Source organism: Trematomus bernacchii, unplaced genomic scaffold (assembly GCF_902827165.1).
Source record: "Trematomus bernacchii unplaced genomic scaffold, fTreBer1.1, whole genome shotgun sequence".
Taxonomy (NCBI): Eukaryota; Metazoa; Chordata; class Actinopteri; order Perciformes; family Nototheniidae; genus Trematomus; species Trematomus bernacchii.
This window is the reverse complement of record NW_022987567.1, coordinates 1,526,933-1,665,568: the sequence shown is the minus strand read 5'-3', so window position 1 is coordinate 1,665,568 and position 138,636 is coordinate 1,526,933. Positions and strand designations below refer to the sequence as shown.

General features: G+C 39.9%; 1 protein-coding gene across 1 annotated transcript; it reads left to right on the top strand.

Moving 5' to 3' along the window:
• The first annotated feature begins 22,502 nt into the window (after positions 1-22,502).
• LOC117478735 (leucine-rich repeat transmembrane neuronal protein 4) lies at positions 22,503-125,590 on the top strand. The gene is made up of 4 exons (XM_034125638.1): positions 22,503-22,975; positions 30,151-31,277; positions 31,342-31,713; positions 121,798-125,590. The coding sequence occupies exons 1-4, from the start codon at positions 22,972-22,974 to the stop codon at positions 122,119-122,121; spliced, it is 1,827 nt and encodes a 608-aa protein (XP_033981529.1). The 5' UTR covers positions 22,503-22,971; the 3' UTR covers positions 122,122-125,590.
• The last annotated feature ends 13,046 nt before the right edge of the window (positions 125,591-138,636 follow it).

Below are 138,636 nucleotides of genomic sequence, written 5' to 3'. Positions count from 1 at the left end.
GTGCACAGTAACCCAGCACTATGTCTGTTTCATCTGTTGCATGATCTACTAGCCTGCCCCCCCAGTATGACTGACACTGGAATGCTAGCTTTGACTGACACTTCACTACATGGTGCTACGCCCACAAGCTTTTCCCTTATTGCCAAAGAAACACATAACATATTTATGGTTAAGTGCCAGTTATTCAGTTGCTGGACCAAGTTCAACAAAAAAAAGTGTCTCTCTGGATGCCAGCGATTTCATTAATATACTGATGTCCTGTCAAGCTCAATCTCACATGGAAATCATTGTGTTTGTTGAAAAACAATGCCAGCATTTTGTCTTTCTGTCTGTTCTTTTAAGAGTTTCCCTTTATTTATTTATACTTCATGTCACACAAACATGCAGCTCTAAGTGCCTCATGTAGGACCCCTTTAAAAAAAAAAGCTTATAATAGTCAACCCCAGAAACCACATATTTTTGTTCTATATGTATATTCTAAAATAGACTCAATTTTCAATGTTGCAGTAGCACTCCCTAAAGCTTCACCTTAAGGCAACCGGCTGAGTCGTGCGTGGCAAATAATGTCATTGCTATTTACTAAATGTACCTGGATTAGCTTTGCAAATCTTCAGTAAGGCTGTTTTTATTTTATTTTTGGATGAAGCTCAGTTTATATAAGCCTTCAGAGCTTGTTCAATATAGTTACATAACCCACAGTAATAAAGGTAAGTGCTTAGTTTCTCCTGGCAACCAAATCTGTTGCACTTCAACTGAAAGAGTGAGAGAAAAACAAACTTGTTGAAAATAAGAAAGATGTGCAGTGAACAATCCCAGAGCTGGTATGAGTGGTGGATAGCGGTTAGCCAAAAGACTGTGATGTCATGCTTCGATAAAGCGGCTGTGGTCAGAGCAGCCACCAGTGGACAAGAAGACAAAAGATGCACAAGTGGTATCATTTGTTGAATCAGTCATGTCTGCAAGATGGCCTGCAATGCTTACCTTTAGTATGTATTGTACTGAGGCATGTCTGAAATGTCAACGCTGCTTTGTAAAGGCAATGCAGTTCATTTTTACACAACATTGAATTACTGTTCACAAGGCCAATAGGTGGACGTCATGTCTACACCATGTGTGTCTCCCCTCCCCTACTCAATTGTCAGCCGGACCACATTATGCTTTGATTCCACCGGGGATGTATGCACCACATTCAAACATTCTGAGTTTGCATTTGAAGTTATTGATTTTGAATCCACCAGAAGCCACGTAGCGTTTTTTTTTTTTCCGAATCGTCTCAAAATATGCCTATGTATTTTCTCCGAGAAGTTGTAAGGAGCAGATCAAGCCAGGCAGGAAGTGGGATGGCTAGAACATCCTGCCAATCATCAAATTAAATACCATTTCCAGACGCAAGATCGTATCACATCATTTGAGTCACAAATGTACGATCCATGTTGTCACAAATGGACTGTTGATGATATTTACTTTGTTTTCATGCTTACTTACTTAATCATAGAAACACGTTTAAAGGAATAATGGCCGGAATCAACTCAATGTGCACGAGTGGTGACACTGTGGAAGACGGACCAAAAGATCAGCATCAGTTTGTTGATTTGGTTGCGTTCCAGCCATTCTAGATCTTGTGAATACAGCTTTACACATTGGTGAGATAAAACAAATAAACTAACATGGTCAAATTAACTGGAAAAAAACAGAAACATATTCACAGAGGGTATATTATAGTTCCTACCTGAACCATAACATGCAACATGTTTACCATCATGAGTCCTCCAAAAGTAAAAATAGACATTGACTTTCATATTTTTCATCATTCAGTGGCTGTAGAAGATATCAAGGCTCATACTTCTCTGAAGTCAGAGGTATATTTACGCCCAGGTGTTTTAATATATCTGAAATAATCGTGCTCTTTGTAGGAGCTCGCTGCTTCTGTTCTATTGAATTCATTCTGTTCATTTGGGAACCTGCAAGGCACTGCAAATACACAACCCAGTGGTGAAAGTGCTTCAGAATAAATGAGATTTAGCCTTGGTACCTTTCTTCTTCTCTCTTATTGTATGTTTCACTAATGCACAGCAGAGTGTAATAGGCTTTTTGCCCACGCTCTGGCGTAATCGTTATCGCTGCAGCTACAGTGTGACACGGCGTGGAAAATATCAGCTCTCACGGAAGAAGAAAGGTGAAATCACTCGCTTCTGACTTTATTTCTGGTGATGCTTTACATGTTTCATCCATTCAACATTAATATTGGTTCCCAAGACATCTAATGGGTTCCTAAAAGGAAATATGTATGAGAAGACAACACTTGTTTCTCTCATTAGTTGCATAACAATGTTGGTATTTATGATATTCATTGTTCTTGGCCACCTCTTTTTTTTCTTCGCTACCAACTTCGACCTTTTCTGCTAATTATTATTTATTAATTATATTTATGATTATACACCGCCAATGACTAGTATGTTTGAGTGTCAATAATGGCAAAAATAAATCTGATTACCCAAGTTACTTAAGAATTGCATAGGATGTTGGAATATATTTTCTACATATTTACTTATATGCAGTATAACTTGTATTGCTGTCGCTCTCTATTCATGCTAAAGTCACACTCACATTTGCAGCCCAACACATGGTCTATCACAGCTGCATTTAACTGATAAGGCACTTAAGGAACAAACCTGATGGCGGCAGTGACCAAAGACCAGTAAAATAGATTGACTGTATAAATCCCATGTGGAGCTTTCCATATCTTAATAGACCAGCGAGAGGGCAATGATTTACAGCACAACAAGCTAGGGTGGTAAGTTTGTGCTATGTGTGTGTGCTTGTGTGTTTGGCAAGCACAGGATTTTTCTGTGTGGGACGTCACATTACTTTTCCTGAGTTAAGAAATACAGCTTCTGCCAGGCACATCTGCTCAGAGCAGCAGAAGGACCCGGTGAGAAACCGAATGAAGCTGTCTGTCCGGACGCCACTCTGCAGTCAATCACACATTCCCAACTTTCAACTTTCGGAAAAACTGTTAAATTATTGTGGCTTCAAATCCTCACCGGAAACTAGCATCAAATCACGAAGAAACTAACATTACAGTTGGGGGATTGATTGAATTTGATGCAGAAAGGCTCCAAACAAGCAGAAAATTGAATTTAACGGTGCCCTATGCTTTTTGTAAAACCGACGTCTTACAATACTGAAGGTTTGATTGAAGCTTGGTCAAGGAGGCTTGATGATGAAAAAACAAACTGGAGACAGAGTTGGGTCGATGAATCCGCCACCACCAATTCTGAAACCTAGCCGTTCCCTTTTTTCTGTTCTCTATGTGTCCTGCAAAAGGCCTGCAATGATCTTGTTCTTCTAAAGATGAGTCATTTTATTTACTCCTCAAATCTTAGTGAAAAATATTTAAAAAAAAGCAAAACATTGTATCATCAATGTCTCCAGAAAGCACCATTCAAAAAATGTCATTCTCTTACCAGTATTGGGGTGACAGTTAAAAAAGAAAAAAGAGAGTGATGTGTGAACTAAGGCCTATTTAAATTATTCCTAACATGAAAATGAAAGTCAAGTTTGAATATATGTTCATTTACGTATACTAATAGATAGGTATTAGCTCAGAAATGACTTATCACCTTGGTCCGCCATAACAGATGCCAGATCAGGCAGCTTACTATCCCCTGCATTTTGGCAATATCAATTTCCAAGCCTTCCAGGAGATAACCTGTGGGAGCCAGATCAAACAACACAGCCTCATATCACTCATGTGGCTGTAACTCAACAGAATCTGTCCATTTCTTGAGACCTTTGATCTGGGATTAGACCGGGGAGAGAACTAAGTGTTCGGCCTGGGAGAGATCGTGGTACAGCCTGAAGTTGTGCAGGCCTCTGAAGTCAATGCTGCTGATTTACAGAGAACATTGGAAAAGGTTGAACTTCAATAGACAGAGAATCCAGAAATCTGAAAACTGCTTGATACTGCTTTGGAACTGTTTAAGTCAACAGGAACAAATTATTAAAGGATTGAGCCGTCTTTCCACGAAATGGTATGGTTCTACGCAAATTGAATGTACATGACTCAAGGTTATCGAGTATTTTTCAGAATTTCGTTTTTTCCAATGTGTAGTACAGTGTAGGCGAGGTAAGAGGCTCCTGAAACTCCAGAGTAAACTGTTTGGTTGCCCATGAAAAGCTATTTTCTTCTATTGACAACCAAACCGAATCTCTTTTATTTTTAAGGCATTATGCACAGCATAGTTTTGCCAGCTGCCATCTAAACTCTTAGTTAAATGTGATAGCTTTTTTGACAGTAGCTAACAATTAAAAAACACTGTTTCTTACCAGAATGTCTCCTAAAGTGCTAGTGAAGATTCTCTATGTCCGTGGTCTGCAGTGTTTTCACATTTGATTACCAGCTGATCCTGCTCAGAATCACGAAGCATTTGGAAAACCAAAAGGCAAATCAAGGCAGGAAGAACCATAAAAGCAACACTAGATTAAGTGAATAATTTATGTATTTATCAACAAAAAAACATGTTGCACTATGAATGGGGGTCTTACCACAGCAAACGATTGTGCATATTTCCCAGGCTTTCATTCTGTATTTCCATTTTGAAACAGTATCCAAACATAAAATATAAAAGCCATCCTCACCCAAATAAATGGTCTTGTTTTTCAGTTCCATTAAAAGGAATGTGGAGGGGGTAAATCATTGAAACAGATGTAGCACCCATTCTCAGACAGCCTCGGGCATGACAGCTCGCTGTTACTTTAGGAAGATGTCACCTCCCCTTAAACCAAAGGCATTATACAAGAAAGAATTGCACAATATGTGTGTCACAGAGCTTGACTCGTGAAAGGTGAGATACCTGCTGGGATCGCCTTACATCACTGCACTCGTCAAACTCATTGAACTGAATCTTAATAGGAGGAAAATGTCTTTCTTTGTAATGCAAATAAAGACAAAGATGTTTTCTATATATTTCCCTATTTTCGTTCAATCCGCCTGAAATGAATTTACAGTTGATTTCCTCTTTACCTAAATGTTTCTTTCCTCTTCCTTTCCTCTCTTTCCCCATCGAAAAGCTTTGAATCAATTTCATGCCCTACAAATGCTGTTTACCCTCTTGGCTGTGAAACATCTGCTGTTAGCTCCCACTGGCTTCTTGAGCTTTTCCTTGCTCTCTCCTTCTCTCCGGCGGAGACTTTATGGAGAAGCGTGACGCAGTTCAGGCCCGCTGCGAAAATGGTCCATTGCTCATAATGTGCTTTCCAGAGTGGGCGTTTGCTGTGTATCCATTTCCCGAATCCATTGACGAGGGACACTGCTATTTGATCGTTATTCAACCTACAGTGTGTTTCTTTTATTATAAGCCTGAGTGTTGTTTCTGAAAACTTATCTCTGAAGTCCAAAGAGCCTTAACAGCCTATAAAGATTCACACAATCTGGACCAGTCTTTTATAAAACACTTTTAATCTATACGTTTAATTTATGAACACCCTGTAAAATCCGTAAGAAGTTCCTTCTGCGACTTACCATTTCCTTCTCTTGTTAAATTTGCCGTTGTTGGATTTGGAGTGATTTAAAAAGCCTATGGTTACAGAGACACCCCAGGGTTCCAATGCAGTGCACAACTTACAATAACTTGTACCATTCTGCAGCCTTGGGAGATATACAGATCTAAAGTTAATGCCTTTAACGTCCAGTAATCTCTCAATTTATAGGACGACTTGTACCATTTTCGTTGAAGCCAAAGGACTTATCGCTACATTTTGTATGGAACAAAGAAATGTAATCCACATCTCCCTGCCATGGATTCATTCAGGAACATATTATTATTTTTAAAGCCTCAGCTATAGCCTCAATTGGCATTACATGAAATACAATTTTACCTTAAAACAAAAACAAATGGATGTTTTCTACCTTTGTGACTATGCTGCTTTCTTCAGGGTTGCAGATTGCTTTTTTAAAGTCATTATATTTTCTTTGAGGTAATCTTTATCTTATGTTTCAGTTGAAGGGAAACTTTTGAAGTGCTGAAAGGTGGGCATTTTAAATTCACTTTTGCTGTTTTTCCAAAGAGTGTGACTGGGAAATGCCACTCTACTTTCTCACTGAGACCTGACCTTTTCTTCTCCCGGCCAGTCCCTCTGGGTCTTCTATTACCTCATCTGGAGAAGTCTTTAAACCCACAAGAGAAATATTTCCACAGTTATCCCTTCGCTCCACACAGAGAGGTAGCAGTGTACTCCTTTGGGCTTTTCACAGGCACCTCGATCCCCAATATCAGCATACTGATGCTCCATGGATTTGTACCAATGCTGTTATGGGCAGTTTACATCCCTTACTGCACAGCTCTTCTGTCCTGTCCATTGTCACCATCCTTAATGTACATTATCAGACTGCACAGCATTGCATAAACTTTACTTTAGCCTACTAGAAGTAGAAATCACACCAGGTGCACTATAGGAAGTCAGGGAATGTTATTAGGGAGTTAACACAGACTAGGGAGGTCATGGTGGATAGATAGGTCAACAAAACGAGGACACAGGAGACTGCTGAGGGTTTTCTCATTTCAGAAATACCAATATCGTTTTCTTACCTCAACCAAGTGTTAATCATAGCCGTGACCACAAAGGCCCAGCTAACCCTAACCACAATATTTCCCTAGGTAGTTACTTTAACTTAAACACATTTCCCTAGGTAGTTAGCTAGGCATCTTATCCTAAACCCAATTAGGTTGGTGCGTCTTAATCTGACCAAACTTAACCAAAGTCTTGTCACATAAAGCAGAACAAAGCTTTTTTATGTTTTTTGTTCATTGTCATTGTTACCATGACCACAAAGATCCGCCTAACCATAATCCTGATATTTACCTATGTAGCCACTTGAATTCTAACCATCTTTCCTTAAACATAACTACGTTTTTGTACCTAAATATGACCGAACGTTAACCATAACCTTGTTAGAATAATGCAGACAAATCATTGATCAATGCTCCTGGTACTAGGATGGGTTAAAAGCAGAGAACACATTTCACTGTGTGTGCTGTGTGCTCTGCTTGTGTGACCATTAAAGAGGGTTTCATCGCTCCGATTCTATTTTATTCTGATGTAGTGTTTGCTCATCATTAGAACCATGACTACAAAGGTTTTCCTAATTATGATCTTTCCCTAGTTACTTTAATTATATCCGTCTTTCCTCAAACATAACCGTATTTTTGTGTGTTATCCTGACCAAACATTAACCATAGCCTTGTCATAAAAACGCATACAAACATTGTTGTGGCTGTTGTTGTATTCAAGGGGATTTAGCCAACTTTAAGGAGAAAATAAACCATCGCCCCTTCTTACTGAACACACGTTTTTAATCTGGAAAGATGTATTTGATAAAAAAAGGTCACATAATGCTCGCAGTAATCCCAGTGATCACTGCTGCAGTGTGAAATACAGGCGATAATGCTCTTATCCAGTAGATCAAGGTCAGATTAACGGCGTTAACACGGGCCAACATGCTAAAGTGGATATTCCAACGGTGACACATTTATCCAATGAAAGTTATGCTACTAGAAAGCACAACTCTAAACATAGTAACTGCTGATAAGTGGCACACGAGTCTGTGATTCTTTCGCTTGTCTGATAAGGAAACTTAACATATATCAAGGGATCCAAAAATAAATAGGCATAATGTTTTTCACTTTTATAGAGTATACACGCTGGATGCTTGCTGTGTTATGTGCTGCATGTTGTGTTGGTACATCTAAGGTGGGCTGTTTCTGTTAACCCATACCTACGCTGTAAGCGGGTCACCACTCTGGGGAGGTGATTATTCTCTAGCCTGGTTAATGGTCCTTACTGACAGCACTTAATGAAAATTAATGACCGGCTTTAGCACGGTGTGCACACAAATATAGGGCAGCGACTGTATCTCGCTTAAAGATCCCATAATCAGAAAGCAGCCACATTATACATTTCGGTAGATACAGATAGATGGGGTGCAAGAAGAGTTTGCAAAATGCTATCAACGTGTTAGTCCGTGCCAATGTGTCCCTATGCAGAACAAGCGATCGAGAATAAATCAGACTGCCTTGCGGTAATACCCCAAATTTACTTGATGAAATGAACTCCAGGATGTATTTCTGTCTAATAATAACTAATTTCCCATTCTGGCCAAGCCTCTGATGAACTACCTTGGCAGAACTGCTTCATCATCCACTCATTGGTTGGCCAAGCTGGCTGAGGAGAGAAAGCAATACCTGCTAGAAGAGATCAGCCTCAGCTTTAAGCCTGCGTGAATCCCATTAATGAGTATTAATGGATGTCTTGGAATGTCGTGATCCCCACAACATGGACTGGATCTGCAGCCTCTTAACCTGACTCAGTCTCAAAGATTAAGACTTACTGGATTTACAGGTGGATACATTTAACTTACTCTCTTTGAGACTTCATTGGCTTAGACTTGCATAAGCACACAGATGTTCTGGAGTAAGTCACGTTGGTCACGAAAGCCAGTAGATAGGTGTCATACACTGTCATAATGGATGATAATGTTTAGCACTGGACTAACATATAATACCTTACACAAATAGAAACAACTGGAACATTTCAAAGCAATCCGTAAGATAAGTTCATTCCTAATGCACAATTATGCCTCGACAGCTGCTGTGTTGCACTTTTAATTAAGATTGATTTTCTTTTTGCGATAGGCATTTAAAACACTGCATAAGCGGTTCAATGAATCCACCAAACATTCTTGTTATTAAACGCTCCCCACGGTGTTCCTATTTTGCAGAGTCAGAGGAGCCTTGGTGAAGTTGCAGAATTGGTGAATATTTAGTAAAAGCACAAGGGGGGAAAAATATGTCACATTCAGCAAGAGGCTGGCTTTCATTCATGTAGGTGGAAGCATCAGGGCGGCATACTAGTATATTTGCAGGAACACTATATTTACATAGAGAGCAGATTAGTACATGTAGGAAGTCAATGTGAACATGCATCAACATGTATATATGTATATTGTGTTCACACGTGTCTGCCTGTTGTTGTACAGTGTCTTTGAGATAACAGATATTTCTGTGTGTCTAGTTTGTTGTGCTATTCCACAGAGGCCCTGCCAATATATTAGCAGTCAATACTTGCATGAGGCATCTGAAACCATTGCAATTTATAGGCCTTGTTTTTGCTGATACAGCCTGGCTGTCAAAATCATCAGTGTGTGCACACAAACACCGGTCCTTCTGGAGGCAGGGAAACGCATACAGAACAGACACACACCACACACACCGAGAAAAGACAAGAAGGGAGGGAAGAATTGAATTTATCTTTCTCTGCTTCTCTTTTTCGCTGGCTGTTTATCTTCTCTAGTCTCTCCTACCCCTCAATACCTCACGCCATTCAGAGATTATCTTGTTTTTCTCCACTTCCACAGTGGCAACCCACGTCGGGATTTGTGTGGAAAGCTGTCATTCAAAACCTTTCAGCCGCATTTTTGCAAATAATCTATAGCATTAAAAGAAAATAGCCAAGATGATTATGCGGCTTGGCAGAAGTGAAGCGTATAGTGAAAAATAAATTCTATTTTAAGAAGAACAATGATGAGAATATTGTTGTATTACTCAAACAATGGCAGCATGTGGGTTGAGAGTTGCATGTTTCTTGCATCTGGAACAGTATTATTGCGTGGTTATGACTGGCATGTTTTTTTTTTATTGGACACATTTTGTTATTTAGGCAAGACAACCCAGGCAAAATCATGGTCTTTTTGTGATCTGATCAAGAGATTTTGTGCTTTTTTGGTTCTGTAACATGTTTTTTTGTTTTATTAGAGGATGGAAAGCATCCAAATGAACGTAACAAAAGCAAATCCAATTGTTTTTTGCAAAGGGATCCTTTGCGTTGCTAACTACCGTGCGGCCTACGAAAAATACGTCATGACTGCACAACTCTATTAGCATATATTTCATAAGTTAATGCTTCATTGGCATATTCGCAAATAACATATAAAAAAAACATGTAAGACTATGTAAGACTATTGAAAAAGTGTCCTAATTTGTCCTAATTTGTCCTAATTTTTTCTGGGATGTGTCCCCCTAAACATTTCTAAATGATTTTCTCTTGTGCCATTATAATCTGCACTTAGTGGTTTTTGGCCACCATTCTGTTATCCCAAACGAACCCTATCCCTGGGGATTAGTGTGCTCATCGAATCAGCTCCTCCACATTTACAAATCATATATTTCAATTGGCCGCACTGGAGATGCCAAAGCCCTACAGAGATCGATGGAAGAGCGCTGTAGAGATTTTTTAAGCTATCAAGGACTGATAAGTCAAACTGATAAACCCTACAGTGGTTCCTCCAATGGCCTGATCCAACATACCTGTTCGTATCAAGCCACAATGTCAATAGCGCACAGTGATTTGATCTCTGCCTCTGGGTCCTGTGATAATTACCCAGCGGGAGCATCAATGAGGATGTATTGGTCTTCGCTCCACAGTGCACAAAAGAGCCTGCCTTTTAATCTTTGTGGGGTGAGAGCCTTCGACTTGTTAGCAACGTGTGAAAAGCCCCATCGTTTCTTTCTCCTTGGCCAATCATTAGTGGACATTAGCGCGGACGGGGAGGGAGCGAGTGAGGGTTCTTTTGCAAAGAAAATTGTGAGAAGTGAGCGCTGGTAAAAAAGAAGATGGTCACTCTCCATAACTAATGAGACATGTGTGACCATGAGAGGCCAAGGACAAGGCCACCCATTCAATATGGACGTAAACAGTTCACTAATGCGGAATAGAGAAACTCATTAGTGGAAGTTCGGGAAATTATTTTCATTACGCGTGCCTAGTGGGAATTATCTCTGTGTGTGTGTGTGTGTGTGTGTGTGTGTGTGTGTGTGTGTGTGTGTGTGTGTGTGTGTGTGTGTGTGTGTGTGTGTGTGTGTGTGTGTGTGTGTGTGTGTGTGTGTGTGTGTGTGTGTGTGTGGACAAAGTATTGACAAGTAAGAACAGCTTTTCAAAGATAACAACTATTTCCATGGTTAGGGTTAGACACTGACAATCTATCAAGGATGCAGGCCAATACAAATGGTCTGAGTTAGTTGTAAGAGAAAAATGTACTTTTCAGCCAATTGGAAATCTCGTTCTCAAGTTTAAAATGTTCCCATAAGTCCTACTCAGTGACATTTCGTCGCTGTGACGAAACTGGAATTATTCTCCAGATGGATAGGCACAGAATTCCAAAATAATAATAATGTGTTGGCATGTCTGCAAAATATGCAAAAAGACAACTGATTCCTGTAATTTGCTGTTCAAATGTGAAGGGGATGAAATGTGAATGTTGTGTTTGGAGCTGGTTTCGGATGGCCCCAGGAGTAAAAAATAACAACTGCTATAACAGGTTTCATATTAATGATGTGATTCAGCATGGATACAGATGCATGTAGCCTATACTTTATTTAAAGCAAGTAAATTAATGCTAAACTGTTTTGTCTGTGTTTGTGCAAATGTGTATTCCCACGGCATCCAGATCTAGGTCAGAAGCCAGCGCGATGTGCCCTTGGCCTGAGCGTGTGAACTCTGAGGTCTGAGGAAGGTGACTCCCACAGTGTGTAATTAAACAGCAAACTGCCTCACTAAACATGGACGCTGCCCTACTGAGCGCCTCCTCACTCTGGCATCTGTGCCCGACACCAGACCTGCTTCACTCGCCCATTTTTCATGGCACTCCTCATGCTGTCAAATAAGTCAACTAGCGAGAAACCAGGGGAAAAGAGCCTGAACTAAACTCTGGAAAAGCAAAGAAAAGTTTGTTTCAGCCGAACTAACACATCTCACAGTGCCTAATTATACATCGGTAACAACACAGAGGTGCCGGCTATTAGAGAGTGGCAAAGATCACACTTTGAGGATGGGCTTTATGTATTCTTCAAGAACAAATGCCATCAAATGTCAAAGACAGCAACACTGAACGAGGAAGCGGTATTTACTCACCTCCTTTGCCTTAGAATAGTCAAGCTAAATGCCAACTTGGAAATGAGATACCTCAAAAGAAAACAAACATTTCTTATGTAAGCAGGCCCCTAATTTAAGTTTTAGTCATATTGTTTGCTACAGTAGAGTTTACTTTGCTTGTTTTTAGTCTACTGGAGCTGACCTTATTAGTATCTGCTTGCATATAAGCATTTTCTTAAGATTGAAGACAAGACAATATCAAAGCCATTCCGGAAAAAAAATTGCTATATTCTGCCTTCATCAACAGTTAATTAACCTCTGCAGGCGTCTCCTGTGAAGCCGAGCCAGAAATCGGAGGTGATGCAAAAGTCACATGCACCGAGTACATTTAAATAAACCAAAATAAAAAATCCCACATCTTGTGGGTTCCAAACCAAATAGTATCTCGCTGAGCTACAAGTAATGAAACCGTATATTTGTGTGGGTTTCAAAATGATTCTGTGCATTGGTGTTTAACCACGGTCACCCGTATGAAATAGCCTGAGACCATCTGCGATTTATGATTCGCTCCCAGCCTCTGGCAAGCCAGGCTGAATAATTTACATTGTGCTGAGGCATACGTGCCCAGAATGTCTGATGCCAGAAATAGAGGAATGAGGGGCTCCGAGCGGGATGTAGGGGGACGGAGTCTGACGAGGCTACCACTGCCACAAAGTGGGTGTGTGTTGAGGGAAGGGGAGCGCGTAGTGTGCTGAGTAATTGGCCAAACATGCTGAGTCACATGGAAGTGCTCTTCAGCGCCTTGTTAATCCGTGCACCTCCAATCGCATCAGCGTGACACCATAAACACCAGGCATCTCCTTCCACTCCCTATTCTTCAATACACAAGTAAACAATAAGGTAAGTGAAAGAAATGAAAAGTAAACACAACTGTCTAATCTGTCAATGAAAAACATCAAACAGACAAATTAACTTAAATCTACATAAGCCTTAGAAAAGCAAATGGAGATGAAAGAACGGTGTGGTTTTTTACACTTTTGAGGAAAATCCGTGGAGGTGTGTTTGTCTGTGTTTGCAAAATAGTCTGTTTACCCACTTCCCCCCCCCAATGTGCCTCCTGGCTATAACCTTGGATGGCTCTGACTCTCTCACAGGTGAATGCACTTTAACAAAGGTGCAGCCCCACAGCTCAAAGCCCTCCCAAAGGCCTCCAAAAACTGCAAGATGGGGAGAAAATAAACCCTAACTATGACCCTGATTTTCATGGTTATAGCATTTAGCAAAGGGCACAAGCAAAACAGTCATTAACATTGCCGGAATTATAGAAAATAATGAGATAGAATATGATAATAGCTTCATGATATTGCCTCCATAGACACACATTGCTGTTTTTCAGTAACAACATGTCCTTGAGGATGCTTTTCTTGTGTCTTTGAACACATAAGTAAGCAGCCAAAACAGCGATTGCGTTTGGTGATAATCTTCAACTTGTGCCAATCAGCCGGCCTAATCACATTGGGGATTTAATGAAAGTGGAGGACCACAGGCAGCACAAAGTTAAAGTGAAGCAGATAAGAAACTCCACTGGCCTGTAATTGGACCTCATTGATCTGCTGGGTTTATAGATCCTTATCATCCTACATTATGTAAATTATTCCGTCTCGCAAGAGCATTAGCAGACATCCCTCTGCCTTTACATTTGCCCCCGTATGGTTGTAGAAGGTTCTATGTATAGAAGAAATATTGGCAATAAAACACATAATGTAAGCGTTTATCCCTGGTTGTCTGTCTAGTGGAAGTTCAGCGTACTTATTCCTTTAAAGAAAACAAAACTTAAAGTGGACCTATCATGCTATATTATAATAATATAGTGTAGGACCATACCTATATAAGGCATATTTATACTTTTTTTTTTTTCAAAATACCAAACAGATCATGCATTTTAGCCATGCCTAATTTCGCTCAATTTGCCCTGTTTTTGCAAGGGCTGATTCTGTGAGAACAGTACCACCTACAGGCCTGGCATATGTACTACAGCGTCTCCAGCGCTTTCGAACGGCAATGGCCGTGGCTGTCTCCTCCTGATTGGTGGAGTTGGCCCAATAGCCGTAGCGCCACTGTCCTGACGTCAGGACAGTGTTTAAATCTGGATCAGTTTTTATCAGATCCGTTGCAGCCCCTTTTTTAAAGATTTGGGTATGGAGGAAAATAGAGAGGGTTGTGTTTTCTGACACTTGGTGAGTTCCCTGGAACACCGGGGACACATATTCATGTATACAAGACGTACAAAAGTGCATTTTGCATGATAGGTCCCCTTTAACTTTGGTGCCTTAAGAACCTAATCACTTTGTTTTGGCTTCTTGGAATCGCTTCTTTTTTTTTTTTTAAAGAAAATATTTAACAACGACTATAGCAGACATCCTTTGGTCTTTACTTTTGATCCCTCAAAGTTGGAAAATATTCTCTGTATAGAAGACGTTTTGGCAATACAACGCATCATGTACGCGTTTATGTACTTTCTATTTGAAATTCACCATTCCTATTTCTTCAAGAAAACAAAACCTGAGTTTGTTTTTTTGAGGACATTGGGTTTATTTTGGCTTCTTGGAAATGTAATGACTAGCAGATATCCTTCGGGCTTTACTTTTGATTCCCACTTGTGTAAGATTCTCTGTGTAGAATACATATTGGCGATACAAAACATAATTTAAGCGAATAAACCTGGACGTCTTTCTATTGGAAGTTCACCATTCATATTTATTCAAGAAAACAAAAGCTAACTTGGCTGCTTTTAGTACTTAATCTTCCTTGGAATTGCCTTTTTTTTTTTTTAAAGGCTTAAGAATTTGCATTGAATATCCCTTGAGCTATACTGGAAACTATCTGCCTACCCATGTTCCACCCATGTGAGCTTATGTCCACAGAGACCCCATGGGCAGTGGACAGATGGCAAGGCAATGCCATACACAGATGCCCACCTCTTATTTCTCACATCTCTGCCAAGACAAAACACATGAAGCAGGGAATCAAGCAGTTGAGAGAACACAATGTGGGGAAGAAAGGATTATTCTAAAAGTACAAATATAGGGGCTGTCCAAAACAATCTAATCTACAATTTTATAATTTCTTGTTTCAAGGGCAAGAATTAGTTTCTGTGTTTAGGAATGTGTTATCCGATGTTAACATTCTACTATAAGTTTATTTGAAAAGGACTCAAAATAAAGATATATAGAAGAGCCGTTGACTTTTGAAATATCTCATGAATTATATCAACATATTATTTAAAATGACAGTAGGAAATGTCTATAAAATATTAAAAGGAAAGATAAATAAAAAAGATAAAATGGGAAGAAGAGTTGGGAACACAAATAAAAGATGGCGAATGGAAGCAGAAGTCTCATAAAATTCAAAAATTCCTTTATTTAAAAAAAGATTAAGCCCTCAGTGCTTGGGGTGCTGTGGCAAAGGCAATGCAAATGAGTCAAATATCCTTTACTAATGCAAATTGTATTTCTTTTTTAGACCTCTATATTTTAAAGCAGAGAATCTGGGAAAACTTCCAACAAATCTTAATCAAGATTAAAATGATATATTCAGAATCCTGAGAACCCAACACTGAATCTACTGACCGAACCGTGGAAATAAACAAACCTCTAATTTAACTAAAAAAAGCAAAAGTAACATTGAAGAAACACTTTGGACGGGAAATTTAACTAAACCATGACAACGTACCAGAAAATATCTTCTTGTCAAACAGATGGACGACTGTTACTGAATATCTTACCACTCCCTGTAATTAGCATGTGCACTCAGGCATGTATACACATACATATACAGTAGTGTATGTCGATAAGTTGGTGAATGAGTCAGATAAGTAAACACCCAACAACATTATGCACACACTGTAATAAGCAAGACCTATGAACTTGCTGAATACATAATGAGAATCAAAGAGAACTATTACCGGCACTTAAGGAAGAAAAAAACATACCATTGGGAAATCTTAAACTACTTAAAGGGCCCATGTCATGGCCATTTCCACTGATCATAATTCCATTGTTGAGGTATACTAAAATAGATTTATATTGTGCAATTTTCCAAACTCACATTGGTTTCTCATACAGCATCTCTGTAAACTACGTGTATTCACTGAATTTCACTCTCTGCCTTTAACGGCTCGTTGTAGCTCCAATAGCTCCAGCCCCCACCCTCCCTGTGAGCACAGTGTGCTCTGATTGGTCGGGACGTTGTGAATCGCGCTGAGCTCCGTGGAGGTGTTGTTTCCTTGTTAGCGATACACAGCCAAACACAGCCAAACTCATCCTGAGCACACACAAACTCACATCCGAAGTAAAAACAATAAGTGTGGCTTGATATTGAGTAAGAAAAAGGTTGATAAACGCTGTGAGAATGGGTCTGCAGAGAGAATTTCGCCGCGATCCCAACTGTCTGTTATCAGCCTGCAGCCAGGGAGGAGAAATCAGCAGAGCTCCCTGCTCCGTGCACACAGATGTGTGAGTGAGGAAGTCCGTGGATTGGTCAATTTGGACCAATCAGCGGGGGCTTAACGTAACGGCTCTGCAGACGTAACGTAACGGCTCCACGGATTGGTCCATTTCGTTCCGGGTACGGCTTGACATCATGCCGTACCCGGAACGAAATGGAAGAATCAAATGGACAATGACGTATCTCCAACGAGGCGTTTTGGGGAGGTATTTTCTGTGTTAGAGTTTTACTCGCTACAGGGTGTACTTTGAGGGTTTGTGACTCTGCACACTGTTTACATGCATAAAAACCTTCATAACACACAAGGGGACGGGTAATAACCGGAAAAGCATGACATGGGCCCTTTAAAATCCTCCTCCAGATACATTTTTAAAGCATGTACAAATACTGTGCCTCGATTTATGATATGAGAAGTGGGTGTCATGTTCTTCTTTCATGTATTTTCTGTTTTACTTTGAAAGAACCACCTTGTTTTTGATGTGGACATGTGGTCCTGTGTTTTCCCGCCTTTTTTGGTTGCCACACCCTGATTAGAGCCACCTGTGTGTAATCAACCGTTGTGCTTAGCCGACCCTCTCAAGGTGTGTCCTTTTGAGGTGATTATTTCTGTGTCTTTCCCTGTGTTCTTATTCAGTTTGTTGTCGTTGTTCCCTGAGGATTTGCTGCACTCCGGCCTTGTTTAGTGTTAGCTTGCCTGCTCCCTCAGTTTCGTCTTAAGCTGTTTGTTACCCAAACCTGCCTCCATTTTGTTCTGGGTCCCACTGCCTTCAACAAATCCACCCTTTCTCACTTATGGGAATATCCTGAATCTGGAGACAGTTTCAGCCGTACAGAATCAGCAACCAGCAGACGTATCAGAATGCTAAGTACAGTAAGCATTGTTTATTTGACTGCTTTTGTGCTACATGTTTTGTAGTATATAAAAACAACAGTGGGTCATGTTAACACAGTTAAATAACTTTTATTAAAAGGTGTGTTTTAAAGAAGTTTGTTTAGCATAAAACTGTCATTGCATGATAAAATAACAGCAAGATTATAATAAAAACCCTCTCAAACTGTGAAACTATCCACTGAACTAAAAGAGGTCAAAATTATATAAACTTTCCATTAAAACTAAAAAATGTTATGGACCGAAAATATCTGCTAAATGTTCAAATGTCTTTCTTTATACATTTTGTATTGGTTATTCATTTGTATTTCTTTATGTGCTTAAGGATTTACATGACTAAAAAATGGCAAAACAACGACAGCAACATGGCTAGCTAGCTATGGCTAACATTCCCTCTGATATTAGTAACACAGATTTATTGCCCACTTTTTTTTATGGTATTTTCTTTTATTGATGTGTTATACAAACAATTCTCAAACACGGCACCAATATTGTCATATATAAATGTTTGCCACACTGTAAGGGAATATGTAAGTAAGTAAGTAAGTAAGTAAGTAAAACTGTATTTATATAGCACCCTTCTCAACACGGATGTACAAAGTGCTTTACAGTACAGTACACAGGACACAATTCAAAGTACAACTATAAGATGTAGAATAAAAGGCATAAAACAGCAGCAGGTAATACATAGGATAAAACATACGATAAAACACCAATAAAAGACAGCTACTAACTCACCTCCTCCGACGACCCAAAGGCCTGTCGATCACTGGGCTAAAGGTTATAAAGATACTAATGCAGCTTAGGGTTCTAGATCTTCCCACTTCGATCAATACTAACAGAAGCCTGTTTGTTTAACATCCGTACGTGTGTTTAGTTTCATGTATCTAAACCCAAACACCTCAGCCCCAACAGGAGCTGCATAGTGTGGAACACAGCTCTCCAGATTGGAACCCAGCTTGAGGTAAAGGTTAATGGAAGCGACCTGCAAAATAGAGATTTACAACTACGCCGTCTGCTGTAGCTACCTCGGCAACACAAGATTATTTCTACTAAAAACACCTTTTAAAAAAAGAAAAAAGCCAAGGGGAACACTTTTTATTTCCGTATGGTACGGCGTCGGCTGTATAAGCTGTCCCTGGATATTTGCTCGATGATTCACATTAATATGTGAACTCGAGAAACTCAGGTGTCAGGTTGAAAATTGCCTTGAGGCAGGTTAAGATGATTCTGCCAGGCTTAAGATTAGAGGAAATGGGAAAAGAAAAGAACACCAGAGAGAACAAGTCCCAGTCTAATGTGAACAAGGGAAGGACAGAGCGGAGCTGTCTCTCACCACTGGAGAAACCCTGAAAATATCTTCTGTTGTCAGCAGCACTTAGACAGAACACATGCACCTGTGAAGGCCATACATTTACCCATACATGTTAGTCACTGAAGCATCCACAGCCTGTTCATCCATTTGTGGCTCAGGTTGTCTCGTATTGACCTTGTATCTCTATTAAAGCAAGAAACGAAGGGCCCATACAACTATTTTCTATTTGGTTCCCAGGAGCATTGCTAAAAAGCTTATGATGGGATTTGAAACAACAAAGATTACCTTTATTTATGCATTCAGACATCTGTTTGATTTACTTTGGATCGAGCGGAATGTATTTCTTCTGCTGATACTCATGACGGATAATAACCTTATTAATTGCTTCTCAGATAAAAAAGACAATTGATATTTTTACCTTTTTGTATTTTAGATAAGTTCATAACCTATAGTTTGTGCACGTTTGAGGATACAATATGGCTACTACCTACTGTATTGGAGTGTTATTGCTCTGCTTTTTACGTAATGAAAGCAATGTGGCTTTGCATTATTGGCTTATAATTTATTCGCTTCAATTTAACAATGGAAAATACATAATTATCTAAATGTTCCAATCTTGCATGATAGTGTATCCGTACTGCGCATAATGAATATATTCAAAATACAGTATATACACACAAACTATATTTGTATTAAGTCCTCCATTTCAGAATCTTCTTCTTCTTTCAAGGTTTAAGAAACAAATATATTTCAAAGCATGTTTGGATGTTTGTTCCATTCGATCAGGAGGTTCTGAGAGAGCTCAAAATGCAGTGCTAATAAAATCACGGCCTTAACATTTGAGACCTTAATGATTGTTCGGCATGTAAACGTTGCTGGGCAACAAACACAGAGCAATTCTTCTATCCAAGGCCACTAAATTCACGCCCCCCTCCTTACCTAATGTTGAATAACTGACAGACACTTAAACCAACAAGCAGAGGCAATTCAGTGGAGGAGTAGAAAAAGGTGAGGGTACATCGCACGGTTATATTTCTTGACTGCTGTAGGCTCGGCTGTGGGCTGGCGCTGTCTGTATCTCCATAACTTCACAGGGTATTAATTGTTTCAGCGCCGTCAGCAGAATGGCCTCTGCTTGTTGAACCACATCCAGGAGGAAAGTCATCAGCCAAATTGCATGGGAGCAAATTCTGAGGCTCAGCCACAGTGCAAGATGCTGAATTGAATTGAAAATGAAAAGATGGTTGTTGGACCATGGTGGGCTCCATTTTGAGAGGTGCATTGAAAACGGTTAACCACCACTGAGATTGAATAGGATTGTGGAAAAGTATCATGAGAAACTGCTAATTTATGTACAGGATTACCGTAAAAATACGTGATATAGTTCAAAGTCATCATTGACATTCATGTGATATGCCTCACCAATGCTGATTAGTATGCTTGAATATAATATACCATTAGATCAAGTGAAGAGGGCCGTTTGGTGGCAATCACATAGCAAGTGATTAGCTGAGGGAAAGAGCAAGAGGTGCTGCGGGGAATAAAACCCCATGCTCGCTTACAACACTGCTCGGGGAGATTTGCATTGAAATAGTACGACCTTCCACAGTATGAGGCATACATCAACCCACCCACAATGACTTTGTGTTCTATTAATCAAGGGATCCATGGATACTTTGAACAAAGGAATAGTGGTGGAAGTCATATTTACCTAAGTAAACGAACTATGCTGAAAAACTATTCTATTTTGAGTAGAATAAATGGCTTAAAAGCACATAAATGCAAACTATACCTCAACAATAAAGCACTTAAAGGAAGTAATTGTGGCTTGGTGCAATGAGGATATTAAATATCATTCAGGAAAGTATACTTTTTGACTTCCCGGCTGTTGGCTTTTCCGTCATACTATGTGTTTGACTGGTGAGGTTAAATATTTTTTAATGGACAACATTTTTCTACAAAACAGTGGAGGGAAACTCTTCATATTATGTTAATTTCAAGGTTCATATTTGTATGTTTCGCCCCTACTGTCACATGTGTACATGCTTGTATGTGTGCCAGCTCTGATTGGTTAGTTGGCTAGCTCTGTTGTGATTGGTTAACGCCTTACAGATTTGTCGGAATAGTATAGTATAGTGGTAAGTCTATTAAAAGAAATTCAGCAAAGTTGGCTTATTGCAATAAAGCTTTTTTTATATTTATTTTTATATTTTATGTTTTATTTGTGTTGGTTGTTCTTACCCTTGTTATTTTCTTAGAGTTTTGTGACTCTGTTATGACTCGCTGATATGTTCACCTCTAGTTAGGAGTCATACTGTTTTTTGAATCATTTCCTTTTTACTGAATATCACTGTCCAATGTTATGTTGGGTATAAGAAAACCCAAAGATCCAGCATCTGTGTCAGCAAGGCATTTTATGATGTATTAACAAATCATGTATTTTACTTTAGAGTTATTAATAGATCATATGGATGTCAGTAGAAGGCCAGCTAAATGTAAATGTAAAGGAGAGGGCAACAGTGGAGTAACCCAGTGAAGATGCAATTCACATAAAAAATTCAGTGGCCTATGCCTCCCTTAAATACATCCAAGCTTTAAAAAGACATGAGGGGTTAGGCAGCGGGGGCCGGTGTCGATTTACTATCGGTGCATTTCAAGCGACATAGTGTGGAATTTTAAGTATAATCTGTTTATAACTTCTGGTTTCAATCTACCGTATAATCTCCTGATTACACTGAACTTCGGAATCAGGATCATGCTGTAATATACCATTTCAGCACCATGGACAGCATCCTTCAGCACTCGATGTTTCACTGACAATGTGTGTAACTGCCTTTTTAAATGGATCTCATTTTACACACATAAGGGGTTGTGCATATGGGTATAGACTACTTGTAAGGACCCTCGGATCATACTGTATTTCCTTGAATGTAACCACAATTACTATAAGCCAAACCACACCATCATATAAGTCTAAAACATAGCCTACAACTGAGTTTTAACACCTACAAAAAACCTTAGGATTGTGCACAAATCTTAAAATGTAACACTCAAACTGGCCCTGTCACAAATAGATGAACACCCACACACAACTAAACACTTGACCACAATAATCATATAACCTTTTTCTTTTAAATCTAGGTCTAACATCTAGCCTATAACTGAGTCTTAAAAAAAATATCAAATTGTCTTAAAATCTGAAGATCTCACACTCAAAATGGCCCTCACAAATATAAAAGAACACACACACACACACACACACACACACACACACACACACACACACACACACACACACACACACACACTACAGGAAATAAAAGGTTATTGAGTAAATGATAATTTAATCATTATCATTACCAAATCCAAATGTTCATTAACAAAAACGGTGATTAAAATGTCTTCACAAAACATTTTGCATGTGTCCAAGCAATTGGTTACAAACTCCAATCGTGCTTATAGTAATTGTTTTCATTTCCACTGATGAAAGGATCAATTTCCGTGTCAACCCAATTTATTATTATATCTTTTTTATAAAACATGCCACCCAAACATTCAACTCACGAAGCACCCTTGGACAAGTTCACGGGTCGCACTCTCACCAGAAGAGGGCATTCCGATTCTGCCTGACAAAGTTGCCTTGACATGCAGACGTGATTTACAACAGCGTCATGCTGCATCTGAAACCGGGCAGCAGCGAAAACGAAAGCAGGATTTGGAAAGAAAGCTTGATATTTGGATGATTCTTAATAATTTCGCGAGGCTTGTTGACAGCGTTCCGCAGAGACTTGGATAACCGAACGCCACTTTCCTCTGTGCACCATGCGCGGATCACACTGAGCATCCTTATGAGAAAAAAGACACCGGGAGAGGAATCTAAGGGCTGCATTTGGAGAATTACGTCCCTTTTGTGTGCATCGTGCCACCGTACTTGTCAAGTTTTGTGATCGGATTCTTCTAAGACTGGCATGAATTCCCTGGATTTGGCTTGGTTATTGTCTGCGCCTACTGCGGTACTCTTTTTGGCTGTAACTTGAAAAAAAGCTTCTCTCGCTTCGAAGACATGGATAAGGAGTTCTGAAACGGGATTTGTTAACCCTTTTAATCTGGAGTTGGAGGTAAATAACATTGGACCCGTTTCGACTAAACCGGATAGCACATCCAGGTCCGGGAGAGTAAAGGGCAGGTGCGCTTTGGAGTCGGCGGCTGCGCGGAGAGACCGGGCTAGTGGATTAGGACGGTACCTGTCTGTGGAGAGCGCGTCATGCGGACTCGGGTGTCGCGCAGTAGAAGCCATTAAAACCTGTAGGCTGGAGCTGACAGATAAGCGGATATGGGTAAGTTATATTTGCCTTTTTTATCAAGTAGCGTGATTCCAAATTATTCTCTAGTTGTCCTCCTTTCTAACAAAAAACCCCAAGATGCATCGTGTCTCTGGAGCAGAATGGGTTGTTCTCATCAGAATTTGTCGTCTTTTCAAAATGCATTTTTGTAATAACGTAAGGTGTCATTGAAGTGCTTCGGGGGGCTTGGAATATGTGGGTGAAGCTTGTGCTTGTATAGCGTGTCAGTCGCAGAGCTGCAATCTGTTTTTCCTCCATTTCCTGGCCATAGAGCCTAAGGATACTTATATTTTGATTTTTTGCACCTCTGTGCGCTTACATATCTGCTTCTAAAATCACCAGTAAAAGCAAAAAAAACCTGTTTTCCAAATGAGGTCCATCCCTTGTTGTCTTGACTAGTTAGAGTGTCTTGCTCATTGGCATGGACTGAAATGCTAATCACGGTAAATTTTGGAAGCCAGTCAACTTTATAAAGCGTGGCCCTGCATAATCATTGATTTGTGCTTCATCTGTGCATGTTTCCATTGTCCAGTATCAGCCTCAGATCTAACGCCTCTTCCAAACAACTCTTGTGGGCTGATTTAAGGCACCGAGTCGTGCATGGTTCTGGTTCTCATTCAAGAAAGCCTTCGTATTCTGCACCTGCTTTTAAAAAAAGGGACCCTCCTAATTGAAAACTGTGTGTCAATATATCAGAACACTGTGTGTGTGTGTGTGTGTGTGTGTGTGTGTGTGTGTGTGTGTGTGTGTGTGTGTGTGTGTGTGTGTGTGTGTGTGTGTGTGTGTGTGTGTGTGTGTGTGTGTGTGTGTGTGTGTGTAGACAATGCCCCACTCCTTCAGTAATGCATCGTGGTTTTTCTCTCATGCACGGGTTTTCCCCATCTTATTCTCAGTTATATATAAGGATAATTAACCATTTAGCCTCGGTCTGTTTCCCTTATGCACGTTTTCACACGCATAACCACCCTCCTCAACCCTTCTCTAACTCTGTCCCTTCCTTGGTAATGACTGGCTCTCCGTTTCCCCCCCAATTTGCCAATTATTTGGGCTCCATCTTCTGCATGCTCCTGGTCTAATTTTATTGTCAGGGGTAGCCTAATCTCCCCAGTCATTCTTAACCGGTATACAGATGGCCAAGTTCACTGGTGGTGCTGTGCCATTAATTGCGAGGCTGCATGATGCATCGACCCACGGTGGGTTACTGCACCGCATCAATATAAGCTACAACAGCACAGAAAGCCATACAGTACAGGCCCGTAGGAGCCCAGACGTAATTTATGTGCACTGCAAAGCAACCATATATGGTTAATCATAGGAGTGTAGTTTATGGGCCTGTTTCCTAATTGAATATCAGAGTGTGTGAGGAAAAGCCCTGCATACTGGAGTTGCAGCGAGTTTGACTCACACACACACACAACACATTTGCCTGAAAAACTGCAGCTTTTGTCAACCACATAGCATCATGCTGCTGCCCACAATTATTCGATGATTATTTGGCCCTGTAATCTCAGTTATCCAGCTGACTGTGATGCTCTTCATTAACAGCATGCGACGCACTTATGTTTCATGGGCCATATCATTTGAGATCTGCTTTGCAGGAAGAGAACAGTAGGGCAGGGAGTGTAATAAGGCAGCCAGAGCTTCAAGATACATTCAAAGAGCTAAGTTACATTTTACACTCTGCCTCAGTAATATTAAATAAAATAGATGCAATGTTACTGGCTTCTCTGAGAGTTCACAGCAGGCAACAGATGACCTTTTGCTGGCCCCAATGCATCCAGCAAGGAGATCAGAAAGCCCCACTGAGGGCAATATCAAGGCATTTGTTATTTACATTTGATTATTTTTACAGAAAAAATCAATAGCTTGAAGCACTTGGGATCCAGCATTCAATATCTACAATATACTTGCTAATGCTGCTCAAGTTGGTTTAAACTGGAATTATTGAGCTACAAATTGAGTACACCATAGCATGATTCAACAGTAACACTTGATCTTTTTTCTAATATAATAAAATATTGAGCAAAATAAGCCAATGGCCCTATTCAAAGAAAGGTATACATGTATCTAATCTTATCTCTCCAGAAGGCTACATCTAGAATGTAGTAAATAATGTATGAACTCACATACATCCAAAGGTGTGGTTTCTTGTCATTCAATGTATCAGGTTAAGAGGATGTGTTTGTTTAATTGCAATAAAAACGTTTTTTTAATTACTTATTGACAATAAGTTGACTAAGACCAAAACAACCACTACGTAGAATGATAGACAAAGGGGACGTTCTACATCACATGTACACAACTTCAACAAAGATCAAGTGTATTTCTTTTTTGCTGCTCTATAAATAATCAACCCTAACCCTAGCACTGTCCTAAACTGGCCCTAAAACAGCTATTTGAAGAATTGTGCAGTTCCCTTACCAGAACAGCTCCTCACAATCTAAATTAAGAGCACTCTGCCAGCACACACATGACAGTGTTTTTCTACTTTCAGAGCTATAGGGGATTTTAGTGTTACTATGCCCGTTGTCAGGGCTGTGTTGCCCAGTAACACTCTGGATGCATGGGGTCAACTTGACCATGATGCTGTACTTTCGCTGTAGCTATTATTAAATGACATGGAATGAGAAACAACGCACAACCTTTACAGTGACATGTGAGGTTTATACCCAGTTTGTATTGAGCCCTGGAACATCATTTCCATTCGCGACTTTTCTCTTAGGTTCCCTCTTGTTCATCATTATTTCTATCTCCTGGTTACTGTTATCTACCTACACATTCAACCTTTGTTCTCCTTTGTATCCATGAAAATTGAAAGGAGATGAAGTAATATGTTGGGTTATCACAGTTAAAACAATTAAGATTCCAAAATAATAAGTTTGTTATCTTTTTGGTTCTACGATGGAATACAATGGAAGCATTTCATTGTGTTCAATTCCGCCACCACTCATATCTTAATCCAGAATTGTTTCCACAAATACATTTTGAAATGATCAAATTATTAATTAATTAACTTTACAAAACGTATTTATTAGTGGGCCAATCTCTAGCCCTTTAAATCTAAAAACTTCATGTACTTTCTCACAGCAAATGAAACAACTATTTATAGGTCTATAAATAGTCGTTTGTTGTAAATCTGAGTACAAATAGGATTGAATGGTCTCAATTGACATAAGACCTTTCTTTGATGCTTAATACTCGTTGGTTCATATCCTCAAGGTATCAATGAACCATTTCTAGCGGATGTGAGATGGATGTGAGATGTGAGACTCCATTGCTATATAAGGAAGGGTTAAGGCTGATTGGTCATGCGTGTGTGCAGAGTATTCATGACAATTCTCCCTGCTGTTTCTATTCTGTAGTCTTCCTAATCAGTTCTACAAATACAACACGAGCACACCCGGACACAATCTTTTCCAACCACGGTTGAAAGAGGTCTAACTTGGCAGGCCTCGCTATCATCTCAAAGATAATTGGAGACTAATAGGATAGCTCAGGCTGGTCTGGGGACGTCCTTCCCTATGTTTTCGGCTGCTGTCCAGCCTCTATGTGCAGTCAAGGCTGAGGCTGGGAGCAGTTTTGTCAATGACAGGCAGCAGATAGCAATGAGCCACTTGTGTGCACCCCAAAGTGCACCAGTTAGCGAGTCCATTTGCCAAGTTATTAAGCTACATTTGGTTTTATTTTAGGTCAGCAGTAAAGTGCACTCACTCCCTCTATGTGTTAAGGTTGAGAGGCAGAAACAGCTATCTTCCCTTGCTGAGGACAGCAGGTCTGTCTGCTACATAACAAAGCATTACCCGCATGCCTTTAGACAAACTTCAGCTTAGACTTATCCATTCATTTTGGATTCAGACAGGTAACTGTGTTGGGTGACAAGAAAAAATGAGTACGTGCGGGGCTATATATTATCATATGGAACACTAAAAAGAAAGCAAGAAAAATGCTATACTAAAAGCTGTAGAGCAAGAAAGGCGGTTGGAGGGCGAAAATGGAAATCAACGAGGAAAGTGAGGAGGTGGTTTTGAACACATGCATAAAGAATAGACTACTATATATAACAATGTCAATGGTGGCAGGGTCCAAGGACATGTATAACTAGCATATTTCATACAGGACATGGAAATTGAAGGATAAATTGTACATGTAAGTAGATTCAGCATGAGAAGGGTAATGGTGAAAGATGCATCAGGTAAGAGGTAATGTGAACCCAAACCGCATGAGTGACAACTCACAGGGTGACTTGTGCTCCTTTGTGAATAAGATTAGAGGAATAGTAAGGGAAGGAGATGGCTTACAGAGGCATTAGCGCACGGAGCGCTCATTAAAACCCATACAGTGTCAGGAAGGGGGAGAGAGGTGCCTTGTGAGGCAGGCTCAATCTGAAAGAGATGGCGGCGTCACTTCTAATAAAGCAAGCCTATTATGCACATGGGAAATAAATGCAATAGGGGCTGTTTCTACAGCCTCCCGGGATGCGAGTCAAACGCAAAATGTAGAAAGCATGCATTTGTGTTTAACAGCCCACACGTTCTGTTCCCAGTCTGTTAAAATTTGCTTTGAATGTACACGGAACATTACATATGGGCGTTGTTCTATATCGGTATTCTCTTCCCACTTCTATTTGTTTTCTTATCGTAACACTTTGATGAACAGTGTTGTTGGCAATTTAGTAACTTTCGGAAACTTGTGAGAAAAATGACGAATTGGCTGCTCTAAAAAATACAGCACCTTGTGATCTTTCTATTTGAAACATTTAGCAAAAGTGGAGACACGTGATTGATCTGCGGGCAAAATAAATAGCCAGCACAAATGATCTGTACTGTTCCACGGTTCCCCTCCATCTGTAAGTATTGATGAAAGATTAATCGGAAAACAAACATTACGCGTGTCTCTCGCGCTCTCTACAGTCACACACACACACACACACACACACACACACACACACACACACACACACACACACACACACACACACACACACACACACACACACACACACACACACACACACACACACACACACACACACACACACACACACACACACACACAATACCCATATGGGATCAGCAGATGCTTGGCAAAAAGTGAAATGGCTATGTTGGTTAGCATATGCTCTATTATGCCTCTCAGCCACTCTATGTCAGGAAATTATTTCTGACAAATCCTGCAAAGATTACAGAAAAAGCTACCAAATTAAAATAATGCTCATTGCCTCAACTATCATTGAAGCACAAATATCCCATGTTTTGCTCTTCCTGAATGTACCACATGTACATATAACGCGTTCATTTTAGGTGAATTAATCACCGGCAATATACATTTTGCGAGCTAATTAAAATATCTACTACTTCCACCCTGTCATCATAATCTTATCTCACTGTCATAATGGTCCATACTTGATGATACTGCCTTTGGAAACATACATAAGTAGTGACCCCCTCCCCCCCCCCCCCCCCAAAGGGGAAATCAATGTATCTTAATGACACATCATTAGAGGCTCTGTAAAGGGGAACGATTTTAATGGAAACAACTCTGTCTCACCTCAGAACAAGGAGTGATATCACAGGAAGCTGCTGACCACTGTTCTTCACTTCTCAAGCAGTATTTGGAACAGATCATCCACTATCAACTAGAAAATATACATAGACGTGTATTCATACTCCGGACAAATGTTGGCAGTCAGGTTGCTATTTCTTTGGCAGAGATGAGTTATGTAATTCCATAGGGTCCATGCTGATTGTATTATTTGAACCCGTGGAAAGAAGGATCGATGATTCATGCTGAACTCGTACAGCTTCGGTTTAGTTATACATGAAATGGCTGGAGTCTGCATTAAAATGCCTCCTAACCCTGTATACACAACCAGCGGCTCTTGAATGTTAATTTTCTCTGTACAGGCTGCCTTTCATAACTTATCTGCATACGCCATTGGTGCAATGATAGCTTACGGGATGACTGAATACAGAGATAAAGATATGCTTGAGCAAAATTATAAATTGCTTTGATTCAACGCTGGTTGTCAGTTTGTATTAATTGTAACCATACAGCTAAATGACATTAATCGCTAAAACCATTTAATTTGTGGTATTTTTCCATACAATGTAGACTATGCTTTACACTTGAGTAAAACATATTTTCATTAAAATGGAAATTTGAATTATCTCATTAAATGACCAAATAAAGTTGACAATATATCGAAATAATTTTTAACAGCTGGTAATTTCTCACTTTGAATACTCTCGAATCTTATTTGTAAACTTATTTTTAATTCCCAAAATTGCAGTGATTTGTTCACGTTATGTTGCATTATTTATAATATTTTCATCTTATTTGATTTTAGATGTTAAATTGACCAAGCTGTCCTCTGGATTCTAGTTTTCAAAAGCATGACATACATGCTGCCTGTTCTAGAAATATTGATATATATCATAATCCTGCTTCCTTTTACCTCTTGATCTATATACAAAGTAGTTCCCATGGGTTTTGGGCCTTGGGGGGTTGTGAGTCATCATTCACAGATACAAGATGTTTTCACAAGTTCTGACATCTTTACATCAATCAGGATATGGAAAAGTTTCCTGAAGTGTGAGGGATTGAGCTGATGACTCAATTTACCCAAAAAATCTGCATGCAATTTCTTTCATTAAAGAGGTCAATTTAAGAGAAGTAAACTCATCTCGCACTCTTAGTTTGTTTATGGTGCTTTTGTTTTGTTTGATAGCTTACCCATTTATACTGATTAAGTCCTATGAAATAAACTAGAATGTCCAAACTAGAAATCACGATCCCCCCAATAATGTGGCCCCACTTGGTACATCCTGAATGGCCACTTCCTGTATTTAAGAGCTCCTAGAGGGCACATGTTTTGCCAAAGCCTGCCAATATGCCCCTTCTGCAGCAGCAACAAAAAGCAGCACCATCTGCACTGGTAACTCAAATAAATAGGAATTAGAAGAACATGAGGTTAACTTATATTAGGAGGACAAACTAATATTTGACTATAGAGAAGTAAATACATATTTGTGCAATGATCTAGCATATAGCAGCACATATTTCTGATTGACTTGACTTCCAAAGTTTGATGTTTGGTGAAATCTTTTTTGTTGTTAAAATCACATGTGCTGAACTTTTTTCTCCTCTCCCCCTTTCTCTCATTTCTACAGGCTCTGCTCTGCGGCGTCGCTGGCTAGTGGTCCAACTCCTGATGCAGGTGTGGCTGGCGGCAAATCCATCTTTGAGCGAGCGCCAATGCCCCAAGAGCTGTCGCTGTGATGGGAAAATTGTCTACTGTGAGTCCAGCGCCTTTCGAGATGTCCCCAAGAACCTCTCTGGAGGCTGTGAAGGCCTGTCTTTACGGTACAACAGCCTCGTCAGTCTTCGAGCAGGCCAGTTTGTAGGCCTCAACCACCTCATCTGGCTCTACTTGGACCACAATTACATTGCCACTGTGGATGTAATGGCCTTTCAGGGGGTCCGCAGGCTCAAGGAGCTGATCCTGAGTTCCAACAAGATCACGTCCCTCCACAACACCACATTCCACCCTGTCCCTAATTTGCGAAATCTGGACCTGTCGTATAACAAACTGCAAGCCTTGCAGCCTGGGCAGTTCCAGGGCCTACGGAAGCTTCTCAGCCTACACATACGGTCAAATTCCCTGAAAACCGTCCCAATGCGTCTTTTCCAAGATTGCAGAAATCTTGAGTTTCTGGATCTGGGATACAACCGCCTGCGCAGTATCACCCGGAATGCATTTTCAGGCCTAGTGAAGCTCACTGAGCTGCATCTGGAGCATAATCAGTTCTCAAAGATCAATTTCTCACACTTCCCTCGCCTCTACAATCTGCGGGCGCTTTACCTGCAGTGGAATCGCATTCGCTCAATGAGCCAGGGCCTGACCTGGACTTGGGCCTCCATCCAGAAACTGGATCTGTCTGGAAATGATTTGATGGAAGTTGATGCTGTGGTTTACCAATGCCTACCCAACCTGCAGACCCTCAATCTGGACTCCAACAAGCTGACCAACATCTCCCAGGAGGTGGCTGATGCCTGGATCTCTCTGACAACGATTAGCCTAGCTGGGAATGTATGGGACTGTAGCCCTGCGATCTGTCCTCTGGTGTCATGGCTGAGGAATTTCAAAGGTGCAAAGGAGACCACGATGATCTGCGCTTCCCCCAAGAAAGCCCAGGGTGAGAAAGTGATGGACGCTGTCGAAGCTTTTGGTGTTTGTCAATCGAACCAACCGGCAACGCTCACTGTGAGTATTCCTCCATCCCCGTCCAGCATCCCTGTGCAGACTGAACGCCGCCCAGCTATTCTGGCTTTTCCCACTAGTCCTGGAAAGAGAGGAGAAGGGTCTATCAGAGGCCCCACATTGTCAGCTGTTACCCCCCCCTGTGGCACCTCCGCCAGAACAAGACATGGAACCTGTGTCCTTCCATAAGATTGTGGCTGGAAGCGTCGCCCTTTTTCTATCGGTTGCCATGATCCTGTTGGTTATCTACGTGTCTTGGAAGCGCTATCCTAGTAGCGTCAAGCAGCTGCAGGAGCATTCGGCAGCAGCCCGAAAACGTCGCAAGAAAGCCAGAGAGACGGAGCGCACCCTGAGCTCTCCACTGCAGGAGTACTATGTGGACTACAAGCCCACCAATTCTGAGGCCATGGACGTGCTCGTGAACGGGACCGGACCCTGCACCTACACCATCTCAGGCTCCCGAGAATGCGAGGTATGACCCACACCACCGCCACTCCTCCTAAAGCAAACTATGTCCACAGCTCGGCGACCAGAGGTAATTATTTACTCTCTGCTTTGATAGATGATAAATCCGCCACTTGATTACTTAGCCTCACGCAGCAGGTTTGGTGAACACTGTGTACCCACGGATTATTTAGGCGAGTGATTTTAGCATTACTTTGTGTATAGCGGAACGTGTCTCGCTTTCAGACGGGTGTTTGTATATTCGCTTAAACCTTAATCTCTGTTGAGATGCAAATGTTTGTTTTGCTGCAAAATTGTACAGACATACAGATAAATGAGATAGATTACTGTTTCTATTTTGCATAATCTTGAGCCTAAACTATGCTGCTTGTGATAAGACCTTTGAGCTTGTTTAGGTACTTGCTTGCCTTTTTTGCTTGGGTATAACAGGCTCTGTGTGTTTGCTCTACTGCTGTGCAGTGTTTGAGTAGTACTGTGTAGGGACAAAAGCTGAAGATCTTTTTTTGGACACTTGTTGTGAATGCAAAAAGAGACTTGTCACTGAATAGAGTTTCCCCTGAGCTGATGACTTCGCACATTTCTTGACAGCAATGACTCAAAATAGTCGGGGAAACACTCATACCCCCCCAACTGCGCATCCTTTCTGATGTTTTCTTTTCCTTTTCACACTGACTTGCTCACCAGCGTAATTGATCGGTCACACACAAACTGAAATGCATACTTTCATCGGTCATCCACAATGTATTTCACATAGAAAAAAGCACATTTTGTGATATAAGAACATCTGCACACACTCTGAAAGAAGAAGTGTTTGATAGTCCCGAAAGGAGTGGGAATCATTTGAAATGTTTTGTACACTGACAAGTGAATTTCTTCAAAACAGTATTTACAGACTACAGCAATGTGGGAATACTACTTTTTGCTTTCAGCTACACTCTTGTGTACCTGATCGGGGTGTAACGGTTCACATAATTCACGGTTCGGTATGTACCTCGGTTTGGGGGTCACGGTTCGGTACGGGTTCGGTACAACGAGAAAAAGCTAAAAAAAGTCCCAAATGCATAATTCCAGGTTTGTTGTTATTTATTTTTGAACAGTAGTGCAAGTTTCAGTATAAAAATAAGGAACTCTAACATTTTGAATAATTAACTGTATTAGACAGTTAAAAAAAAACACAAACAGTACCACACACACTCAGATGGCCATATTATCTATAATGGCTGATGTCAAACAAAAAGGTGTCACCAAGCTGTAAAACTAAAAAGAATGTCTTGAAAATATTACAAAATAAATAATAAGAAAGTGTTTCAAGGGCGAATAGTCGTAAAATATATATGCCAATAGCTTCCGTTATTTATTTTGGTCTCTCGGCTTTCATGTCTATCGGCTTCTTAAAAACAACGGGGATAAGCTGTTGAACTGCTGTTGTCTTTCGCCGGGCTCCGGTGATTGGCAAATCTGGGTGATGCCTTCTGATATGATTTAGCATGTTTGGCGTGTGTTACCATTAGCATACCGCACCGCTGTCGAACAACGCCGACACACCGTCCTCCCGATCCACCACTCGCACTCCATCGTTATTGTAGTCCGCAGGGAACCCGAAATGTTCCCACACAGCTGATTTAAAAGAAGCAGGTGGGTCTTCTAGCTTCTGTGTGTTATCTGAAATCGCCATACTAACTTCTCTTCTTCTTGTATTTTGTTTGTTTTGTTGTGTTTTCTTCTTGTTCTTCTTGTTCTTCATTTGTTGTTTAAGGGCGGCAGGCAAACAGCTTTTAGGCGCAATACCGCCCACTGGATTATATATAGTGTAATGGATACTGCCCTGAGTGACAGACTTTTTTCCCTTCATAAAAAAAGGCGTATTCGTCGTGTGACTGCATGTGCCGAACCGTGAATACGGATACCGTTACACCCCTAGTACCTGACATACTTCATACTTGTTAAACCTTTTAATCTACTACTGAGGATTCACAGGTTTTTAGGAGCCACAGCTACGCAATGTTTCTGTAGAAATATATTTATTATAACTTATTGACTGGCCCAGTTGTAAGAGGGGGTTAAAAAAAAAGGGAAAGGCTAACTTGGGGTTCTTCCAATTTCTTTCCCATTAATTGTGGTGTTTGTTTGGCAATATTTCCTTGTCCACTGCAAGGATCTAAGGTCAGGTGGTGTTGTATCCTGAACACACTGTAAAGCCCCCAGAATTAAATGTCTAATTTGTGATACTTGTCTATAAATAAAATGTGATTTAATTTTTATTTGATAATCAGTTATCCCACAATTTAAAGCCGTAACCGCAGACATATCTTTGTAAAGCTTTCTATACATTATCCCATTACCAGCCTTTTCATATTCACTGTAATTCCTAGATTTTCTCTGCAAAACTATAGTATACATTTGGCAAATTAATATAAATGTAAAGGTTTAAACAGGAAGAAGTAGAGGAGGGCTTGATCCTCTTCTTTCTTTTCCATTTCTGATACTAGGTCTGGCTTTCGTGAAGGCAGGAATAATATGTAATACTTGCAGATTGCTTACACAATTTATACTGTTAAAGAACCACAGATTACAGCTGCCATTTTGTTTTCATTTGACTTGACCTCCTAACTTTGCATCCCACCTTTCAGCCTACAGTCCTATTTATTTTAAACTTGATTGAAATTGAAGTAGGATGGGTGCAAGGGTTAAATATAGAGGATGCAGCAGTTGAGTCTGAGCAGCTGTACTTTATTTTAAATAATGCCAAGGAGCCTTCTATATGAATGATGTGCTTTGCATCATTTTGACAAATCTTTTGTGGCGTTGACTGAGGCGTTATCATGTTATGTATACAGCCAAACATGGAGCACAGCTTAATATTAAGCAAACAATGTGCGCAGAATGTATAAGGCTAGACATGATCGGCTAATATAGTATATTCCACACAAGAACATCACAAATACACCTCAAAATATTCTAAAGACATTGACTTTTAAATGTTGTAAAAATAAGCTTTTCAGAAATATTATTTGTTTAGGGCTGGTTTGTATTTTTCATAAGCTTGATGTTATTGAGGCCACCCCCTCTAATTCAAATCATAAGCTATTTATTAGCAAGCATGTAAGAGAGAGCTGCTTACAGAACTATATAGGAAAAATACTTAATGTGGAAATAAATATTACCTTAATAAAGAACATATAATACAGTTAGTTCACAATATCAAACATTACAAAAATAAATATGAATTGAGTTTTTATAGCATTTTACAGATGGATGTGGTAATTATTATTGGAAATGAATTGTAAAAAATATGTTTGACTGACAACACGTAATTTAAGATGTCTTTAAAAACATAATATCATAATGTTACCACGGTGAAGCAGTGCTTAGAGTTATATCATATTTGAGAAACAATGGAAGGCTATTGCACTTTGGATCAGGAGGAATTGGCAGCCATTGGAAGGAGGGGATACTGTCAAATTAGGTGACTGCAAATATATTTAAAAAATGCATTGGTTGACTTTCAGTATGTCACATTACAAGGGATAAAATGGCTGATATGCTTTGCCGATGCCCCTTGGTTCAGGGCTATTTTCACTCTCATATTGCATTGCATATTATCTATGAAGGTTTCCCCCTCCCCTTTACTTCCACTCTTAAATATCAGACACAGAATACCTCCCAGCCTCCCCATTAGTGCGAGCCAGAAGCAGACCTGCCGTTTACCATGGAAATTCCTGCATCTATCATTAGCCTTTTATCTTGACTTGATTGAACTTGGCAATTTAGCTGACTCTTTTATCTGCGAGCCAAATAAAGCGGGAATTAACCCATACTAATAGGGGCAAGGACCAAACAAAAATTACACAGACGGCAGAGTGAAACACCTAGGAAAGAAACATATTTTTAATTCACATGCAATTGAAGGAATTTTCAACAAAGAAGCAGGAGCCGGAGGAAAAGCACATTTTGTTCTTTATTATTTCAGTGCAAAACAGGAATATATCAAGCAATTATAGGTTGGTGATGAAAGTGTATTGAAGTGAAACACTCTCTGAACAAAAGTAAATAAATAGAGTATATTGCAAGCACTGTAGGGCTCCCAACAGAAAGTTTACAATTACACAGCTCTGATTCTTATCAACATCAATTTCATCACGCAGTCTTCAGCAGGTTCAAATACTCTGTTGCTCCACCTCCTTATATAAGCTATACCTGAGGGAGGGAAGCTGGCACATACTGCACAGGCAATGTAAATCAGGCTATAGCTGAATTAATTTGTAGTCTTCACAAGGTGAGATGTATTCATAACAGGCCTTAATTATCAATAAAAGAACATGTGAACAAAGCTAATCAAAGCATTCATTATTACTGTGTAAAAAAGAAGGTAAATAATCAATTGGATAGGGAACAGTACAATATTTTAAAGTATCCTTGATGAATGTAACATAATAGTTATAATTATTAAGTTAAATGTATTTATTTGTTTAGCTTTTTAACTTAACAAAATGTCTAAGATGGATCTTCTTCCGGACAGAATCAAGTTAACATTCTTATGCATTATTGGCTGTACATTGGCACCTTGGTTAGCTTCCATACAAAAAATGTGTTTTACAAATCAACTTAACTCCGCTGTAGGGGATATTTATTGTCATTGTTATGGCACGTTTGCCTATGATCTCTTACAGTGCAACCTGTATATTCATATCACGACACTTCCTTAGCTCCTGTTCCCTCACTGAACTCTCCTCCATTTTGTTTCTCGAGATATCCTTGACAATGCTTCCCCTCCAGCTCCAGCCTTATCACTTTCTCTGTCTCATCTTAAAACATTATAGAGCCGAGACAGGAACCATCAGTCAGCGGTCCGAAAAGTCCGGAGTTCATCTGAGGATGTGCTCCGATCATGTTTCTACATTTTGTTGCTCTCGCGTGTACATAAATCACTCTTTTGCAGAACGCCGGGGCACCTGCTACACTCTCTCTCAGGCCTCGAGGCCATTGCGGCTCAGGTCTGTTCATCTCCTCCGAGTGGGAATTGCTTATTCCTCCTTTGTCACTCATACCATTTTCTGTCATTTGAGATTCTGTACCATCGCTATAACTCAGCACAGACCTCTTCACATGATTGTCCTTTATCAGCCACGAGGACCACCTGACATAGATGTGAGAGTTTGGCAGCCTTTTACATGAATTGCCTAGAGAATTTCACAATACTAGTTTATTTGTACCTACGTCATTTCAACCGTCCCACAGAGAGGATTAATTCTATGATTTCTATCTTCCTTTGATCTTTCCCATTCTAGCTGTGCACTTTATATCGGCAGTGACCTGATCTTGAGTGTCCCTTTTTCATGTATCAGAGCATCGCCCTCCGTCCTTTCACCAATCTTTCTCCTAACCTATAATGCAAACTGGCCACAACACACATTCACACAATTCCTTCTCTTCTCTACTATTTTTTCTTTGCCTTTGTACAATTTCTATCTGTCCTGTAACCTTATCACAGTCTTTTGGCCTCTACCCTTTGTCCATCCAGATCCACTCATGCTGTATCCTGCCCTTTGGCTATCTGAAAGTGGCTTAATCTTCTACTTTGATAATCATTTTGATCATAAGCTCAACCATCTATCTAGTAGTGCAACCCATTAATCACTTCCACATCTTATCCAACTTGTCCTTAGAAGTCCTAGAACTCAATTCTACCAGGAATGACCTTTTGACTCTTACTGACCTTTTTCTAATCAACACTTACTTTAATGCCACACTGCATATAGCTGTACATGATTTAATGGTTTCTGTTTTTTACAAATCGCTGACGTCTGATGAGTGAAACCTAGAAAAATATGGCAGCCTTTTTTCTCATGAATGTGCTGACCTTTAACCGGTTTTCTGTAAAGGTCTTAGCACCATGCTGAGGCTGCTCTCATTTCTACCACAATAGTAGCACAGCATCGAGGGAAATTATTAAATTCTCTACACCTCCCTGCTGATTTTAATACGATAATCCTTAAAAGCTGATAAACGGACCTTCCAACACTCGCCCTGCATTTCACTCTACCAGGAATGTGCAGATATATTGCTGTTATTTATTCTTTAGCCTCATTCTGGTATTTTCAACTGAACGTTATTAGCACAGACACTATTCACAAGCACACTTATTTGCTTAGTTGATATAAGAAAACAAACAGGTCATTTGTATTTGTTTTTTTGTGAAGGCATTCTTCATTTCTGGCATGCACCTCTGCTTTCAACCTCTTTCGCCTCTCTCAATGTTTTACACACACTGTGAACTCTATCTCATGTCTGTTTCAGCAGCTTGTCAAATATTTATTATAGGAGGAAGCTTTGTGTGGGGTTTGTTGTATTCCTTTTATTGCAGGCTTTGCTTCAGATAAAATGCTACTTCTGTCTCAGTCAAAGGCTGTGATGTAAGAGGCTGAAATGAGAAAAAGTGCACACATTTTTGTTCAAAGTTTAGGTGTCAAAATACGTTGGAGCTAATTACTCGGTTGTCTCTGTTCAGTATTAGCATGTTCTCCAAGTGTGAGGGAGCGTCCCTCTCTCCCTCTTTCTGCAGTCCAAGGTCACGGTGTCAGATTGTTAATTGCTCGGGGAAAAAAACGCAACATAAACACTGGGAGGCTAGCCAAGGGCAAGTTAGCTATCTTTAATTCAGAGGGGAGGCTGAACTTCTCAATGCTAGTGTCTTCACTCGACAATTAGCCATGTGGGAGACTTCAAACATCCACTGCGCGGCAAGAGAACATCTCTCTCATCCGCTAATCCTGTCTGTTTCACACTCTGGTTCCACGCTGCTGCTTTGTTGCACCCCCGTTTGATCCATGCTTAATGAGGGTGTTAGATCACCAATATAGCAATTACATTACCTGGAAAAGAGGGAATACTTTCCTTTTCCTTTTCTCCCAACTTTAACAATGCAACCCAAGTGCATCATTAATGCTAAGCTTCCTGATTCACTGCCCCTGTTATCTGTGCTGCCCGTTGGTGATACTCATCTTAAAATGTTTTGCAATTTGTATGCTATATACTAGCTTTGTACCTTCCTTTTTTTTTATTATGTTCTTCCCTTGGTGGTTTGTTTGCTTTACAAGCCATTTTTCAAAGCTGTGCATGAGTTGTTTCATCAAAGGCCTTTTGCCACTTGTACTGCTCCTTCTATAGTAAGTTCGTCTTCTATTGAGCCCCGTACATGGATGGGAAAATTAGAATTACATATTGTCACTGCATGTGAGTGGACAGAAATAACCCCAACAAATCCTGCTGTTATGAATTGGGTATCATAAAAAAGGTGTTGTTACTGAAACGGAACAAATGCTGAAAGGGTAATATCACATTATAGCCCCATTTTGCTCGCCCCAGAGTGATCACTGTTTGGCTGTCCTTGCATTCTTCTACAGCGACAGCAATCATAAATGTTACTTAACTAGCATCTTTCCTAGAGCTATTTCTTGCAGTGTAAAAAGGTTAAAAAGGAACCCAAAATCACCTTAAAAGAACATTGTTGTTCTGTATGCTTATTCTTTCATTTCTGTCCAATGTTAGTTTGATACACTTTAAATTAAGACGTACAAATGACACAAACTTGGCCATTTTCATTTTGTTTAAAGTGATTTCGTTGTTAGGGTAGATTAGCAGCTCAATCAAATGAAGTGCAAACAGGTGTGCATCGTTATGTCCTCTGAGCAGGGAGGGGTGGGGCTGGGTCAACATGTAGGTTTATAGGTAAGATAGTTGTGCAGTATTTGATTTCCTATAGTATTTCGTGTTATCATCGATATGGGTGCCTATATATCGAACTGTGTGATTAAGGTGCTTGCTTGGTTTAGCTCCCCCCTATACTTACCTAGCAGTTGGTTTGTTCCAGTTAGGTGAGGATGAAGATCTTCCAGAAGATAGAATGCCATATACTGAATTTAAGAGCAACATTATTTAGTTTGGTTTTCTTTTTCTTTAGCTTTTTGAAAATTCCCAGGTTTCTGTCTTGCACTTTGTTTTCCTTAACCTATTTTTAAGATAATCCCACACATTTCTTTGCGCTTCTTCTCCCTCTTCATCCTGGTTCTTTGACCGCCTTTCTAAAGTGTTCCCCTGCCAAACTACCTCAGACGGCCCTCTTTACATAGGGTGGCAGCACTAAATGCAGCATGTAATATAACACTCCTGTTAGAGAAACTCTGAAACAAGCACATAGCAAACCTTTCCGTCCTTAAACAAGGGAAACAACCTGTCAGTGCAGTGTGACCTTTTCAATCTTTTCTAGCATGACTGATCCCTTTTATGTTTTCTGTATCTTAAAAGAAGATGGATTGAGTTTCATTACAATCAAACATTTCTGTTATAATATTTTGGGAACACAATTGGATTAAATAATTAGGTAAGACAAAAAATGACCTGAACTGGTAGAGTAACCAACTTGAGTCAGATAGTTGTGATTTTAGCATATTTTCTAAGACAAATTTTGTAGTGTTTTAAATTGGTTTTGTTGGTGTTATAATACTTGTGGATCCAGCCTCATGAGACAATCCTTCTTAGTCATTAACTGATACTTTTCGAGTGAGGTTGGTCAGGACTTATCACCTTGCACATTAGTCACAACTCGTAAATTAGTCACTTTGAAAAAAAAGACATTTATGCGTCTATGTACACTGCTAAATACCTGCCGCAGTGCATTATTACAGGACTAAAGTGATGGCAATGGAAACAAAAGTATGCAGCACATTTTATTAAACTGGAAGAGCTTTTTACATTTAAAGACAAAATATAGGCATACAAATGAGAACCTCGTAAGAATATAAAATATAAATGTTAGAATAAAAGGCAGATACTGAATTACTGAAGCATACACCCCAACGAACAGAAAGTAATGAAAGTAGAGGATGTTTTTTACAAATCTTGAATAAAACACTTCAGCTGAAGTTTCACTCTTACGATGTTCCATTTAATCAATTGACAATGCTTCAAGCTTAATTAGCCTGTCATCCTTGCATTAGTGTCGGAAGAAAACATATTTAAGCTTTCAAAAGTCAATTCTGTTATTCCATGTAATAGGTTGCATGGGGCCCGGTGTCATGAACCCCCTCAGAATTAAAGATCTTTCCAGGAACCACACATTCAGTACTTCCAGGAGGGTTGTTATCCGGTTATATAGCTCGTCCTAATTAACCAACCACTGTAATTAAGAGGAACACTCTTTAAAAGGAAAGGGTAGAGGCCTTGTCTGTGCAGTTCTCTGTGGGTGGACAGAGTATTAAAGACCACAGATCTGCGTCTCCAAGGGACTAGTTTTATCCGGACCACTTCTTTCTTTGAATAGTTCTCAGCTGAAGAACAAAGTACATCCTATTTCCACTGAAATTCATGTCTCTCACAATAGCGCTTTCATATATATCTACTGGTCACTGAGAGAAAAAGGAAACACAGACATGAGTAGTCGAAGTCAAATGCGACTTCTCTTTTAGAAAACGGAGTACATTAGTGTTTCTTTTGACCGACCATGCACATTAAAGGTCACCTATTATGCAAAATCCACTAGAGCACCATTGTGTTCTTTTTAACCAAATATCTCTCGGAGGGGCGTGGGGAGTGGCTCCTTATTTTCATCTAAAGTAACAGACAGAGAATCAGCACTTTTGAAACAGGGCTGAAACAGAGGGGATTATGGGATGCTACATAACAATGATCTGTTTGGTATTTGGAGCCAAACACTTCAGAGACATGTTTTGTATATATCTGAGACCTATTATATATTGATGAAAAACAGTATAATAGGGGACCTTTAAAGTTCAGAGATGACCTTGAACAACGGAAGGAGCCATTGGCATAATTTCAAAAATTCAAATTAATAATGAATGAAAAAAATGTAAATTGTACAAAACACAATCATTGTCATTACTCTAGGTAACTTTATTAGGTCGAAGACAACGCCATGCATTCCCGAGAGCTGAGAAGATGTATGTGATTTATTGCTACTGACCCGAGACATCCAGTTTGGCAGATTCAACAGAATGGAAAGATAGACAGGCTCAGGGGTTGAAGTGGAGTTAGACAGGTAGGCAAGCGGACCTGGCAGAGAAGCACGATCAACAGGATGGAGAAGTGGACAGGCGGACCAGTTAGAAAGCCAGAGAAATCGGGCAGTCATCCACACTCGACAGCTAGATTGGCAGGCGTCCGTCCACAAAGACACCCAGGCCTTTGTCCACAGACAGCTGTCCATCCTCTGATCAGCGATCGCTCAAAGCTTTTTTTTTTAAATAAGATGATAAAGTCCGAGGCAAGGCCCAGCAGATTGGCATGTTTTGCTCGGATCAAAACTGCTATGCAACCGGGTGTATGTGTGTTCTCAGAATTAAGGGGCTCTTAGGATCAAAATGGTGTCAAACTTGTTTGATTAATTATGGAACATGGGTTGATCATGTACAGTACAGCTTGGAAAAAAAAGGATAAAAGTACAGTAAAACCAGTAGCAATAGATACATTTTTAAATCTGTTTCTTGATTTTAGTGATGAAACAATACTTCTGTTAATTGAGTAGAGTTGATCGATAGACATGTAATCAAAAACTATTAATACAAAGTTTGATGAATTTATCTCCTTCAAGTTCCTAAACTACTAAAATCCTGGTACATACATTATTTACATTTAAAAGGCTGGTAGGCAGCGAAGGCCACTTCTGACATTTCCACAAGTCTCCTCAGTCCAACAAGAATCATTCTACGAGAGCAAAAGCAATCAGACATCACATTTCCGATGCTGCCGTGATGTTCTGCCAGTCTTTTATCCTGTATGGATGAACAACTCAGATGAAGGGGTGTGGGTGATTGAGATATATTGATGTTGAAAATCAAATGAAATTTACCATGCCTTTCAAGTTTGATCTTTCTCCAGCGTGTAGGTGTCGAAGCAGGCTGGCTGCATGTGCTTCATCCACTCAAGCCTGCATACGAATTAGCCTTCATCTCCCGAGGCCATTATCTGAGCTTTTTTGTTATGTTGAGTCTCCGTTTCCTTTTTTAGGCCATTTTTTTTGTCTCTGCTGTGTCAACTGCTGTGTCAAGCACATATTATTTTTAGTTAATTACCTGTCTCTGTCAACCTCCAGCATCCCACTCTGTGGCATCGCTGCATAAGCCTGGCTTCAGGTTGTCTTCCACTGCAGGAAAATGTACACCTCGCATGATTGATGACTATTCTCCTGCAGCTTCACTTCAGTATTCCAGTACTGTAGGAGAAAGCTGCAAAAAACATTATATAAACACTTGTTCTCAGAATAAGTCCCTACTAATTGTCTTCTTTAGCATTTGATGTTTTTTTAAAGATTGTTTTTGGGCCATCTGCGAAGAGACATATAGGCCGCTATCCCAATAGAGTGATGCAGTAATGAGTTAGCATTTAAGCATTTCAGTGCTCCCTCGTCTCAAAGTCAACATTTGTTTTTGGTTAGATTCCCAAACTATACAGTTTATACAAGCTTACAAGGTTTTGTTTCGTTATGTTCTATGACATCAAATACTTATTCTCTAATGTATGTAAGTGGTTAGATCAGACTGCTAAACGTCATCAAGTCAATCATTAGCCACCCTTTAGCTTAGTGGTGCGACATGAAGTAACGCTACTGTGATGTCGTCTGATTATAGCACCACATTAGCTATTTATGTCTTGCTTTCAGCATTATAAAAGATTTGGAGATTATCCTGCCGTATCATAAACTTTTTTTCTGCAATATTCCAAAATCCAATAGGAACATCTCAATGCTTTTAGTTGAGGGAGCCCTTGGTTGTTATACAAAAATATGTCATGTCATAAAAACTTAAAAGAGTAAAACAAAAGGCTGACTGCACAATTATGGTTTCTCATAAACATACTCAAGCGCCATCTTCCCCTTTGCCCTGTGAAAGAATTGTCATATATTTGGTGGCCATAAGTCTCCCTAAAATAAAATGGTCCCTCATATCGATTGATTTAGCAAGGTAATACAATCTCTGTATTGACAGAACTGACAATGAATACGTTTGGGATTGATTGTGCAATGAAGCTAGTGAGGCTACTTAATGGCCAGGTCCCCTCTCTGTAATCATCTACTGCCTCATGAAATGTGAAAAAAACATCAAGGATATTGATCATACAATCATACAATTAGGTAGAGTGCAAAACCCACCTGAGCCTTGTGTCTGTTGTAAATCACAACCTGCTACTTACCAAAATCCTTGGTCCGATAATAGCATTCATTCTGAATGATAATTGCAAATTTGTTGGCAAGGTTGGCATTTTAATTATGTTTCAAATGACACAGAGATTCAAACCAGCCCTCCATTAGCAGGTGGTGTAAATATTTGTGTTGCTTCTTAGGTAAGGCCCCCCCAAAAATGTCAGCAATACATCGTACAACAGAGCGGAGGCAGCTTTGTTCAACTTATTACATAAAAAAAGTGATTGTTACTTAAGTTTTAACCATTCAAAACTGGAGCTTGAAGTTCATAAGCATAGAGATTGTCTTGACAACACCGACATTGGAATCAGAAATGGACTAAAAAGCAACTGTTATCAATACATCAAATCATAAATACTTGTGAGTGTTTATATTTTATTAGAAGTTGGTATGAGCACATTAGAAAGAAGTGCAACTAACCATACTTGGTTCTGTAGCTCGCTCCTCATGTCTGCTTCAAACTCCCAGCTTGAGGCTACATTAGCTGCTATTAGCATAATACTACTGCCTGGTGCATTATGGGTAATATAGGCAGCCGTTTTTGACAAGGAGGAAAATGGTTGGAATAAGAAGTTGGTTTGGCTGAATCGATTCTGATGCATTTTTTACATTTTTCGATTGGGCCTCGGGGCAGATTTCGCTCTTTGACTTGTTGGTAATACAGCCTTTGGTATATCAGACATTATGTAATGTGTAATGTTGCAGTATATTTTCCTTATAATCCTACTTAATGTATTATGTATTTTGAAAAATAGTATATGTGAATCATGCACCATCTTAGAGTCAGTTGTGTGCTGTACATACAAAAAGAATCAAACGCTCATATTCCAAGATAGTAATTGAACTCCATGCTGCCCTACTGATACACACTGACTGACTCATACAGTAACATTGTGCTCTAAAAAGGCAGTTACTCCTTGTGCTCGTAAATGGAATATTTTTGGTATTTGGATGTACTTTTTTTACACACATGGATTTTACACACAAGAGGACTCTGTTATATCATAGTACAGAAGCTGTACTCCTATGTGTAGGAACCCTAAACCGACTGTTCTTATTCAACCTGTCTCTCCTCAATGTATATCTCAGCGGGTGAACCAATCACAAAAATAGCTTTTTTCCATGTGTCTCGTATGTCATTCATTCATCTTATCTCATCGGCAGCCTTTGAGATATGATTCCTCGCTGCTATTTTTCCACTGATTATAACCATTAACAAGCAGTCTGTCTTTGAATGGATAGGGTCGCTAACATCAGCGTTCAAACATTCATCAGGGATGTGATTTACTGGGTGCTTTCACCAAGTGGGAGGATATTCTCTTTGTATAACTTGGACATTGGAAATGGGACATAATCCAAATTGCATCACAATCAATGCAAACAGAACATTTGATTCTCTTCCTCCACTCTCCTCCAACTATATTATGATTGATTGAATTGTGAACTTCTGCACATAGGAGTACAGCTTCTGTACTATGATATAACAGAGTCCTCTTGTGTGTAAAAAAAGAGTCAAACTTTGTACAGTGTGCTTTCTTCAGAGCGGAGAGGCATTACAGTAAGAGTTTACCATTGCTAATGAAATTCTGCGCATAACCACAAATTAAACCGTTTTATCCACTCTTTTTAATCAAGGTGTTGGAGGATTTCTCCTTTGATTGTCTCATAAGGGCCATTGCAGGGATGTAATCAACATTGGGGCTAACCAGATTTTGGTTAATAAATTGATGTTTTGGACCTTTGACCGCTATAGTTCATGACGGTCGAATAATTTGCAAAATGCGCATGGGTGCTCAGGTAACATTAAAGTGGTGGGTGTAAATCTGGTTATCCTTTCACCCGCAAAAAAATATGAAATTGCATACAGAAGAATGTGGGGGAAAATGGTAAAAAACTCTTTTTCTTTTTTAGAAGTTGCGGCAAAGAAAGGATCAACATTTTAAAAAAAAATCGGAGCAGAAAAAAGGACAGAGAAGAGAGGAATGGGAATGTGGACCTGGAGTGATGTGGGATTTAAGGACAGAGAGAAATTGATAGTTGGAGAGGGGCTGAGCACACACACAGTCACTCTCTATGACCTGAGAGGCACAGCGTGTTTGATTTAGTGCCAATCAGAGTTTTTAATGTCTGTGCAGTGCATCATAATTTATTAGGATTATCATAAACTTGTGCTGGGAGAAGGAGAGGGAGCACTTGTGCCTCCCTCTCAGAATGAATTACTCGCCGCAAGCTGGAGTGTCAATCAGGCCAGAAATGGCGACACCAGCTTTTTTTCCCCCACTTTGTTTTTCTCACCAACCTTTCCATGCAGCCCATCAAAGCCAGGACCCAACATAAATATTCATATCGTCATATCCCATTCTCAATTGGGCCAAATATGTTAGGTGAAGGAGAGGCAAAGGCAGGTTTGAATCTCACTCTGAATGGAAAGGGGATTTAGTCCCGACCCCAGATCACATCAAAAGCAAGGTAGGGGACTTCTTTAGAGGGAATTATTTAGTTTGGGCTCATTAGATGAACCAAAAAGTATAGAGGCGCTTAAAATGTTCCTCCTCTATCAAAAATATTTTTAAAGATTTGAATAAAAATGGAAAAATCTCACAAGTACAGAAAAGGGTTGGGTGATTTGTAAAAATTCTTCAATTGGCCATTATCAACCCAATAACTGCCAATTGCCGATATATTCATCCAATTCTAGTTTCTTTTTTTACATGATTATCTCAATCTTTGAAAAAGAAAATAACTAATAAGTTAGTCTTTGCGCTCATCAAATTATTCCCAAAATGTATAAACTCACAAGTATAACCGACAATGATCAGCCCAACTGTTGCCAAATGCTGATATATTTGTCCAATTCTAGTTTCCTTTTTTTGCCTTGTCATGTCACTTTTTGACAGAAAGAAAATCAGAACAGTTTTGGTTAGTCGTCCTGATCAACTAATCCCTAATTTGCCCAACCATCCAGACCAAAATCAACTTTTGTTCCTTTTGGAAGATGACTCTTAATACACACCATTTCGAGTAGAACTTGTTACTGGTAATTTAATTTATATCACTTGTACAACTTCACCCCTCCTTCATATAATGGCAATATTATATTCGTGAGGTTTCTACTCTCTCTTGTGGCAGCTGAGCTCCCGACTTAATTTGAACACTGGGTAAAGGGGACACTTGTCTCTCTGTTTTTGTTTGGACTGAAATGAAGACGCTGATCTCACATCATCTGCTAAGCTGTTTCATTCCATTTTGAGCACGCCAAAGAAGGAAAGAACCGCTTAAAGCATGGCCTCGAATATGGTGATGAGGTTATTGTATCAGTGCCAGACTGAGAACACTCTTCACTTGTTTTCGCCTCTTCGGCATGATGGACTGTTGTTAAATTAATTAACTTATGGTCACAAATGTGTGAGTGGGAAGAAAAACAAAGGTGATGATGTAACATGAGGAGGCAGTTTGTTGCTTTTTTCTCAAAAGTGTAAAACAGTGAGTATTCATTAATTTAAAGTTCACCCACGTGCAAAATGCAAAAGCCCAAAAGACTAATAATTGCCTTGTTGTAGTTTTCTTGTACTTCTGTGGACTTCAGTGGAATCATTCAAGATACATTATTTGAACTAGACATGACACCACACTATTTAATAGTTCAGTCACCCATTTCTAGAAAAGACTTGCATTATTTATTGGAAAGAAGGGTCAACCATTGTCAGAATTAAGCAAAATCTAGCGGTGTGCCTTTGCAACCTGAGTAAGTAGCATCTGCATCACAAAGTAAAGACTGTATATATACATATTTCATAAATTAAAGCATCAATAACAAAACGTGACTTGCAGTACATTTCATGGCACACAGAAGCAATCACAAGGTTATGTCTGTCCTTCTGTAAGTTGTTTACTGTAATTTGCAGTGAGGCTTTAAACCCAACGGTGGCCTGCAGTGATAGTGAAAACAGACATTCTGTTGAACAATAGATGGGTAGGCATCTGGGGATTGGGTTTGGGGCCTGCACTGGCATGGATCTCAGTGGGAGTATGAGCGGCAGGCAGAGTGGAAGCCTAATTAATCCAGCCTTCCTTAATTAGTCTCCCTCCCGTCCATGACGCACTTGCCATCTTCTGACTCTCATTTTCCCTCCTCTTGAAATGTCCTGTCGTCTTCCCCCCCCCCCCCCCGCCCATCTATATATCTCTGTCTTTTTCTCCCTTTCTATCCTGTTCCGTTTGGTTTTCCGTCTTTCCAGGCATGACCGATCGGTGACAATATGTTCCGAGGTGATAAACGAGCTCATGATGCTGCAGCTCAGGCAAAGCTATGGTTGTCGGTGCCGTTGCTTGTGCTGCCACCAAAGGACGAGACAAAAGCCCAGCTGTAGGGAGCAGAGGCTGCCTGCCTGCACCACATTGTCTTCACAGGTATTTGCTGTGTCTCACAATGCAGGTGGTCACCGGCATTGCGTGCAGTAATCTGCAAACCCTGGCACATGAAAACACACGGATGCATCCCTCTATCCCGGAGGAACAACAGGCCACGGCAGTAGCTGTAACCGGGGCCAAGGCTGCTATTCTCAAAGATGCTGACTTTAATGACTCTGCATGGCGCCTTGGCCAAGCCCACTCACTCTGTGCCCGGAATAATGAGGCAGTTATTCCACCAGTGGCCATGACCATCCAACATGATTGCACTGTGAATACTGATCAGGACTAACTGTTGACATTCTCCAGCACCATGCTGACTTTATAATGAGCTGCATGATTAACTCATCAGGGTTTGCTTGTCTTTCTTCCGGGAAAGGTATATCCTCCACTTCAAACGTAGAGATTAGTATTGTAGAGAAGCAAAATTCCCGTCATTTATAGATAACAGACTAGACATTTCTTCAAATATGTGCCCATAATCATTTATTTCCCATTATGTTCCCATTATTAATTCTATTACATATATTAATATTAGCATTAGCAAGACCATCAAGGATTCCAACTCTGCATCCGTACTGAGTCTTTTAGCCTCTTTCAGTTTGCAGTTTTGGCTAAACATCAAATGGATTGTTTTGCTTCCATGTGCTCTCATCAACCCTGTTTCGAGAAAAACAAGTTCTGAATAACCCACTGTACAATACGTATGCAGAACAAAAGGCAAGACTTACAGAATTAGCAACTATATGGTTAAAAAAGTAGAACATGCAGTGAATAGATAGCTTGGAATTATTTTTCCTGCTAAATGTGTTAATGGGCAACTGCTTGCTCGCACAATTGCCAGAAAACATCATGGGTACTTGTAGGGTAAAAACACAACTAATAATATATTCCATAATATATGACATATATTAGGTTACTTGTTTCTCCCTGGTTCCAGTGTTAATGCTAAGCTAAGCTAATTAGCCGCTGGCTGCGTATGTTATTTTCAGTGCAGGCATGTGTGGTATTAATCTTCTCGTCTTACTCCTAGGGTACTGCTAGGGTACTTTTTAACCACATGAATGCACGTACCACTGGCTTTCCACTCATTTTTCTTACCTGGATTACTTTTCATTGAAACAATCATGAGACTTATCATCAAAAGATGCATCAAAAATGTTAATGAAGTACATTTTGATGGGGTTTGATAGTGCACATGCATTTTAAAAGTCAGTTCCTTTAATGCATCAGAGGAAAATCTGATGGAATAGAAAGTGAAAATTACCTAAAACAGACCTTCCATACTGTCAATGGACCATAATATGATAACAATCTTAAGGAATAATCCGTTTCTCTTTTTTTCCTGTAAAGATGGCACATTTTTGTATCGAGGTCATCTACAGTAGCATCCCTACTGCTTTTCCAGAGCACTTGCCAGTTTTTTCTTGCATTCCATCTCTGTCTGTTTCATTGTCACCTTCTGTACATGTATATATGTGTTCCTTTCACGTCTGCCCTTGTATTTCCATGGGAGTAGGACACAGTCTGAAATAGAGACCAGAAGAGGGTCGAGGTGAAGTTGTCTTTTACGCTACAGGAGCTAAAAATCCCTTTTCCTCTATACTCCCCTGTAATAATGTTTCAAATGTCAAACCTTGGTCATGATTGCCTTCCCCATATTAGATGTGGCATTTCGCCGTGAACTCTGTTGGAGGTGAGATAAAAATCCTTTCAGATTACTTCCGATGGTGTTTCTTCAGGTTTCAGGATGGAATCTCAAAGGTTTACGATTGAGACGTGAACATTAACAGCAGTATACCATAGCTTTGTGTAACGTAAAGCACATCAGCTCATGGAAACCCACGAATAGAGGAACGAAGAAGCATGGCTAAAACAGAAGCTAGAGTTGTTAGCTTTCTGTAGATCATGTGTAACAGCGTTGTGAGTTTTTCTCAAACTCCTTTCCCCCCGCCTGTAATCCCAGGTTACTCCATGGCTGTGTGTGTCTGAGATCTTGGAGCTTTCAAGGTTCTGCACCCTAACTGGTGTATAAAGTGACTCACCACCACACTGCAGTCTGCACACTAAACAATCACATTCCCTGAGCACTGAGAATAAATCTGCTCCAGTTTTCCTTCTCCCACATTTCTTGTATATTTGATGCCATGATTCACCGGCTTTGCATTTCCTCCCTGAGAACATATTTTGGTGCGAAGACAATTTCTTTGGCCTGTTAAGTGTGGCCCATTTTCTTTTTTGTGTGGGTTTTTTTTTTTGGTCTTTATTTTCTATAGCTGTCTCTTTCCCAGGGCCTCTTCAGCACATTTGCATGGCCTACTTTCTGTATGGGGTTTGGATTAATACCCACAAGTAGACACTTGAGCAGTAAACACTTCCCCTGCCGTGACTAGCAGTGGGCTTCCCTGAATGAACTGATCTACTTAAGGCTTGATCTGTAGAATGCCTGTTTTACCATCCGGGTGCATACCCCCCATCAGGATCGTGAACACGCGACACCTCTGCAAGTTAAAATAAATCCACTCTTCTTAAGGAGAGACATTTTATACAATAATTGTATTAACACAGCAGAGATATATACTCTGTACCCTATCATTATTGCGCGATGATTCCTTTATTACTGTTAAAGTCAAATTATGATGTTCCTTACGAGAGTAATCTAAACAGTCATATATAATAATAATTTTAAACACATTTTTACTTTTATACATCAAGTACAATTTGCTGATAACACCTTCTTATATTATGTTAGGAATTTTCCTTCATTCTAGTAATGTGACATCGGAACTTTCACTTTATTAAAAGCTCTGAATACTTCTTCCAACGCAAAATACTCTACAGGGGAAAGGAAAACCTCTAGGAGGCATCTGCTGTTAATTAAGGTTATTGATCCTTTGCAACATATTTTCAGAGGACAACACACACAAATGTTGTCGTAGAGTTTTTCCGTGTGCCTCGGAAACAGTCGCTCCCACAGAGTGTGGTGCGTTTACATCCACCTGTCACAGTCTCTTTCAATTTGAGTTTCAGATATGCAACAGCTGAATCTAGTCAAGAACCGACAGCTGTGTCTTCTTTACTTGAGAGGGAATCTGTTTGCCTGCTGCAAATCCGTGATTTGCTTTGGCCTGTGCTCATTATGAAATTGACTAACACTCATATGAAAAAAGCAGTACAACAAATTGTAAATAAACTAAAGACAAAACAACATAAATATTAGTCAGCTAATAAATCAGCCCTAATGAAATTATTAGCAATTTCTAACTTTGATTTCTCCCATTGCAAGTTACTTTACCTGTTTTAAAGTTGTTATCTTACAGTATGTACACATTGTAGGCATTGGACACTAATTTGCAGTGTTGGAAGTAGTAAGGCAAGGCAAGGCAAGGCAAGGCAAGTTTATTTATATAGCACCTTTCAACAGAAGGCAATTCAAAGTGCTTTACAAAAATGGAAGACATTAAGAAAATGGCATTTAAAATCAGTCATTAAAAATAAAAGATAATAAAATAAACATTAAAAGAAAAAATACATGGATAAAAGTTACAGTGCAGTTTAAGATATGAATAGTTCAATTAAAAGCAGCGGCAAAAAGAAAAATCAGATAGTAATAGTAATCAGATCTTTTACTATTATGCTTTTTGCGGTATTCCCTTTCCTGTAGTGTATTCTATAGATTTGAGTACATGTAAATGGTCTGCAAAGGTTAAAATCCTGAACTTCCCTATTCCCTATTGGCTAGCGCTTCAACATATTGTACGTGAAAGGCTAAGGGGCGGGACATCTCTAAACAATTGAACAATAACAACAGAACCGGCCAACCAACCAATCAGAGCACACTGGGCTCTGGTTTCAGACAGAGGGTGAAAAGAGGTGCTGCAGCACTAGCAGTATGATAAAAAAAAGAGCTTTTTGAACATTAAACAGGTCACAGTAGAAGCACAAAATACAATAATGAAAACTGATGAAAATTAGCATAATAGGTCCCCTTTAATAAAAGTACAACTACTATGGTTTTAAAATACTCCATCAAAATGCACTTGAGGTACAACAAGTACAAGTACTTACAGATTAGATCTTTTTACAGTTTTATATTTTTATGGTATCATCCTTTTTTTTTTACATCCAAGAGCATTTTAATCAATGTAGACCAACACATTTCTTACGAGTAGACAGTATTTAGTAACTTGTAGCGTTGGAATACATGTAGTTGAGTAAAAAGTAAAAATACTTAGGTACAATACTTGAATAAATGAACTTAGTTACTTTCCACCACTGCTCATTTGTTTATTTAATACATACTGTGTATCTATAAAAAACAAAAACATCAATGATGGGTTCACCTGTCAACCTCAATGCTTTACCTCCAGGGTATTTCAGTATTTTTCCCGGGGAATAAAATAGATCAATATTGAAGTGTCAAAGGCAAAACTTCATAGCGAATGATCAGCGGCATGATATTTGCATGCATTTCTTCAGTATTTGGGGGGAAAAAGAAACAAAATCTCAGAAAGCTAATCCCCCACTGCATTTGCAATGCTTTCTGGGACACCAGAACCCCAGGAGGAAACCGTCTGTGTTGCACTATAAACAACTTCTCTGAGTTTGTGTTGGGGGTTTCTTTGAGCCAACAGGAGACAGGCATGGAGGTTTACCATCTCCCTAAGATTGGAGCAGCAAGTAAAAGATGGGGGGAAATGGATGAGAGATAGAGAAGGGAGGGAGGGGGGGGGCGATGGAGAGCAGGGTTCATATATAATGGCTGATTGGTAGAGAATGAGAATTGGCTGTTTTTCATTTCACCTGTCTTTGTAAAAAAGGAAGCGCCTGTCACAATGAGGGCAATGTCACCGGGAGGGACGATGTTTCCATGACAACAGGGGAATTTCTTCTCCCCTGTCTTTCTTATTTGTGTTGAGCATGGGATAAGGTCTTTAAGCAGGGGCGTGATTCCTCTACACGGAACACAAATGAACGCTTGTTCCCTCCGTGCTGTGACACCAGCGTTGCATCTCCCTCCTCTCCTCATTGTCACATGGACTCGTCGCATCTCTTTTCCTCCGTGCCGCTCTTAATTCCACTCATATCAAGCTGCGCCTTTTGATCATCACTCCGCTTGTTCTACATCAAACACCGGCAGTGAGCGTACATTTACAGTCTGTAGTGCTGTGGCACCGCGAATGTGTCACATCTGTGTTTAACATCTCGGCAAAATAATGACTTTGTCGTTTACGGATTCTTAGGTTTTGCAAGGAAAAGAAGGAACTGGAGATTGCCGATTTGTCCGACTGAATAAAGATCGCATGAGGTTAAGATCCCATGTTGCTGTCTATAAAGATAACAACAACCCATTGAGTTTAGGGACGTTTCCCGTGCAATCCATGAAATCCCCAGGATGAAATGTATCAGCGCTGTGATCCGGGATAAGGCGGTGCTGCATACTGATACACAGCAGTGAGCCACTTCATCCGAATAGGTTATTAAGTGAAGCAGAAAAAAGAAATCTTAAACCTCTGCTCAGTTATCATTACAGTGTGTAAAAAGGTCTGTTCACAGAAATCCCTTGTAAATGAGTGCTGCTCCAAAGAGAATAATCAATCAAACATACTCATATAACACCTTCCAAGGAATTTCTGATTTTTTGAAAAGGTTACTGAACAAAACCTGGCGTTTAGACATTTGCAACAAACTAATCAGGTGCATACAAAAATACATAAATGAATAAAACAGCAGAAAAGAGATTACGATCTAAAATGAATAATACAACTATGTAAATGCATCAAAGGGACATGGTTTTATTGTAAATGATATCCCTTTATTATAGATAAACTCTTTATTGCATACTTATTTTCATTGTATTTTGGCTATACAAACCAATACTCAGCTGCTAGTGATGGTACCACTGATTCAGATGCGATCTCCCATAAGGTTTTGCGTGGTTTGTATTGTTGAGGCCTTGATGGCTTGCCCACATTCAGACCTGTTGTTGAAATAAGAAACGAGTTCCGGCCAAATCAGAGGGACACTTTTCCATTGTCAAGCACTTGGACTATGATGGGGCCAATCTGTACCATGCAGCTCATGATTTTAATGCACTACGTGTATGTTCCACCATCTCATTCTGGGTGCTGCATGTGGGCTTTTCTTTCTTAGAACACACATTATGGCATTGAGTCACTCTCCAAGGACCAAGAGTACAATCGCATGCACTGTTTGCAAGATGTATTTACTTTGGGAAACGGTTATAATCAAGGTCCATTTCACCTTCAATGGAGCAGATTATTACGTCCTATATCACTATATTTCATCCTGGTTTCAAAATCCTTTCTCGGATATATTTATTTTCAATAGTAAATAGCATTTCTAAATGTCAGTGAGGCAATCGAATAAAGTCAAATTGAATGGTATAAATCCAGTGATTAATGGCATCTACCTACGTCTCAAGGTACAGTTTTAAAACAAGACGGAACAAACAGAGAAGTGCAGCTGCTATTCTACATATTGATTCCCATCCGAGCCACACATTAATAATCATCTGTGATCCGAATCTTGACCACAGAGCTTCATTAACATTCTGACAAAGCAACATTTAATAATTATGCAAATCCAAGGCTATTTCTAAGTGTCCCTAAAATCCCACAAATTTGATTTATTCATATCCAGGCTGGAGAAATACACCAAGGGAAAGAGTTCTGCTGGGGAAATTGTGTTTTCATTTAAAGGCTGGCTTTCTAGATCCTTGAGTTTTTCTAAAGCAATCAAGTCTAGGCGGAAATAAGGCCAGTACAATATGTGATGGATTTTTATTTGAAAGAATGACACTTCATTGGTTACCTGCAATTGGAATGCCCATGCTGATCTGTTTCTTTTGTTACATGCAGTGATTTCTAACTAAAACAATGTAAATATTTACTGCAAGGATGCTCTCTGCCTTGAGATATGAGGCAAATCAAATTAAAACGTCTTTTTGTTTACACTTAGCAATCCATATATCCCGCATTTTCTTATGTAAGGGTAAGCATTGCTATTAAATGCTATGATACTAACATGTGTAAGTAGCTTACTAAAATAACTAGTAACATTTGAGAAAAATATTGATGGGATTGGATCAAACTTTATTTTTACAGGACTTTTCATACACAAAAGGTGCTACAAACCACCAAACAATAAAATAAAGAAACAGCCCCCCCTTTCCCATGTAATACATAGAACACAGGATGAATCATAAAAAAAACATTTAATTCCAACAGGAGTAAATAAACGATCAAAATAATAAATATTTTTTTCAGCAGCTGTTATGCTTTTATCACCTACACATAAACAATGTTGATTACAAGCTGAAATAGGTTGAGCAACAGATGCAAATGGACTAACATTGCCCAAACACTTCCATTAGGAGAAACGCGCTGAACTCTAAAAAATGAAAAAACATCTTCACCGACTTACACATACGCAGCATTGAGAACACATTCACCAACTTGACGAAACAAGCCCATTGTTTACTTAAAGCGCTTCATTCATGAAAAACTGAACAAAACTAACTAAGGGAAAAAACACAGAATTTCCCTAACTGCTGAAGTTTATTGGGGCAGCTGGTAACCTTTAAATGTGTAAATATGTACTGTACAATTTGAAGCTGTACCATTTTTAATAATCGGCACAACCAAATAAATTGAGGAATGCATGAGCACTGTTAAGATATCCCCTCCTCGTCTTCTCTTAGACCAGCCATGTTCGATTCCATCAGTCTGGAGGTCGGGTTGTCAGATGGACGAGGTCAGAGTTGAAACAAAATTCTTAATGACTCCCGGCAGAGACAACATTAAGGATGTGCTCTCTCACTCCGGCGTGATGCAAATACATTGGAAGTGTGCATTGATTTTCCCATCATGTTAGGACTATTCAGCAGCACCAAATCCCTTTTCCAGTCTCTCCCAATTAGCTTTCGGCCCGGGGAGCACTGTCGATCCCCATCTGCCCATCTGCCTGTCAGTGGCCTCATTCCACTGAAGGAGAGAGATAGGGAAACGGGAAAACAGGGGAAGGAAATGAGCAAAAGAGCAAGCAAGCAATGGATAATTCCGTGTTTGGCGGCTACGGGCGAGAAGCCTTGGCAGATCCGTCCAAAGCCAAAGCCAGTAGGGGTGGCTTGGAAACGGAAGGACTCCCTGAGAGAGATACTGTTGTTTGGATGATAGAGTGAGGCACGTTGCCCACTCGCGCTCTCCTCAGCCATTTATCAATGAAAACACAGGACTTATTCACCATACAGCCTCTGCCAAGGCGGGATGTAGATTTCAAATTGTTCTCTGAGTTTTATATGTCTCCGTTTCTGCCTATCGTCTCATCTCCCCTTGGGATGGAGCTATCACAGCGCTGCCCCGAAGGTTAGGGAAACTGGTCCAGATAATGTCCTGTCTAAGAGGACTTCAGCTGAGTCTTTCTCTATCCCAAAAGGCCTTGGCGCTTGAAGTTGGCAGAGCCAGATGGACTCTCGCTATGATTGCTGCCTCATCATTCTCCTCTGGCGTCTTCTGCTCCTCCCCCCTTGAAACACAAGATAGTTCCCTCCTGAACCGGCATGAGTGACAGAATATATCCTCACATTCACCCTGAATGCAATGTCGCTTCGTATCTTCCACTGCCAAAAATGTGGCCATATGCCACAATTGTCAATTTAGGGAGCTGGAATGAGAAATCCGCGTAAATGAGTAAAAAAATAGTCCTGTCTGTCGAATTTAATTTGACATCCAGTTCTCTCCCCGCAGGGGTGTTTTGCTTTGCCCACCTCCCACAGCTGAATAATGCCTAATTGTATTTGGGTGGGAAAGCTGTTATATTCCATTGGCAGTGAGTGGTTTCAACTTTTGGAATAGGCTCCTTACTCATGACGGAGACTTGGACCACAAGCGTAAACACAAACCTCCGTGCCGTTGTGTCAGCTTTAAGGTCGTCGATCTCTCCTCTCATTGGTGTTCCGCTCTAGCGTTTGTCCTGATGGGTGTAATGACTGATTCCACAGGGAAGCAGCTGGATATTATGCTTTGTGGACGTCCTGCTCGGAGCTGCCCACTAGTGGGAAGAAAGAGAATAATCACACCACCTATTGGTCATTTCATCAACCAGTGCGCAGAATGCATGTACACGCGCTGATATTGAATCATGATTGGACACTGTCCACACAACACGCATTGAAAAACACTCATATAAATGCGTGCTCACACTGTGGGGCATGTAGACAGACATTGTGCTAATGTAGCTGTCCGCCCCTGCCCAAGTAGATAAAGTTGCCATTGGCCCCGTGCTGCAGGCCGATAAATTTCCCCCCACATCCCTTTATGGGTTGTGCTTTTTATTTTTCTGCTGGGGTTTTATCTGGGGGCAGCAGTAGCTGAATCCGCATATCCTGGCCCTGGCACAGCCGGGACTTCGCCCACAGTGCATTAGTCCTCACATGAGGAATGACTGTTTTGATGAAACGGCCTACCATTCTCCGGCCTGATGGAACACCACTATGGGTTTACACCACAGTGATCTAATCTACAGCTGGGCCCAGACGCCGGCTGATATACTAGTGAGAGAGCGGAGAGACAGAGAGAGATTGAAGGGGCTGAAAGGAAGAGCTGTGGCGTTAGAGCGGGGGATTGAACCAGAATGAACAGGATATACTCTGTGAGCAGAAACAGCGTGAGAGGATCCTCCATTAGAGAGTCCATATTTGCCGTGCGTTCGGGTTTGTGTGTGTATGTGTGTATCTCGCCCATCTTGCCAGCAGATAAACAACGCCTTGCATGACTGCAGGCGCACTGGTGGGTCAGTATGGTGTGTTTGAGGGGGTAGAATGAGAGAACAAACATCAATAACAACAGCACCGGCAGCGGAGGCGGTAGACTTGTCGAGGAAACCCACAGCGGCGGCCCTAAAGGAGCAGAGGCTGCATTAAGGAACGTGGGTATGACTCATTGGTGGGCTATAATCACCACAGATGGCCATTAGGAAGGTGTGAGGTGAACAACGTAGGCCGCGGGCCCCCCGGCGCCACCGAGGTATACACGGCTCAGTTATGACAGGCTCAAACTTGATGTGTATCTAACGAGCCCCCTGGTAAATTGTGCTTGTTTGTGGAGCGTCTAGCCCTTTTCACCCGGCGGGGAAAAAAGGAACAAGACGATGGCTGGAGGCAGATTCCACATTGCTGAGATCATTTACTAACCTAACGAAGCCCGGACTACATTTTTAAACGTATCCTCTGGCTTCCAACCAATTACAGATAGGGTTCTAAAACGGTAGTTCTCATTTAAAATGTGTGTTTGGAGCAGGGTACGAGTGGGATAAGCACTTCTACATGGTACAAAGTAATCCTTCACTCAGATTTCTATTTGCCTCACATGTTTTGGGGCGTTGTTGAATCAATTTGAATCTGTCTTTTCATTTTTTCGTTGGCATGTCATGATACCAATGACATACAATTTCACATACTTTCCCAAGCCTTTTATATCTGCCTATAAACCCATACGAATGTATCAATTTCAAACATTGAGTCGTTTTTTTGATCAAGCGATTGCTGGATCTTGCCCTAAGATATGTAGAATCTAATTTCAGGAAGTCTTTGAACAACAACTTCCCTTCCATCGTTTTTTTTCTGGATGTTTTTTGCATATTTGAAATGCTCCCTTATCAAACGTACTTGCAATCAGTCCTCCTCCCCTCATATCATCCACTGTGCCAGGAGAGTCTCAATTTGCCACTCCTGCTCACTCACATTCTCTGAGGAGCTCTTATACCCCAGTTGCATTGTGTGTAACTGTATGGGAGTTGTTAAGCTCTTCTCCTGGGGAGTGGGTCCTCAAACGCTATCTAGGAGTCTGGGGAGAGTTTACCGCTCGTCCCACGTCCCTCCCTTCTCCTCCTCTCCTCTCTGTCTTCAATCTTTCTTTCTAAGCTCATTTAGATTTCCTGCCACGTTCCTTCGAGGCTAAGCCGAACAAATCCCTGCATATTTTCCTGAAAATTGACTAATGGAAGTAGTGCTGGGAAATGTGGGTTTGATTTTAAAAAAGGGAATAGGGAGGAAAGTAAAATTGATTTACAGTTACTGTAGATCTAAAGTAAAAGTGGCATACTAATATGTGGTTTATTTTATAAGTAACGTTAAGGTGGCTTTGTGTTTCCAGTACCTTCAATTGTCTTGCCATGTAGACCAGAAACAACATACTTTTGAGTCTAACCGTAAACCCTACACCTTGGTATGTTGCCTCAATCCAGTTGTGCAGTGATAATGTAATTTTTTGTATTGGATTTTCCCATTTGAATCTGGTTTATTGCATAAAATAAATGATGTGGCCAACACACAATTGTGATACTTACAGGCTTTGTTCAGCAATATCATTTCCACATAAGAATGGCACTTTGTGATTTTTAAAACATAAATGCAATTGCGAGAATTGTAGTCTCTTGTTGTCACTTGTTAGCAGCCACCATTTTTGAAACTTCAGACATTCAGCAGAGTATTTACTGATTTATTTGATGTCTGACAACAAAACCTGACCTTATCCTACTGTAGGCTTGTTTTAACCAAAGACCTTCAATCAGACTTCTCATCACAAACATTTTCAAAAACTTCAAGACGAAGGAAGCGGAAGTGGTAAGGTAGCACCTTGGGATTGCTGTTAGCAATGAAAGGTGCTTTATAAATTGAATTTATTATTATTATTATTATTATTATTATTATTATTATTATAAAAGGCTAAATTATTACCCGGTTTTAAGAAGTTTCGGCAACACTCTACAAGAGCAATTCCCAAACAAATTGGTATGCAGCCTCATGGTGTCCACCAACACTCTACCTGCCATATCCTGGCAGTCATCTATTATTAATAGGCAACATTCTACTAAGTCTCGGACAGCAAGAACTTTTTAAGAAAGGGCGAAGCTACAAGTCGAAGCAAGAGCATGGACACCATACTGTCATGTATTTGACTGCCCTATTCCTTTTTTTCCAGATTTTTACATTTTAGTTTGACACATTGTTAGGTTTACTGGCAATTCCAATGTTTGGAACCCATGTGTTTCAAATCTGCCAGCAGGGTTACCCCTACCTTACATTTTTTTGTTTTTCTTGCCTCTACCTTCTACTCACATTATTGTATTTGTTAATATTGTTTTTGAAAAGCAAAAACCCCAAGCTATTTACAGATTCTGCGTGCGCTTCAGCATATTTAAGTTCCCCAAATTGAGCACTAACGGTAACAAACATAGCACACTAAATCCTTACACCGCAGGGGACTAAATATAGAGAGCACAGCAGCAGGAAATAAGCATAATCAACATAATGTTTAGATTTCTGTGCAATTTATTTACAAAGACCATGCTAAATTGAATTTAGTAAACATATATTATATACCTTGTTTCAACAGCAGGGTTTGAGATGATTTCGGTATGGCTTACTCAACACACAAAACGAGGAAACATAGTGTGTTAATAACGGGAACGGTGGCAAAGTGAATGATTATTATTTACTGTATACGTACTCTAGAGCAAATACCTTACCAAACAGTATTGCTGCTTTTTAGAGCTATTCAGTTACCAAAAGAAGAGGTTGTTTACACTTGGCAGGTTCATACCTATGAAGAGGTCCTGTTGGAAAAGAACAAGCATGTCCATTCTAATGTATTTGCCTAATTCCTATTCATCTTGTGCTAAAATGCATCCATAAGCACTGGCATTTCTCACGGTACTTGAAAGAGTGTTTCATAACTTTTTTTTCCATTTGTGTCTTACATGACAAAACTGAAGGTTGCTCCTTGCACAGGATCAAACACTTTTCATCCGTCGCATCCTTTTCTCCTAAAGCTCGAAACTTCTTCAAAGAAAAGCATCGCCAAGCAAGACTGTATCCAACTCTTCACACTTTGAATTATTCCCATCCTATCCTTTCTTGTTAGTCAGAACAACAGTCTGATCCCTGAGACACTGCTAATAGTTTCTGGGCGTCCTTTGTTGGTGCTTTATGGTGCATCAGGCTGGTGATGGAGTAGCTTTGCTCGACTCAGCAGGTATCTGTCTCCCAACTCCTCCTCTCAGAAGGGAGCTGGACACCAGGCGGGACGAAACTGCAGAAGCCAGGGCTTGGAGACAATCGATCGCATAAAAACAACACAGGCTGACTGTAAATGAGCACGGGAGCAGTCAGCGGGGAGTAATGTGGGCGCAGAATGGCGGTCGACTGGGTGAGGCGAGAAGCCAACAGGCCTCAGACCAGACGCTCCGATTCAACATATCCAATCGTTCACACTGCCTTGAGCCGCAGTAGGGGTATTATGGGATTTTTTTGCTCCCCATTGACTCTCTTTGTGACTGACAGCCATCTACATTGATTGACAGTGAGGGAACTAGCAGCCTGCTGAGAGAGGGGGGGGGGGGGGGGGGGGGGGTGGCTAATTGACTGTCTTCCAGCTAAATGATGGCTGGCTTTGGAAACCTGCAACATTTTTCTTTGGAATTGATGAATCCTGCTGGAATGCCTCGCTTCTCACCTCGTCTGTGGATGTGATCGCTGCAAGTCACCACCACCCTGTGTGTGTGTGTGTGTTCTTTGCCATTATAAATACTGTCTCCATGCTCCAATGGCAGACATTTGAATTAGATGGAGCTGAAGGGGTCTACTAAATAAAGCATTTTCAGAGGTTGAATTATTGAACAAATAGAGATGTATACCTGCAGCAAAACAGCAGCTGATGGTCTTTTTGAACACAGCAGCAGAATCATTCATGTATTAAATTATGTGTTCCAGTTATTTGCTCCAGCCTACAACATTGGATTGGACTAGGAGACTCTTTTTTTTTACAAGATGATGATGATTAGTAAATAATGGATAATGCACATGGAGCTTATGCATGCAATGGAAGTCAAACCTCTCGGAACCCAGCAATAAAATGACATCGTTTTTTGCAAAGTCTGCTATAGTTTGCAACATTAGTGGTTTCAGATGGAAAATCTATTGCGTTGGATTTATTGAACATGATACAGATTGGATCACCATTTTAACCACCAACTATAAAAGAACGCAATACGAAAGGTAATGAAAAACGTGTGTTTCATATATTCTTTTTTGCTGCTCTCCACTCCATGTTGTATTGTTAAATAGATAGAAGTTGTATGCAAATGAAAGAAGACATTTATTTTCTGATCGGACTTTAGGACTGCCTCCTTTCTGTTCTTTGTGCAGAACTCTTAATCAAACTTTCTTTGACAGCGAAGCAACGACACCCTTCCGATCCATTTCAAATATCCTCTGCAGTAATGCTGATAAACAATATCTGATCCAAAGCTAATATCCATTTTAATTTGCAGTAGATACACAATGTCTGCACTGAGGTCATCCTATTGATTTAATGTAAGCCGCCTCAATGGGAAAAATTGCATTCATTGAACCCATACAGAGAGGGGCAGCATTTGAAATTGATTCTGCAACAAGACACAGTCATTGGAATCTTTCTGTACTCCCCAACTATGGAATCTTTAAGACCCATTAATATGTTTGATTTAACTTCGGCTGCGGGAGATTTATCGTTAAGGTGAAGGCTTGATGATCCATAAAAACGTCCTAGTCAACTCTTATGCAAGCAACTCGTCATTGTAACTACCGGGTTTGGAGGCAGGGGGATCTTTGCTAATGCACTCAGAATGCTTTTCCGTGAAAAAGAAAGTGGCCGGCTTGGGATTTGGATGGGCCATCCAATTTTCTGCTTCACTACATGTCAGTAGATTGGTGTAACTTGCGTGTATCGAAGGCCATGCCTTGGTGGTAACAAATGGAGACTTCAGAGTCAGGAAAGAGAATAGAAAACGGGTAGGTAGCTGAGTTAGGGTTAGGTTTAGGGAATAGATAGATGGATAGATGGATAGATGGATTGATAAAAGGCCATTTCTAACAGTTTGAAAGAATCATGTGTGTGTGGTGTTGCTCCACAGCTCCGGCTCAGGCCTCGGCATTGACAAGCTGTCCACATCTCACTGTAATTTAGAGACCTTACCCCAGAGAGCTGGTCTGAGTTATAACATTTCTCTCTGCCCACTCTTCCTCCTTTCTTGCTCACTCCCTCCACCCATCTTCCTACCCCTCCATCTTCTTTTTCCAATGTGATTCAGCTTTACTCCTTGTCACAAAATGTATTAAGATCTCTTTCATAGTTATTGCGGTGGATTATACGGACTCTTTTGGCATTTAAAGTGGCCCAATTATGCTCATTTTCAGGTTTAATAATTCTATTTAGCGTCTCACACTCAAGAAAAAGGGAAAACCCAAAAAATTATAATAGGGCACTTTTGACTCAGATATTTGTGAAAGGAAGTCAAACTTGGTGAGAAATCCAAGTGGTCCAAAGAAGGTGCATATGGTAATCACATAACAGCCAGAACAAAACGTTTTGATACAATTTTATTCTGTCACTTCACCAGCCCATTTTATTCAACATTCAGGTCATTTTAATGCTATTTTCCATCAGCATGTATTTGTCTCCTTTTTTGGGAACCTTCTTAAGCCAACAGCTTCCCAATTCTGCCCCACTATCATATTTGGAGTGTTTACAAGTCACCCCTGACCTCTATTTTTGCTTTAGTTTTTTGGAAACTAGGCTCTTTTTGGCCGTGACAAAAGCTGGTTGGGTGCCATGCTCTAACACAAATCTCAAGAGAAAAACTGCATTATTTCCCTGCTTGTTAAACTTATAAAGTCTCTGCTTTATTTTGGGAGCTTAATACATGTATTTCTTATGCATGCAATTTTGAATAGAATTTTGCATAATCTTGCCATTATATTACACAGATGGTATCTAATTTTGACAAAATGATTGGAATGGAAAGTTCTTTCCGTTGCGAGGAATACTTCAGAGGTTAGTAATTGTATAAGCTTTTTCCCATTTTCTTCACAACTAAATCCATCCTCAGTGGTCTGAACCTTCTTTATAAAAGCATATGTATCCAATCAGCCCTAGTCCTTGATCAGGTGTCCCACAAGACCGGTTCGAAGTTGGTTTTCTTTTACACATGACTGAGGAACAATTTCGGCAAATGAAAATGGACATCCCCTTGGACGCTCCAAAAGCAGTTTATAAAAACTCTCATTTCGTCACAGCAAATTACGATGTCATTTTGTTCCCACTTTGAAAACAGATGCTTTTCGATGGGTTGAAGATGAATTCAAACGAATGCTTAAGTGTTCAAAGTGGGAAAGGTAAGAAGTCAGCTCCACGTGCCTCATCACTCATGACATTTCCATCTGACAATGAGAAATTAAAACCGACAACTTAAGATGCTAATTTAACGGCTTAGCACATGATTTCCTTTTCACGGTAAAGCTTTCGCTCCTGCCGTAAAGCTGTTGGCTGGCTTCGCGTTTCCTTACAAGCCAAGGTACGGAGATAAACAGTCCTCTTCCCCCCACCGAGGGAAAGCAACAACCTTTATCATCTATAGTTTTAATCACTTAATCCGCGCTTTAATACAGAAGTAAACAAATAAAATCACATCTAAGTAAATGAACAGTTGGAGTTGTTCTGTAATAGCTTGTAAATCTTTCAGAGTTTGTAATGAGCTCCTCTCTCCTCTGGGCTCCGCGGCAAGACCTCAGCACTTCACACGCGAGTGAGAGCGCCGTGCATGCAGACTCCCACTCTACATGTGCACCACTGAGAGACTTGGGGGGGGGGGGGGGGAAGATTGGATTGTTTGTTTGGGGAAATTGCGCTAATCCCTATGAGGAGCAACTCACACAATGAACATCTTACGGGTATACGGTACAGAAATATCACGTTGTATAACAGCATTTGCATCTTGGAAAATGCAAAGTCATACTAGGACGAGTTGAGTGCCGAGATAATCTCACATCCACAGCAGATCGTGTTTGTGAAAAGCATTTTAAATTAGGCATTAGATACCTCATAATAAGACAATATGACCACCCTTGTTCCTTGTATCTAGGCAACAAGAAAAACCACATAACAGGTTCCCTTCCTTCCTTCCTTTCTAACTATTTATCTCCTGCGCTCCAGGGAACCTAGCGTCTTACTTTTAAAAGTCTCATGTAGAATGTGTGTGTCCTTGAATTTACACCACACTTTCCCCTTTTTAAGCGCAAAACAAAAACGTTGTGCCGGTGGTGTTCCCGGTGCATCAGCCGCTGAACGGTTACTGTGTTTTATGGCTCTCCTTGAGGAGTGATGAAATGTTTACCAGTGGGTGAGGAGCAAACACGGCAGAGAGGAGGGGGGGTGATGTGTGGGAGGACTGGCCACCAGAGGGATGGGGAGGGCGGGGGAGGGCGGGGGCGGATGAGATATAGGTGGAGTTTTATGTCATCTGGGCTCAACCCCCACTTAGATACATCAAACATGGGAGAAGTTCTCTATGTGCGTGTTGCATTTACATGTGTGTTTCTACAGCAACACACATCCTCTTTTTCCTTTCTATTACACTGGACCCTTTTTCGTTATTCCTCCTGATTAGAATTTTTCTCTTTTCTGCCCACCAGTCTTTCAATTTGCAATCATTTTCGGAGTTACATAACCTTCATTTACACAGTGATGTCTGGCGTTCAGTACTGATGCTTTGAAATCCAGTTGCCACAGAAACAGTGCTGGACTTTTGATGCTGTAGAGAAAAAAAGAAAAAAAAGACAGCTTTGACAAACAATCGTTTCTTTTAAAGGCACCAGATTGACATGAATTGTTTCTCGAACTATGATTATTTTCTCAGTTGCTTATTAGCTATAAATGATTGCCTGATATGACATGTCAGGCTTGAAAACACACACTAAAATAGTTTAATCTGATTTATACTCTTTTGATTTCACCCTGTTGGTTTTTCATTTTGTAGTTATCCTCTCATTAAAGGGGCCCTATTTTGCTCATTTTCAGGTTCATATTTGTATTTTGTGTCTCTCCTGGGACATGTTTGCATGCTTTAATGCTCAAAAAGGTGCTTTATTTTTCTCATACTGCCTGTGCCGCAGCACCTCTTTTCACCCTCTGTCTGAAACAAGTGATCAACCAGCTCTGTTGTGTTTGGTAAACCACTTAGCGATGTCCCGCCCCTAAGCCTATCAGCCACAATGTGTTGGAGCACTAGCCAATAGAAGCGCATGTGTTGCATAGTGATTTCACTATGTTGGGATTTTAGCATTTGCAGACCATTTACATGCAGAAAAACGTCCATAGCAGACTTCAGGAAAGGGACAACTCTTAAAAGCAAGGTATAGAAATAAGCATTTCCTTTACTGTAACTCTTTTTTACTATTTTTCTCTTATATTTATCAAGATTTCTTCCCCAATCTCTATCTTTTGGACATTCTGGAATGTAAAAAACAAATGAATGCAGGATTAAATTGTATGTGAGTCTCTAGTGCATAATGTATTTTTGACTCTTTGTGAAATGTCCTTCCGTTACTTTGTCACAGAAGCTTTTAATAGTTCAATTTGATGCATTGGTGGAGCTGTTACGCTGAGAGATTAAAGGGTTCATTTGTTTTTTTCCCCTGCCGTATTCCCCTGGTGTGCATAGCATAATATTAAGTGACAATACACAGTATCTGTTGCAATAAAATGACAGCCTACGCACACAAAGAGCTATTTCAGGTAATAGCTGCTGCTGTAAATACAGCTTTCAATGCTAGTTTCAAGCAGAACAGAGTCTTATCTAGAACAGATGAGAGGAGACTGCACAGATGTTATCTCCAAATTTACTTTGCACGTTTTGGCAAACTAACCCCTTCACCTTTTTAAGTGACAAAGCGTGAAAGTGTGAAAAAAGTGTGCAGGTGTAGCAGTGGGAACACATTCCACTCCATGCTTTAATGTATTGCTCCAGCAGCAAAATAACTGCACCTGCTGAAGTCCCAAAGTATCTGTGCTTTTAGCTTTTTCCACAGGTTTCAACGTTGACATTATGGTGGCTGCAGAAAAATGCTGCTGCACAACTTGAAAAATGTTTTAGAAAGAAAAAAACTACCTCTGCAATAGGGCGTTGGAAATAGCTTGGCATTCATTTGGGAGGCAAATATTTGTAGTGTGTTATAATTTAGCTTCTTATTTTCACAATACTTTGGTGGGGATTGTATAGGGGGATAAGACCAACATCTCAATTTCACAATATCATGTTTTCTGGGGATTCTTAAAATTGCCAGTGTTGTTTTACCCTTATTTCAATATCATGAGTTAAGACGAGACAAGACAATTGACAAATGAAAGCTGCTGAATGTTTTGCTCATGTTACCAACTTTGATATTAAATCAACAGTTATCTGATACATATGATTAAGCTAACCCTCAATCTATAAATATAGAAATATAGAATATATTAATATTAGGGCTGTCAGTCGATTAAAATATTTAATCGCGATTAATCGCATGATTGTCCATAGTTAATCGCGATTAATCGCAAATTAATCGCACATTTTTTATCTGTTCTAAATGTACCTTAGAGGGATATTTTTCAAGTTTTTAATACTCTTATCAACATATGAGTGGACAACTATGCTTTATATGTTTGTTTATTATCATTTGAACAATGACAAATATTCTCATGAATATTAAACACAACAACCTCTGAACATTACAAATATTCGCCTCAATTCAACCTAGAACCTCTCTCATACAATACTGTGTGTGTGTGTGTGTGTGTGTGTGTGTGTGTGTGTGTGTGTGTGTGTGTGTGTGTGTGTGTGTGTGTGTGTGTGTGTGTGTGTGTGTGTGTGTGTGTGTGTGTGTGTGTGTGTGTGTGTGTGTGTGTGTGTGTGTGTGTGTGTGTGTGTGTGTGTGTGTGAATGTGGAGGATCGTTGGAGCTATGTGCAGCTCAAGGCATATATGCCTGTGTGTATGAGCTGTGTTGCGGCACTATCCGTGCTGAGTGTGCTGTCTGGCTACCTGCATAAAGTCAAGTGCTCGGCGCAGTTGTCGGCGAAATGTCGCTCCTCTGTTTTCATTGAAACAGCTCCTTATATCCGTTAGCTCAGCTAGCTAGCACCAGATGCTAACAACAACACGTAAGGTGTGCTTCGCTCGCGCCACACATACACACACCCTCCCGGTCCTCCCGATGGCCAGTCCGGGCCTGCCGGTGAGCGTGGAAGTGTGGTCTGCCACAAGCGGGCAGCAGGAGCGGGGCTGTCAGCATCAGCTTGTAGATGGTATTTTAAACTCGATGCGCTCTGAAACTACGGCGGCCGAGGACAAAAAATACACATGCGTTAATCGCGTTAAAATAATTAGTGGCGTTAATTTTTTTTTGCGTTAACGCGTTATTAACGCGTTAACTTGACAGCCCTAATTAATATATACCTGAGGCAATCTTATGTCCATTTGATAATATATATTGGCATATTGCCAAGTCCAAGTGCCACATGACCGGATCACTACAATATACTGTACCGTACTATTACTTTGGGATTTTTCTTTTCCAGGAAGCCTACATAACCCTGATATATGACATCAAATAATGCAGTCATGGCAGAAACGATTGCCAACTTACACACAGTTTTAAGGAAAATGTACACAGGGCAGTTGAAATGCATCATTTTGCATATCCCTCCTATATACTTGTGCATATTTCAGAGGTGTCATAATGCTGGGTCAGCCATAACATCAGTTTTTGGAGTTTGGTGATTTGCTCTAGGACAACATTGTTGATCCCATGAAGCGAACTCACACCTCTCCTGCTACCAGACACACACACTCAGCTCCTATGCCAAGTAAACCAAGAACTGAGATACCGTACAGACACAAATCAGTATTAGCATTCATGTGGAGGGAGGTTTTATCCAGCTGATGAATGCAAATGTTTTAAGCCTTAATTTGATATTTTTCTTAGCTTGTATATTCCTCATTTCCCACTAGCTCACATTTTTTAATATAATACGATGACTGATGGAGCTGTTACTATGAGAACAAGTGCCCAAGATGTGTACGAGTTTGACTCTCCATCCTCAGAAAAGCAGTAAGCTAGACCGCCGGGGAAGATGGCTACCGAGGGAGATGAGACACTGACTGTGTCTGATAGTTCCACATGATGGATGTGGCTCACAGGTGACAACTCATGCTGACAACCCCAATGACAACGCCATGCTTTATAGAGGCCGACAGACTGCTACCTGCAGCTTGGTTTCCTCCGCAGTATCAAAATCCCTTGTGCCACATTCCATAGAGTGGTACTATTGAGAAGTGCTACCATGTAGAGGGAGAGAGGGGTGGTTTCTAAAAATGTCTCATACCCAGACAGCTCCTGCCCACGGTTTGATTCAAGTCTTTGTTGGAAGAGCATTGTTCCTGGTGGGCATAGTTGCAAGGAAGAATAACACAGCCAGTTGTTAATTATACATTTGCTGCACTGCACATATGGGCACTGCTGGGCTTGGAATGAGTGTGTTAAAGTGTGTGTTTTTGTTTTGTGTGCATGTGCACCTCATGTCTTGGTGTAAACATCTTAGTACACATAGAACTCTTCTCCAGGTGTTCCTGCCAATTAGCATTAGCATCAGAACGTTTCATACTGCTTGCAACCAGAAAAGCAGCTTGGTCACAAACATAAAAATAAAAAACCACAACACATTTTCCATTTTGTTTGGGAAATATAAAATGTAATGAACTTCTTGGTACACATACGCAGACTACTTTTCTCCAGGTTTTCCCGCCAATTAGCATAAGCATTAGCACCAGAACGTTAGATATCGCTTGCAACCACAAAAACAGCTGAGTCTTAAACAAAGAAATACAAGAAAACACACATTTTAAACATATTTAGTTGAGGAAATCTCAAAAATATGATTAAACTTTATTGTCAGCTCCATTTAAAACATCAACAGGGACAACTGTAAAAGACAAGTTACAAGAAAATAGACATTTAACATAGCATTCAATCCAAATATGTTCAAAAGACTGGTGTAAATAGAAGACAATTTCCTTTCAGGTATTGCCTTTTCAAGATCTTGTAGATCTATTCCATTATTTTATGTTTTTCCTACAAACAAAGAAAAATCTGCAGTGAAGAAACAAAATATAAACACCTTGTCCCCTTTTCATTTGATTTAATCTTTGTTTTGTGTGAACCATAAATGAATTAGAGGGCGTCATAAGAACTGAGTAAGGAATAAAGGCTAAGTCATCCATTTTAAGTATCTATTAAGATGGAAATTATACTTCCAAGCTAATTGTTTTTTGCTTCTCTTTCTTACTTTTTCTTTTCATGGACAATGTGCAAGAAATCAAGGAGTATGTGTCCCCTTTCTTTTCAATTTCCCTCCCTAATAAATTCCACTGCTTTCATCCCCTGTCCTAATATAACGGCAAATAAAAATTCATTGAATTTCAACGTGTTCATTAAGCTCTGAAGGTGAGCTCTCTGTGAGAGGATGTGGTGCTTTAGAGGTACTTGTCTTCCTCTGCATAAGTGAATGACAAATAGAGAGGGAGTTTTAGAAGTGAATGCGGAAAAAGGCTTCCCTTTTGAAGGATTTGAACCTAATATAATGCACATACACACATTGTGAAACACACGAGAGACTTATTTAGATGACAACAAATGATGTTGCAAGTCCTAGATTTGGACATGGTGATAAAAAAGAGGTCTTGGCAGCTGTTGAGGATTCATGCACAGAACAGACGGGTTAGTAACTCTGACTTACTCGAAGAGACAGTCTTAGGGAAATAGTCACAGGGCCCTTGGGGACAACTGAATACCACACTGGAAAAACATTTCTCTGTAAGATATCATGGTTAATGAAACATTGTGGGTACAATGTCTTTTGCAGTTTAGTCTACTTTCACCCATGTTTGTTTTTAGAGCTGCACAATTAATTCAAATTGTATTGAAAACACAATATGGACTATTGCAATAACAAAATTGCATTAATATTTGGTAAACGCAACCCTTAACCCTTCTGTGGGGATTGGGAAATACTTAAATGTTTCAACCATCATTTCCTCTAATAATGCCACTCAGAGCGCATTTGCAATATGACATATTCACAATTATTTGTAATTTGTTCATATCATGCATCTATTAATCTATATATGGATACTAATCCTATAATCCTACCAGGGCTGGGAAACAGTGTCATTAAATCAATATGGTTGTATTAGATTATCATGTTCGATTTTACCTCATAATATCGTAAAATGGCACTAGTGTTTTTTTCTGGTTTGGAAGTGATTTAATTTTCTTTTTTTGTATTTGTATTTACCCACTTTGTTATTATATCCGGATTACTGAGGATTTTTTTGCCAAAATCTCATGTGTAAATATTTGATGAAAGCACGATTAGTCAACACTACAATTTTGTCACAAAATCAATAGAGCTATTTGGTGAAAAAATATAATATTTATACAAACCAAATATCCCTGAATCCTACCATCAAATGATGACTCTGATACTAATACATAGGGTTAGATAAGATAACAATCTTATTGATTAGCTAATATCATAGACTGTATGGGTAATTTTCAACTTCAAGGTTGCGTACCGGCTAACGTTTTAAATACAATTGATTCTGTCTGTTTTTGCACTTGTATTACGGCCCGTCCACACAGCAGCGTTAAAAAAATCTTCCAACGCTTCTGCCCATTCACTTTGAATGGGGTGACGTCACTTTGCCTCACTTTTCGCCGAACTGCATTGTGGGAAGCAAAGCGGAGATTTCCAGGCATCTCAGGCTTCAAAAGTTGAGCAATGTTCAACTTTTGAAGCTGAGGTGGAAGCATCAGCCAATCAAATCCCGTTTATGCAAATCTGCCAGTACAATCGCTAGCCAATCAAACCGCGTATGCTGCGAGAGACATACCGCAGGTCATTTCCTCATATTCCAAAAAATGGAGGAGAAATTAATTATAGCGGTAGGGAATCACCCGGTGCTTTATGACCAGTCCCTATTTACCTACCGGGATACAAATCGGAGGAGCCAGGCATGGAGGGAGGTGGCAGAGACAGTGGTATGTTTTCGCCTGTTTGGGGAGTTTATATCCAGTTTACTTCGGGCTTTTTTGCTTTGTATGTCGGGGCGGGAGATTCATGTGATTGGTTGTTGGTCGCGTTGCTCGCAAAAAATCCCCAAGCTTCAGATACGCCCACCTCCAAGATTTTTTTAACGTTGCTGTGTGGACGTACCGTTATTGGATGATCTATAATTGTCCTTTTAATTATTAAGGTACAGAGCAATGGAGTCTAATTTAAATTGAATGCTTTCATCTGTGTACGTCTCAGGAGCTCAGATAACCTTTTTTTCAATTTCCCAAATCCACAATATGTATAAGTGTAATTGGTTTACATGTTAAAGTTTGAGCAGTAAATATAATTTTCACTGCCACTGAAGCAAGTAATAGGCACAGCATTAGGAGTGATTCAATGCTAAAGAAGATGTTACATTATTTAACTTGTTTATTAAAGCTTACTCTCTCAGACCTGCATATGTTGCCAACTTGGCAATACAGTTACTGGATGGGAAAAAGAATGCATCTTGCAACACCCAGCTATATTAAGGTCTTGTTTTTGTTTAGTAATTACCCTGAAATATGTAGGAATTGTCATCATCAAAATCCGTTTTATTTCAACGTATTTGGTTCTAAGAAAGCAGTCATTGACTCCAAGCAACTACTGTACACTTCTCTACTGTCTGTACGCAAAGTGTAAGTACACATAAACGTAAGTTATACTTGAAATGGTTTGAGTGGAAAAGTGCTTTGAGTACTCATCAATAACAACACCCTGATGGATTCATATTATATGTAATACTCGTGATATAAATTAAGTATGCATAACATATAATGTATCCAAGCAGAGGCATTAAATCCCTCCTGCCTGCGTTTGACCTTGTATCTTTCTGAGGGAGAGACAATGACAAAGAGCCAGATAGCGAGGGACTGACAGAAAACAACAGAGTTCATCAGGTCTTGGCCTACAGTTTAGTGAGCGTGGAGGGGGGGGGGGGGGGGGGTGAAGTGTGTGTAAGTGTGAAGGTTGAGTGCGTTTGAATGTGTGTGTTGGGGGGTTTCAGGGTGATGAGAAAACCCAAGGACAGCCGTCTGTGGCTTCCTTAACTCTGTTAGGCCAGACTGGCATTTTAATAAGGCTCTCTGAATACCACTGCTTCATCCCCGGGGGAAGCCAAACACACACACACACACACACACACACACACACACACACACACACACACACACACACACACACACACACACACACTCACACTCACTCTTCGGCCACAGGCACACAAAGTGTACAGAGGGCGGTACAAATCATGCAAAGAAGTGTATGCTAGTGTACACAGAGCGACGCTGGGTATATAAAACACCTCCATGTCTACATATTAGAAAGATATAAAGGCTCCACTGGTGTTCTAGATATTAAATTACGCCCAAAAGTAAATCTATAAATGATGAATTAAGTGGCTGGCAGAGATAGCCACCAGAGGAAATTCTTGTAATGCCATTACTGTCCATACAAGAGCAGCGAGGGTGGGCCGTGTGAAAACAAGAGAGCTTTGAAAGTCTCACATGTCAAGCACAAAGCACACGTACAATGATGAGGGGGAGGGAAATGGGGGATTGCATCAGTGCCGTCGGTGAAACCCAGCACATAGGGCCAATCAGATGTGTCGCATCCAGAGGTGGGACATAAGGCGAAGGAGTGCGGTGTAATGCAGCAGATGGATGAACGGGTCGCACATTATGTTCACACATACTCTGCCTGCTACTGATATTGATTTGGAGTGTGGAGACCATGGCTTGCTTTGATATACTCATTTGAATGCTGCTGTCGCAACATCCGGAAGCCTAACTTATATAATGCAGTCCTGTATGAAATCTTGGCCCTAGTCGACCCTTTTGTTTCTTCCTGCTTTGATCAAAAACAGGAAATGCCATCAGCCACTTGGACATTTCTATACAATTTCCTATTTTTAGCAAACACAAGTGTCAAGTTTGTATGATGACCCGACTGCAGCGACTTGCAGAACCAAACTAATATGTTGACCTTTTAAGTTGACAAGTGTGTAATGTGATTGCTTGCGTGCTGCTCAGTTCCCATTTTTCTTGAGACTCCTTTTCACACAGCGGGGAGAGCAGCTTGTGACGGGGATCAGAGTGGTTGTGATAGAACTGGCTCTTTTTAATAAAGCAAGGAAGAGATGAAGCAAACCAATGTCCTGATTGATGATAATCCACCATGATTGGCTTTGCCTTGCTCCTTATGTTGTTGTTTGTACCCCTACTTTTTTCTACACCATACTTTATATATTTGCCACTCCAACTGTAAATATACATTCTGTCAGAAAATAGTGAAATGCTTGGATTAGGGATGTCCAAATAACTCATACTTTGATTCCAAGTCGATGCCAAAACTCAGATAGTACCGGTCGGGACTTACAGTTTACCTACGTTCTGTGGATACTAGAAAAATGTGTTTCTTAACTAGTGTTGTCACGATACCAACATTTTGGTTTCGATACCGATACCAAGTCAAGAATTGCGATTCCGATTCTTTTTCGATACTTTTCTTTTATTATTTTCATGATCAATACAATTGTAGTTTACCTGTTAAGTGTTTTCTTACAACATGGTCTCTTCTTTATACTTGAGTTTATGTGATTTCTTTGATAGTTAACTTTATATTTTATTAACATGTAATAGTACAGTAATATAAATAATTATTGACAAAATGTACATTGCAGATGTTAGCCACATTGGTAAGCTAGCTAAAAAGATAGCCATATTAGACAGTTATCATTGCCATTAATTGCCTCGTCAAACTACGAAAACGTTAGTTTGTCACAAAATAAATTACACTTGTTTGACTTAGATTTGAGGGCATGGGCTTGAGCATGATGTAATTATGTTATCTATCACATTCGCTAACCTGTCTGTCTTTAAATTCTTTAAACAGCTCTGGATGCCGGTCGGCGAGGTGCTTAGCCAAGTTTGATGTGTTGGCTCCCTTGGTTTGCAGGGATCTAAAACATTTCTTACAGACAGGCCTCGTGGTGTCCGTAGGCTTGCCCTCACTGTCAGAGATATAGCTCAAATACTTCCAAATTTCGCTTCTGGCATCTTTTTTGTCAACAAGCCGAGGCGCAGCGGCAGTTGCACTCCCACTTGCAGCCATGCTTCTCGTTTTCTCACATGCTCTGGCAGCTAGCGCGTGCATGAGAGAGGGGAGGCACTTAGAGCGTGCTTGAGAGGGGAGGGACTGCAGGCACGGCTGCAGTGCAGGGAGTGGAAGCAGAGCGCTGAACACACACGGCTCTTATTAAAACAGCGCTTTCTCACCGGAGTACTTTTCCCCGTCATTCTTAAAGTACCGATACTAATTAAACGGAGGAATCGTAACGTTTTTAACGGCAGGGTATCGCGGTACCTTTCAAGTATCGGTACACCGTGCAACACTATTCTTAACTCACTTTTTAAATATCTTGGGGCAGCTACAACAGCTAGATTGTGAAGAACAAATGAAGGATTTGAGCTAGCAGCTAATGTTTATACAGGGGCTCATTCAGTTAAATGATGATGTGTTGAAAAAAGTACTAGGTGAAAGTTAAATATACCGTTATCAAAACATGTTCAAATGTAATTTGGTTAATTCGTTTTTGGCAAGGCCCTAAAGGTTCTTCGCAAAAAGCTGTATGCGAACGGTAATATAGGACTGTATTTGTGAGAGAATCTTGGAGTTGTCCCTGTTTTTGTAAAGACTGCCACATTTCTGATACATTACCCTCCTAGCTTGGATAGTTAATTCTCTCTGTAGAGGCCTCTTATTTAAATCATTCCTATACATTCGGAGCTGTGCTGGTGTGACGCCAAGTTTGTTTCCACCTAGAGTGTGTGAATTGTCATGCATGGAAGCAAGCAGGGACATGCATGACACATTGTGAATTACTATATGCATTACTTCAATTCAATTATTGCCATCCCCTTAAGTTAGAAGAAAATATTGGTTTTGCTCTCCACGTCTTGATTTATTCATTTTAATTTCCCGCCAAGAGCCAAGAAAGGGCAGCGGTGTCCTTGTCAATTTATTTTTTTAACATGCATGCAATTAATGCTTCCATAGGGTCTTTATACACACACCTATACATAACCCCAACATGTATAGGCTCTAGCTCGTCCCTTTACATTATCGGAATTGCCCAATGGGCATTGACAGCGGGGGTTTAATGAATTAAAGTGGACATAGCTGACTCAGTTCAATCAATAACTGGTCCCCTGTGGAGCCCTTTGGTCTGTGCGCCAGCAACAGCAGAGAAGGGGGAGATAGAAAGACAGAGATAGAGTGACAACGAGAACAAGAGAGACAAATGACAGAGAGAGAGGAAAAAAGCCTAGATGAAGAAGAAAAAGAGGAGGGACTAACCCTCGAGAGAGATGATGTGAAGGGAGAGGAGAAGGGATGGAGCGGAATACAAAAAGGAATGGATGCGATGAATGAGGTCTGGCGGATGAAAGGGTTAAGTGTTTTGCAGTTCCTCACCCTAATGGCTCTTGAGGATTCGCCTCAAGAGGGCTAGTTTGTACTATATCCCCCGAAGACCCTGATGCACACTTGATTCCTGTTTTGTTCATTCAAACAGCGGCTGATTTGTACTTAAATGTGCTATCGTACAGCACATATAGCACATGTGGCCTCATTCAGTCCGATGCTCATAGAAGCAACATTTGTCTTGCTCTTCATGGTAGCGCTGAAATTCATAATTGTTGTGGCCTTTTGAGCAATAAACCAGTTTTACTGGTGCTTTATTCCAAGATGCGGTCTAGCAGAAGGGACACGGCATTTTGTCTTGCACAAGAAAGAGATTAAAGACAACTGCTGGCTTTGAAAAGCATTGTATTAGATAAACGCATAACTTTGGTACAAGGCTCAGTTATCGCTCTATATTATGACAATATTGGTAATTGTCACGCAAAGTGATTAAGGAGAACAAACTAGTGTGAATCTCATGGAGGTAGTTTGGATAGTATGCAGAGAATATTCTATTGCCAACAATATAAAAAGCACACACCTCAGACATATTGTTTCCTATTACAAATTGTAAATTTCTTAGACAACTTTTAAATACAAACCAACAAACATTAAGTGACATAAGCATTCAGATTGTGATCTTTTTTTTTTCAATATGTCCTCTAGTGCTGGTTAAGTCGTCTTGTTTGTTTGAGACAACTGTCCATCAAAACACAATGGCTGCTGCTAAAGAGGTTAGTCCTGATGCTGAAAGGTACATTCTAGAACTGTGGTCTGCAGAGACAAATGGTCAAGGTTAGGATAGCCTATTGTTCAGGGGATAGAAAGCATATGAGCAATTATAAAAAGTGTCCCTAGGGACCATATCTACTAGCAATAGCATCAGTTAGATCAGAACTGGAGTATTGAAAGAAGAAAAAAAGAACGGCATTGAAGACTTTTAGTATGGTCAGAAAATATTTTGTTCTATCCTCCCAACTGGCTTTGTCAATAGTTTGATGGTAATTCAATCACCTGCCAAGTATTTGTTTAAGATCTTTACCAAAACAGAATTCAATGATGGCATCTCTAATGGCTCTGTTTTAAAGGCCTTTTAAAGGGGATCTGCAGAAAATGAATGATTGGTGGAGCTTTAACGAAAGGAATAGCAGAATCTTCGAAAATAAGAAAAATACAAATATTGTTTTTCACAGTGAATGTTGAGTTGTTGGAATATCCAGGTTCAAATAATGGATAGTTACAGTTGTTGTGACTGAAATCATCCAAAGTAATTTTGAACACAGACTATGGATTTCTTTCCAACTTCGCCAATCTTACGTCAGAGTAAACACATTTCCGTTCAGTCAGAAATGATTGCCTCTATCTTTGCTTGTTCAGAGCATCTCTTTTCCTTTCAATCACAGCTTTTTTCTTTTTTTCTCATATTTTAGTCCCGTGCTCCTCCTTTTTGTATTGCTCTGCCTTGACAGGGAACGGTTTTGCCTGTCATGTCACACTTGTGACTGACTGCGTGATGGATGGTATTCTGGTTAGAGCTCTGCTCTGTTTAAGGCACACAGCGGGACCAGAATCACACCGCCACCTCTCACTCCACCTGTTACGCACCGCACCCTGCTCACGTCATCCTGTATTACTTAGAATTTCTCTTACCTTCTAGCTTCTCCATTTTCAAAGCAACCTTGCTCCGGTTCTCCATCCATTTGTTGGCTTTTCACTCTCGTTTCGCACTATTTGCCTTTCTGCCGTGTATCTGTCTGCTGCAGACAGTCCATCATAGTCTTTTACTTTGCACTGTGTATTTTCTTTTGCATATACTTTAAATAAACTGTCTCCTGCAGTTTGCTTTAGTGTTAAGCTAAGGTTTTTCTAAATCGCCTAAAACGTCTGATCAAAATATCTCTCTACACTTTTGTCTTTCAAACCAGACGCTGTAATCTAATGAAACCTTTTTTTTTTTACAAATGTTTTCCATTAGGGCTTTCTGTTCTAGCATATTTTTGTTCCCAATTATTCCCTTGAAGAAGCCCATCCGGCTAATCATAGTGTGCGGATGGACAAAGTGTTGAAATGTAGTTATGCTAACAAGGAGAGGGGCAGTGCAGCCTTTTCTCCAGTAATGGGTCCTTGACTGATTGACAGGCCTATTCTCTACTCCTCCTGAGTGACAAGACTGCAGTCGCCGCTGCAACGTAGGGAATGAGAGTGGAATTACAATACCAGCCATGTCACCTCCTCGGGGGACAGGACAAAGGAAAATACAATCACGGTCCCCATCAAACACACACACATACGCACACACACATGCTGAACTGAAGAAAAACACACATGCACGAACATTACGGCGGATTGAACTTGATCTAATGTAATCCATCCAAATGTAGCTTTTATTCTTATAAGGAAGACTTACAATCCAATAGACTTCAATCCATATATGTCTTATTGTTTCCAATATACTTTTTGCTTGGATATATTTGGGCTTAACTTGTGTTATTTTAGAGGAAGTGACACTATGAATGCAATAGAAGGCCAATTAATTTCATCTTCCTGTAGGGTAGTTTGAGTAAGTGTGCTTTTCTTGGAAATGAGACTGTGAAAACACCCTTAATATTTTAGGGTGTCCCAGGGATTTGTTTAAAGAAACTGTGAGAAAAAAAAGTCTCTCTTTCTGTGTGTGCTGCTGCATGTGCCTAAAATGAAAAGAGGCAGAGGAGAAAAACAAAGGAGTGAGAGCTGGCAGAGAAGATGAGGTATCTAGTTGCACCACACGATGAAATGCAAATTCAAATCCGCTGATTTCACTCCTGTCAGTCAAGTCTAAGTAATATAATCCTCGTAAACACGGTGGAGAGAAAAAAAAAAAGAAGATACTCATGATGACCGAAGCACGACCACTGAGTGAACCCGTAAGATTAGCTTTGCAGTGTCTTTTATTTTCCAGGTCACGTTGCCAGTTCACCATGAGCACAACCCCCTATAGAGTCATAACCAAGTCTGGTTGAAACCATGCTTGGATAGATTAAAGTCTAAGTGGGGACACTTCCTTATTAAAAGCTTTATTATTGCTGCTTTTACATGCAGCGTGGCGGAGTGTGTTTGTCCTGCCTTTACCGTCGTTCCCCTGATGCTCTCCTTTTACTGCTTGTGGAAAACGGGGGTGTTTATGAGTTTATAAAGGCTCATGACGCATCATCATGCTTTTACAAATTCATACATGGAAAAACTCAGCCCTTCCTCACGCCCTTGCCTCTTCTTCCCCATCCCAGCACACTCATTTAACCTTGTTAAACCAGGCCTCTCAGGGGCTGTTACATGCCACAGCAATTTCTAACAGGGGATCATTTTGTCGCCCGTTAAAGGGGGGAAAAAGGGTCCGCATCGGCCGTTTATAATTTGCAGACACCCTGCTCAACATCTTAAGAGGGGAGGAATGGCTATTGTAGTGGCGTTACTTGAAGTAGTTGGCCTTGGGGGCGGAGATAGAGACAAGAGGCGGGCTGGTTAGTGCTCTGAAGAAACGGAGGGGCCTTTTTTTGACGTGACGGGCCAACAAGGGGTGAAGGGTTTAAGGGCCAGTAAGAGCAAAAAGGAGAACCCCGCTACAGGCGGAAAGACAGGCCCATGTCTCTGGGTGTAAAGCAGCAGCTGGACGGGTGCACCGCCGCCATAATGAACCCTATTGAAGGTGAGCAGGAACCAGGTGGCGAGGCTTTCAGGGGTGGACAAAAGGCAATCAGCCTTGTGCCCCTTTTTTGTTTGCGTGCGAGTATGATGCACACGCTCCTGTACAAGTGGAAAGGGGAGGGGGGGGCTGGGATGGTCAGAGAATGGAATTGTGTATGGCATTGAGAATTGCTTTCAGGGGAGCTCGAGTGTGCCGCTGTGGATGGACTTGCATTATAGCCTCTGCAGACATCTATTGGAAAATCCCCTTCAGAAGTGGTTGTGGTTAGGATAAAGCCCAGGTGTCGAGCATGAGAACGCTCAATAATTCTCCACTCTAGATTGATACTTTTGAGTGTGTTGCATCTCATGCTGTTTTCTGAAATTGTTCTTTTTTTTGTTGAGGTATAGGTTTCCAGTCCCACAGTTAATGATACTTGTGTTTTATTCGTTCCGACCGCAGCCATCTGTACCGTCGAGTTCCGCAACGGGCTCATGAGTGCACCTGTTTGAATGAGTAATGGCTGACGCAATATTGTGCTGTTAAGGAGCGTCATATGGGGAAAGGAATGATGATTGTCTCCTTCATACGTGGGGAGGTTTCTCGGAAGCCATAGCATGAGGCCCTGCGCCGTAGATAAACCACCAGATGCTTCAGAGCCGTAGATTCGCCGATGAATCTTCTTAACTGCGGCTCAACCCGGTGGATGACAGAACAAGTATATGGTCAAATCACTGTTTGTGACAGCACCCCACAATCTCCGCTCTCTTAACAACCCCCATTGATGGTTTTCCTTTACTCGTCCCAACCCCTCAATTTCTTCGCTCTCCCCTTACTGTTTCTGCTCCTGTCGCCATATTTCAAAGCGCACTGTCGTTGTTTTTTGTATTGCGCTAATGCATTTGGTATAAATGGCTAATTAAAACGGCTACATCGCTTTGGTAAAACATCTGTTCCTCTCTTAATAAGCAGGGCTGTCTTGAAGCGATGGCGTTAAGTGTCATTAAGCGCTGATCAAACGATGCAGCTTGGTCAGTGGTGGTAAGCGCTGCTGATTGCTGACATGAGCATGCCCTGAATTCAAATAAATCCAATAGTGAACATCACAGTAATTATTTTGTGTCTCAGCTGCACATGTTCTGTTTTGTCTTGTGAATGCTTGTTGTTGTTGTTGTCTCCTTTTGTTAGTTCTTTGGATTGGGGTCTTGTGAACATCTGTATGAGCTCTTTAGTAGGTCATAGTAGAGAGGCTCTATTATGCTTTTTAGGGTTTTCCCTTTTCTCTAGTTTGTTATATATATTTGTTGTGAATGGTCTGCAAAGTCTAAAATCCCAAATATCCCACAATTGGAACCACAATCTTAGTTCTCAAGGTATTTTCAACCCTGAACCATTCGTCATTCTGTAACCAGCCCCAAAAATGTTGAAATAAAATCCCCAATATTTAAAAAGCCTTTACCCATCAATGTGTGCTTGTTGTAGCAGTGGTTATATGATGTGATCCAGGCTGAATCTAATTAGTGTTCAAATCTGCCCTGAGTGTTGCTTTTTTGACATACAAAATGCTGATCTTCTAACTGTTTACCAAATTAAAACTTAAAAACAAAGCTTCTCGCCGTGTTTCTGCTGTGTCGTGTTGACTTACCCATTATCAGCGAGCGGAACAACAAGTGCTTCCCTATCTAGGGCATCCATTTACATAGAGGCGAGAAAAAAAAAGAGACATGGAGAAAAGGAGAGGAACAGAGAGGGAGAGAACTAAAGAAGTATTCATTTAAACATCGGAGAGCATCAGGAAAAGAACCTCAAAAGGAAAGTGAATTTTAAGCATGGTGCAGGATACTTCAGAGAGACTGATGACGTGTTTCCTAACTAGGCCAGACAAAATAACTCATGACATCTGACTGACCTTAATGGTGGGTGGTGATTTAATGTAGATGACCTCTTCGGCAAACACCTCGATTGTAACAGATATGGAAGCAATTTACTTTCCAATCCTATCAAATGTGAAAGATCAGCCCTATCCTTTATTCAGACAGTGTGACACATCAGAGAAGACGCAATAATCCAGGGGCCTCATTACAGAAACATGTCCCGACGGCTTGTTCTATCTTAACTCAAGTTTCAATGATTGGAAAAATCCTATCTCCCTTTTACCAAAGCAATTTCTAAACACATTGCGATGTCCTTTCAGTTCTGTTTCTTGCAACTTCTTTCTGTTCTTAAACCTTTATTATAACTGTAACCTTTATTTTTCAGTCGGCACCCATCATGTCATGCCTGTATCTTTTATTAAGAAAGTACTGGTATTCTATTCAAGAGATGCAAAAGGCTAGCCACATGTAGCCCACTTGCCCATATAGTCCTGACAATACTACTGCTGCAATTTGTGGATATTGGAATTTAGGACAGGGTCTTCCTTATTTACGATTACTAACCTAAGAAATCCTTATGTTAAAATAGTTCTGTAAGTTTTTGGTAGTACCAAAAAAATCATAAATGTTATGTTTAATAAGAACAATAATATTATAGACATCAGCGGTTTGTGTACTGAGGATTCTGCTCTCTAAAAGGTGCCTGTTTTCTTCTAATTGTACTAATATAATTAGAAATGTTACTTCTATATCACCTTTCACACAAGATATGCACAAAACGTTTTTACAATAATGGAAAAAATACATAGAAATAGGGATAGAATGCCAAAGATAATGAAACATATGATTGAACATAAAACACTTGTTTACACTTGGTTATGTAAGTTTAAAAATAAACACTTAAAAGTACATTTATATGCAGCATGCACAATTACATATGCAGTAGCTCCATTATTTTCTATACAGTTTTTGTATGTTTATGTTAAACAGTTGAGACAATTTGAGACTCAACTTAAACTTGACAACTTTTGCATAATGTATTTTGGCACCTTGGCGTTTGAGGCCCGAAGCAAACACAGGCTCTTCCAGTTTCGCAACAGAAACAAATTCACTACAGTTCTTGACTTCTAAGGTAGTTGTACTCTCTATTAATCAGGAGGCTAGCTCTGTCGGTTTCAAGCAGCACTATATGTATCACATATATTACTATCTATTATTTAAAAGATAAGATCTAAAGATTATCTAGAGAGCAATTGAACTTACTTTGTAAAACCATAAAAAAAAACAAAGTGAATCGTGTCAAGGTTTACAGACTGCATGAAGTTTATTGCCCTTTCAATGGTCTTTTTATTAAAACTTAATGGAGTTGGCTAGCTAGTGCAACTCTCCAAGGCCTTTGTGTTTCTAAAGATGCTCTTTTTTTTATCTCTACTTGCTTTGCTCTTTGCTCCCGTCCACCACCCTTTCTGAAACTCTCCTCTCTGATTTACTGTATTCCTGTTCCTTAGTCTCTTTCCGTGCGTCCCTCTATGCAAGTGCTCTGTCGTTTGTCCCTGTATAATGTCTAAAAGGCAGCATTCCCAGGCTTATTGTGTAAGGCATTGGTGTGCATTGCTGAACTAATGACTTTTAAGATGTCAAAGGGAAATGTAGCGCACAGAAAGCCCCTTGCCCTGTGTGGGTTTTCATCTAAAATTGGTTACCGTGAACTGTTCGCCCTGGCGACTGCCACCCATTCTTCAAGAAGCCTCTATCTCTCTCTCAAAGAATGGTTAACAGCAGAAGGCGGCGATGGCAATTCCAGTGGATGCATTTTAAATCGGCTAATGTTCACACCGCCTCGTGAACTTAAAAGCATGCGTACAAAGTGAAGCTCCCGTACCTAGCTGATTGTGTTTTTCCAGCGGTCGTTTGACTCCTGGATGTGGCACTCCCATGTGTGTAAAGAGTGACGAGATGGGATGGATCTGATCACATTATTTCCAACCCGACATGTAAAAACAGTATTCAGTCTGCTCTCAGGTGAGCAAAGACATATCACCTGCGCAACACAACCGAAGATACCCTCTGCTTATACAGAGCTTCTCTGGCAATCTTTTACCCGGCAAATAAAGGTCTGTGTGAGTTTTATCAGTGCTGCAATGCTGCCTCTGAAGGCTTCCTCTCAGGAAATGGAGGAGGAAGTGAGGGGTTGTGCACCGTCGGTTATCAGATATACAGTAGTTGCTTTGGGATATTACTTGCTGATAGATTCGGAATAAGACATCAACCAGAATGCTTAGAGAGTCACTTCTCGCATAGGTGCCTCGCCGGGGAGCAGGCGCTTTTTCCCCAGATTGGAAAATGCTAGAAGTTGCAATTGTTCCGGTTCTTATCAGTGCAACGTAGAGGAATTGCATACAGTCGCAACCCTTCCTCCCTAATTCGCCAAGCCATGTGGGTTAACAGGATGTGTAACCAACACAAGAGGACAACTCTACTATATCCACATCACTTGCACCGACACATCTGACAGGTGCTAAAATGAGACATAAGGGTCTGTAAAAACCTGAGACATGGAGAGCTGCAGATTCTGAGAGAAAAACAGAGTATGCTGTCTCAGGCCATAACCCCCGACAGCATCACTATGTAGCATTTGTCTTCACGGATGCGACAATCTTTAATTATTTTCAGGGGAGGCTTGAATGATTTGCATTACAGTCGATGAGCTACAGGCCCTTTTCTTCATCTACCGTTAATGATTTAACTAAGTGCCTCTCATGTGCTTTATCTGCATATGAATTCTGTTAACCATATTTTTTCAAGCCCAGCATATTCCCACTGATAGCTATATGACTCTCTGGCTTATGTTTAATTATCATTATCATTACGGTGTAGGGTAATTGTATCACTACCGTTGCTGTGATTGGCTTTACTAGTGGTCCAACGGCTTTACCGTGTGTTTTGTTTAAAGAAATGTCCTTCAGTCGACAATATGTTAATGCAATTCCTTTTTGAAAATCAAACCTGGGAGCTTTGAAGCCCCACTTCTCGCTCCACTTCGTGTTCTTTGTTTTGTTTGTTTGCCTTGTTCGTTGGTGAAATCTTACCTGAAGCCTTTTCCCCCCCCCGCCATTCTCTTCCTCTCCTATTTCCCCAGACATCGCCGCCGTAAATAGATTTACCTTTCCCCATAGCAAAGTCCTTCCTGCATACGTTGTCCCTCCCCGATCAACCCTTTCATCCTTGACTATCTGCCTCTTTCTTCTTAACTTAAGACTAAACTAAGGGGACAGAGTGATTCAAGGTGTCAAGTTAATAACGGCCCCCCTTCGAGCGTCTCAATGTCGCCATTAAGTTTGGTTCCATGTATATTTCCACGCCATTAAGCCTGCCGTATTGCTTTATCTGTGTCTAGTCAATTATGTATAATATAAAGAAACATAAACACACCGAAAAATTATGTGTTATGCATGAAATGACAAAAATATCCTGTTCATAGATGAATTAGCTGCCATTATCAAAGCCTTACTAAGCTGACAGTGTTACCTTTCTATTCATTACATTTAAATCTCCCTGCCATATGACAGCAAACAATGTAGGAGTGGTTTCCAAAATCCCCCAGTAATCCATCTTGTCGGTGATTACTGCAAGAACTGGCTCCTAACTGCTTGTGACAGCCAACATGAAGCACTGAGACAGATGTCATAAGTTATTGTCGTTGGCAGTCAAGAGGCATTATGCAACTTTAATGATGACTTTCATCAAGCTTCACAAAGCACCGTCGCTTACAAACGAGGACGCCGTGTCGCTCGCTGTGCGATGCCTTTCCAAGCCCCAAATTTGCCCATTCCAAGAGACTGAGTTGCGACTAGAAGAGCATCTCTCCCGAAAGACTCACTGGAGCATGGCCTGGAGCCACCTTGAACTATACCACTGCTCCTCAAATAACTCAAATGGAGGTCATTTTTGCAGAGTGAAGTTCCTGTAAGCACAATGGATGTACTCAGACTGCAGCAATTGCCCCAAGGAGTCCGAGCACATAACTGAAGCCTGGGTTATTACATTTCAATATCTGCCTTTTTTTTCTCCTTTCTTCTTCATTTGTGCACGTATGCACAACATACAACCTTTCTTCCATTTCTCTTTCTATCAAACAACTTTGCTTCAAAAACCATTTGCAGCGATGGCGGCAGAAGTAGGTGACTCCTACTTGCTACCCTGAGCTTGTTAATGTTCAGACAGCGTACGCCCTGTTCCGGCTCCACTCTGTCCAAGACTCTTGCTCAGCACCTATGGTTCGACCCCATTTCCCACACCTAAATCATTCTCCGTGGGACTACTGTTTCCCACTGTCTCTCATTACCCTCGGTTACCCCGACCACATTACTTCCAAACCCAATCATCTACAAATGTTTCCTTTTTCTTCATGGATGGGTACCGGCCGGCCACAGAGACATAATCCTCTGCCCAAGTCATCAGGTTGCTAATAACGCTAGTCACTCCTGCCAAGCCACCCAAGAGAAAAAGAAAAAACCAGGGCAGTGGCGTTTGGTCTTGGTAGGAAGAAACAACGAGGTAGGCAACACATTCTCTTTGAGGATGATTCTGCTTTTGAACTTAGCGCAACAGTATCATTTGCCAAAGACCACCAAAGTGTAATGTGCAACCCTAATGAATGGGAATAGTAAATGAGGAACTGGCATACACAAACACAGGCTGTCTGAATAATTCCATTAGAAAACAGTCAATGTACATTTGGGCTGTATTTAGGGCCCCCTCTCCCAGAGACATACTGGCCTGATTGATAGTCAAATTGCAGGAGATTGTGTTTACTTTTTTCATCCTATCTTGTTAGGGATTCTTCCTATGTATCATGTTCTCTGTTTCATCCGCCCGCCAGCCCCCACCCCCCCACTCGTCTCATGAATAAACCAACAGAATGGCCGGAGGTTGATTCCTGGGTACAGGAAACACAATTATTGTAAACTCTAGGTACACCTCGCTAAAGGAGGATGGGAGATGAATTTCATCCCGATGGGTGTTTATGTGGATCTGTGTCTGTACGTATGCTTTTTAAAGCCCCATTTAGAATCTCATTTGTCTGTCATTGCCTACAAAACGGTCTCCTTTCGACTCATTTCAATATCCCAAAATCGTTTTTTCTCGTAAGAAGCATTTTGAATCAAAGCGCTTTCAATTGTGTCTTTACTGGAAAATGTTAGCTTTCTCCATGGCTCGTGGTATAATGTTTTATCTGCGAGAGTGGAGGCATGACATCACAGTGTCATCATGATCCTTAAAAGCTTTAGCCTTAAGGCAGCACATGATACTTGCTGTGTTCGTTTTTTTGTATGTATTGCAGACAGGAATGGTGCCTTGCAGTGCAATATTTCATGTAGTATATGAAACATTACTTGAGAGCAGGATTCTTGTTTGTCACTCAGTGAGCCCTATTTGCTGCACTTGAATTGCATGTGTCACTAAATAATGCCTTTTGTAAGTACCCCTTGCAACCTAAAAATCCTGTAAGATCGTGATTGCACCAAGTTTTAAGGTTAGTCGGTTTAACTCAAGTGATTGTAATATGCTGCGGTTTGCCTGGTTTTTCAGGACACTGCTTGTTTTTGAAAATCCATCCATCTTACTTCTGAGTGGTCTACATTTGTTCAACCATTTCCATTTCCCGGATCCCTACGGTTATCCTTTCATGCGAGAAAAGGGGAATAAAGAATATAGCGTCCTTTACTTTTTCTTTGACTGTTCCTCTACCAAAGGACCCATGCGTTTTGCAAGTGCCCACGACAGCAGTTTTGTTTTCTTTATTGCCCTCTCAGGAGTCCTGGCTGATGTAAAACACAGCCTGCTCCATCCAAAGGCAGCACACTCACCCTGGCAGCCATGTGCACAATCGGAGAGTTCTGGCAGCGCCTATAGTAATGACTTAATATCAGTCCTCCCACGGCAGAGCAGATGAGAGCACATGTGTGCAGATTGTCCCCTGTCACATGACACCGCGGGGCCCACACACGCCATTCTCCATTACTTATCCTCACATCAGGCCATTTATATACACAGTGGCATTAACCTATATATATATACCTTATTTCAGTGTTTGCTTAGTCGCCATACCTCCTTTTCCTGACTGTTTTTCATGTGGGGGATGTGCAGCCTCTTAAAGCACACTTAACCATGTTGGAAATATAGGTGGTCTGACTGTCCTCAGATTAGCCATACACAACATGATATCACATGGATTTAGAATATTCAATGTGTTTCATATTTGACATTGTTGTTGCAAGAAGAACCTCAAAGCAGGTTTAGGAATTCAGAACACTTAACATTCTTTAAATGCATAGACTAAATATATTATTATTATTATTATTATTATTATTATTATTATTATTATTATATTATAAGACCATTGGGTGGTGTCCCAGTTGAATAGGGTTTGAAGCCTTGAGTTAGGCATTCTGGCCGTCGCCATCTTGTTTTCTTTTAGGAACCAGCGGTGAAACGAGATGGATGGAGCTAACCAAAATGTCACAATCAACTTTCATTAACTGCATACATATTGCGAATGGTTGAACCTTTGTAGACAAAACCCTAACCCTATAGGGTCATCTTTTCCAAGACTTCTATACAATCTGACTTCTTTTTGCAGTGGAGTTGCAACCTGCTGGCTATTATAAAGAAGGCAGGTTTAAGGCACTTATGCATTGTCCTCACGTTCCACACCCAGAGGTAGCCGCCTGCTTAAACTACAGAAAAATATTGCAAGATAATCTTCAGAACCATCAACAAGAATAGGCTTTGTTGATTTTTAGTGGGGAATCAGGCCCAACATCTTCTTCATTCTTCTGTAGTGTGTACACTGCATGAGGCGTGGTAACATCCTACCCTCAGGAGAAGGCATCTATGTAGCTTTCTTTATCTTTATATTTGCTTTTCCTCCTCCTCTCACTGTCTGTTTCTCACTCCCGCCTGTCTCTCTCTCGCTCACACACCCATGCTAGCACATAACCACATTGTGTTGCCCAAACACAGCATGGAAGAGGAGAGGGGGAATGACTAGTGATGGGAATGAGTTTTGGTTTGAATCTCATCCAAAAGCTGCCCCAGCTGCCTCCAAAACAAGGCAGTACGGACCCAGCTGCTATCACGACAGATCATGCACGGCTCTGTCAACAGGTCAGGGTGCTTCACTGCACTTTGTTCCTCCTCACTAAGTGTAGCTTTTTGTGCTTCAAGACCAAGCTAAATTTAATTTCACTTCTGCTCTGCGCCCGGCTACTCAACCCTGAAACCAGAGTCAACATAAATGCTGTTACATTTGTGTGGCCGGCTCTAAATGGAGGCAAGAGATGACACAAAAAAATATATCACACGGATAATAGTCACCATATCTCTTTGGTGTGTTATCATAACCAGTAAAAAAAAACAGCCTAATCTATCATAAAAAAAAATGCTTTTTTAATAAACTAGAATATAATTATCCTTTAACACGCTTCATTTGACACAGCTGTGGCTCTCCGCGGGTGAGAAATGTGCAAAGTGATGAGACACAGGCATCAAATGTTTTCACTACAATATCAACAGTATATTATTACATGATACAAATGATAAAAAACGAAATCGAACAACCAAACCTTAGCGAGCTGATCTGACTAGCTGCCAAAGGGTACAAGCCAATTGCACCCTAGATCATATGAGTCAAAACTTACAAATGAACAGAAATCGGTCATAACATTGATGTGTCATTTGGGCCATTTAACAGCTGAGGGTATCATCACCCTGTAAATTAAAATAATTCAGTGCATACATAATAGTTTTCCGTTTGCACTGCAGCTCCTGGAGTCTCAGCTGACAATTCGAAGAGAGCACATCAAGGCAGTTTGACTCGCTGCTGGACACCAAAACACTTGCTGTGTTTGAGACGGAAATACTGACTCTTATAGCGCGCTTCTGGCTTCACAGCTGAAACACATCTTTCTATGGATGAGCTGAAGTAGGAACGGAAAATAAGACTGCCTTAAAGATATTGGAAAAGCAATGGTAATATTAAAATAGTGTGACATCGTTTAATGCTTTGCTGGGGAAAATAGTCACATACAGGGATGGATACTCTAAAAATGCATTCCATTAACTTAACCTAATCATCAAAAGTAGTGTAACCTGGTTTCTTTCCATTAGTTTTGATGACCTCAATATCAATTGCAATGCAAATAAATATCAGAGAAAATGAATATGAATAAGATGTTTTTTTACTTGAGACACTATTATGCCGCCCCTTAGCCCATCACGTACAATGTGGTGGAGGGCTAGTCAATAAAAGCATGAGTCTAACATAGTAATGTCACAAAAAGTTCCAATGAAGGCGTTTTAAGCATGTGTGTATGTGGGAGGGAACTTTGGGATATAGCCTTTGCACGCAGTTTACATGCAAATACTTCCCTTTTTAAGTAGTAAATGAAAACCAAAAAAGCATTAATATGTTTATGTATGGACGTTTTTCTATGTTGATTGCTTAATCTTGTTACATGTAATATGTTACTCCTCAACAATAGTTTCAGGATTTGAAAGCGTAATTAATAATAACTACAAACTTACAAAGAGCAAATAAATACATAATATTGTGTCATCAAAAATGTCTGCATGATCAGCGTAAAATTAGCTATAATATTTGTTTTCCAGTTCTTTGCTGCTGTCTTTGATTTTCTCTTTTTTAAAAGGATATATTTTTAGGACGTGTTTAAAGTCATTTGCACTGTCAAGTTGATTTTCTAAGCAGAACATTTAGCCCATAACAGGCAGTGACTCAGCCAAGGAGACAAATACGTTCCGAACATGATCAAAGATGTACAGTTCTTCGAAACATTTATTTTGAGTTTTTGTAAAAAAAAAAAGACAAAATCCACAACAGAAACATGGTTTATCATTACGGACAAAATGAACTCTGGCATATGTTATAAATGCTTACTGTGATGTCTCAAAGGCATGATGGCAACAATTAAATAAATACAAAAGCTATTATGAGACACAACTGTTAATCCGTTTATCATAAAGTGAGTGAAACAGCTATTATACAAACATTATAAATTGTCATGTCACCACATTGTTTCACATCTTAAACACAGCTGATGACGGGGGGGGAAATCCTCTCTGAATTGGACATCAATTCTCACAATTGTGTTTATATTTAATATAGTACATTTTGTATCAAGCATATACTTCAGAAAGGTTTGTCTTTCATCACTCAGGATTAGGCAACCAGAATGTTGACTTATCCTTTTTGTGTGATTTAAGGGTAATGTGGATATTCTAAATGCATTAGACACAGGAAAAGAATACATTGATGCAAAATAAAGTTTTACTCTGACACAAAACAATATTCTATAGTCTCAGCAGGCATGTTAAAACATCTATGAAATGGTGTTCATTAGTTAATAAGGCTGTATGAAAGGTCTGGCATGAGTAACATATTTAAATGAACAAACATTTTTCCATATTGTCAGTGTCTTTGTCAGTGAAAGATAGGCCATGTTTCAAAGTTTAATATATGACTGAAAAGAGGTTGAGTTCCTATCTGTACAAGTAGTGATATCTAACATTATCTATTCATTTGGTTAACCTTATGACATTTTCGCTACCTCGCAGCTTAAAATGCATGATTCATATCATTTGTAGCGGAGCTGAGTGGGTTGTGGGTGTAGAATTCGATATAAACTTGAAATATGAAAGGGCTTTGCATGGAGTTCTTTTGAACGGAAAGTCAGAGTTAGTAATACAAGATCAATAAAACTGAGGAACTTTTTGATGAGATTGAAAACTCACTTCTGACTTGAGAAATGACATTTCGAAGTGACTAGCAATTAAAAGACACCCTTGTATTAACTCATTACACCTGCACTGAACTCTTAGAAAAGCCGGTTGCATTTCCAATGTTACAGTTATTATGGAGATGTATTGCCCGTAGGTAAGTCTTTCATACCTATAGTAAGAATATGAAAGAGCAGAGTACATGGGTAATGCATTTAGAGTCATGGTATGCATTGGGTAAAATCCTACAGAAGTTACAGGAGTATAATCCTTGAAAAAGCTTGGAAAACAAGGTGCTGTACAGATGTTGCTTGCTAATTATAGAACTTTAACATATGGAGAACAAACAGGAGATCTAGGGCAGGCTGATTTTATTAAAACATACAGGTTGAGTCCAATTCTCAAGACTCTTTGCAGATCCTCTGGTCTATGTTACCTACACATTAATACAATACCATAATTATAGAATTAACTAATGATGACCATACCTTCTTTGGTGTTTCCAGGACAGATCATGAAAGGATACCATTTCATTTAGTATTCATTACCATATTTATGGAAAAGATGAATTACCACATTTCAACTAAAGATGATGTCGATGAAAGGGCCTGTTGTTGGAATACTTCTCTGGAGCCACTCTTTAGTCTTTAGTTGATTTAGTTGTTGTTTGAGAAGCTATGACACTTATTTTATACATAAAAATACCACAAGAGGAACACTAAATCAACATTAAACCCGTTCAAACTTAATATATTTGTAATCAAACATCATCACAGACAGGCCTGGATGAATACTATTGGGAGTATGGTCAAGGTCCAGTGCTTATCCGTACTCCCTTCAGCAAGGGTACTGGGACCCTGCTAATTTAGAATTTTGATTGACAGCAAGTTCAAGTTTGTCGAACAGATATTTCCCTAGGGCAGTGTCTACCCATCCAAAAATGTCCCAGTGAAATAACATTGATATGCTTTTAATAAGTAGCAGCAAGATCGTTCTTGTATGTTGTTAGTTGCAAAAGGTTCATACCGACATTCAAAATTGCTCATTGACATCACATTTGTGTCCTCTTCTTAATGGTATTGTTTAGGTCCACAGTGAGACTGACACTTAAAGCGCTACATTATTATAAATTAAAATGTAACCACAGAAGTTGTCTTGCCTAAACCTAAAACAATTTTTACTTGTTGGTTGTGAACTTAGGTCTACACATTGTACAGCCATGGTTTTTCCTTGCCACCTCCCTTCAAACTTTTTCCTGTCCAAAATGGTTACAAAAGAACATAATCGAAATAGCAACAGGATATTTTGATATTGCGTTAATGCTGCTCTCTATACGAAAGATTGGCGACCTCGATCATTTGTTCAAATGCTTTTAACTGGTTTCCTGACCGCAGGAGACCACAGTTTAGGTGCAATTCGTTTTTTATCTCTCTTTAAAAGTTTAAAAACTCTTCTAAACTTCTGTGGTGGGAGATCACATAATATTCATTCTTTATGAGTCATATGGGTGGTTTTGGAAAGAACTGACAAACTACCAAGAGCATTTTATCGTCTACGTTGAAAAATAGTTGTAAACCTAGTTGGTGCTTTTTTCTGTATTTTCGTTGTTGTTCCCATTTCATCATGTGGAACACATTCACATACTTTGAATTTACCCACAAATCTTATAGTTTCTTCAAGGAAAGCTATTGGGACAGTGTGTCTTCTCAGGGTGTAATAAAATTGACTCATTTGGCACGCCCGCTTCATCAAGCTAATTGCCCTTTCTTGCGACTACGCCCTGGAGGGATTTATAAGAACCCACGGGACATCAAAGACAAGCATCGGCTGCTCATCCCTACATCCCCTGCCTCTTCAACATCCCTTCTTATAAAAACACTGGCCTGACTTAATTAACTTGGCCCCATCCCGAGTAGCTCTTCCTTATAACTGAACCAAAGCTGATTGTGAGTGTCATGAAGCAAGCCTGCAAGGCCCACGCAGGAAACCTTCCATGACAGCTCCCCTTCCCCTGAGTCCTTATTGTTCTCCCAACAGCACCATTGGCTAAGAATTCAACATGAGGATGATTAAAGGGATTTGGTGATGCGCTGTGTCATGTTCCTGTAATCTCAGATGATGTATTAGGGGTTATACCCTGTCATACTCCCCTAATCTTGCCCCAATGACATCGGCATGAGAGTCCCAGTTGCCAGTTGACACCCACACCGCCCTCCCAGACATCTCTGCTTGCCCCTGAGGAGCAGCATTGGCAATTTGACCCAGTCAGTGGGATTTTCTGAATACAATGGCATTGCATGAGCAGCTTATAGCCACTGAATGCCTGGCGCTTATCTCTCTGCATTCCTAAACTATTCCCATAATAGAGCAGATGTTCAATATTCTCATTTTTTCTTTTCATATTCGATGCATACTTCACTTTTCTTAGAGATCAGAATAAAAAGAGTGGAGGTGATACGTTGAGTGAGATAATTACTATTCAGAATACTTCCAAACTTATAGGAGTCTCACACGTTCCATCTGTCATAATGCTCATTCTTACCTGACACCAATGATATGGCAGGATTGTCTCTTGGGATTTTGAATGTGATAAAGTGAACGGATATTGAAATTAATAAGGTGAAAAAGACAGATGTCAGCCTTGGCCTTTGCCTTTTAAGTGGCTGTCATCGTCTTTTTGAAAGGCAGAAGAAAAAGAGTGAGAGTGAGAGAAATAGAAAAGGGACGGAGGGGATCAGGCAAGGGAATAGCTTTCCACTGCCGCCACCCCTAACAATAGCCCTGTCATCTCCCTCCAAAGAGCAGATGCCCAGGTTCCCGGTGGCATCTCCAGAGAGAATGTCAGGGGAGAAATAAATCTCCTTGCCAATTTATGAGAGGAAGGTGAACTTTTTACTAGCTTTCCATGGTAAAGGCAAGAAGGGGAAATCACTGACAGCTCTGAGTGGAGATTTTCTTTCTTCTTCTCCTCGTTGACATGGCATTTTTATTCATTGGACCTCCAGAAAGCACTCTTGTGCAACGTGGGGGTGAAAGGGAGTCAAAAACAGTCCATGTGAAACTCCCCAGACGGCAGAATGGTAAAAGAAAGTGAGAAAGGTTTTTTTTTATTTTTGTTACAAGAGTGCTTGAAACCCAGCCTATCAGTTTTCTCCTTTTTTTTTCTTGCTGCAAAAATCCATTATAGGCAAGCTGTAAATACTCATGTGAGGGGCTGAATGAGCACATTGCGTTTCCTATTTGCCGTACAAACATGTGACCCCTGTACGCAGCCGTCTTATTTTCCATTACACACATCTGCTGTACATGTTGTGTGACATTTAACTCGAGCAAGCAACATTATCGCATCCAATGGCAAACTAAGGCACATCAAATAAGCTGTAATGGTCTCTTAGTACCCCTTCATAATAGGAAACGGACTCATTATCTCCTGAAAAACTGATAAATACTTACATGAAGCCAATAGGTTTTATGGTAAAACACATATTGGTTTCTGTAGGATTAACTGTCTTATTCATGTCTGCACTGTAAAAACACACAATGTAAAGTGCTTGGGATTCAGCACACGTGTAACACACTGATGTATAATTTCATGCTAAACAAAGCCGTTAATAACCTTGAAAAGAAGTGAAGAGTGAATCAAGAATCCTGCACGTGTTATTTACAGGATAAAAGACGAGAAGGTTACAGACATGAATTATGGATTTACATAGCAGCGCTACCTCAGGAAAGCCATGTGGAGCCATCTTGTTTTTCTTCTATAGAAAATACATGACCAAAAATAAATTGCCATGTTTATGTTACCATTGTCAGCATGTTAGCATGTTTAGCAGGTAAACAGTTTGAGACCATTTTAGATTAGCATGTTAGCAGTAGCTAATTATCACTTAACACAAAGTTCAGCAGAGGATCAATTCAATTTTATTTTAAGGATTGCTTAGTTATAAACAAAAATATTTGCAAAAATTAACATTTAAACTGATGAAAGCATTCAATTACAATTGAAAGGATTAATTTTCAGACAATTCCATTAAAAAAAACACACACATTTTGGTGTTCTCTAAATATCAATGCTAAGTCTGGTTTTGATTGTACCATGTGATAATAGCAATTCATTCTTGATCTCGTCAACTTTGCTTAATAATATAATTAGATAAGTAGATCTTATTCCATATTTTGGCCTTCAACCCAGTCACATATTAGGCTAATTGATTCAGTGAGATCATCTGATTTAAGCGTTTTGAAATGCCAAGTTCCATAAATAAGTGAGCAATTATCTAAAATATGGACTTTAGAGATGCTCTTGCATTTGTTCATAAGTAGAAGAAAATCAGGATTGGGAAATTCGGAAAAGAAATCCCAAACTTTTCCACACTTTTCATGAATGGGACCAGTGTGTGTGCTGGATTAAGTGTGTGTCACTGTGTGTCCTGTGGTGTAAGCTAGGCCGACAGCCTTGTAGTGTACCGGGGGGGTTCACACTACAGAAGTCAGCAGCAACTTTCACTTTTTCAGTGTCGACGAGATTTTGCACTGAAGAGCATATCTCTGTGATGGTGTTAGCCAGGTCTCCCTCCAAAGAAAACGTTGATCTCAAGGGACATTCTGCTTTAATAAAGGTTAAATAAATAAACTCTCACACCAGGCAGCACCGTGAAGATATGTTTGACAAGTTGTTACATATAGCAAGAAATGCTAATTAAAATAAAATGCATCCTCATCTCCCTCGGTGATGACTCAGTGGCAGTCAAAGCTCCGAAAAGAATAAACAGTGATAAGGTGGGGTGTTTTTTCTTTCCATCATGATTTCAATTAAACTAAATAGGAGCATTCTTGGCCTTCATGCACAGGAGAGAAGTCGAGAATAATTCAGAAAAATCATTCATCTCTGTGACACATTTAGAGTTCAAGAGGAAAGCTGGTGCGGAGGAGGTCTTATTCTCATCCATCCTGTTCCGTCTGTCCTGCTTGGTGAAGCCTCCTGGCCCCGAGGGGGTCTGCCTGCTATAGCGTGGCACACGCTTGGTGCAGGGATCTGCAGTGCCGTCTGGTTGCCGGGCAGAGTTCAAGTCTATTTCTGTTCCGTTGCGGCGCATTTTGGGGTGGCTCCTCCTCAGCAGGAATGTCAGAGATACCTATAAGAGGGTGCAGGAATATATCAGAGCTGCCAAGGCACTACCAGAAAGGTCCATTCCCTTTCTGTTTTAATGAGCCCGGCCCAACAACTGACACGTCACCTGCACTGTCTCGGCACGAGGAAAGCTCATCAGTATGTGCATAAAACATAAGATAGCAGGGAGATGTACAAATGGTATGCTGTCCCTCCATCCAAGGTGATGTTAGAATGTGCATTTCATTGCCTCCTCTGCTGATATGTAATATAAAGTCCTTGAACATAATGGACCTACTTCTTATAACTTGTTTCACCTTAGGAGATTGTCTGTGTGGGTGTAGGTTTTTGCTTTATGTTAAACATCATTGCAGCATATTTAAAGTCAGCCAGGTGTTGTTTGGATGCCTTATTAATGCCTTAATTGCTTATACTGTGTGCCTGGACAACTGGCTTATTCTCGTTCGCTTTTCTCTTATATTTTAACAATGCTGCAACCATCATTATCTATTGAACACTGGAGAAGCATTATTGATCAGCAACATCTAAAATAGGGTAGAAAATGTGCTGCCTATCCATGTTGAATGCTGCTTTTTTCAACAGATCCTTAGAACATAACAACAAAATTAAATTCGACCAATGGATTGTATCAATTATAGGTAGCTTCAACTGCTCGGTTTAGGTTCAATAAAATCCTGTTCATGATCAAAACAAACCTGCCTTGACTGTTCGTAGGAGATGAGATGCAAACATTTGTTTTTCCTGGTCAAGTCAGACACAATGTACTGGCAATTATAATTGCAGTGTGTGTTCCAATGCATCCACATGATGTTTGGTGTGTTGGAGGTCAGTTTTTTTCCACACTGAATTTACTTTGTGCACAAAGTACATTTCCTTATAGATTTCATGTTAAAACTTCAAGGGGCCTTCACGCAAAACAGAACGAATTTAAGAAGCATGATGCTCTCATTATATGCTTTGGTATTAGGATTCACCTTAATGTGAACTGAGGCCCCTAGTCCGAATGTTATCAGCATTCAATTGGCGCTGTCAGTGGTTATCTGTTTTATAGTGATTGGTCAGAAGGGCCATGCTACACCAAGTTTTATTGATTCACACGATACAAGAAGACTACAACAAACTCTGTCTGTAGTCAATATAAAAGAAGCAATGGCAGAAGTCAGGTTACGTAGTATGAAGGCAGGACGCTCAACCAGTAGATGGGTTATCGTCCTGTGTGAAACCTCTTCACAATGTAAGTTTAACCAACCCTAACCCTAATCAAAAATGTTTTACCTAAAGCTAACCAAGTACTTGTCTTGCCTAAATCAAAACCTAAAGAACTTTTGTTCAAACTATTTTTTCATTTAAACAACGTAATGGTTGGAGTTTAACCTGTCTGAAATATTAATATTGTAGCGAGTACCTCTGATAAAGCACATTTATTCAGCTGATAACATTCCAAATGGGTGACTAAAACAGCATTAGACCTTAAATACGTAGACGGGCATGTCCAGTTACTTTTCACCAAAAAGTGTTTGTGTTTCATCATATGGGTTAATCTGTTGGATCCTTCATAACAGTGTTTGCACAATGCTGCAAACATGGGAACGACAGTCAATATCCATTGATCACTGGAGGAACAATATAGTTAGACTCAGCACATTTGTTGTGTACAGGCTTGTCCATTTCTGCTATGATGAGCTCACTTGCTGAATAATGCTAAAGTCTCAATGTTACATCCCACCTTAGAGTCCAATTTGTTCGTATTCATTGTGAGTTGGCGCACGCAGGCCATGTTGGGACATTGGTAATGCCATTGCTTTTCAGCCAATGTTTTTCTGTGTGTATTGCGTCCATTCATGGATGAATGTGACGTGATTTCCCATTTTGTATTCTCTGCGTGCGTGTGTATACATGTGTAAGTGTGCTTGTCCACTGTGGGACCAAGCTCTCCTCTGGACATGCCAGCGGACGGCTCGGGTGATGGGATACGCTGCCGCTGGACGCCATCCTTCTGAGATAATGTCATAATGGGGGGGACAGCTGGCAGCTTCGTTTCCTGTCGCCGCACATTTTCTACTACATCAATAATGAGTGCCTCAGCCCAGCCATGAGCGCTACGGCTCAGTAGGCGCATGACTGTATTCTCATGTGTCCTCTTGTCCTCTCTCCTTTCTCCCTCCATCTGTATTTCCTCCCTCTCCCACTCCTTTTACCTTTCAGAATTAATCTTTGTCCTACCTCCTTCACTCCCCCCTATCTCCATTCTCATTTATGTTTGCTCCTCTGCATATCAATATTTTCCTCCCACACAAATATGCTTGTCCTCATTTTACATGTTATATGGAGCATACTTGTCTTTGCCACTCAAAACATGTGTAGAGTTCTGATATTAGAATGTTTTTGACTGCCTTTTTTTTTTTTATTCCCTGATATTTCAGTGCATATAAAATCCCATTAACTGACAGAAGAAGTTTACAGACAGATTTACCAGCAAATTCTTAGGTGGAACACAACAAAAACTACTTTTTAAAGTGGCCTTATTATGCTTTTGGGGTTTGCTCCTTCCTGTTGTGTGTTATTTAGATTTTGTAACTGTAAATGTAACCTATAAAGGTAAAAATCCCAAAGTTCACGCCAGAGGGAGTTTCTCTCCTCAGCCTGGGAACCAAAGGGTCGCCGGGTCACGTCACGTTTTGACCCAAAATATATGGTGCGTGGACTTGTAGCTGGAGAGCTTTCAGTTCACCTTCAGGGCACTGCCGAGGTGCCCTTGAGCAAGGCACCAATGCACCCCAACTGTCACTCTGCCACCTCTCCTATCCTGCATGTGGTCCTATATGTACATGTAAAAACACGTACATTGCTACAAATGCTGTGTAAACACAGGCTCTAATGGAAGTAACAGGGAAGTAAAGGTGGGAGGCATGGAGGGAAAGTGACTGCTGACATGTTAGAGCATTAGGGGACCAATGGGTGGCATGATAGTGTGGCACTTAAAAGTAGTTCAGGATTTCATGAAGACACATAAAAGCCCGGCAATATGTCATGCTAGCTCTCTGTCAAACAGTAGGAACTAAACGAAGCAGAAAATCCATGTGCAGTATCAAGGAACAAGCATAACCACCTGGAAGTAGTTGAACTGCAATGCTATGTGACATATGCCCTAGTTCTTTTTTTAGCCTAATATTACTGTGCCTTGCAAAGTAGCATCACACAGTTAGTCATTTCTCAGGGTTGTCAAGCAACAAGCCAATAACAGTTGGCTGTCATCATTTCATCCCTGCATGTAATCCTCGTCCAGAAAAACAGCTGTATGTGACCTTTCAGCTTAAACCCCTGTAATTATAAATCAACTCTGACACACAGACACATGGACATGGTGTCAGTCAGATTTCCCAGTTTGCACCGATCAGTAAACGGAGAAGCCTCCCCCACTTCATAACTGATTTGAATGCATTGAATGGCTAGAGATACAGGCACTCCAATCTAATGTCATTTGTTTAGTGTCAGTTGCAATATCCACATTTTACTTTGGCACTGTTGATGCACTGCAAAGCCAAAAGAGACACTGTACAGCTGACTTGAATTGAATACATCTCAACTGACTACACAACTTAAGGCATGCATAATTATAATATGTTATGATCACAATCTGTAAAGCATTATCCATGTCATAGTCAATTATTGTTGTTTAATGGAATGTATGCACATACTTTTTCCTTCTTTCCAACTAAATCAGTATTGTTGTTGTTTTTGGTCATGATTGTCTCCATGTATGGCAGTTCAACCACTTTGGACTAAATATTTAAACAATCATAGAATACATTGTCCTTAACATTTGTACACACATTCATGGTCCCCATTGAATGAACACTTATGAATTTGATGAGCACCAGTTGTTTTCCGCCAGTGCTAATAGCAGGTTGATTTGTTTGGTTGTGAGTAAAATGTCTACATTTCGGATTTCCATTAAGTTTCCCTCTGTTTTAACAATTCATCAACTCTTTATTTTCTTGGAATTGGTGATGATGTTAGCATTAACTGGGATTCATTCCCGTTTTATGGCCGTTTCTCATTCTCCTTCTAGTCTTTAAATGTTTTAATCTTGATAGGTCTCTTGTGAGGCACTTTGGTTTTAAAAAGCACTTTATTTAAATAAAGCTCTTTGTAATTAGCCAGTCCATTATCACCACTATGCTTAGTTATAGGACTGAGTAATGACCTGGAAGAACTTTTTTTTTTTTTTAAACTAATAAAGAAAAGTAAAAGGAAGAAAATGAAAACACTCTAATGAACTTCTTCTAAACACAACAGTGTCAGAAGGAAATGGAACTAGCATGCAGCCCTTCTGCTGTAATTAAGCTAACTATTCTTTAAACAGCATACAGTAGGCAGCGAGTGATATATCAAACTGTTGATTGTTCTGTTCCATTATGAACTTGCTAGTATTCTGCCAGTGGCTGTGCTGTTAGCTTTGCTGCTGTTGCAGATTGCAGGGGGGACTTTGAAAATGTTAACGCACAGTGCAGAGCAGAAGGAGAGGGAGCCAGCCAAAACCTGCTGGAACAAATGGTGGAATTATCTAGAGTCAAACATCTGGTGAGTGAGAGTATTGTTAGGCTGCCAATATATTTGACTGATGTTTTTTTTCGTCATTGAATATTGGATAGCGGAGCAGTCATGTGGTTCACTGCTGATATGATGGAGGCCCTTCCCTAACCACAGCCAGAACAATGTTTAAAAACCTCCAGTTTAAAAAATGTTTTTCCTATTTTACTTTTGTTACTGGTTCCGTTGCCAATTACTCAGTTGAAGTCGACATCGTGGCATCCATTCTTACATATTTCACTGTGAAAATGCTGTTTCATATAGGCATGTTTGATGGAATCTCAGAATGTGTGACATTTTATTTATTTACTTTGATTTTGAGGCTAACTAAAACCAACAGCTACAATAAAGTATGCTGTCCCTGTCCTTCATATTTATTAACATGTCATTAAGAGCTTCTTTTTCTTTGCGGATTAAACAGCAAGTCTCTTTTGATTTAACATTCTACCGCTGAATGCATTGTTCCCCATCTAAACTTCCTCTCTGAGCGAAACACCAAATCATTCTGTTAATATGAAGACCTGATGTCTCATATTAAATTCAGAAAACCCTAGCTGTAGAAATATGCCGCAGAGAAATTTGAACATTTACACGACTCCCTATGAATAAACAGTGTAATAATGGCAGCTACTGCAGGGTGCCACATTCTGTTATTTCAAACAGCATTTCACAGCGACAAATGACAATTCATTGCAGTAAGAAGGCAGAAAAAAACTAACCCTAACCTCATTTTTGCATATTTTTTCTCGACACTGCTGCCATGAACATATTGCTCTTGTCATTTACTTTTTAAGGACATGCAATTTTCAGCCTCACTGCCATTAAAGCAACCCGGTATCACGGCAAGACGTGAACATGTGACGATCTACCATGCTGGGAGACGTGAATATGTCACGGTTTCGTCCCTTCAAACGTGACAGTTACACGGTATTGTTAACATGGCCCAACCAGTGGAGAAATACCGGGAAGTGCCTAGCAAATGGTCTACCGCGCCTATTGGTCGGTTTTTATTGTCAAAATTAGATGTTTTTAATTTATTTTTTAATCGTCACACTCGATTTCGCCGATTTTCTTGTTGCCCTAGCTGGTCGACACCTCTTTTAGCAGAAACAAAGGCTACATTAATGTATTACATCGATGTTAATCCATGTGTGTGGAGGTGAGGATGTGGAATTAACGGACGTGACGTTGTGCGATTGCGTTGCCAGGCAACGCAATTTACAAACTCTTCAACTACAACCCTAATTATATTTAAAAACATTTTAGACAGCCTCACGAAATACTTTAATGTAAATTAAAATGTAAATGTGAAGGAATGTGTGTAATGTGGTGATTGACATTATTCACCCACGGATCTATGGGTTGGGGGTATTGTTCCGCAGCACGGACATCTTAGTTAACCGGACTCCTGTTGATGTGAAATCCGAAAACATTTAAAAAAAATAAAATAATACTTTATTCCGAGTTTGCTTGCTTTTCTCTTTGGAGGTCATCACATAACGGCATTGTAATACACGGTTTGGCTGCATTAAATATGACACATCTGCCGTAGTTCTGTATTTATAGAGCCCTGATGAGAAGACTTCTGGACAAACAGGAAGCACTGCCGCCAAAACTGAAAACGTGACGTGGATCATAAATATATCAGCAATTAAACCACATCTTACATTTATTTTCACACAATACGTCTCCTTGCAGTATCAATACTAATTCGGCTGACTTTTATATTTGATCCAATTGGTAGATAGGCTGTATTTACACCATAACGGTGCACAGCTGATAGAAAGGCACATCTAGTGGTTAAAGCACGTTATTGAATTTTATTATTTTTCACAAAAATGAAACCATCAATAGCAGAAACAGAATTAACTGTCATTAGTAAACCACCCAAAAAAAAGATCATAAATGGTTTTGTTTTATATATATTTTAAGGATAATAATAGCAATGTAACACTGTCTATGACACTTACTGTATAACACTGATTTGAAAAACATACAGAAAAAACTAATTCACTGCCCTTAATAAAGTATTTAAATATACATTTCAGGTGTGCTGTTTTGTTTAGATCATTGACATCTGGAGCTCTTTTAATGTCCTTTTTGATTATTGTTACACCAGGTCTTGTCAAAACCTTTATTCCATATTCAATATCCATTACTAAACAAAACAGCAATTCTACTCCACTACAATTCAGAGGTTAACTTGGTATTTTTACTCCACTACATTTATTTTAGTTACTTTGCAGATTCTGATTAATGATGTGAAATATAAACAACCCTTAAATCAGGCTTTAGTTACACCTGAGTAAAATTCAGGGAAAGGTGATTGTCAAGTGCCAACAATCAGGAGAGATATTTGATAGTTGCTGCTTGAGAAGACTAAACATTTATCTGCAGATCCCTATAAAGTATATTCATTACTCGTTATTCTCTACTAATAGTTAATTAAAGACTGTATATAATGGCTATTTTGCATATCCCTTTCAAGATTTCAAGATTTTCTAAGGATCATTGATATATCATATACACAACTAATTCAATAACGTGCTTTAACCACTAGGCAGTGCACACAAGGTACACACAGCCATAATAACTTTGTATTATTAGTGTAGGACACTTGTGTATGTATAACATCTGAAGATGTGTAGTTTTATTCATGTTTTCACATAATTGTACAGGATATTGCTATATTATTTCACATGTTTTACTTCTAATATCTGATTTGTAAAACATCACAGACAGAAAGGTATATCCGTCATTTAACAGTAAGCTATTGAAATTCTGAATCCATAGATGTGTCTCCCATCACCCAAATCCCCTGACTATTCTCTCAACTCAGTATTTACATTCTTATATTCAAAGAAAATCAGTAATATCTTTAAAAACGACAAGTCCTTTTATATCAGCTGTGCACCGTTATGGTGTATAACATATTTTTTTTCGGATTTCACATCAACAGTAAGTCCGTTTAATTAAAATGTCCGTGCGGAACAATACCCCCAACCCAGCGCCATATAGATAGATTATTATATTATTATTCTATTATACGGCTCTGCCCCAACCCATAGATCCGTGGGTGAATAATGTCAATCACCACATTACACACACCCCTTCACATTTACATTTTATTTTACATTAAAGTATTTCGTGAGGCCTTCTAAAATGTTTTAAAATATAATTAGGGTTGTAGTTGAAGAGTTTGTAAATTGCGTTGCCTGGCAACGCAATCACACAACGTCACGTCCGTTAATTCCACATCCTCACCTCCACACACATGGATTAACATCGATTTAATACATTAATGTAGCCTTTGTTTCTGCTAAAAGAGGTGTCGACCAGCTAGGGCAACAAGAAAATCGGCGAAATCAAGTGTGATGATTAAAAAATAAATTAAAAACATCTCATTTTGACAATAAAAACCGACCAATAGGCACGGTAGACCATTTGCTAGGCACTTCCAGGTATTTCTCCACTGGTTGGGCCATGTTAACAATACCGTGTAACTGTCACGTTTGAAGGGACGAAACCGTGACATATTCACGTCTCCCAGCATGGTAGATCGTCACATGTTCACGTCTTGCCGTGATACCGGGTTGCATTAAAGTACATTTCCCAAAAAGCGTTTGGTTTAGAAAAAATAAATCCATTGTTCCCAAAACGACAAGCATTAATTGAGTTGAGTTTGCATCAGACACTTGCAAGAACTTTTTGATGCGTGTCTTGGTGGAATCGCCATGGAAACTGTCGTCTTAATGCCCAGGACATGACCACGCAATCAGACCACTTAGCAAGCAAGTCAGAGGAAGGTGAATCTTGGCTCCTTCGTCTCCCTGTAATTCGGTTACCACTGGGCTGTCATTTAGCTCGGGCCGACTGACAGGGATTTAAAAGTAAGGAGGAAACTGCAATTACTTCGGGAGGAATGCAGTAAAAAGGCAAGAGCCATCAAGATGCTTTTATGTCTGCTCCAACACACACAAAGTAGTGGCGTTAAACAACAGCGAGCCTGAAAAAAGTGTCCTCAATCTTTTGATTCACCTTTTTTGTTCTCCGTATAGCACAATGTGCGGAATGTTTAGGCTTTTAGAAGTGATAACACTCGGGTAGCCTCATCAGCAGACTGCATGTCATGGACATCAGTGTGCCAAAACATCAAATGCAGCCGGTATCAGGCATTTGATAAGGAGCTGATTCAAATACAGAGATATGTCTACCCGTAGGCAGACTCTGACACATCCTGTCCGGTTGAGGATATTTTCTGTAACAGATTTGTCTTTGGAGCTTTCACATCACAGGATGGACCTTTCAAACTTATCCCTGCGTATTTGTGTTTCACTTCCATCTGTATTTTATTTATATCTGTTTAATCCATGGTGACAAGCAACAACTGCATGATACTCTTGACACCTAATTAACACATTTTATGTAAACAAATAAAACCTACCTATTTGTGTAAAAATAACTAGAACATCCACACATCATACACATAATGAGCAGAGTCCTACTGTAGATGTGTTTGATGTCTAATTAGGACAAAATGGCGGTAAAGCAATGAGACCAAAGGTATGGCATACAATGTACTATTGTCTAGCTATTTGGGATTGGTAGGAGCAGTTAAGTATAAAAGCTGTTTCCTAATACATCTTAATAAGCACCACCGTAGCTAGTTACTTTTTCTCGAATTTGTCAAATATGTTTTCCCCTATCAAATTCAAAATGTTATTAAGCCTAAAAAAAACAATCAAGTTTCAACAATCATATAGAATGAGATTTTATCCACCTTTGGTCTTGCATCGACCGTAAAATGACTTGTTCCGATCATTTTATATATTACACTAATAGGCTTTAGTGCTAATGCTACCACTACTTGGCACAAAAAACGTATATAACATTAGCAGTATGAAACCCATAATGTAATGTCCTCATACAGTTTATGATGGTTAAAGTTACAATTCAAACACAACACACACTCATTTTCATTAGATTTTGCCAAATCGTGCCATTTTTATCAATATGAAAAGTAATCAGGTTTATATTGTTTTACATACAGAAACTGGAAGTTGCTAATTATTTGATCATAATCTACACTACGCCTTAGTTATTTGTTTATTTTATTCATATGTGTTATGTTAAGTGCTTCCTGTTTTATTTTTTTCTAACCTCTCCTCTAATTTCATATCACTTTACTTTCTGTCTTTGTTTGTTTTCCCGCCCTTTTTGTGATTGTCTCCCCGGGCCCGATTAGTTTAATCTGTTCCTTGATAGCCCTTCAACCACCACACCTCCATTTCACCTGTTCCCACTCACTACTTATACCACTTTGTTCCTGTTTGAAATGCTCCAAAAGAAATTGTTAAAGCATACTGCAATTACTCAACCCTACATTTAAGTAAGAAACAAATATACGTATTTAGCCACAGATATGCATCTTTTGTTTGTGAAAAACAAACAATCAATCAATCTTGGAGAATATTGCTTCTGAATTATAATTACATTTCTGAGTCTCTTTTTTCTTTTCTTTTCTGCTTTTGAGCTAGACCGCTTTATCAAGTCACTCAAGTGAGGATATATGCAATTACCCAATTGCTACCAGATACAACAAATAAATCAAATATTTATTTCGTTTTTTTTCACATTTCAACATAATTGCAGGCCGGTTATTTAATGAAGAGAAGACTGATGAAAAGAAATACAAGCAAAACTGGTGATAATTAACCGCCATTTTAATCAGATTCCACAAATAGCAATACAGACCCAAGCTGTTGTGTAATTACCCACACAAAGAGTTGTACAGTGTAAAGTTGCTCTAAAATCGAAACTAGGACAGAAACCACAACACGCATCAAACTAAAAAACAAATTATCCTCAAATCACCTCAAACTGCTGCAATAACAAAAACAATAACAAATACATTTTTTTCATTGGGAACTCATTTGACACAGCTAAAAAAACTATATTGAAAGTCTGACAAGGTCTCAATGGGGTAAAAAGCTAAGTATTAGTATTCTAGTACAGTATCATGCCCTAAGACCGTTCTGATGTATTAATGAATTTCTGTATTTGTGCATAAACATAAGAATGTGTCTGTGGGGTCCTTGCTGAAAGATAACTGACTCAACCAAAGCCAAAAGATAATCCCTAAGGTCTTTATTCCAGAGCTCCCACATTTCTGCACCTCTGACCATTCATGTTCCATTATAAATGCTGTTCTCACAGATTCTCTATGTGCTAAAATATGAAGAATGTTAAATTTAGTAGCAAGGCCAGAGCAGGCCAGTTACTCTACATCTGACACGTTTAAATTCTATTGAAGTACATGCCAGGGTACAAATTCAACTTGCCTGTGTATGCTTGGTTTGTGTTTGGATGTGTTTTAATTGGAGGTTCTGCCAATCATTGAGATGTCATTTCGTGACAGAAGAAGAAATGCAAAACATTTCCAGAAAACACAAGGTACAATAAAAGAATAGACAGTGAAGCTATGTCAGGATTGTGTTTTCAATTGGGTTGACTGAACGATTGATTGATTTTTGCTTTTTTCGCAAATGTGACAGTCAGTTGTGCATGTGGACTCTGGAGTGTTAGTTTTGGCCGACACTTGGCTTGGCCGGGAGCGTTGTGGTAAAATACCTACAAGCGACAGCTCAATTGTGTCATTGTTTCAACGCACACAGTATATTTAAAGTCTTGACTCCTGACAAAGTGTTTTTTAGTCACTATTATCTGATGTTTCTTCACAAAATGTCTGTTGTGTCTGCAGTCTGCTAGCTCATTAGTCAGCTAGTCACTGGAGGAAAGGCCTGTCGGGCTTGTGCCGACTTTTATTTGAGCGGAGACAATTAAATCATGACAAAGATTTGCCTCCAGATCAAACAGCTGCAATGTTGTCAGCTTGAGACATTGAGTGACTTAAAAGTGTGAGAAAATGTGTTGCTTTTTATTTGAGTTGGGGGTTTGAGACTGAACCAATAAGCAGCTGCAGATCTTTACATCACATCTTTACACAGTCTAGTGTCTGTAACTCAAGACTTCTTGCAACTATTTCACTGTAAGTCAGTTCCCTTATTCGGAAAGTAACAGTAATTAGGTAGATTACACATTACCTCAACCAATATACGTAATAAATAAATGTTATGTTTTAGGACAAATTAGCTAGGTAGGCTAGGCCATTTGGATTCCCATAACATTTAATATCATTTAGCTGATGCTTTCATCAAAAGTGACTCTGTGCAATCAACCACAAGGACACAGATTTATTTTCTAACGAACACATTTGCATAGGATAGGCAAAATGTGACCATCCGCAAATTCTTTGCATCAATGCATTTGCACACGCCCAACCTCACAAACACTTAAGCCCCATTTCACTCTCCTTTGGTTAAACTCTGGTCGCAAAAGGGTACGGACATGTCTGTGGACCAACAAACAAAGCTATCTATAGAGCTGATGTTCGTAACTAAAGAATATTTCTAGTTTCAATTGGAAAAATGGGTGATTACCAAATACTCAGCCTGTAATCTTTTTAATGTACCTGGTTAATTTCGTACAATCCGCATATAGTTAATTAAAACTGAACAAGAGAAAGGACAAGGCTGCATGTGCAGATGAGGAAAAGAGAAATAAAAGACGTTAGGAGAACAACCCTGTGACAGCCTGACAGTGCATGAAGGCACATTGCTGTAGGCTTGGACAGACTGCTGTTTAAAGTGCACTAGGCTGAGCTATTTTGCCGTTAAATTCTGTCAGTTTTGGATCCCCCCTAGACCACCCCATATTCTGGTTGTGTGAACTCATATGTTAACATAAATGCTCTGAAATCCTGCAGTGCGCCTGCCTAGAACTCCTCAGGTGGTAAAAGAGTAGTTTCATGGTTTTGGAACTGAGAGTTCATTCTTTAGGTACATTGACAACAATCCATTCATTCAGTTTTCACACACATATATAAATACATTTTAGTCATAAAGTTAAGGAGCTTTTTCCTAAATGCATTGGGGGGAAAGCAGGGAATACATTACATTTATGTTTTCACATAAACCTGGTGTGAGCGTGCAAAGTGAGTGTTATTTCCATAGCCCAGTAATACATGTTTTAGTTTTGGTCTGTTTGTCAGCAGAAGTTGGTGGCATTGGCCAGTGCAGAACCCTTTCCATTCCAAAAAAACATAAGATATTAAAATTGTAGAAACTGGAATAAGATAATTTGAATAGAATACCATTATTAAAAAATGGATTAATAGATCATCAACATATTTTCCAATTCATTTGATAGTTGCCAACAAATAAATACATCTTTGCAGCTCCAATAAAAGTGATTGTTTGCTTTTGTAGTAATAACCAGTTGTTTCCTAAATGTGTAAATGTGTTTGTGTGTTAGTATGAAGTGCCATTACCCACTGTTTAGATGCATGTGTGTATACAGTAGGTGCATGCAGGGTTTGTGTTAATGGAAAGTGCAATCTGTGTGTGTAACATGGCACACAAAGAGAGTGGGTGGGAGGATTGTGAAGGGGTAGCCGATTGGGGTGCTGTGATAATTTCACTAAAGGGAATTTGAAAACAGTTGCTCCATTACAATAGCAATCACCAAGAGCCACCTGGTGAAATATCTATCAGGGATTTGTGGATTTAGGCGGTTTTAATTACCATTTGCTAAACAGGCATCTCACAAGGTTTTCTATGGTGCCATCCCTCCTGTCACTCAGATTGTGTTTGTCTCAGCTCTCCACGACATGTTCTGCTCTGTATTTGGTGCGCTTTACAAGTATAAGAACATGGCAATTAAACACAGGTTGTTTAAAGAGGCCCTATTTATCTTTTTGGGGTTTTCCATTTCCTGTAGTGTTACACTGCCTGACATGCCTTAATTTGACTTCTTTGTTTGGTTCCGTAATATGAATACATAACTATGTAACACTCACTCTTCTATTGATTAGTGGCCCAATACATTGTACATGATATGCAAAGGGGTGGGACATGTCTGACACATCTCTGAGCAGTTGACAAATCACAACAGAGCTGGCCAGCTAACCAATCAGAGAGGACTGGGCTCTGGTTTCAGACAGAGGGTGAAAAGAGGTGCTGCAGCACCGGCATTATGGCACCTTTTTCAACATTAAAGAATGTAAAGAAGCAAAAAATCCCAATATCAACCTTAAACTTAGCATGATTTTCCCACGTTAATGTTTTATGTTCCCATAGGTGTGCCTTCTTAGCCTAAAAAGATGTCTTTACTGCTGTATATTTCCATCAGGTTACGGTGTTCTCCAGACTCTTTTTTGAAACTATATATAAATGGGCAACAGGACCAATCCCCTTTGAGGGGGCTTTGGTTGAATGCAGGTAAACAGAATGCAGGTAAACAGAACAACAAAAAGAACAGTACGATTTGGCCGAAAGGCAATCTCAACACAAATTGGTCTACTGGTGATTTGGCCTCTAGGTTTTTAGATGAGGGATTTATATCTTGAGCATCTGAACGCATCAGGTGTCTAATGATACCTTGATTCAGATAAATAAGAAGTGCCACAAAGACTTCAAGAGTAGCAGCACAGTTGGGATCTCATGTGACATCACATTTGTAGAATCAGAGTGTAAAGAGATATCATTACAATATAGAGCCAAGGACTAAAAACATGCAAACTACTAGAAAGGAAGGGGGATTTACAATATACTAGATAACAACATTAACAAATCAGAGCATCTGCTATGGATCAAGTAAGACATCAAACCCAAAGCAATGACAAAGTGGAGATGGAAAATGTGTATGGACCGCAATAAAGTGTATGCAATTATATACTAATAAGATTATGCAATGAAGAAAACCATTTGTAGATAAATGGTCTTGGCTGGGAAATGACATGTCTTGCATCAAAGAAAATGAAGAGAGATGAATCAGGTACCAGATTGCTTTTCTTGTCTAACAATGGTAACATGATCAAAGAGGTTATTTACCATACATTCTCTGACTTCCACATGACTACATGTCCTAACGCTGTAGAGTTTAGTTCCATTAGCGCAACTTCTCATAAGAATTCAGACTTGAGAGGTTGGAGCCTCAAGGGAGCTGTCTGGTCAAGGTTTCTCTTTCTCAGTGAAAGAGGTTCTCCCTTTAGGGATTTGCTCTGCCATGGCTTATGCAAAACCGTCCCCTTAGAGACTGCCTGTAGCAACCAGGATTTTCCCGCGATTACTTAAGCCCTATGGCTAATTACCTTTCCAGTTGAAAACATACGCCTCCTCATTAATTCAACACTCTGCAATCTATCATAATTACTGCCAAATAAGTTGTTGTTATCACTTTAATTTAAATTAGTGGCTGTGATTCTGCCTTAAGAGATTTTCCATGCACGTGCTTGGGAAATGCAACCTTTTACCTGTTACAAGTGCATGTTTAATGCATGATTTTACATAAGGCCATACATATTCTACTTTATAAGCTATACTTCTAAATCACATTTTATTGTGAATGATTTGTAAATTAGTGGACCAGAAAGACCTAGATACATTTAAAAATGTGATTGACAAAAAACAATTTGTTTTACCGGGAATTGTCCTACTATAGTATCCTTCCTGTGAATATCGTTATGTAATACTCTAGCTGCCGCTTTATCATTACAAATAGATGATATCCCTTACTTACAATCAGCACAGTAGCTACTGTATCTGACGAGCTAATCAGAAGCCTGTCATCCTACGTACGCCTTATACTACATGTATAGCATGATAAATCAGTATAAACAGGCTTGAACACCATGTTTTTGTTGAAAACCAAGGAGTATTCAAATATATATATATATCAAGGTGTTACAAAACAGTCAGGAGTATACATGCAATGCATCACCTCCTCACCTCTCCTCCTTTGCTTTCCATCTTTCTCTCTAATTAACTACATACCACCCAATCAATGTTGCTGCTGTATGCCTTCTCCCTACTGCAGGAGACCAATGAGTGGGAGAAAGGTAACATTTTTCCAAGTCATTATTAAAACCTTTGAATAAGAAACATATCATGTTGAGTTGAAGAGCCAAACCTGTGGCAAACTATTGTTCAAGAAAAAAAAAAATCAATGTTCTTGACCTTGTCTCAACTTTTTAAAAGAGTCAAACGAGGGTAAAAAAAGAAATCGGCTAAGAGCCAAAAGAGAAAGTGATTAACCGTGAAGGCCACATGCTGCGTTGCGTTGCCTTGCATTGTTTGTTTGCATCAGTGAATATCTAGCTTTGTTAAAATGCCATCTGTGTCCGAATGCTGTTTAGGCTGCTCGTGGTGAGTCAGGACAAGAAGCAGATCGGGAGAAGGTCTGCATATCACTTCTGGCTGCTGCCCAGCTCCCTTTGACATGTCTTATTAGTCAGGTCTTTAAAAGCCCTGGCCGGCCTTCCCAGGCACACTCCTCCCCAATATCCCTGATTAAAGTGCGACTGACGCTCGTAGCGTAGAGCCAAGTTGGCCACACAGCGTTAATGTTGGGTCATGTTCATTACTCAGACACACTGCTGCTTGCTGCTGCAACTGAGAGAATCGCATAATACAAGACATCGCCAGCTAAGGGATTTGGGAACTTTGAATTCATTTTCGTTTGACACAACCGTCAATCTGCTTTCTTAGTGGGTGCAGGTTATTTAGTGTGTGAGTGTAGCTGGAAGCAGATTATTTGTTAAGCTATGAAATAGCATCCAGGGTGCTCTTGATGTTGAGCATTTTCCTATATATAGATAACATATACTTAAAATGACATAGATGGATTTAACTAATAGTTAACTTAAAGATACCACCTAGATTTGATGTCAATGATAGCAACAAGTAAATACAGTTAATAGTGGTATTGCTACGTTTCGATTGAATCTATTCTGATGATGGTGTTATTATTAAATCAGAGGGATTTGCCCTGGGTATTTTATGGATTTTTATTCTAAAAGCATGCAGGAAATCTGAACAAATGTTTTCCCTGAGTAATGCCTGCAGGTAATAACACCCAGGGCACCAAAACCTTGCTGCCGCTTGGCAAGCTGATTGCTGTGAGTACTCATGCAGAAAGAAGAGCGAATCTACAAATATGATAATCAATTGGTAACCATTTGGTGACGAGAAATTATGAATAATTCCTAGTTTTAGGCACTCAAAAGTTTGAATCTGCTGTCTGTTTAACCGAATGGTTTAGAGTAAATAATTAACAATGATTTCAATCCTTAGTTGGAGCTGCATGTGAGCCGGAAACCAACCATTACAATAATAAGCATACATACCGTACACTGCAAGCTTTCTGTCTCATTTCCATTGTTCTACAGATTCTCAGCCCCCACCATCATCAGTTGTGGTAATTGTGTGTTGTGCTGGATGTATATGTGTGAAAGCAAACCGGGCTGAGGAACGTGTTGAGCATTGAGTAACATTTCACGGCCCATTTGCTGTGGTCTGCGGAAGCTCCTTTACTGTATATACCGTCGAGTGGGAGGAGGTTGTAATGAGCCGACGGTGGGCACCCATCGGTGCGTGAAGGGGGCCTCTATCGTCCTCTGTTTCTCACCAGTTTCCTCTCTAGCTTTTCCATCCTTTTTTTCTTTTTTAAAACAGCTTCCATTCTCTATGTAGTTCACAGAGTGTCCATCTATCTGTGTGTGTGTTGTGCCGGAGACCTGTAATCAAGAGTCACTGCACATAAAGGGACCTCCAGTCATTAAGGAAATAGTGGGAGGTTAACGGCTTGTTTAGAGAATCAATTAGTCTAAAATGTGGACATGTGGGCCCATTTTCACACACAGCTCTACGAGGGAATGTCAAGGTTGTACATTCTGCCTCCATAACCCTTTATGGTTCCATCACTAGTACTGTCCTGGGAGGCCTCTTTAATCCCAGTCAATTGAAGTTAGAGTTAAAGACACAGTAAAGCAGCTGTTAAATGGAATATGTTGGTTGATCGGATCCCAAGAGCACTTGATTCGATCTCTTGATAGTGGTCATTACTTAGCGATTGTTCGGGAAAATCACTGTGATTTTTCTTTTTCGATTGTATATGACTGTGTTGTGTCAGGACATGGTGGCGGAGGAGGAAACAATTCCAGCAACTTCGACCGCAACAGCAGCACTTTTGGAAATGTGACACACACATAAACACACTTACACATGCAGCTGGGGAAGTATTCCTCTTGGGATGTGCTGTCTGAAAACAAACGGATGGCGTTTAGCTTCACACCCCCTCAGACACGTTCATGCACACTGCTCCGCTGAAATCCTGACTGGTGGGCTCCGTGTCATTGACGCCCGCCTAGCAACATCTGTGCCGGCTACCCTCGCATGCTAGAGCCGCGCAACACTCAAACAGCCATGCTCACACACCAGCACATGCAGTCACAGTTTGCAGATGGACACATGTTTATGGTGTAGTTGTTTCAACTGATGGGGGTTTTAGTGTAGCTTTATGACATGGTTCAAAACACTCATATTGCGTTTGAACATATTAAACGCAATATGATTGGCACTATTGTTCAACACGTTTAAACAGAAGGCATACTCGTGATAATGTGGACCTAAAAAGTCCAAAATGGCCAGCTTTTTTGACACACTAATGACCCTCCAGACCCTCCAGACCCACATACAACCACTAATTCTACTATCAGTAACATGTATACTAAAAGTTACTATATCTGTATTGTAAAACATGGTAGCTGTAAGCTATTGTTTTATTAATCCTCATAAAAATGATAATAATCTGTACCATTATTTCTGATTAAACATTACATTACAATTATTATACAGTAAATGTTTTTCTAATTGCTTATTTCCCTAAACAATACACAAGTGAATTCGAGGTAGTACTGGCAAAGGAAATCATGTTGTAGTGGGTGTGAAAATTATGAAAAACATAAAACTCAAAGCTCTCTGGGAACTGAGATTCATTCTCAGTGGCAGTAAGTACTTTGTACAACAACGCAGCACTTTGGGACATGGTTTTACTGAAACAGATTCAACAGCATAAACATTGGATCAAATATGCATCACAGCATGCTTTAAATATAGATGGACCAAAATGAATTACGGTAATATACAGTATCTCTAAACTTCTATAAAGAGTACTAGCAGGATGAAAACGAGAGAAATAATGAGATGTTGATTTCCAGTAACTTGGTTTTGGTTTGTTTTAATGATTCCCAAAAATGAAACAAAATGTAATAATGCAATATTGGAAGAGGAAGAAGAAGAATAATATTGGATAGCGACAACAACGATTAACAATTTATTTAAAAAACATTTCTGCTATAATTTGGGGAATACTGTGTGACATCCAGAGGCACATAAAAAGAACACAAAGTGATATAATAAGTAGTAATTCCCATCATAATCCCTGGGTTTGCAGACATAAAGGACTTTACATTAATGAGAAGAACAGTAACTGCCTAAGCAGCATTTTAGTGGGAGTCTGTTGCACCTCCTCTTCACTGTGTCATGCTTCTGTGTGCCACAATATGGTGACTTGAGAGGATCAAAGTGTTTGGCATGAAGAGCGGCAGACTTTTGAACCGCAATGCTCTTAAAGCCCAGGGAGGCATTAGCATTGTCTCCCTGTGGCGGAGTTACTGCCTCCTTAGCTGCTCATAAAAGCGTGAATGCAAAAAGAAAACAGAACTTCTGAGGCACACTGGAATGCTGTAAAAAAAAACTGGAATTTATAGGATTTATTTTAAGAGACTCCTCTAGCAAATTAGAGCTGTTGTGAGGATGTAATGTAGAAATATCCACGGATGGAGGAAGGGAATGTTTTGTGATTCTCTGATCAGGTTTTTACAGCCTCTGGTTATCAGCTACAGTTGGTGTTTGTTCACACACAGAGGTTTCACTAAATATAAAAAAATGGGATAACAAAGATATCTGAATTATAACTATTTGAATTGCATCTTTTTTAAATTTGATCGGCAACTATCATGGAATTACAACCCTAAAAGTCAAAACCCATTTTAAGACTTTTGTTTGGACTTATCTCCTTGGGCAGGTTATTCTCAAAGCTTTGGGGACAAAATGGCCCGAAGGTCACTCAAGTGTGTTCAGGCATAAGGAGATAAAGATCCTGGATGAGGCAGGGTGCCAGTCATTGTCAGCTGAAGCACAATCGGGTAGCTGTGGCAGAGATCCAAAAAAGGGAGAATAATTCATCCAGTGGTGCAGCATGGGGAGTTGAGAGAGTTTATTTGTCTTCTTGCAAATGTGTTCTGACAGGTAGAAGCTGCAGTATACAACATAACATATTGAATGCAGTTGCACCTGTATGCAACATATATTCAACTAAGGCTCTCACATACATGATAGGCAACATCATCTCTGTGTGTGTGATCCTTTCTGTCCTATAGAGATCTCAAACCTAGAGGGAAAGCATTGTAGATTGTTTCCAAAGTTCAGACAATTTCAACTCTGACCTTGTTTGCTAGTGACCTTTCAATGCACACTAGCGTGACTGCTGTGTATGGCATAACCTTAGTGTATCCAGATTCCACCATACCACCCATATGGACTGCTGTGCTCCATCTTGCAGTTCGGATTAGGGTTAGGGTTAGGGTTGGTCAGTGTTATTTCCCCCATTGTTTCTTATTTTTATTTATGTCTAGAAGCCTCAGACTGGTATTTATGCCTCAACCATGTTGTTTTTTTCAAACCATACCAACCTTTGGGGCTGTACTGTGCTCCAGCTTGCAGTTAGGGTTAGGGTAAGTCACCTTGACTTCAACCATTCCACCATTTGTTTTAAGACTACTATCTGGAAACCTTCAATAAGTACTGCACAATGAGAATGTATCTGGCAGAAAGAAGATGTTATGGGTGGTAAAAAGGTCAAACAAGTCTAGATAAGTATTTAAGTGAATAGTAATAGACAGATCACATACTGAAAGAGCAATTGGCCCCATGCTGTTTTCACTTTCCGAAAAACAGCAGGAACTTCTTCAACAGTGATTGGCCCATTAGAAAGCCCCGGTATCATTCATTTCAGCCCAGATCACATACTTTAAGAACATTTGGAAGATATATTTAAATGTGTCTATGTTGTATTTGCATCTGACCAGATGTTACCAGTTTTCATATTTGGCTGGCTCCAGAGTCAACAGACTATTCAGTGTGAGGAATTAATAATTTCCTAATGCTAGGAGGCACAAAGAGAGGCTGATTGCATTCCTAATGAGCTTTCTGTACCTTGCAACTATACACGGCGGGCAGATGAATATCAATAGCACTTTATTTCTTTTGTTTCACGGTAACGGACAAAACGAGTGTTTCGCATCAACGATTTTGCTCAATGAGCCACGTTGGATTGTCTTATATATATATGCATCTTTCAAAATTGCATGTTGTCTGATAAATATTCATATTTCAACGTTGCATGCAGCACTGTATGTTAAAAGGTAGAGACACAATGTCAAACTGGTATAAAACTCTTGTAAAATGTTCTCTCTTTTACTATTTCATTCTGTCCCTTCTCTTCTTCAGGCTTCTATGGACATCACACATTCAAACACACTCTCCACGAGGCCAGATTTATGCCATGACAATTTCATGGAATGCATTGAAACGGTTCAGACTTAATATCGGTTAATTAATTTGGTGTACCTCGGCAGGGAGGTATGAGCAGAGCTGATGTGGACTGGAGATGAGGTGGTGGTGGTGGTGGTGGTGGTGTTGGCTTCAGGGTTGGTGAAGGGTTTAAACCGAAAGGGGAATGGGGTGAGTAATCCACAGAGTGCCTATAATGTAATGAGTCAGCCGCGCTTAATGGATTTGAGAAGGAGGGAGGTATGCAAAGAAAAAAGGTGGTGGCTTCAGAGGTATGTGTTGTAGCTGAAAGAAAGGCTAGGTTGGAGGACTGAAAGATGAAAAATGGAACTCCTACGACCTACATTTTTCCAAACTAGACAAAGATGACCTCAGTATTGTTTTATATGAAAACCACCTTAATGTTGGCTGAATTGTAATGCTGCACTGCACCATGGTAGCATTTTACAATAAAGCCCAAGGCTACAAATACCACTAGTTTTTAGAAGCCTGAAACAGAAATGTATATAGTGCATTCAGAATGGCTTTAGCTTAGCCTGGTGGTGTGGGATAATTCCTGAACTGCCAAACTGAGTTAGCCCAGAATGTTTCCATTTGACTTTGAAATCTCTGCTTGCTCACACACACAAACACACACTATTCCCCCCTTCCAGCCAGCATATATCTCCATATCATTGACACAGTCTGCCCTCTTGTAAAAAACCCTGGCATAAATTCTCTTCAATTTCCCTAAAACAGGATTTATCACAGAATGCTGTTGTTTGATAAGTTCTTTACATGTACAAGCATACTGGTGATGTTGTTTTTCGGGGGTTACTTTGACCAATGTTTAACTTATGTTGTGTTATGTTTAAATCCACTTGCTTGCACATGCTTTTTTTCTCTCAGACATAATTTAAAGCTTACATTGAATCACAATTAGAATTTAATTTGTTCCCTGATTGCATTTGTTTGCCTTCCCTACAACTACTTTGTTCACCAAATTAAACTAAATGTATCCTTACCAATGGAAGCTACACTGCACCCAGTTGTGCTTTATTTCAAGATTCTGCATGTATAATTTCTGCTGTCAAACTGTTTTTTAGGGATTATTTATTCAAGGCAAATTAATATAAACCATTATATGTATGCTAAGCTTGTCACGATACCAGAATGTTAAACTACAAAACATCTGGCACTCTTTCAAAACCATGGCAGCAAAAACAATTATAGGCACATCAATTAGGTTTACCTATTATATGTATTTAATTAACAACCTATTTAATTACACCATGGTTTCTTACTTTTAAGCTTTTTCCAATATCATTTTTTAAAGGCTTTGTGGAAACACAAATACAATCCAGTTCACCTTTTATTGGAGTGCCAGAAAAAGGAATCTTGGCCCTCAAAACCCTCTTCATGTAAAGATACCATCAGGGAAAAGTAGAAAAAACATGTATTTTGGCCAATAGGGCGCAGTGATTTTACTTTTCAGGAAATTAAGTTCTCTTGTGAATAACCTGTTTACCTCAAAATGTGAAAAACATCGCAGGTTAAAAGGAAATGTCAGGGATGTTCATGAACGATGTCAGAGTTTTGACACTTGCTCAGCTTCCAACACCTCCTCAAGAGTCAGGGGTTGTATTATTCATGCCTTCCGTGTTGTCATATCTGCAGCTCCTGCTGTTGCTGTGTGTTTCTTGTTGCCTGTGTGTACAGACCTGATGATCTGTCGCTCTTCCAGGCTGCGTTGTTTAATCCAGGTCAGCTGCCATCTTACCCTGCTGTTTTCACAGCCTGTTAGAAATCTTGTTATTGGCCTCATTTTTAAGGCGTATAAGCGTGTGATTTAAAGTCGGGGAGACGGAGTGTCACGAGAGTCTTATCTGTTTGTTTGGCTCTGTGCTAAGGTTGGTGGAGGGAATGCAAGACCAGACGCATAGCCAGATGTGATGAGTGCCTCTGGCTGTGACACAAGTGACATGCCACTGGAGAGGGAGAACGGGTTTATTTGCTTAAGCTCTCATAGCAACAGTCAAACACACCCACATGGTGGTCATATATGCAGGGAGGTCTGTGTGTCATTCATACATGAATATCTAAACGTGCAAATGCATATCTTTGTATTTTTCTGACAGTCACAGTGAGCTTTACAGTACAAGTCGTAAGTAGGAAGAGAAGAGTAAAATGGGGCCCACGTCTGTAAAAATCGGTTGTCGCAGATGCATCGCAGAACACATTTTGGAATGTTACAGGCTCAGGTGGTCACCATGTGAAGATGATTATTACAGAGGGCCAGCGGTTTAGTGGCAAACAAACAGTGCTGTAGGCTTTGAGTCACACAGGCCCGTTGAAATGTTGTATGACAAATTAACTGCTTTGGAAAAGGGGAACATCGTTTGAAAGTATGGACTATTTATTTGAAAGGGAAAACAGCTGTGACTGTTGTAGCTGCCAGGGCTAGTTATGGTAGTTGTTATTTTCTTTTTGAAGAAATCCACAATATAATCGTTGCTTGTTTGAAATAAGTTGGAGATTCTTGCCCCCCGGGAAAAGAAGAAACTAGACCTATAGTTACATTTGTCAGTATAGAAACTGAACATTTTTATTTGGTCTAATTTGTATGTATTTCTGGATTAATGTAGGAAATTGTTTCTTGTAAAACATGTTGCAATTCAGCCCAACACCTTTTTAAGTGGTGTGAACGCATCTATTAAATGTTAAAAAAAAACATGTTAAGTGTCTGGTAAAAAATAAGGAGAAAATTGTTAACTAGTTGGATTGTGGTTGGGGCTTTTTTGCCTTTCAACTGTCCTTTACTGCTAACTGGCGCAGAGTGATGATCATATACCACTATACCATCCATATGGACTGCTGTGCTCCACCTTGTGGTTCAGGTTAGGGTTAGGGTTAGGGTTAGTCACTGTACATTAACTTCACCCATTGTTGAGAATTTTTCGACCAAAATGTTTAGTCTTGGAACACATTTTGCAGAACCCCAACCAGTACACAATCCATTATTAGAGGCAGTAGAACATGAACATAATCTAGTCTGGTGATAGCAGTAAACTTCCTATAGTCATTATGAAAACAGTGAGTTTGATCTAATTTGGTGGCTCAGCCGGGATTTGAATTAAAAGTGAAGAGATGTCATCAATAGTTCTCAGCATATTGCATTATGTAGTTTAGCTATTGATTTTAAACTGACTCAGTCTGTGCACATTTCTTTCAGTCAATGTCTACACTTGATACTCTTGTTCTTTTGTGGGACAAAGTTGATTGAGATTTAGTTTGTCTAACGTTTTCTTCTCTGTCTCCTTTTGTTTCCCCTTCTATTTCTACATTTCCTTCACTCTCCCTTCACTCCATCATATTCTCCTTCTCCTCTATGCTCTCCGTCTAAACAGGTCCCCCACCAGTTGGGCGCGCTGACCTTCTACCGCTATGAACAGCCTATCGTTGACTACTGCCAGGCCCATCAACCCCTGCGGCTCAACATGGGCTATGAGGGACCCCCACAGGGCCTGGAGGGCCTGGATGACCTGGGGCCGTGTGATAGGGGCACCATTCAGACAGTGGCGCTGCCTGCCGTGCCCACTGCCGCCAGCATAGGTGCCTCCGTGCCAGGGCCTCGTTCTCCTCCGCCAATCCTCAGACCTCCGACTGAAGGTCCAAGTGGCGTGTCTTATCCTACCATCGAACGCACCGGCACACTCAAATTCGGACGTTAGCGAGCCGGATCTGGTGGTTAGAAAGTGGGGCAAGGGCCTCTGACTCACCGTGACTTTGTAATGAAGGGGCAGGTGAGCTGGTTATTCAGTGGGGCCTTGTCCTCAGAACATGAGTATGTGAACTAGAGGACAACACTTTTCTAATTCCGCCTGAAGGGACTTGGAATCTGAAACACACAGTCTCACTAATATACAGCAGAGCGTGGAACATCCTTGCAGATCATTTTGTTTTCTTTTTTCCAAAGCACTCCATATAAAACACGTCTGAATCATGGGAGGTAATCCAGCGTATGTCAAAAAGTATTACCTTGTTTCCAAATCTGGGTCTTGGCCATATCCCATCATGGGGCCCCTGTTCACAGCAGTCCACGTGTACTAAGTCTGGAATAAAAGGGAAAGTGCAATAAACATGAGTTCTCCATCCCAGAAAGTGGGAGCAGTAACATAAAACATAAACGAGATGGGAGCTGGACATCATGTGAAGAGGATGGGGCTTCTTACTGTGATTAGTTTTAAAATATTAAGTCTGTATAGTTGTTAAAAAAAGGCAAATACATTAATCATTTATTTCACAAAGATGAGTCATTCTCTCAAGACAATGTTATAGAATTTGTATTTCCTTAAACTTGTTTTCTTATGTTTCTGTTGACGTAGGATTTCACGTTGATTTCTATTATGTGCATGTCAAACCAAAGAGTTTACTTACATTTATTGTTAAATATATCAGAGCATTCTTAAAATGGTCTTCTAAACCAGCCCCTGCCAACTTACATTCACAATTTCAACCACATCCGTGCTGCGTTCCAATGAAATGGGCTTTGCTTTACAGCTTAGCAAAGTACCAACGCAAGTGAGATAGTGAAGCTTACATTTTAGAGATATTTATCATAATAATGACCTGGTCCTCCCAACATTAATTTGACTGTAATTCATGATCTTGGAGACACAATGAACAGCAACAACCACACAAACACTTCTGGAGAGACATAATGGTATGTTCCATAAGATTCAATGAACATCCATGGGATCTTTTCACAGCAGGTCTTTGTATATGATTATATCCCAGCTGAACGATTCACTATTTGCTTTAAAGAGGTAACCATTGGGATTTCATGTGGTTAAACATTGGAATGCAAAGTATTGTACATATTCTTACAAAAGGTCCACTTTACTGACGGTCAAACCACTCTCACTGCCCCAAACAGACAACTAAAACAAAGTCAATGTGCGACTGGACAATTTGGAGTGCACCATCTTGCAGGGTTCCGAAAAAAGCTAAGGCCTTGTGCTCCCATCAACCCTCCACTACAGAGAGCAGCAGTGTCTAGTGGGGGCATGTTGAACCAGCACGTTGACTTCTCTTTATCCTGCGTGTGAACCCATGGACTGTACGCGTGTGGGGGTATTGCCTGACAGTTCCCTTTTTTTTCCAGAAGGCTTGCCTGCAGTGTTGGACTTTATTGCACTTGTAGGCCTTTGGTCACCGTGCCAATCACTGCTACTCACTGACTTGTGAAGCTAATGAGGACTTCACAAACGGCTGTGATGGCCTGTCAAATATCATCTGCAGATTAATCGGAGCAGATTCCTTCATGTCAGTGGTCGTTCCCAAGGGAGTTGTGGAAACTGTGCTTGGTCCTCCCATGGCGTGACTGATTGATCTACATGAAATTGCAAGGGGCCAAATGTACCCACAGATAGTGGATGTATCCTCAAGATAATAGAGGTGTTTTTTTTCATTGTTTTGTTATTTGATCTTTTTGGCTTGGAACATAAAAGACTCGTGTTCAAAGATGATGTCAAGAAATTCTATAAGACTAATCAAAGGACACAATCGAATAGAACTTATTTATCGTGTAAATAGTGAATCTTTAAAGATGTTGAAAAAAAAAGTATGAACTTCACTTCTTCTGAAACACATACTGCTTGTGAACAGAAGAGGAGCCTTATTCACTTTCCGGCGGGAACCAAGATGACTCGGAGAAGAGGTTCCTACTGTACCGCTCCTGTTGTTTCAATGATAACTATTTTTATATCTGCTCCCGACACTATTGTACCATTAAACACTAATTATGTTACAGAGGTTATTTCTCAAATCCAATCATTTTACTGAATCACAGGAAGAAGGGAATTTCGGGAGCCCTGTTATTATGACATACCGCAAGCGTCAAACCTCACAGAGATCCACATTTTCTGTTCTGACTTCAGACATGTTTCCTCTTGCAGGAGGTGTCCTCACAATGTGTTGTTAGGTACATCCCAATCCAACCCTCTTGTTTTAGAATTACAATGGTATCTGCCATTTCACGGCAAGTGTGCTTTTCTTTACACCAAGAGTTTAACTTGGGAAGGATGTTTCTTTTCGATGTGCCATAATTTTGTTAAATGTTTTACCAAAAACCAGCCCCAAAACAAGAAGTGACCGAAAACTTTTCGCGTCTGAGAAGGGTTCAGTCCCCTTTGTGTACAGGACATAGCATAAAAAAAGCAGTTGATTCGCTCAGTACGGTTGCTTAATAGTGCTGGTGGAGTTTACTTTGTAATAGCAGCTGTGCCAATGTCTTTATAATGGGAGCTCTCTCGATTCTATCCATGTATTGTCTTGCCTTGCTCTATATCGCCCCTGCTAACTCCTTGGCCTGAATTTCATGTCTGCCTCCGGGTGACTCGGGTGAACCTGTTTAATGATGTTCTATTTCTGTCCGCATGCTGATATTTTGGGAAACTATGCCCGGTTAGGGAAGAGCGCTGAACCAGAGACAAACAGTATGGGAGATATTTCCTGTCTGGAATGCCCTAGAACCAGCAGCACGTGTCACGGAGGACTTCACTGTTTTTAAAGCAACTTGTTTGCTGACCCATTCCTGCCCCTGTCTCGCCTAAAGTAGAATTCCCTGGTACAATAAAAGCCGGAAAAAGAGGCCTGAGTCGGTCCTTCACTTCTGGGACAGCCTTCCCTTCTTTCTTTTTTTATTGGTCTCCTGCTAAAGCCCAGTGCAACAATATGTAGTAGTTACTTCCGCAGTGATAATGGTTCAATTCAGTCTAAACACTATGATCAAAGCTACCTTCATGTGTAATTAGGAAATGCTATTAAAACCTTTGTCTATTCACAATTAAATCAACTACTAATAAGCAATTGATTAATCATGACTTCCGCCCAGATAAAATCGTATATGTTCAGCGGAATGTTCCAATCCGGCTGCCAGTAATTATTTCGTCTTTTGTCCATTTTCTTTTTCGCCATCAGAGAGCTGGAAGCACAGGCGCTGCATGCTAATGATGCATGTTTGAGCTGAACCCCAGGACTGTCTGCGCTAGCCCCACCAACAGGCTTTATTTTCTCTTCTGCCTTGTTTGTTTATGGTTTGGTACACCCCGAGATCCACCCCCCCTCCTCCCCCCCCCCCATCCTCCAGTCTTTGACTTTGGTCCCCATTGGGAGCATTTGTCTTTTTTACCCATCTCTTTTCTTTTTGCTTCTGGGGAGTTGAATAAAGTTCTAAAGGAATTGCAGAGAAAAGTTCCATATTTCACAGTTAATACGCAGTGGAAAAGCTAAATGCAAATCTCCAAGGGAAAAAGAGGGGAGGGAGCAAGAGATGTTGTACAATTTAGAGTACTAGAGGGACACATGCAAAGTGCAAGGACATATTCAATTAGAATGAAGGCCCTGTGACGTTTCTGAATGTCCCAGTCAGCATTATTTCCAACATGAGACGTGACACAAACTGCTTTAGCCAATCTTGGATACCAGTGTCACACACATAAGTATCCATATGGCACACAGACAGAATAAGAACACACAATTAAATCAACTCTAATTTTCTAAGCTGTACGCAGATTATTTGCTTTGATACACGCAAATCCAATAGGTAAATCCCATTGCTTTTTGTCAAGGGACCTCTTGCGATGCTAGGGTATGGCCTACAAAAAAACGTCATCACTGCACCTCTCTATTTTGTTTTAAACTGCAGAAAAAAACTAACATTTATACACATACACGAACACAATAACCATGAAAAAGGGCAACAAACGCCTTGATAGATGATAATAAAGTACTGCAGCTCTTGACGCTCCCATCCATTTCAGAACACCCAAGGCCATCTGCAACGCTTCAGTAGGTTCTAATCCATTACCTCATAAATAGATTTGAAAAATTAATTCCAAGCCAGACGTGGAGTTGCAGCTTTTCTTCCTTTTAACATACATCTGTGTCTTACCCACAGTACCCATACAACTCACAGGCATGACTCCACACAGTCAGTACGTAAACACACAGATAGGGGGGCTAAGCAGGGAAAAATGAAAAAAAGTAAGCTTATTCTCCCATCTGCCACTTCTAGAGTCCTAATTTAAGTTTCTGTGTGCCGTTGGTGTGTGCAGACTGCAAAGTGGTAAGAATTAATAACTTTCTCATGCTGAAAGGTAGAAAACAGAGACTCCATGCATTGCTAGTTAGTTAGCTACCCCGCATGTACCCAAATGGCCTGCGAGTGTGTGTGTGTGTGTGTATCTAAAGCAGCACCTTGTCCTCTACCTCCTCTGAACCAACGCCACCATTACTGATGTTCAGGCCAACACAATCCCCATTGATTGTTAGTGTTCCACGCTGTTTCACATTAGCAGGAAGTCTTTAACCTGTGACCCACATTGTCCTGACTCTGTTTTTCTGCAATTGCTCATGTCAGAGGGAACACAGAAAGTGAAGGCATGATCATTAACCTCTGTCGGGGATACACACTTTTCCGTTTGTCTGACAAAGCCCCCTTTACGCCCCTAATTGGATTTAATGTGAGCACCGTAGAAAAGGAAGCTTTTTATTTAAATGGCCTGCATTCTAGTCTTGCTGTTGGATTGAGAGTGCAGTGAGAGAGAAAAGCAGAGGGAAACTGATTGAAGCAATATCAGAGTTATTCTTTGTTGGCTTGCAGGCTAAAAGCACTTTCCAAATTTCTTTTTTTTAAGCTGCCAAGCTTCCCATACGAACCAGGGGATCCCCGCTCCTTCTCATTCATTTCATTTCCTGCAGAGAGCATTGGTTTCTGCAGGGTGTAAATATGCGCTGCATTGTTTTTCTTTTTGGGTTTTCTTTTTTGGTAGTTGGTTTGTTGTTGAGTTTTTTTATTATTATTGTTCTTTTTACTGTATTCAGACTTAACGCATTTTTGTGGAGACCTGGTCCAAGCGCAAAAATATGGCTCCTCTTTGAGTATATTATTGTCAGAAAATGTTTTGTAAAAATTTTGATGATGATATCAGAAATAAACATCTAAAGATGAGAGTTGTGATGTCTTGTTTTTTGAGAATATATTGCATCGTAGGCTACTGTACTAAAAGGAAACATTACAAAAACCTAGTTATGGGCACTTCTGTGACAAGTCTCATTAGCCGCGTTCACACCGGAGTACTTTTCACCGTACTTTTCGCGTTTAGTTCCGTTAGTACCCCTTATGTCGCGTTCACACCAAAAAGAGCACTTAATCCCGGGAACTTTTACCCCCATTTTTAGTGCCTGCTGAGAGATGGTACTATCCTGGGGGAAAAAAGTGCCCCAGTTCTGATTGGCTGGGCGAATTGCAAACCACGCCCCGTAAAACTATGAAATGTTTTGTAAAGCCGCCATTTTATTATCCTCGCATTAGCATTATTAGCATTAGCATTCGCCCAGCGCACAAACGCAGAGAGACTAACTTATGGCAACACAAAATAAAACATGGGAGCGGTGGAGATGAGGAGGTGTCGGCGTTCTGGCGATTTACTCGGAAGGCTTCAGTAGAAGCTGCTGGGAGTCCCAGCAGCTTCTACTGAAGCCAGTCCCCAACTCCGGGGACTTCCGGCCGGGAACTCCGGGTGGCAGTATACGCCGTGAAGTTGTTTGCGGCCTGCCAGTAAACCTAAAGCAGAAGAAGACGAAGTGACGTCAGCGGCTCATTTGCGTAATCTTCCCTCAGGGAATTTATTCCGGTGTGAACGCGATCTGTACTAATTGCCCTGGGGTAATAAGTGCCGGGGCACTGAGTGCCGGCACTCAGTACGGCAAAGTACTTGGTGTGAACGCGGCTAATGTAACCTGTAGATGGTTCCTGTGCCCTGGAAGGAGTGTAAGAAAATAAGAGAAATCCTTCACTATACAACCATTTTATCAAGTAGCATTAGGGTTATGAGGCACTGTTTTTAAAGCTCCTCTTGATTTAAAGTTGTATTATATTAAAGTGCATTACTTAATCCCTTAGTGCTACTTCAAGCCATTTCTATCATATTTTTGCACCTTGTCCTTATTTGTTTTTGTTCGCATTATTTTGCGTGGCTGATTTAATCTGGTTTGCTACAGAGGTATGAAGCCAACATTTTGCAGTGTGATTTTATTGCAATAAACAGGTGGCAAAATAATTACATTATGATGCCAATGTATGATAATGAATGCTTTGTCAGGTTTGTCCACACGTCTTTTGATGCTTTTAAAAGGCTTGTTTTCTGAATGGAGTTCATCCGACTTCCCTTAGACATGCTGCTTTTAGGTCAGACCCACTTTCTTTAAGCTTGGCAACCTATCAGAAATGACTGTACCAGTACCAACATCCAGTAAGGGCATGGGAACACGATTTTCATGTCTCAAACTCAAGAAGAGTCCAGCAGTCTGGGGTTTCAAGTGGATCAATTATGTAGGCTTGCAGAAAGTAACCGTTCATAACTCTGTGTGGACCTCTGTGTGTTTGAAAATAATTTGACCCTCCACAATTCATGGTATCATGCTTGAAATGTTACACATTCTTCCTCACCACATGGATTATACTGAAAAAACAACCAGATACAAGCGGCTGAGAAAGAAATGATTCAATAGCATTAGATATTTAATGAAGACGACATTTAATAATAAATGTTGAGCTTGTATCATGAGGTAATTCCAGAAGAAAGACTAGTTGTTTTCCAGTGAGGATTCCGGCATTGTTTGTATGTCTCGAAAAAAAAAGTCCAAAGAAATTAAACAAAATAAACGTTGGTATGCTTATTTGCATTTTTCTACATTGGAACATCGAAGGTTACTTTACAAGGTTAGCTGTTGGTGCTAAAGTAGCTGCTGATTTACCCTTAAAACAATTATGGTAAAATTAACTTCCATTTAAAGGTTCATTCTGTAGTTGTTTCTGCACCCTTTGCAAGATTTAACAACTTTTTTTACAGAGAATCAGGCTCTGGCAGATTGAGATACAGCTTAGTTTTAAATGTCTAATGGCACAGACAGATCTTATTTCGGGTCATCTTCGCTGTCTTCTCAATTACTTACTATACTTTAAGGTTTCCTCTGCCACAATGGTACCTGGGAAAATTGCTTTCAGTCACAGTAAGATGGCCAAAAATAAATAAACCCCATTCAGCTGGACTGTAACTGACAAGTTAAAGACATTTAGACACTCATCCAAACATCCAAACACATTCAAAGTAATGATTGTAATCTGGACCTTTCACCGACCAAAGGACTGCAATCACAGTGCCCAAAGTAAGAAAGAACAAAATCACACTCAGCGGGCTCTGACAGCCTGTGGTTAGCCTCTCTGGGGTTTCCTCAAAATAGCAACACGGTCCACAGAGAGCATCATAAGAAACAACAAACACACACCGCAATATGAGACACTTGGGATATGTGATCACACTGTCACAATCATAAGGTGTGAGGACATTGTCAAAACCTGTAAAAAAAAATGATCAAAGCAACGTCAGTTTACCAAATTTATCCAAATTCACCCCAGAAATAAAACATGAAACATAAACAGAAATTTGATTATAATCTTGACATCACTGCCGGGTGTTGTAACACACTTATTTTTAGTAAAAGTAGAGATACCACAGTGTAGAAATATTAAAAGTCCTGCATTCAGCATTTGTGCACCAAAGAACAATTAGTAAGGGTACCAGAAGTAAATGTACTTATTCTGCACATTGGCCCATTTCAGAGTAATATATTTTTCATTATTATTCATTATAATTATAATTATTAATGAAATCGAGTGTAATTCTACTTAATGCTGTATTACGCCGATTAATGCCAAATATTGTCTCTAAGTAGGAATAACAAATGGAGCCAAATCGAGTCAGTTACAGCCATTCCGTCGAGTCAAAGTGGTCAATTGGCTTAACATTTTATAACAACATCAATAAAGTTCCTTTGGCCTCTCGTCAAAATGTAGGACATAGTTCTTCCCAATAAACAAGAAAGGCACAGGCGAATGCGGAAACCTTAAAAAACAGTGGCCACACAACCTACATCTCAATGTAAGTGTTTATTTTTTAAACTTTAGGAAGAAAGCCCCTCACAGAAACACTCAAGAAGTATACTTGACGAATGCAGCCCACTTGTTCCTAGTAAACCACTTGGTGTTCATTTGATAAACTTTCGGGAGACAGTGCTGTCACCCACGCACTCTGGAAGTAAACTTGATGAATGCAGTCGACTGGTTCTGAGTGAACAAAATACCCTCAACAAAGGAGTCTACCGCCAGTGTAGCAGGGACGGGAGATCTGTTTGCTTCAGCCACCTGTCACTTCAGATGCACACATCATACCATCACTGCCTTGGAGGAACATGACAGGCCCGCTCGCAGTCCGGCTCACAGCAGTTTCCAGGACATGAGGTCTTGCTATCTTTTACTTTTCTCCTCCAGTGATCACACACCCTCTGGGGCTCACGTCAACACAATTGTCAAGAAATTACCAGTGCTTATTCATCACACGTTCAAACCTGTAGCCAGGTAACACATTGGTTGTGATCCTTTTCGCAAATGCTAATGACATGAGATAATTATATACACGCCTCAGTTTAATACTCCATTCTGATTGGTCGATTTGGAAAAATAGCAGTCAGCTCTTTTTCGATAGTAGCCTATTGCTAAGGACGCTTTGATCAAGCAAGTGCCGTTGTATCAATCCACAGAAAGAAGTCCGCAGAATTTAACGTCAGTAGTGGCCATCTTGACATCTAACCCTAACCTCAGAAACCAGACAACACCATAGAATCCATAGAATCCTCTGTGAATATAATTTTTTATATTTGTGAAGTGCACACTACGAGATTAAGAAAAATGTGCTCAAGAAAGTAAGAGGTTAAAAGAGTCCAAGAGAAATACCAACAGAATCGCCCTGAAATAGTTCCTTCTGGTGATTGTTCTACCGTCCAACCATCACTATAAATCCCATACTTTTAGAAAATGATATCATTGGTTAAAAGGAGAACACTCATACAGTAACTGGTTAAAGCTGAATGATCAACATTAACCCACCTTTTCCCTAGACAATATGGAAGTGCTTAAACCTGGTCAGTATACCAAGAAATCATGAAATGCTCTGAGCAGCATCATGTCAAAATAAGCTAAATTGCTATGCTGTGGAAGGGTAGCAGCTTTTTCTTATCTGAAAGGTTAAAAAGAAGGTCTGACATGGCTGAGGGTTAGCCTCTTTCAGCTGATTACACACAGCCCACCTCATCTCTGTCCGTGTGAAAAAAGCCTGTGGTTGATTGGCTGGATCAGGTGGCCCGGTAAGTGCGCGCCGTCTGATTCTCGGTGACCTTTAAAGCAGCGTGATAGTGTTGTCGGGCTGATAAATTGAGACTGGGAAATTCATGTTTGATACACTCAAACATGGTTGTCTGTCAATGTTTCTCACAGCTGAAACTCTCTATTTCAGTTTTTCCCCAAACCAGCCAAAGATGTCGGCATTACTGTTGGCCACTGTAAGTAATGGAGCCTCCTAGGGCATTTGGACATGTCGTGTCCTTGCAGAGCCTACACTGGCTCTTAGCTTTATCCTGCCACAGTCTGGAGAAAGCTTCAGTGAGTTTTGTCCATAATTGTTTGCCTCTATAGAAAGCCAAAGCGAGCCCTTTTCCCTTTCCCCGGTGGCAATTCTTTCTTTCACGTACTGTACCGTGTCTTCCACTCCACTGAAATGAGCAGTCAACATTTAAAAATAGAGTTTACATGTGGCTATATTTGCTCTCTTTGGTTTTTGCATTCATGCAGGTCTTTTCCTTCCAGCGTTTCAAAATAAATGCATTTCCTTTTGAGACATTTTAGGGTTAGGGTTAGCATGGTTCACTGCTTTGTAAAAAAAAATGTAATATTGTTGATGAGACATTTTTTTGAAAACTAAAACAAATCCTATGTACGTAACTTGAGTTTCTATTCTAAAAATGTACAGTAACAACTTTTTTTGTTTACCACAAAGCTCAAAAAACATAGAAAAATGTTCATTAACAACTATTCCAAAAACTAAAAACGTAACAGATTTAAATGTTTTATTGTCATTTTTACCAAAAGTTCCAAAACATGGAAGCAGTTTGAATTGTGTTGACAATATTTTTTTAATTAAAATTCCTGAGCCAACTTTTTAATTTGACAAAGCTGTGTCAAAGAATACAGAGTGTTGTATTCAAGATGAAAACATTTGTTATTATATATTCATGCTCAAATGTGTACATAATCACAGTTTCTACCCAAGTGGTGACTTTAAGTGTTTTAAGATAACATCTTTGTTATACCTTTTAAGGGTAAAGCACAGAGAAGAGGGCAATCACCACCGGTTAGATGTCAGCAGGGAAGCTTTAAGTGGGGGTTTTCCACCACCGCGAATCACTGTTGAAGGCTTCAGTGAAGGGAGAGTCTTTTGTAGGGCCAATCCTCACTGCAGGGCCTCAGACGTAGACAGATTTGAAGATGCTCATTCAAGGTCACCAAGGCTTCTCCACAAAATCTAAAAGCTTTAACCAGACAGATGTTTCCTTCCACCAGAAAGAAGCAGGGTGTAATATAAATCAGAGACATGATTCAACCCCCTGGAAGGAAGGGCTTACGTTTAATGGGCAGCCTTTCCCCAATGCCATGGTGTCACATAATGACAGGGAGGACAGTTTGGCAGACTTAATAGATGGTGTTGGTATTGCACACATTTTTGCACATGAATGGAATTTGCAAAGGGTGTGCAGATCTCAAGGTCAGCATTGTACTTGAAAGCCTGACTGCAAAGAAATGTCATGATATGGATCACTGTGCAAATAGTGCCTGGTGTTTGAAAAGTGTCCGCCCTTAAATATTAAATGATGGAGTCACAACATCGGCTGATCACATCGGACATGCTTGGACAATAGAACCTGTAATATTGCCAAAATGGTGTCTGTATGAAGGGATGGGGGATGGTTTCTTAACCAAAACTGGGTCCAAAATGCATTGTCCACAACAAAACATCCATTATATGTTCAATTGAAATGTGTTTTTCAAATACTTTTGTGCCGTTAAATTGCAAATAAAATACTAAACTAGGAGAAACTAATCATACTTTGGAGTTCTCTTCAGACATCCATACTCTATATTCAATTGAAATGTATTTTTCAAATAATTTTGTGCCGTTAAATTGAAACTAAAATACTAAACTAGGGGAAACTAATCATACGTTGGAGTTGTCGAAACATAATCATCTTTCCTTGGTGATGAGTGTAATAAAAGGAACATTTTCAACAACTATTTGAAACTCATCACCGAATAACAAAAAAAATGTAATTGCATTTCTAGGGGTTTTCAACTAATTTCGCAGAAGTGTTCAGCACTTTGTATTCTCCTTGCCAATGGAATACTTCCTTCAAAGAAAAGCGTTTTTTATTAATTATGTAATCAAGCCTTTAAACAGCATGGCTGAATAATACATATTCATCCACCTTTGCCATTTTATACTAAACACAAATGACAACCAAAACTCTGCATGATGTCTAGTGAGCTCGAACAAAAGACGAGGTTTCGGTATCAGACTGTTTTGTTGCAGTATGTCATTTATAATAATATTACAGCTAGCCTAAACAACAATCTTTGTCACTTTAATGTGGTTTAAAGACAGATAGTTTCTGTGTTGGCAAGATAATTGAGATACACAACTGCTTAAAATCACTCGCTTGAACAACTTGGACACTTCGCCTGAGGTTTTAATGTCTCATGGGGTTTTAACGTGTCTTGCTTTCTTTTTTCTTTTTTTCTGCAAACCGCCTTTACAGTAAATCCCTAGTGTAGAGGTTCCATTCTGTCCCATGGGATGCAATCACTCCACAGAACTGGACTTATCTTTCTTGTCTTCAATCACTGTTGTCTAAATTGGTGCTTCTTCTTGTTGCAGAGCCTCCCGAGGTAGAATAAACACAAACAACTCTTGCATTATTTGAAAATCTTCAGAGGGAAGGCAGCACTAGGTTGGGCCTTAAGGGTTGAAATGGACACACGGGGAAGCTAGGCAGATCAGAGAATCGTGACACTCCTATACGGTGTATTGAAGCTAAAACAAGAACATTGTTCAGGGATTTTTTTATTTGTAACAGAAAATATGTCATTAGAATGTTGGGCACATTAGTATTAGAGCAGGGGTGTCCAAACCTTTTCCACTGAGGGCCACATACAGAAAAACATACGAAGGGCTGGGCCCCTCAGTCGAGGTGTGGTATTTCCTCTTAAGTTAAGTTATAAGTTAGCAAAATCAATCAATAGGTCAATTATTATGTGCTTTAAGAAGAAAAAAAAACGCTTTCCATAGAGTTTTATTTATTTATTTTGCAGCTCCTTCCTTATAACAGAGGCCTCAGATTGCTTATAATATGGGGGAATATGAAGGGTATAATTCAAGCTATTTATGCATATATGGTTTTTTTTATCATTTAAAATTTGTTAGACAAAGTTCTCAACTTTAATTGACTGAATTGATCTGAAAAGTCGGCTTATTAACACATGAATACTATGTAATATATGTTTACATACTGTATATATTTCAGAAGTGCAATATAGGACAAGCACAAGTTTCATGTCCATATATTCCATTATACTTTTAGAATTTGCTGAGGGCCGATTCAAAATGGACCCCGGGCCGCAGTTTGGACACCCCTGTATTAGAGGGTTGGTTGATGTATTTTACTATAATATAATAAGCTGTTTTCTACTTTTTTTTCAGAAACTACCAACAACATTGATGTAATTTGACATGTCGTACCACACAGCCAATCCCCTCGTGTCATTATATCGTGAGATACCATGTCCATTTTGTACCATTTTCTTGATTAATTCATAAAAACACCACTTTAGTCCCTCACACATAATCTGTCAACTTTGTTATCTTTCTATACATCTAAAAAAACACAAGACGTACATTGTTATAAAACACAACCAAAATATATTTAAGATAAGAATTACTACATGTTGTGAGATAACATTTGTAAAAAGACTTTTGTGGCTCAGGGTGGAGCTGTGTCAAGTCTGATAAATTGCCTCACGTGATGTCATTTGAGTCAGCGCTACAAGTTTGGAAACAAAGTGGCTTGAAGCTATAAGCTAATGGAGAACATGCCTGAATCTCCAACTGAACTGTTAACAGATGTGTTGCATTGTGGGTAGTGTAGCCTCAGGTTAATTCAAAGAAGAATACAAAATGATATAAAAAAGGCATTGGTGACACGGTCCACACTCAGTCTACTCGAGAACATTAAAAGTACATACAAGAAAAGGAGAAGATTAACTTTTCATTTATCCAATTTGTTCAGCACCTTCATCCATCTAGCTTCAATTTACATTATTAACTTGCCTAGACTAAACCATCTGAGTAGATGGAAATAGTGAATCCAATTGGTACTTCTGGCAAAATTAATTAAATTCTCAGGGAAATAATGTTTCTAGCTATATGCCTAATCTTTGAAGAGTTCAGTGTGTACAGACAGACTGTGCTGGTTAAAGGTACAGGAAGAGGACAGGCAGCATGGCAGAGAAGAAGAAAGCAATGAGAGTATCAATGGCATTTAAATTGGTTGCATGCCCAGAATATTATTAGCTGTGCGGGTGTTGTTGTTATATATCTCTTGTCTTCTGAAAAGCACTTTGAATTCAATCTATTAAAAAGTTGCCTTAAGGTTGCTTCACTCGCATTACAAATAATAAAATGATAAAGGTTAAAGACACAGGAGAGGAGAGGAATGAACATAATCAAAATTTGATACACTTAGATGTGGCTTTTTGATAATGGTATGACCTAAGTATCAAACACAATTCTCCAAGACCTCAAGAGGGGGTTGAATATTTGAAAGCTACAACTCAGAGTTCAGTGGAGATCTCACATTGGGAATATAATGAGAGACCTCTGGTGTTTGTATTCAGATCTCATTTTGGATATTTTTAAGAGCCTTTTTCTGCAATATGTGCTTTTCCCTGCACTACATTGTGCTATGATGATCCTGTAGGGACCCCAATGGGTCTTTCAAGTTTTGCAAAGGGCTTTTATGACTGTCACAGTCTGTCTCAAAAAACAAATCCTTTATTCCCCATGCTCATTCTTTGCCATTTTCCATCCAGTACCAGATGCCCTCAGTCTTTCTGTCCTTCAACATCCTTCTGTTCCCTTCTTACCTCATCTGTTCTGTAATAGCCATACCTTCCCCTCCTAACTTCATACCACCTTACCAGTTGCCTCGAGCATTGTATTTCTCCTCAACTTGAACTAACCCCCAACTCTGCCTTTAACTTGGACCTTGAAATGCTTACCTGCCTACCTGTAAGCCTCATTCAACTCTGAATTCAAAATAAGTAATTGAAACTGCACCAGTTATATCGCTTTCATCTACATTTGGGTCTTTGTTCTCTGTATCCATTGCATTTAGCCTGGCTTTTAATGGGCCTGAAAGTGTGTTGAGACTGAGAGTTGAACTATTATCGTTAACAAACTGTAAAAGCCATACTGAAAGATAAGGTGGCTTCCAATCCTCAGTGAAAGCAGCAAAATGAAATTGAGACGCATATATTGTGTCACAATTTGACTTCTTCTTTGTACTTCAGATTTTTCCTGCCAGAGGTTCTAAGGGAAACATTTTAAAGGAACGTCTTACCAATCACTTAGAGATGTGTCGAAAATGTCCCGCCCCTTGGCATATCACATACCATGTGTTGGGACAGTCAAGTTTTACATAGTGAGGGTACTTTGTCACGGGAGTAAACAAAGGATTCCAAACCAAAGACGAAAACTCATGTACTGACTATTTTGTCTTTATAGCCTGGTTGTGATTTTACTCAATCTCTTACAAACAATTCAAAAATAACTTTCAAGCTTATATTTTCCAATTAGAGTTTTTTTAAATAGTATTGTTGGTGACCATTGTTGTGCATGAATGTGCTTGAAGAAGGCGTATATTGAACGCACTCAATCTCACGCTTCCTTCAACAATGCCCATTAAGTATGTAGGCCAATATAAAAAGGGAACATCCCAACAGTAAGAACACAATGAGAATCCAAGACATAACATAGTGCAAGTTAAAGGGATTTAGGGATAAATTAAAGACATGAATAAAATGTAAAACTAAGTAATATAACTCTGGTAGACAGGGATTGGAAATGATTATACTGCTTGTTTATATGAAAACAGTAAATGTGGGCAATCTGCTAAATGATAATTTATCAATGTATATCAACAGTGATGTTTGTTAAAACAGCAAGGAAATAATTAAAAAGGAAAGTAACAGAAATATGAGTGTCACTAGGGTTTAAGCCCAATAGTTCATTAGTCCTTTGTTCATGGTTTGTCATGACTGGAGGCTTTAAATAATTTAGATTTAGTGCTAAATTAAATGGAAAAATATGCCTTGGCTTTTTGTCAAAAGAATTAGGGAAATGCTAACGTCCAGGTTGCCTAACAAAAATGCTTAATTCAAGTCGCATTTTGTGAAAAAAGACTAGGAAAATAATAGCCATGTGCAATGTAATGTATATCTTCAGAATTCTAATCTTATATTCATCTTTTTTAACAATAATAGTTAGAGTTTGGACTCCTGTTCTGCAGATTACAGACTTTCATAGGGTTTCATAGCAGTTATGTTGCTGCATGATGTTACTATGATTTCAACTAAAAACTACGACCTTCATTCGCCTTCCCCGAACTACCTGCAGTTTGCCCAACAGAGAACTTTTGAAAGAACATCCATAACATTAATCTGGCTGCAATTTACAAATTATGTATCTAATGCTGCGTTCACACCGGACGCGATGCGACTATTCGCTTCGCTCTAATCGCTCCTATCGCTTCGCTCTAAACGCTGGAGGTTCACTGCGGCTGCCAGCTGTGTTTACTCGCATCATTCAAACAAGACGCGCTGGCTCGGGAGCTACAACTACAACAAATGAACATATTTTACCGTGATTAAATTGTAATACACGTTTCTAAATGATGCCGAAGTAACAACATACTGATACCGGTTAGTAACAACCATGAATTAAGGCTTTGACAAGTCTGCAGACAAGACGGCAGGCGAAAACACCTTTTAAAATGCTTGTTTTCTGAATGAAGATCGGATCGACCAGGCTAAGCTAACGTTGTATATGCTCATTCCACACTCATAACAACGGCCTACAGACATAAATAAAGCAGCGACTGTATTCACCATGACACAGACAGTCTGGTTTGTACTTGTTTAACTTTTGTCCAGTTTCTGAACAGATATGAGGAGCTGTGAG

Coding starts and splice junctions, on each gene's coding strand:
- LOC117478735 (XM_034125638.1), top strand. Junction 31,278..31,341: donor CATCCCCGTCCAGCATCCCT/GTGCAGACTGAA, acceptor AGAGAGGAGAAG/GGTCTATCAGAGGCCCCACA. Junction 31,714..121,797: donor CAGGCTCCCGAGAATGCGAG/GTATGACCCACA, acceptor CCGTCTAAACAG/GTCCCCCACCAGTTGGGCGC.